Below are 121,902 nucleotides of genomic sequence, written 5' to 3'. Positions count from 1 at the left end.
TAGATGGGTCCAGAGAGAGCTGACGTCTTCACAGTAGGGAGTCACAGCCTGTCTCTGCATTTATTGAGGTCGTCTTTGATTTCTTTCATCACGTTTTGTACTTTTGTACTCTGCACTTTTATAAATTTCAGATCTTGTCACGTTTTGTTAGTTTCATTGTTTATTGTACATGGTACTTTTTTTGTGTGTGTATGAGGAAGATTAGCCCTGAGCTAACATCTGTTGCCAATCCTTCTCTCTCTTTTTTTTTTTTTTGCTGAGGAAGATTGGCCCTGGGCTAACATCCGCGCCCATCTTCCTCTACTTTATATGGAACGCTGCCACAGCATGGCTTGACAAGTGGTGCATCAGTGCGCGCCCGAGATCCGAACCACCAGCCGCCGCGGCAGAGCGCGTGCGCTTAACCGCTGCACCACTGGGCCAACCCTGTATATGGTACTTTTTAAATTTCCTATTTTCAGTTGTTCACTGCCAGTATATACGATTGATTTTTATATACTGATCTTGTCTTCCGTGACCTCGCTGAACTCACTTGCTAGTTCTATTAGCTTTGTTGTGATTTTCTGTGTTGACAACCATGGTGTGTGTGAATAGAGACAATTTCTTCCTTTGTTCTTCCTGCGTGGTTGCACTGGCGAGGACCTGTCAGGATTTGGCGTAGGAGCAGTGTGAGCCTCGCCTTGTGCCCAGTCTTTGGGCGGAAGCGTTCTGTCTTTCCCCATGAATCTGGTGCCAGGCCTGAGTGCTAACATCTGGAGAAATTTCCCTTGTATTCCTACTTTGCTGAGAGTTTTTATCATGCATTGATGTGGAACTTGGTCAAATGCATTTTCTGCGTCTAGTGAGATGATGAGCCATTGGTCTTCTAGTGCCAAACCAGCCTTGCATTCCTGGGAAAAGCCCACTTGATCGTGCTGCATTATCCTTTTTCAGACATTGTTGGATCCATTTGCTAAATTTTTGTTAAGTGCTTCTGTGTCTGTGTTCATGAGAGAGACTCGTCTTTAGTTTCTTTTTTCATAATGTCTTTATCTGGTTTTGGTTTGAGGGTAACACTTGCTTCACAGAATGAGTTGGGAGTGTTCCCCCCCTTCAGTTTTCTGGAAGTGCTTGTGGAGAATAGGTACTAATTCTTAGAAATGCAAAAGCATTCTTAGCTCCCCAGGATGTACGAACGCAGACTCAGCTCTAGTTTGCCAACCCTTGTCTCTTAAGGTAGAAGCTGGGTCATTGTAATTTACTTTTATTTCAAGCAAAAAATTGCAGTATCTACTCAGCTTAGGCTCTTAAGTCATAGCCTTTTTATTCAGGAACTGTGACAGGCTGACAGTTACTTGTGGGAATGCTTCAGGGATTCTTCCGGAAGGCTACAGACAGGTCTGTGTTGCGTGAGTATGGAAATTACTTGGAATCACTTCTCCTGGAAGTGCCAGCTCACCTAGGGACTGATCTCTTGGCCGTTAGGGGACAGGAAGGCTTAAATACAAAACGGGGCCTGTGTTTCTCAAGCTGGTGGCGACAGCCTCCAGGCCTCGGGGTGCTCTTGAGATCCAGGAGTCCTCCACAAGCATTTCATAATTCGGCATTTACATTTTGGTGATCTAAGAAAAGGAGACCATATTTGGTCATTGGTAGGGGCCACACAGACTCAAGCCACTCTGTGGGTGTCCCCCATGGCGTGGGCACCTTTCTCTCCCTCTGCCATGTCACAGAAAAGGAAGGTAGTACCTATGTTAACACTGCCCAGGGCATGGTAAGTGCTCAGTAGTCGTGTTAGTTCTTGGCACTGCTCCTGTCACCTGGGTGGCCACTTTGTAGCCAGTGGTGCCACGTAATTTCAGTGACCAGCCTATCATGTCCGTCGACATGTTGGCATCAAGCCATAGACTTAATTGTCTGAGAGTGTGTTGTAAGTGTCTCCTGCAGAGCCGGGGCAGTGTCTGCAGTAGCTGGAGTAGAGAAAAGCAATGAGGAGTTGGCGTCCGCGGTCGGGAGGCCGTCACACGGAAAACCAGGGTAGAGGCGGCAGTGCAGCGGTATCTCTGTGGGGACGGATGGTTGCAGCAAAGCTTCTGCACATCAAATGAATGTTTATTTGGATTTAGTTGGCTTTGTGACTTTATATTTAGTTTATAAGTTAGTTTTGGTTTAACGGTTATATAAGAGGAATTAATACCTGGCTTTATGTTGTGTATATTATATTCAGAATAATTCAAGTTAACACTGGGGATCTGTGGGAATTTTTCCTTTAAAGGGCATCTATATCTTATTCAAGTTTGAGAAACACTGATAGAAACTGCATCTGTATTTACAAATTTTGAGGTGGATGTATTTTTTCCCTGCCTTGTGCCGTCCTATTAAAGCAGCATGCCTGGGTCCCTTGTCACCAGGAGGAGGTGACCGCTGCCAGGCCTAGGGGGAGTCTGTGGTCCTGGAGAAGAGCAAGGTTGGGACTCTCAGTCTGTGTGACCTGCTCTCTGTGCCGTGACCTCCTGGTGTCCTTGTCACAATTTCCAGGGAAGGAGGTGCTCTGCGAGAGACTTCTCAGTTTACACAGACGGACTGCTGAGTCCTGCTTGGATGGAGCCCACCGAGGCGGAAAGCCTTTGGTCTGTGGATTTTACAAGTAAGAGCAGCTCCCTAGCAATTTTTAAAAAATTTTAAAATAAAATTCTGTAAACTACTGAGAGTACTGTTTTAAAAAGCTGACCTGCGATCTCTAAATGAGATTCTCATTTCCAGAGGGCAGAAATCGATGTTATTATCAGCTCTTTCCATTTGATCATTTGTTCTAAAGAGATCGGTAGCGGGTGGGTGTCACACGGGGAAGGGCGCGCTTTGGAGTAAGGCCCGCCAGCTTCTTGATTGTGCCTCTGCCGGTTACCGGCTCTGTGACTTGGACGTGCTGGGTAGCCTCTCGGGGCCTGTCTCGGCTTCTGTAAAGTGCAGATGGTGTGGATCACATTATTGCTTGTTGACCTGAGTTTACTGAATGGCTCCTAGTTGCCAGGAACCGTGCTGGGCATTGGGTATTCCTGGGGAATAAACCAGAATGGCCTTTGCCCTCGTGGGTGCACGGTCTGGAGAGAGGGACAGCTGCTCAACAAGTAAACAGCTGTGTATTTAATGACAGAAAGAGCACAATGGTGTGTCAGGATGCAAAAGGATTGAAATTGCAGCAAAGCGTCCAGCACGCTGCCTGCCGTCCCCCTTGTGCCCAGTGAACGGTCACTGTCTTTGGCATTGGAATTTACACGCATTAGAAGAGTTTTGAGGGACGTGGCCCAGGAGAGACTCTGGTGGCGAATTTGGCCTCCGGAGCTTGGCTGGCCAGACTCGCCTCTCAGGAGAACGGGCTGTGGGGCTGCCTCGCCCTGTTTTTTCTCTTCTAGGCACTTTGACCCAGCTCTTGGGTTCTCACACAGGTAGGTCCGAGAGGGCCGTGACCTGGGGAGGGTCCAGCGGGTCACTGCCGTCAGCAGTCTGTACCCGGCAGCTTCTCTGGGTCTCCTGAGGAAGTCAGGTGGGGAATCCCAGAGTGGAGACACACTCGCCTCCCTTCTGACCGGAGAAACCTGGTGATGCTCCAGGCCCGATGCCAGCGTTTGCTCGCCTCTGTGACCAGGTGGGATTTTCTGTGACGATGCCGTGCACGACGTGGCTGTCGTCAGCACGCTACTGGGAGAACCCGCTCCAGACTCGGCGTTTGCCTTGGGGAGCGCCCTCCATTCAGGTGAGAGCGCAGTTTTCTTTCCAAGGCTCTCCTATCACCATTGAGGCTAAAAACGCAGGACAGGCTGGTGACCCTGTACAGGGTCTGTCCTGATCCCCACCCTCCCCCCCGATTTGAGGATCAAGTAAAGTAACATGGGACGTGTATAAAAAAGATATATAAACATTCAAGTCAGATAAGGTCACTGAATTCCTAAGCTATTTTTCAGTTAAAAGGCATTACGCAAGAAGCATTTCATATTTGGTGAACTTTGAGATTCATTATTTTAATAAACTTTTCTCTAGCACCTCCTGTGTGACAGGCCCTGTGCAGTCTCTGAGGTTGCAGAGATGAATGAGACGCAGTCTCTGTCCAGGAGGAAATCACATGCAGGTCGGGCACATGCAGATTAGTGGCTCATCTGTCAGCACCCTGGGAAGGTAGGGCGGAGTGTGCCGTTCCCAGGCCCTGGCCCAGCAGAAGAGGCTTGGGTGAGACCCGGGGTCCAGGCCCATCCTCCTTCTTGGCCGTCGGTCAGTCAGACCTCTGAGAGGTTGGCCCCTCTCTCCCGCCTGGAAACACACTACAAGGGCACACCTCTTCTGGCTTCCTCCCGTCTCTCTGGACAATGCTCCATCTCATTCCCTGATTCTCAGAGCTCCACTCGGAGGGTCGAGTAACCCACGCTGAGTCCTGGGTGACGACACCGGACTTGGCCTTTCCATTCGGCCAGCACTGCTGACCGCCCCACTTCCACGTCTCACCCAGAGCTTTCCCCTGGACCCCCGCCACGCATGCTAGCTGCCCACCTTCTGCCCATCTCGCCTGGTCGTCCGCATGCCCAAAGCTGGCCTCCTCCTCATCCGGTTGCCGGCCCCTCCTGCGCTGCTCAGGCCGCAGCTCCTCTCCTTGCTCTGCTTCACGTCCACCCGCGGCAGCTCGTGTCGACACTGCTCCAGCCTCCACACGGAGTTCATCCACCCGCCCCTGCCTGCTGGGCGCCAACCCTGGTCCTGGCCACAGCCTCTCACTCGCCCCTCTGCAGCCGTCTCCCCACACAGAGGCCGTGCAAGTCAGACCAGGTCTCTCTCTGCTGCAGACCCTCCAGGGGCTCTCCTCTCCCTCTGGTAGAAGCCGCCACCCTTACTGACTCACCAGGCCCTACAGCAGTGACCCGCCCCTGCCGTGGCCATTCTCACTGTCCTGAGAGCACTGTGGGCTTTGCCCACGCCATCCCCAGGCTTCTTCGTCCCTTGGGGTCTTTCCTCAGACGTTGCCCCCAGACCTCTTCCCTAGCCTTGATTTACTCTTCCACCCCACCCTGACCATGTTTTAAAAGAAAATTTACATGCTTTTTTTAGGTATCCGAAGTTTTGCAATTTGCCTGAATTAACTTCTGCAGTATCGAAAATGTTTCTCTACCTCGATATGGCTCCTTAAAAGACGCAGGCACTGTTGTGATCAGCATGACATTTCCCAGCGGGGCTGTTGTCTGCTTGGACATCAGCCAGCTCTGCACAGAAGGCGGTGACCGGAGACTGGAGGTGACACCCCCTCCCCCAGCCAGGGTTAACTGTGAACAATGGAGTTTCATTCTGACAGCTGAGAAGTTCTCGTCTATCTGGCCGCGCCTCATTCAGAGTGCGCAGGAGGACCAGCAGATCTCGATGGAACATCTAGAACAGCCCCTCTGTAGAGTGGGTGCTCGGTCAATACTGGTCTTCATTTGTAAAAATAATTTTAAACTTTTCTGGTGAGAGCCAAATTTTCCGTCCATTCATGATTGAGGTTCCTTCTTTGGTTTTAATAATGCTTCAAGGAATTGTCTTCTCCAAGGTGATTTTCCTTTACGTTGGTGATTATTTCAACGACACCCATGGTCCGTTGGTCGTTACATGTAAAGCTTGTGTCGCGTCACTGTGCGCCATGGCGTAGCATCGAAACGGTCCTGGAAAATAGGGTGTCGTGTGTCCCCTCCTCCAATTACAAGTTATCACCACAGAGACTGGGCATTTCTGATCATGTGCACTTTCCAACCGTGTCTCAAGACTTCTCTGGGTGCGTGGTCCTCAAGGCACTTTATGGATGGATAACCAGACCCCCTGGGCGTCTCCGACTGGGGCACTGCCCTCTCCCTAGACTGCCTGACCGGGCTGGGCGCTACTGGGAGGCGTATTGAGGACTCTCCAGACGCTTTCTCAGAGCCCTCAAAGGTTGGTGAACTTCTCAGGAAGGACTTTGATATACTGACTGTCAGCGAGAATATTTCCTTTCCAGTCACAGTCAGCACGGTGACTACGCCATCTTCAAAGTGCAAGTCGAGGTCCAGATGTCGATTCAGTTTCAGCGTTGTGTTGAGTACTCACCTGTGTTGTACATATTTTGGATACAGTCTACTGGGGCCCTGTTAGGGTTTATGGGTATACCTGCTGCCGGCGTTGTTGTAGGGGTGTCTTTTAGCTCTGACGCATGTAAAGTGACAGTTACTTCTGAATTCCTGGGATCTGGTGAATTTCACGTGCCCTTGAAGAACGTAGCTGGGAGGGGCTAGGTGACACAGGGGTGGGCAAGAGTGCTGGGGAGGGTTGGGCATGTCAGATGGAGGCGGGTGGGCCTCCCCCGGGGATTCCCTCGGGACCAGCCCTGGTCAGAACCAGCCCTGGAGGCCTAAGGCCTCCACATCCCCAGCTGGAAGTGGAATGTCTGGCTGTGGTTGGGGTCTTGGTTTTCCCCCTAAATGTGTGCAGACACACCCCGTGTCCAGGGAAGGAACTTCCTGCAGTCACAAAGAGCAGCTGCTGGGGGCCCTTGGGGTGGCCGCTGCTGCAGAGCAGTCCTGGCAGAGCCAGTCGGCCGTGGACCTGTGACATGAAGCAGTCAAGGCCTCTGTGGTCAAGATGGAAGCACCATGAACCACACCACGGCTGGAGCCCCGGCCCTGCGTGAGCTCTGACGGCCTTTCCACAGGTGCCCGACACTGAGACAGGGAGAACCTCCTGTGGCATTATCTTCAACGGAGACTGGGAAGGGAGGCTTTGGAAACCAAGTGGGTCTCATCTTGGTGTATCGGGATTGTTGAGGCTGTGACGTCACAGCCAGGGGACAGAGGTGGGGGTGCTTCTCTGTTTGGAGCTCGGGCCTGGTGACTGAGGGCTGCCCTCCTGGGCAGATCTCATCGGCACAACGCGGGTCGGAACTGGACCAGGTAGGCTGCCCCAGAACCTGCAGTTTCCTCCCTGAGCGTCCTGCTTTTCTGTGCAGTGAGCAGAGCCGAAGACTGCTTCAGCGTGTTGGACTAAACGTCGCGTGCACGAAGCAGCCTGCAGGGTTTGTTGGGCGTTTTGGGGGCAGTTTTAGCAGTATTTCAAACTCAAACAATTTTCTTGAAGAATCTGTGAGTTTGTGCACAATAACATTATGCAGCACCGTTCCTAAGAAATAAGATGAAATACCATATATGATATTAGAAAACCATTGTTCTAGTCCTGACTGAACATAGACTTTCTTTCTGGGTGTCGGTGGGGAAATGAACCGATACCGTCTCCCTCCCGCCAGGGCACAGGGAGCATCTCAGTGATAGGCCTGCTCTCCTCTCCTGAGCAGTTACATGGACGGAATGTTCCAGGAACCATAGTGCCTTGCAAAGTGGCAGATCAGCTTTGAAGCAGGTTATCTTTTTAAAATTACCTGTCAAACCTAGCGAAGATGTTTTTATATGTTTGAAAATAACTGTCTTTCTTGTACTCTACTTTAAAAAAAAACAAAACACGTTTTTTAACAAAGATATTAAAATTGCCCTTGTGCTGAAAGCACTGGCATTACTGTGTTCAGTCCTCAAAGGGCATTTTTAAAGTCCCTGTTTCTACGATGTAGGTGCCAGGGTCTTTCTAATTAAATCTCCCGAGATCTTGTTTCCCATCCACTTCTGAGGCGTTGGCGTGTTTGTGATTCGGATTCCTGCCCTGTGGTGGGGTAGGGGCACGTCTTGCTCAGCCCTCCACAGTGGGCCCTGGGGACGGATGACAGCTGTGGGGCAAGGGATGAGCAGGTTTTGTGTGAGGAGTGTGGGTGCACAGGCCCGACCAGAAAGCTGGGGCGGGGCCCCCCTTGCCTCCCTGCGCCTGGCGGCCCGGCGGACCCCTCCCCGCTCGGTGAGTGCTGGAGTGTGGGCTCCCTCTGAACCTTGTTCGTAGTTTCAGCCCAGTGTCTGAAGACTCAGGCCTCCTCCCTCGAGGTTGAACGAGAGCCCTATTGCTGCGGCTGGTCCCCAGTCCCTTATTCACGGTTCTGAAATCCAGAAATCTGGGAACGGGAGGAGCAGAAATGAAGCCCATGTGGCCTCATGCCTGAGCTGAGCAGACACGAGCTCCTGGCCATCATCTTTCGTTTTCCTAAGTTTTGCAGAGAAATGTGAACGCACTGGACTCCAGACACCTGGGAGGGCGGGTGTTCATGACCTACATGGACGCCCCAGTGATCTTTCTGAAGTTGAGACCCCCGGGCCTCCTGCAGCTTGGATGAGAGGTCGTGGCCTGCACTTCAGGAGGCCTGAGATGGCCAGGCCGAGGTCAGTCCTGTGAGGTTAGCCGGCTCTGCTCGGACAGAACCACATGTCTGTCTGCCCACAGGCCCTTCTTGTGACTCGAGTCGGCGCTGAGCACACAGCTCCGAGGTGCAGGGGAGAGGGTGCCCCGCGGGTGCCTCGCGCTCACTGGACACTTGGGAGAAGCCCAGGCCAGGCCGCTGAGGCCACAGTTTCCCTTGCCTGTCAGGGGCTGCCTGTTTGTCTGTGCTGTTGTCGGATCTGATGTATTCATGAGAGACAGTCATGGGAACATGTGCTTTATTATGTTACAAAAACAAAAATTCCCACCAAAACACAGCTAAAAAAATAACACATTTTCTGGAGATTACATTACCAAAAAAAGTAATTATCATTGGAATATATCCATTAATACTGCTCGAAGAAGCATTATATTACATTAAAACATGGGTGGTGTTTTTTTCCAACCTTAAAGCAGTGAAGTGCTTTAATCGACCGCAACAGAAGCAGATGTTTGTGTGGCTGAAACGCTGCCCTGTTCTAAGGTACATGTTACACTGCGTCCCAGATCCGTGCGTGTCGGGGGCCTGGGCTGCCGATTGTGCAACCAAACCTGCAAGGAACAGCCACTTCCCAGCAGCCCAGCCCTGGTGGTGAATGTTTGGACACGGCCAAAGCCCGCTATGGATTGGTGTGGGGGAAAGGTGGGAGGGACTGGTTCGCTGCTGCTTTCTTGCTGAACTCTGCGGGTGTTGGTGTGCTGTCACTCAGCACAGCGGCGTCCTCAGGCCCAGCTCGCTCTCCAGGCTATTTCCCAGCGAGCAGCTAACCTCTCACCTCTTGACTGCTGGAAAAACCTTACACCTTAAAGCTTTGTCAGTTTGTATTTTCTCCTCAAGATGACCAAGTTTCTACTCAGTTATCCTCAGAGCTAGTTCTCTCCTCCATCAGCAAAGGGAGAAAAGCAAGCTCGGTGTGAGCTCCTCACACAGGTTTGTGGGGGTCTGAGGAGCCTGTGTGCACCTGGGGCCCCCACTGGAGGATGCCCACTGTTCGTGGTCTGATGCCCTTCCTCCTTCCTTGTCATTGGCTGGGGGCTCTGCCCGCCCTGTGCCTGTAGCGTTGAACTCCCACTAACCCTTTCCAGGAGCACACGGTGGGGTCCCTTGTGGCATTCCCTGCCAGACTAAGGGCCGACGGGGAACATGCCTAAGAAACAAAGCCACTCAAGACTTGGGAACTCAGCTGCATCTCAGCTGGGTTTGTGGACCCCATGGAGTCGGGGGTGGGCCCCTGCGCTCCTGAGGCAGTACAAGGGGGGACAACTGGGGGGCTCCAGCACGTGGCCCTGGAGCAAGTGCCAGACTCCAGCCCAGCTCCGCCATGAGCTGGCAGTGACGCCTGAGGCACGGGACTGAGCCCTCCTGTGCCTCAGTTTCCTCGTCTGGGAAATGGCGAGAACAGTGTACTTACCCCAGGGCCTTGTGAGAGCAAGATGAGGAAACACGTGGATGGGGCAGCCATGCCCAGCCCGCAGTAGCCCTGTGACTGGGGCCGCCTGGGCGTGCTGTGTACTCTGGGGAGACTGCAGATCCCCTGAGAGCTGAGCACCTCTGGGCTGATAGGCAAAGCTCACTGCCTGTCGGGATGAGCTGGCTCTGTGACCGCGTGGCTCTCAGCCCTGGCTGCGGGGTGGAGCCTCCTGGGCACTGTGACAACCTCGAAAGGTGGTCCCTGCGGAGCGCACAGTGGAGGGGGGCTGGGTGCCTTATCCTAGACACCTGCGTCAGCACAAATTGTTGCTTGTAAATAAATAGAGACTGGTGATGTTTACGCTCTTCCTGAGATGAAGTCCTGGTCTGTGGGCAACCCTGACAGCGGGTTTCAGGCAGAGCTGGCTCTGTGGCTTTGTTCACTGGAGTTAGACGGACTCTGAGCCACTGGAGGGCTCCCTTCCCCTGCTGGCTAGTCTCTGAACCATTTTAATGCAATTAACAGCCCTTCCTACTCCCAATGTCCGACCTCCTAAAGAGCCTGGAAGTCTAAGGAAGAAATTGGCATTTTCAGTGTGGAGGGGGATGGAGCTTGACTTCTGAACGGACCCTGCACGGGACCTCTTGCTTTCTCTGAACACACAGCCTGAAGACAGCCCTTCCTAGCTTCCCCAAAGAGCAGGGCATCTTCTGGGTGGTTTATGGCAACAAGAAGAAACCCAGAGGGTGATCAGGGCTGTGTATATACCTCCCCTGGCCTGCTTCTCTGGGGACATTAGTGACAGGAGAGCCCAGCCTGGGAAGACTAAGGCCACGCGTGCCTCAGGCAAACGGATGGGGGCCCGGCTGTGTTTGGAAAGCGCCTGGCAGCCTGCACCTGAGGTGGTGTCTCCGCTTGTGTGTCAGTGAGGATTCCCTTCATCCTACCTGCTGGAACAGGGGTTTCCTTCATGCCCCACTGCCCACATTTCTCTGGTCTTGTTTCTTGCCCTACACCGGGCTCTGGGACTCAATTCTCTGGCTGCAAAGGCTCAGATGGTTCCATGCAGACCGAAATGGCCCCATCAGTGCAAAAGCTGCCTCCCTCATCCCCCCTGCCTCCTTAGGGTGCCTCATGGAGGACTGGACCCCTCCACCTGCCGCAGTGCTGTCCCCTTGAGGACACGAGGGCCTCTCCCAGCACAGAGCCCGGCCCCTGAGCCCCATGGGGTGGGCCTTCCTGCCGACTGCTCCCTTCACCCGCGAGGGGCTCTCCCTGTGACCCTGAGAAAGGCAGCCCACTGCCCTACCCCCACCCTGCAAAAGTAGCCAAGGGGATGGGAGCTGCTCCAGCCCAGAGCTTCCCAGCCAAGGAGCCGTGGCGCGGACGGATTTTCCTTGCCCCTTCCTTGGCGGCCCTTCCTCGGCGGCCCTTGCTCTGGGCTTCGTCCCCATCCAGCCATCCGGGAACCAGTGCCGGTCTCTCACCTGGTTTGGACCCCCACCTGGTTTGCCCCTCTGGTTTCTTAGCCCAGCTTGTTGCCATCAACCTGGAAGCCTGAGAATGCCGCCAGGTTGAATCCTGAAGGGAATGTCGAGGGTGAGTTAAAAAAAAAAAAAAGCTGACCCACCATGTAGAAAAGGGTATCATTTTATCAAATATTAACAATTTCCAGTAGTCCGAGGAGCATGCTGTCCATGTCAATGCTGAGGTCACTGAAGAGTGGCCACTGCGGCCAGCGGCGTTGGCATGGGCTTTGGCTGGTGTCAATTGACCAGAAGCTTCCTCGCCTCCCAGGAGGGACTGGGCACCCGGCAGAGCTCTCCTCCCCAGTCTTCTCCAATTCCAGTGAAACGCTGACGTGCGCTTTGGGCAGGACGTGGAAGGCAGCTGCACTGGGGTTTGAACTAGTGGTCAAGTGTGCGAGGGACAGACTGACCCTCAAGTTCAGCAGAGGGACCCAGCCCTGGGCAGAGACACAGTCTGGAGCATTGACCCCCAAATAACAATCACCGAGCCACGCATTGCTACCCAGATCCGAAAGACAGTGAGAAATACTTTTTGGCAGTCCATCAGCAAAGGCGACCCTTTATTTCGAAGGATCTCGCTCGGGAGCAGGCGAGTGCCTAAGGAAAAGGAGGCCGAGGAGTGAGGCCCAGATGATGCTGGGCCTCGGAGCACGCCCTCCGCGAAGCTTAGGCATCCTCACGGGCCATTCCCACTGCCCGTGGCAGGCTGCAGTGGCCGGAGGCATCTCCTGGGGCCAGTGAAGGCGGGCCGCGGGGCTGGACCTTGCCTTTTCCTGGGCACAGCCCAAAGGTCCTGCCTCCCAGGGCAGTCTTTGACAAAAAGGACGAGAGAGAGCAAGGCTTCTCAGGACTCCTGGCCGCAGGTGCTCATGCTCTGCTCTGCCCATTGGGTCAGATGGGACCAGGTCTAGTGGGCTCCTCCGGAAGCCAGCAGACAGGGCCCCCCAGGCTGCACCCTCCCCGCCCCCCTCAGTTGATCTCACTCTCCGTGAACTCCTCTTTGATGGACTGTTTTCGGGACTTGCAGTCCGGGAGGTCGAAGCCAAAGTCCGCCCACTCGTCGGGCCCTGAGCCCCCACCTGGGCCACCACGGTTGGGGATGGTGATGGTGTGGCGCACGCGGAAGTGCACGGCCTCCATGACCCGCTGCCTCTGCAGCTCCCCGGAGCTGCCGATGGAGATGGTGGAGGCGTTGCTGCTGGAGCGGATCAGCTGCTGCGCCCCGCAGTCGTGGCCCTGCCTCAGGTCCTGCAGGCCCCTCCAGATGGTCATCCGGTACTGGTCCGGGATCTTCAGGGCCCCGAGGTCCTGCAAGAGCAGCGGTCGCCCGGCCACCCCGTTAGAAGGCTGAGCCACAGGCCCTGCCTCTCCCCCTCCTGCCAGGCATGTCAGTCTGAGGGTCCACCCTGCTCCTGCAGACCCGACTGTGAGCGTGGCCGACTGTGAGCATGGCCGAGGGCCAGGAGGGAGGCCAGGAACCCCCTGACCTGGAGGGCCACAGTCCATCCTGGTACTTGACAGTCTGGGGGAAATAGAGCAGCTCTGAGGGGCCTAGAAGGAGGGGCAGTGCTGGACCCACCTCATGGGCAATGATCTGGTCTCATCCCCTTCTTGTGGATGAGGTGGCAGCCAGAGGTGGCAGGAGAACTAAGTGGTGTGTGTGTGTGTGTGTGTGTGTGTGAGTGTGTGTGAGAGTAGGGGTGAGCCTGGGGCCCTGACCACAGTCACAGTGACAGATGGAGGACCTGCTACCTAGCCTCAGGGCAGGGCCACCCCTTGGTCTGTCCCTTGGGACCAGAGTAGATCATCGTGGCTCCTGTCACCCTCCCTGCTCCACACACACACCAAGCCCACACATCATGCTGGTGAGGCGAGGGTTAACACTGAGCTAGCCCAGCAGGAGTCACCAGGGACAGGTGGGGAGAGAGCGTTAGTGGACACACAGATGGCCACCCTCTGAGCCACTGGCTGCAGGTCATCTGACAGACCAGCATCTCTGGCCTATAGCCCTGGGCTGGGGACCAGCCTGGACCAGCTCCGGGGCCACTGAGCTGGAGCCCGCCTGGGATCCGGGCCCAGGGCTGTGTCTCCTGGGCCAGTGCTTCCCTTGGCTAACAGGGGATTACGGCTCAAGGAGCCCCCAGGCTACGAGCAGGCAAGTCGCTCACAGTTGAGGAGGGATGTGCTGCCCGTGTTGTTGTTTAACTCGAAGATGAACCACGGCTGTCTGGCTGTGATGCCCTGGATCCTTCTAGCCCCACATCCTGAACCCAGGACACTCAGCCATGTCTGTACGGTGAGTGGGGTGTTTCTTGTCTTCCTTGGGCCTCAGTTTCTCCCCATGCAAATGGTGCTGAACTAGACCAGCTCTGAAGCCCTCCTGGTCTTTGCCGTCTACAATTCTTTGTGCCTTGGAAATAGCCCATCTCCCCAAATCAAAGGCAGCCTGGCCACTGATGCCAAAGATTTGGGCATGAGAGAAGACTCTCAAGTCCAAATGAGTGGTCCAGCTGCTGGAGCCCCGGGTGGGAGGCCTGTCCAGCCTGCTACCTGCACAACTGAACCTGCCTACCACTTGTGAGCTGACTTCAGCACGGAAGTCAGATGTGAGGATAAAGATTGGTCTCATTTGTGGGAAGAAAGGTTTTCCAGATTTCTCAGCCTCCCCTCACACGGGCGAGAACAGGAGACAGAGCGGCTGCCCCAAAAGGAAGGGAGAGCTCTTTGCCCTCTGGACTGGGCCCTGTGCACGCTGGTCTGTGGGGTGGGCTCCACCGCGCCTGCCGGAGTGGGGCGAGGGCTGGCCGGGGCGGTTACCTCTATCGTTAGGTTCTGCAGGTGGTAAATGTTCTGTAACCCTTGGGAGGTGAAATACTCGATGCAGTTTGGACACCCCAATCCTGTTAAAAAACTGCAGAGAGATTTGGGAAATAAAGCAGCATTAACTTCTAAGTGCCGGCTGTGCGGCTGGCCAGGTGGGCACTGCCTCTTGAAGGACGCCTCCTGGCCACTCCACTAGCCACCCCTCCCCGCTGGTGGCCACGGCGTTGGGGACATGCTCACCCCCAGGCGCAGCCTCCAAGGAGCCCCTGGCTTTCTGTGCTTTCCCCCGAGCATCTGTAGGATGCTCATTCCTGACATTTTCTCTGCCTCTGTCTGTTTGCGTGCTGGCAGAGCGGTTAAAACACCAGGACAGGCGGCAGCATGCAGAGACCGCCCACCCGGCTGGGGTTACCAGGTTAGTGGGTTAGTGGCAGGGCACAGCAGCAGCCCACATACCTGACCAGGCTGGGGTCGGCGTGGTAGGGGGGTGGTGGGGTGCAATGGGACCCCGAGACCATGGACTGGGAGCTGTGGCTGCCATTCATCTCACCATTGGCCGGCAGGGCGTGGCCGTGGTTGTTGAGGATCCCAGGGCCTGGGCAAGAGGCAGTTGGTGTGTCAAAGGGGGCTGGGCCGCGTGTCCCAGGCTCTGCAAGCCACTGGAGGCTCGCAAGTCGTGGAAGTCCCTGAGACCAAGAATGGACAAGGGGACTGGCCGTGGCCCTGCTTCCTGCCCGCGGCCCAGAGCTTCCCCAGCCCGCCCCCGGGCCCCCACTGCCCGAGCGACTCACCCATGGGCCCCAGGTTGGGCCCGGCTGCCGAGCTGTGCGGGGGAGGCTGGCCCACCAGCTGGTTGACCGAGGGCAGCTTGCTGACGCCACCATGTACCTTGCTCATGGGCGAGAGGACAGGCCCGTAGGACGGGGGCTGCAGGTGGCTCCTGCTCGGCAAGCGACAACTCGTGTTGGTAAGAGCACAGGCAGCTTCCTTCCCTTCCAGTTACCTCCACGTACTGCCCGTGCTGCAGGGGCATGGAGACCCTGACCCCATGCTGAGCTGTCAGCACCTCCCTCCTCAGGACCTCAGCAATGGCGGGGAGGGAGGTGGGGGCAGCTTGTGCCACTAGAATCAGCCTTCGCTATTGGTGGGTTGGCATGGCTCTGACCACTCTGTTCTCATCCTCCACTCAGCAGACATTTGGGAGGACCCGTTGGTGGGAGAGAAAGCACAGTGATGGCCGTGGCTGCTGCGGTTCAAGGAAGGCTTCCTAAAGGAGGGGGCGCCAAGTGGGGCCCTTGCTGCCTGTCCTGGGCAGCTGTACTTTTGGGAGGGACTTCTGGTGCTGCTGCCATTTTCCCCGCTGCATGGAACTGGTCCCACGCACCCACCTAGGCAGTTAGGCAGGATGGGGTGGACCCCAGGGCGGGAGGGGGCGGCACTCACGGCCTCTGCAGGAGCTGCTGCTGCTGCTGCCGATAGGAGTCGACCAGGTGCTGCGGCACCAGCTCCATCAGCTCCAGACTCTCCTTGACCTTCATCAGGATCTCAAAGTTCTCCCGGCCCCGCACCTGAGCACAGCAAGGCGGACCCTCTGCCCAGGTGCCTGTGAGACTCCTCCTGGCCTCTGACCCCTGGTGGGAGCCTCAGGGGGACCCTGGGCTTGCAGTGAAGCATCTCTTCTCTCGCAGGGTTCCCTGGCACCCTGCAGGCTGGGGGTCCTCACCCCTTCCTTCCCCCTCCCCAGGAGCAGGTGGCCAGGTCCCTGCTGTCCACCGCTTCCTGCCCCTGAGCCTTCACCCCGCCTTCCCCCCTTGCTCCCCAGCACTTAGCACACTTGGGGTGCTGGGGGGCACTCAACAAATACAAGGCTTTTAGAACGAGGGACTCATTCCTGAAAAACTCGAAAAACGACAAGCCCACACAAGGGAAGCGCAGTCCCAGCAAAGCACATGGGTGATTTTGTCACCACCTGGAGTGGTCACGTCATCGGACAGTTGTGTCAATTCGGGTTACAATGACGTGGCCTGCCAGACTTTGGGGCTATGGGATTCCTCATGCACTTCCCCTTGGGGATCTGTGTCACCCCACATGTCATATCTACAGCGAGGCTTCGGGTGTTTGGAGTTGTGTCACGCAGAGTCCCCAACTCCGCGGACCCAGGTCTCCCTGCCGTCTGGCCCTGTCTGGTCTGGCTTTCTGTGACCTGGTTCTCCTTTCACGGCCCTGCTGCCTGCAGATCCTGGGGTCCCAGCTCTCAGGGTGACCGGGGTCCCTCCTGCCTCCCCAGTGGCCCCTGGGTCTCCTCCCCAGCTGCCCCAGCCTGGGCTCCACAGACACAGGACACTCACGTGCATGTAGTACATGTCCTCGTCCCCATGCCGCCTCTTCTTCATGTTGGTGCCCAGGGCAGGGATGGCAGGGGGGCTCTGCTTGAAGGCTGGAAGGCAAGGCGGGGAAGGCTTTGTGAGCGCGCGAGGAGGCGGCGGGCCAATGCAGGCAAAAACAACAGGACACCCGCCACGCCCGGAGCCAGCCCTCGTGTGTGTGCACCTCCTGGACAGGCCCAGAGACCGTAACCCACTCGGATGAGCAAATGCGGAGCAGCTGCCCATGCTGGATGGAGCTGGACCTGGGGTGGCCACATGGGCGGGGCTGGCTCTGACCCCTGGACACAGGCTTGCACTGCGCCCTGCCAGCTTTCACCTGAGGCAGGTCCAGCCCCATCCTGCAGGGTGGCCCGGCTCTAACATTCTGGGGTTGCCCTCCGCGCCCTGGCCCGGAGCCCTGCTCACCCCGCTTGCTGGCAGCCCCGTTCTTGGCGGCGCTCTCGTTCAGGGCCTGCTGCTCGCGATAGTGGTCCTCATCAGCTTTGCGGTCTCGGCCAGGACAGGCACAGATGCGGCCCTCGAAGGACCGGCGGCCCAGCACCTGTCCACTGTCGAGGGGCACAGCCAGAACCGTGAGCTTCGGAGCCCACCCCAGCCCTGCCCACCCTCCCCACCCACCTTGGACCCCACGGACTGGCCTTGATGGGCCGAGGGGTCACGGCTAAGCACCCAGCTGCTCTGGGACACCAGGTCCCCTGCCTCCCTCCCAAGGCCCAGCTCCCACCCAAGCAGCCCCTGCAGCCAGGGGAGGTCCCTCCCTCCCAGCTACATGGCCTTCAGAGTCCTCCTCCAGGCACCACTCTTTGTCCTGGGCCTCCCTGTGTCCATGCCGACCAGCAGCCCTGGCTCAAGTCCCTGCTCTGCCCGCCCCCGTGTGCCGGCAGACGCACTCCCGGGTCTCCAGGGTGATGATGATGAGGATGGGCCGCCGGTTCATGCCCCCCACGCAGCTGCTGTTGCACATGAAGTTGTACAGGATGGTGGTGAATTCCGTCCCCACCTACACACAGGGGAGGCAGGGGTCAGCAAGCAGGCCCCAACTCACTAAGGTGGGGGCTCCTGGGCCTCAAACCACCCATCCCTCATATTTAGTGCCGGCTCTGGGTAGGCTTGTGGGAACTGGGCCCTGCTCTGTGGTCCTTTGCCATCCATCCACCCGCCATCTATCCACCCATCCACATCCACCTACCATCCATCCAACCATCTATCCATTCATCACCCACCCACCCATCTAATCCATTCACCACCCACCTACCCATCTATCCATTCACCACCCACCCACCCATCTAATCCATTCACCACCCACCCACCCATCTAATCCATTCATGCAGCACACTGAGTGCCAGGCACTGTGCTGGCTCTGGGTGCCAAGTGAGCTTGGACCTGGTATCTGCTCTTGGGAGGCACAGAGTGCTGTGGTCTGGTTGCCCCAGCCATCTCCCCTGACACAGGTTGGAGGTCAGGCCCTGGAGGGTGGGTATGAGCGGGTGTGTGCACAGGCCTCTGTGGGCACAGGTGTGTGTTTTCCATGCTGGGGGCTCTTCTGGGCAGAAGGATGCACGGCTGCTCTGGCAGAGAGAGGGACTGTAGCAGTCTGGGGGGACCCCCACCCCTAGCACACACGCCCATTTCCCAGGGAGTTTGTAGTGCTGAGTCATGAACCCAGGACTCCTGACCACCTGGGACCACAAAATGGGTGGTTGTCATGGTCTCCCGGGGTCAGGATCTAAAAGCCAGTCACTGGCTTGGGAAAACCTGGCCTTTCACAAAACTGCTAGCACATGGCAGCCACCAGGGGGCGGGAGAGCCCTGCTTTCCTGGGCAGATTTGGCAGGTGAGGGCGGGGCACGGGGGAGGGAGGGCCCTGGGCCCACGGACATAAAGGCTGCTCTTAGGGGACCTTGGGAGGGTGCCTGGCGGGGCCTGGGAGCCAGGCACAGGGATGGGGAGCAGGTACAGAGGTGGGGAGCAGGTACAGGGATGGGGACCACGTATAGGGATGGGGACCAAGTACGGGGTGGGGACCAGGTACAGGGGGTGGGGGGCTGGGTACAGCTTTGGAGGTCTAGGGGACTGGCCTCAAACCCAGACAGAGGAAAGGTGGGGGCTTGCTGTCACCGCCCCACCCTGGAAAGCATGGCCCACAGGGCCCAGAGCTGGGACCTGCTCTCCACCCCTCGTACTGGCCCCCATCCCACCATCACCCCTCAGCCCCTCTACCCCTACTTCTTTCCACTCCCAGCTTTTCATTCCAGCTGGGCTCCCACACCAGCCCCAGAACCTTCTGCTGCCCTTAGGTCCAAGTCAGACCCTCAGGGTCTTTTTGCCCCTGCCCACCTCCTGCAGCACCCCCACCTCGAGGCCCTGCACCCCCATGCCCCTGACTGTGGTTCTCTCTGCTGCCCCTCCTCACCCTCGCACTCCACCCGGCCATCTCCAGTCCTCCAGGCCTCGGCCCCTCCAAACCCCAGAGCCCCAGGCCGGACTAGCCTGTGGGGAATGGACAGCGGGAAGAGGGGACGGAAGCACAGGGCTGAGGCTCAGGTGTTGTCAGGCCCACCCCCCACGGTAGCTGGGGACGCTGAAGCCCAGAGGGGGCCGAGGGCACGGTGGGTGGTCAGAAACCAGCGGGGACCTCCCCTGAACAGACTGAACTTGGAGATACTCGGGACAAACAGATCGGCCGACTGAAGTGACACGAGCCGAGCGGTCTCTGCTGGGGGGTGGGGGCGGTGGGGGTTCCGCTGCAGCCTGGCTCTGGCCTACCTGTGGGGGCTCGTAGGGTACCATGACGCTCTGCCGGCCGGTGACGGGGTCGTCCACATACTGCGAGAGGTTGTTGCCCTCCACGCGGATGAGGTGGCTGGCTGGGGCAGACTGTCCTGCCGGGAGGGGAGACCGCTTCAGAGAGGTGCCCAGCCTGGGTCCTGTCACCCCTGGGCTGGGCGCATCGCAGCAGACGGGACCACAAGGCCTGGCCCTGGGGACTTCCCAGGTGGGGCTCAGGCCGCCGGCAGCCCTCGTGCCCTCGGGGTGCCTGGCCAGCAGCCCTGCTCCCCTTCTCCTGTGGGCACCGGCACCCCAGGCAGAGCTGGGAGGAAATAGGGCTGGGGAAAAGCTGAGCCCACCCCGTCAGCCCCTCCCACTGGCCCCTGCTATCTCCTGTAGGATGCCCTGGGCCAGCCCTCCCCTTCCCACTGGGGCACCCTGGCCTCCGGGCATGGGGCCTGGGGCCTCACCTTCGTTGAAGTCCCGCCCAAGCTCGTGGTTGGGGCAGCGCTTCACGACCTCGGTCACGTGCTCTGCCTTCTTGTAGACGGGCATGGCGCGGATGGCAGTGCCCGGAGGCGGCGGGGTGGACACCTTGATCTGGATGGGGCATGTCTTGGCGATTTGGCAGTAGAGCTTCTTCAACAGCGGCGAGTACTGCAGGGGGAGCCAGGTTGAGGCCAGGAGTCCCAACTGTATACCCTCCCTGGCTGTGCCTCTCCAGGAGCGCCTGGCTGTCCACCGGCTGTCAGGAGCCCCTTCCCAAGCTCTCTGATGATGGCCTCCATGTGTGCGCCCCTCCCCTCTGCCAAGCGCCTCCAGGCGTCCTTTCTTCAAAGTGCCCCCGGCGCCCTCCAGGGGCAGTGAGAGCAGCTGCCCCAAGAGCCCGCTGTGGCACTCTGGATCTGCGGCTTTCTATCTGGATCCCACTGGCTGGAGAGGTAGATGCCACTGCATCCACCTTTTGGATAAGGACAGTAAAGGCCAGGAAAGCGAGAAGGAGCTGCTGGAGAGTGGGGCCTGGGAGCCAGGTCCCCCGAGTCAAGCCCGGCTCTCCCTGCTGGGGACCTTAAGCCCCCGGCCCGCAGTGGTTTGAAGTGGGGGGCATGCAGCGACGAGACTCAGTTTTTGAAAGTCCAGAGTTAGGCCTTTCTGGCATTTGTGCAGAGGAAACGTGTGGTTTTCGGATGAGCCCGGTACCCCTATGCCCTCGAGCTTCGGGAGGGAGCTCCCTGGAACATGGAGTCTGAGGGGCTAAGCTCTGTGGCTTGGTTTTGGCCACTGGGTGGGGAGCCCTCTGACCACGCAGTCCCAGTACCCCCTGCCTGCACCCTGCTCCACAGAGGATCGGATGGTGCCCTTCCTGACCCCAGCAGGGACCTCCAGGGCTGGCGCCCAGGGGTCCAGGTGGCCCACCTGAGGACCTAGGCTGGCTCTCATGAGTCCAAAGGTGACCCTGCTGGTGACCACAGGGGTGCCCACTCGTTTCTAAGCTGGCCAATTTCCCAATGATTGGCTCCTGGGGACCCACCCGGGGCACCTCATGCCCCTTTCCCCAGGGACAGTGGGGACTTGGAGTTACTCCAACCACAAAGCCCCGGAGTGTGCCCATTGCACCCCATGGTACAGTTGGGGAAACTGAGGCCGGAGACAGGGAGCTGATGGCAGAACAAGGAAGGAGCAGGTCTCAGCCCACCTTTGCCAAGGAAGGGGGGCCCTGACACCCCACCTCCACAAACGTAAGGCCCCCACCAGCCACCAGCACTGCTTCTCTGGCCATCAGGGAACACAGTAGACCCTCAGGGCCTCATACCCTCAGCAAGTTCAAGTGCACGAGCAGCGAGAGAAGGGTCCCAGGAGATGGAGCTGACCCTGAGCCCTCAAGCAAGAGGTCCCCAGAACCGTCCCTCCTCTGGAACCCAGCCAGAAATGCCTCCCAGTCCCTGGGGTGCGGTCCGAGGGGACTCGGGGGACACGTGGGCTGGGGTCTCCCTAGTGGCATCCTCAGGGCATTGAGACTCTGCCCAACTTTCCTTCGATGCTGACTTTAAGACGAGCCCCCCTCTGCCCCCCATCACAGATGGGAATTGGCTGCCCACTGGGCTTGCCCCCTCCCAGGTGCCCCATCCACCTGGGGTCTCTGGTGCCCAGGACAGCCTGGGACCCCCACCTCAGGCAGAAAGCAGCATCCCCAGTCCTATTTAAAACACAGGAAAGAATCATCCTGCACAGCCCTGCGGGTGGGCACTGTTTAGAAAAGCAGAAAACACCTTTGCAGGGCGAGTGGCCACCAGCACCCACATAGGTTCAGGAGCCCCCTGGCAGGGGCAGGCAATCTGCTTGTTGTTGTGGGGGTCAGTCCTGCTTCCCTGGGGGTGACTGCTGACCTCCAGTGTCCCCATCAGTACAAATGTCGCCCCTTCACTCCCTAAAGCCCTGGTTTGGGGGATAAACTGGGTGCCCATGAGACTCAGACCGGCTCTCGGCCTGACCTCTGCTGTGTCCAGGCTCTGGTTTCTTGGAGAAAGGCCCCGCCTCAAGCCGGCACACTGCAGTGTGGTCTCTATCTTTGTGGGCTGGGGATGGAAGGAGGCGGCCGGGTGAGCCAGGTGAGGGCGGGCTCATCTCAGTGCCAGTGCCAGGGCAGGAGAGAGGGGCACAGGGCAGCAATTGGAGAAGAGGTTACCAGGCTTCTCCAAGGTCCGGGGAAGCCTGCACAGCAAGCTGCCCCTTGTTGAGCATTTACAGAGTGCCTCCTGTGTGCAGAGCACACATTTCCCCCGGAGTTCAGGCACTGGAGGAAGGTAGAGCCGCCCTATCCCCTCCTCTCTTACGCAGCAGATGGAGGTGTGCAGTTGGTACTCAATCAATGCATGTTGACTCCATACTTCCTGTGGCCCCTCCCCAGGAGATGCAGGTGGAGTGAAGCGAAGCTCACAGAGCACAAAGGATGCCCCAGCCCCAAGTAAACACTAGGTGCCAGTTTAGTACCCAGCTCTCTTGTCCACCCACAAGCGAGGCTTCAGAACAGGTCTCTGACTCAGAGACAAGTGTGCAATTAGTCTCAGGCAGGGAACTGCCTGGTGGGCATCACGGAGGTGCTCTGAGAGGATCAGGGTGAGCAGGGTCACCCAAGGTGGCTTCCTGGTGGAGGAGGCCCCCACAGGGGATGGTGGGCCTCGGCTGGCCTGCAGGGACCTGAACACAACTAGTGACATTGTGGCTAGTCAAGGACACAGAGAACCATCCACTCAGCAAGCATTCGTTGAGCACCTCTTGTTTGCCAGGCTCTAAGCTCACTAAGGAAAGTGGGCTGAGAGCCCCTGCAGCCCCCAGAAGAATCTAGACTTACTGGAGGCTCACCCCTGAAAGCCACCCAACCCTGGGCGCTGACTGGCCTCAGCCGATGGCCAGTGGGATCAGGCCCTTCCGCAGCAGCTGGTGGATTCTGGAGGGTGTCCCCTTCCCCTGCAGGGGACCCGGGCATGCCTGTGGAGGTGTCCAATGGGTGAGGTGGCCTGGGGCTGGGGAGGGGGCATGCAGAGGACCCTCAGAGAGGGGCCTGCTTCTGTCGCTGGGTGACAGACACCCTGTGAAACAGGCCTAACAGGAGGAGGGGTTGGCAAGAGGACAACGGCCTTTGAGGTCTGCCCACTGCGTCCCAGGTCCGGCTTTGGCATCTGGCAGATGGGTGCCTTAAACTTCTGGACAAACCTCTCCGTGGCTCGGCTGGTGGGCCCGTGACTTACTATGTACAACACCCTTGAACGGCACCCAGCTCGCGTTACGGTAACATCATTTCCAGGTGAGATGGTTCCTGGCCCCTGGTGTGAGCAGGGGCAGCTGTCCAAAGACGGAGGCCGTAGATGGGGAGGCGCTGGAGCCAAATGGGCCCCCAGGGGCATCAGGCACTGCAGCCCCCTTCTGGGGCCAACCACCCATAGGCCCCCATTAGTCCTCTGACCTTGTGCTCGGGCCCATGGCCTGAGATGGGATCTTTAGGCCCACGAAGGCAGGACCCAGGTTCAGCTGGGCTAGAGTGGGCAGCCCAGGAGTGACAGGGGCCTGTGGCTGGCCACATTCCTGGGCAGCCCCAACACAACATGGGGGTGGGGGCAGGGGCTTGGGAGGGAAGCTCCCTTGGCTCTTGAGCCAAGTGCCTACAGGGATAGAGCTGGGTTCCAGGCAGAGCTGAACGAAGGTGTGTGCAGCCCCCCCTCCGCAGCTCCCTGATAGCCCCTTTGGCTCTGAACAGTGGGGGCACCGCTCCAAAACCCCCCACCCCAGCCACACCAGCCGCCTCCTGGGGAGCCTGGGCTCCCACTCCCCTGGGCAGCTGCAGCAGCCGGGGCTCTGCACTCATTTTGCAGACCGGCAGACAGAGGTACTGGACTCAGGGCAGCGCCTGGCTGAGCCTGGGCGGGACGGTGCATGGGCCCTCTCTCGAAGCCCAGGTCTGGTGGGGGCCCCAGTGGGTGCTCGTGCTTTCTGGACTCCGAGGCCGAGGTCCCAAGGAAAACGCAGGGACGTTCGCGCCGACAGCGGCCGGGTCGGGGTTGGGGGCGGTGCGTGTGGACGCCCCGCCCCAGGGAGGCGCCGCCGGGAGCTGTCCCTGGTACCGCGCGGGCGCCGCTGCCTCTCTGGGCTGGGCTGGGGCTGGGAGTGCAGAGTGGCCTGGGGCGGGCAGGTCCTCACCGGGGCCAGCGGGGCCCAGGCCTCAGGATGGAGAGAGGAAGGCACCCATCCCTCCCTCTGCGTCCTGGGCAAGGCCACTGCCGGCTTTGGGCCTGGCTCCATTCCCCACAGGAGTGTTCCCAGCCCAGCTGGGAACTGGCTGCCTGCCCATGGAGCCTGCAGGCACACACCCATGCCGGCCCCCACCCCGGCAAGGGGTTGGTCCCATGGATACCCAGCCTGTCCCCTGTTGGGCAGCCTGAGGGAGGGATGCCTGAGATTTCCCCACACCTGGTACCATCTGGTGGTCACACAGGTGGCTGCTGGGCTGCAGGGCAGGAGGGGAGCCTGGGATAGCCAAACCCGGGGCAGGGCGTGGGGGTGAGACCTTCAGGAGATGAAGGAGCCCTGGAATATTGAAGAGCCAGGCCTCAACCCAGGAGCATGTGAGCACTCCCCGCCATCCCCCAGCTCCCTCCCCTCCTCCCAGAGCTCCTGGGCCTTGGGGTTTGGTGCTGAGGAAAGGCGGGCAGAAAGGAGGAAGACTCCTGGGTCCTGTCTATTCCACAGAAAAGGTCACGTGGAGGTGCTTCCTCTCTCCCTCCCTCCCGCCTCTCATTCCCTAGAACCGCTAGATGGATGTGTTTCAACAGATTCTGAGCTGATAAAATCTTATTTATCTTCGGCTGTTGACACAGAGCCGTCTAGACTTGCCTGCTCCGGGCTGCGTGTGTTCCTTCGTGCTTGCAGGAGACGGTGTGCCCAGACACCGGTGTATGCCCATCCCTGCCCTCCCCCTCCCCTCTCTCCTCTGACCCACCCCCTCCCCCCAGCCCACGACAGACTGGCCTGGCTGGGAGCCCCGGCCTGGCAGGGCTGGTGAGGGGGTGGCAGGTGAGAGGGCGGCGGGTGGCAGGCGCGGCGCGGTGGCTGTTAATTTCCTTGCACCCGCTCCCCAGCAGCTGGATGCCCGGCACGGACAGGTTTGGGCAGGAGGCGAGTGGAGAGCTGATAATAACTTGTCTGTCATTTTCCAAGGACGTGTAGCATCTTGCAAACCGCAAATACCGTTAACCAGCTTGGGTGAATCTGTTACGACAGATTCTGGGAGACGGGGCCTGCAGTGGGGGCTTTTATTTTTTAAATAATTTTTTTTTATGGCCCACTTTTATCTGCTTTCCGTGCGAGCGACTGTGTGTGTGTGTGTGCGCGCGCGCGCACGTGTGTGTGTTCAGAGCCACATTTCTCTTCTCTCTTGGTTTGTGGGCCCCTTGAGGACCTCCCCACGGCCACAGACCCTCTCTCACCCTAGAAAAGCTTCAGCGCTGATCCATAGAGCACGTGGGTTCACAGAGCAATGCCCCGAAACTCACAGGGGCCCAGGTCAACAACCCCCGGTTACTGTCCCCCCCCCCCCGCCAGTAAGGGACTCCTATGCTCCTTCCAGGTAAGGAGGGGCCCCCCGAGGTGACACAAGCCACAAGGACACTCTGCTACACCCCCCTCATGGGGCCTCTTGACCCTTTCTCGTGTCTTCACTCAGCGGAGAGCCGCTGGGAGAAAGGGGTGGGCTCTTGCAGGTGTCAGGCGGCCTGGACAGGATAACAGTGAAGCCACCAGCCTGGAGAGGGGGTGGGGGCACCTGTGACAATCCCCTCAGCCTGCTTCAGAGCACCCACTGTCAGAAGGCAGTGAGGGTCCACGCACAAGGAAACCCAAGGCCAACACCCCACCTTGGCCACGGGTCTGGTGGCTGGAGGCTCCAGGGAGCTCCTGGACGCCCCTACAGCCGCAGCCAGTGCCTGACCCGGCAGAAGTGCCAGATAAATGAGACTGCCATGATTCCTCAAGAGCTCCTGGCTGGAGGAGGGGACAGCTGCATCTGCTGACATCCCCTGCAGGCTGGACAGCCACGGCTCCCCTTGTCAGGAGCCCCAAGGAGGATGGAAGGGAGGTGGAAACACACTTTGCAGGTGCCGAGTGACCCTGGCCACCGTCCAGTGGAGCCCCCAGAGGCTGTGGGCAGGAAACTGCCCATTGGGGAGAGGTGAGCCTGGACCTGGCAGGGACACCACTCGCGAGCCAGGCAGCCTGCCCCTCAACACCCTCCAGCCAGGTCCCAGCAGGTGAGCAGGAGGCACTGGAACCCTCAGGCCCTGGAAGCACAGGGCCCTGGGCCTGCGCAGCCTCTCCTCCCACACAAGCTGCAGGCCAGCAGGGGACGCCTCCAGTGGCTTCCGTCCTGGGCTAAGAGCAGGGGTGAGGGTGGGCAGCAGGTGTGCACCCAGCTGACCCAGGAAAGAGCCCAGCGGGCACCAGGTCTGCTGTGCAGAGAGAAGGCCCAGAGCGCCAATGGGTAGGGAGCTGAGGCCCACACCAGAAACCTGGGCAATGGAGGATGGGGCGGGCCCAGTGAAGAGGGGAGGGCTTCCAGGGAAGCCAGGAGGCAAGGTCGGACAGAGAGTCTGGCACACGGTGGGTCCTATTGTTATCGCTCTTACTCCGGCCTGCCCTTGGCCTCAGTGCCGCTCGCCCCGGCAGGGTAGAGATCCCTGGGCCTCCATCTTGTCCTTATTCTGTAACCCAGGCACAATATCTGGCCTCCTCTGGCCCCTGAGGATGGGACCTCGGGGATGGAGGGGTGAGCAGGACGTGTTCTCAGTCCTCGGGGGCAGGGCTGCACATGCAGGGAGCCCCAGAACTGCCACCAGCAGCCGCTCCCCCAACTCCACGGGCATGAACGGTGCTGTGTCCGAAGCACCACACTCAGCCTCAGCCAGATCCAAACACGGGTTCCTCTGCCAGTGAACTTGGTTTCTGACTGCCAGCCAGAGAGTGCGCCTGTCTGTTCTGGTCTCCTGGAGAAGGCAGGCATCTCTTCCTGCATCGGGTCTCCCCCAGCTGGCCTCATGGAGAAAACGCTCTGGCAAGGACCCAGCAAGCAGGGCTGCGGGCCAGACCACAGAACTGCCAGCTCAGGACAGAGTGAGGGGGCTGGCGACCAGCCCAGCCCTGCCCACTGCAGGGAGGGCCCCCTTGACTGCTGGGGGAAGGAGCCCCCACTACCCTCACCCTCACCTCTCTTGTGGCCATCTGAACTGGCCTGACCTCATTGGCCTTGACACATGGTGATTGCAAGAGTCAGCCCACCTGGGCGGGGCGCTGGGGTCAGCATGCACCTTCCGCTCACAGGACAGCCCTGGGAGCCTCTGACTGTGGGCATGCCATTCTGGACACCGAGCTGGTCTGGTTCGGGCAGGCACAGAGGGGCCAGCTCCATCCCCCAGTGCCCTGCAGCTTCCTGATGGCCTGGAGGGGGATCGGGAGCTGGACCAGCTGCAGGCGGCTGGGGGAGATGGAGTGAGCGGGGACGGGCTGTGGCCCCAAATGTGGCAGATGCTCAGGGTGGCCTCTCTGGAGGGCCATCACAGGTCACATCGGCTCCAGCACGGAGCCCTGTGGATGGGGCCCTCCTGCCTCTGACCTTCCTGCATGGGCGCTGCAGCTCAGTCCCTGGCTGAGGACCACGTTAAAGACACGCCCTCTGGCAGGGAAGCAGGAGTGCAGTCTCTTCACGCTAAATAAACTCTCCTCCCAGCCAGCAGGAGAGGAGCCCACGGCGTCCCCAGTGGGCTCGGGGACTGGCCCACCCTGGACATGTGGGGGTGGTCATTTTCAGCTTTTAATTCCAGTTGGATGGAATCAAAGTTTTTGCTGGACCTGTAAATACCCAGCAAAGCACCTGGGGCAGGGAGGGCGCTGGCCTCCAAACGTCTGACCCTGCAGATTCGTGGCTCCTGACACCAGGTCGGCACCCGGCACTGCCCCAGGTCATCCTCCCCGAGGCCCTGGAGGCACCGCTAGGCCTACCCTGCATACGGGGATGCCGTGGAGGAGGGAGGAGGAGGGAGATGGGGTTCATGGCAGCGGTGGAGGAGGGCCATGGTGGATCCCTCCCATCAACCTCTGACCTTCCCCTCACGGAAGCCCGGAGAGCTGCTCACGTTTTCACGGGCGCTTTCCTGCCCAACAACAAGCCACATCCTCACAGCCCCTGCGGCCTGGCCTGTCGGAGTCCCAGCTTGTGGCTGCTCAGCCTGACCTGCCGCCCCTCAGGGGAGGCACTTTTCTTTCCAGCTCTGACACTCTAGAATTTCTCCCTCTCCCCTCATCCTGAGACTGCTTGGGCAAATGGACAGAATGCCCAGATGTGGCCAAGGGGCTTCTCCACCTGGAGGCCAGGGCTGGACCAGCAGGCCTCTGCGCCAGGCCTCTAGGGCCATGCCACTGGAATTCTGGGGGCTGGGATCCATGGACTCAAGCTGGGCTTCCAAGTTTGGGATCTGAGAAAAACCCCAAAGCAGATTTTCCCCACAACTGAACACCACCAAGCCCCCACTCACTGCTCAGCTGTGACCCTCGCCCAGAGTCCCACATGGCCCAGGGTCCGGGACCCCGTTGAGGCTACAGCACTGGTTCCAGGAGAAGCTGGGGTGGGACCTCGCTTTCCCACCTATAAAGAGGGGCTAATGGGAGTGGGGGATGTGGGGGCAGCAGGCCTGGAAGAGGCAAGGAGGGGCCGGTCCCAGGCCCAGCTGGCCTCCTCCTGGTGTGTCGCTACCTTTACCTCTGAGGCTGGTCAGCCCGGGAGCATTCTGATTATAAAGTGCTCTTGAGGAGTTTTGGTTTCTCAATAAGAACAGGCAGTGAAGGCGGACACAGCTGTCACTTGCTCACTGGCAGACAGTCATTGCAGCTCGCTGGGCCCCGGGTGCTCCCTCCCCCACAGGCAGGCCCTGGACCTCTGCGAGGTCAGCCCCCCTACCCCCTGGTTCTCTGGGGGCCTGGGGGCTCCCTGCCCCTCAGCTGGGAGAAGGCCGCCAGTGACGTGCCCCAAGGGTATGCACAGGCCGCTCCCCCAACAAGCTGCGTGACAAAAGCCCGGGGTCAGGCTGCTGGGGCGAGATCCCGGCTCTGCCCTTTGCTGACGGGTGACTCTGAGCAGGGACCTGCCCTCTACGAGCCCCAGTTTCCTCATCTGTAAAGTGGGGAGAACATGAGAGCCTACAACAAGGCTGCTGGGAGGGTGACACTTGGTCATGCACCCGGGGTAATCAGGGCACGGTCAGCCCCGTGGGGGCTCTGCAACGTCACTGTCCAGATGACTAACCAGACACTCCAGGGTCCACGGATATCTCCGTTCTGGAAACAAGTCCCAGAAAACAGATGATTCTTCCTAAAACATCAGTTATGTCATGCCCCACCCACAGCCCCAAACCTGTGGAATCGACCCATCCCCAAGGGGGCTCTCCCTCATGTGCCCTATAAGAACCCTGGGGGTAAGGGGTGGGGTGCCCTGGGAGCACCCCTCAGCTCCTGGGACCATCCCGGCTGGATGAGCCAGGACCCAGCGACTCAGGATCCCTGAGGACAAGTTCTGTGACCTCCAGGCCCAGGGGCTCCCCAGCTGCCGAGAGGATGGAGGGAGAAGAGGCGACCCCCACCTCAGGCCGTGAGCCTGGGCCGCCGACCCCAGCCAGGGCCAGCCTGCAGGAAGCTCGTCCCTGCCCTGCAGAGCTTCCCACACGGCAAGCGCTTGCTGCAATTTCTCCCTGAGTGCTCTCGTTTCCCCTTAATAATCCCTGTTTCATCCGCACAATAAACAGTGTTAGAACTCTTCCCTTGGCTTTAAATATGTATAATTGCTCTGGGGCCAGTAAAAGGTATTAATTCCACTTATGCATTCCATAAACTTTTAGGATAACGCAATTGATACCAAGATCGTGTTGGGACACCTCCGCTATTATTTTCCTGCTTGCAAACCTCCGAGGGGCTGGAAAGTTTTCTCCCAAATCCATTAGTGTTGACTCAGCCACATTCTACCCAGGAATCCCGCAGAGCGCAGTCCACATGCTCCTCTTGGGGGTGGGAGTGGCAGCGCTCACACCACGTGGGCCAGCTCCCCCCCCCAGGACAGATGGACAGACACACACACCCCCGCAGGGTCTGGGGGCAGCTGGAGGTCATTCAGGGGCTGTGCCCAGGATGGCAGGCTGTCCGGAACCCCCCTAGTGATGAGCTGTGCCATCACACCGTGCATATCCTCATTGTCATGCCCCACGGCTGCCTGCCCTGCGGGCTATTGGCAGTGAGACTCAGCCCCCCACTGCCTAGGTTGGGCCAGGGCTCCAGCCACGCCAAGCCTTCCTCCCTGACCTCAGAGCCCCCTCCCCAAACCTCCTGAACATCAAGGACAGCCTCTTCCCTGGTGAGGCCCAGCCTGGGAGCAAGAGGCTGAGCTGGGCTGGACAGCGTCCAGACCCCCCTCGCACCGGGCTACTCCTCCTCTCTGCTCCTCAGGACTCCTGTCACCAGGTGTGTCCATCACTGCCAACCCGTGGGAGGCCCCAGATGGGAGTGGCCATCAGGCCAGTGAGGGCCCTGCCGAGGGCCCTGCCCATGCTCCGACCCCCGCAGTGTCCTGGGGAGGACGTGGGACAGGCACAAAGGCACCAGGTGCTGCCATCCTTGGCCCAGTTCCACCCGCCCACTGGTCCAAAGAGCATCAGTGCCCAAGCTTGCCGGCCTTCACCTGAAACCATGATCTTTCATGGCATCTCTCTCTTCCTAAAGCCCAGTCTGTCCTTGAAAGGGACAAGCCTCAGCCAGGATGCTCACAAGCAGGAAACATTGGTGGGGTGCTCTATCTCCGCCCACTGTGCAGCGACACCGCCAGGCGAACTCTCACCTTGCCCTGTCCCTGGTCCCTGGTTTACAGGCTCTCTCGAGGAAGAGCCCCAATCCCTTCTCTGGCTGCTCAGTCATCTTCTGTGGGAGGGGAGGGATCATCAGACCCTGGGCAGCAACCAGGAGAGGCCTGCATTTGTGCGTATGTGTGTGTATGTGTGTGCATGCATGCATGTGTGTATGCATGTACACTGTGCGCATGTCTGCACGTGTGTTCACCTGTGTGTGTGGTTTAGCGTGTGCGAGTGTGCGTGCATGCACGTGTGTTCACCTGTGTGTGTGGTTTTGCATGTGTGTGAGTATGCATGCATGCACGTAGGTGTATTCACCTGTGTGTACTGTTTTGCATATGTGTGAGTGTGCGTGCATGCACATATGTGTATTCACCTGTGTGTATTGTTTTGCATATGTGTGAGTGTGCGTGCATGCATATCTGTGTGTTCACCTGTGTGTGGTTTTGCATGTGTGTGAGTGTGCGTGCATGCACATATGTGTGTATGCGTGTACACTGTGTGCGTGTACACACGCACATGCACGTGCGTTCACCTGTGTGTGTGGTTTTGTGTGTGTGAGTGTGTGTGCATGCACGTGTGCAGGCACACGCATGCCTGTGAGCCGAGGGTGCCAGACGCTTGGAGCCCAAGAAGAACAGGCGGGAGATGTGAGGTCTGACAGAAGCTGGGCAGGGCACATGAACCAGCCTGGGCTGGGATGACCCACAGGGGGCCTGGGCCAGACAGAAGCCAAAGACCCCATTCACAGCTGTGGTCACTTGGGAGCCGGTGAGGGTGTTTTTCCTGAGCGAGCAAAGGAGTGAAGGCAGCAGTCAATTTGGAATTATAGTTGAGAAAAATATGAATTATCTATCAGTTACCAGCTGGCTGGTGTGGCGGGGGCTGCGCACAGCATGATGCAGAGGCCTGGACAGCAAGTCTGGGCAGCACCGGCACAGTCAGACCCCCAGAGCTGTGAGCAGGCAGCCGCCCGGCAGTCCCCTTCCTGCACCTGAGCCACTGTCTGTCCTCTCCCTCCCTGGGCAAGGAAAGGAACCTGCATGGGGTCTGCTCCCAGAGAGCTGAGGTGCCAAAAATCTCATTATCAATGTTTGTCCCGCCTCCACCCCCCGCATAGATAAGGGCTGGGGAGGGGGAACCCTGGACGCTGTCAACAGCCCCCTCCTCCTCAGCTCAGCTCCATGGGAGCATCCAGAGCATCGGAGGGCCCAGGCAGGGAGGGCGGTATCTGCAGCTCCGGCGTGGGGGGACGGGAAGCTGGAGCTTGGAGGCAGAGCCACTGGGCACAGATGAGTCTTCTCCTGTTCCCGGGAGAGGCTGCCCAGGGCAGACCACTCCATGGGACCACTTAGGGCCAAGACAACTGTGACTAAGCCATGAGCCCCTCCAGCCCTAAGGCCACACACCTGGCAGGCGGTGGTGGAAGCAACTTGGAGGGTGGCAGAGGGCCCCCAGGCGGAGGAGGCAGCTGGCAGCTGGACAGCTCCCGGCCCTCCCTGAGGACCAGCTCAGACCATCCGAGGCGCTCCAAGCCCCCCAGACACTGCAGAGACCCCAGCAGCATCCTCAAACAACGGATAGGAAGGATGCCAGGACCCCCATAGTGCCTGCCAGCACTCCTAGGGGACCAGAAACTCAGGCCCTGATGACAGAAGGTCAGTGCAGGAGGGACTGGGACCCACCCCTTAGAGAGGAAAGAAAGTGCTTAGGAAACAAGTCTGAACATTGAATAGGAGCGGTAGTGAGCCTCCTGTCGCCAGAGGTGTGCAAGTGTGGGGATGCCAACAGGGGCCTCCTGACCTGGCTTTTGGTCACCCAGCTGGACCTCAAAGCTGGGGTGGGGAGACCAGGACCCCATAGGCAATAGAGAACCAAGAGAACCCTCCAGCAGGCACAGATGCTGCTGAACAATGCATCCAGAAGGAGTAGGCTCCGTGGCACCCCATCGCCAACCCTGCCCACCAAGGAAACGATAATAAAGACCACACGCCAGCTCCCACCATGCTAAGCCCCTGCTCCACGGGCGTCATGTCATTTAAGCCTTATCACTACCACCGATAAGGAGCGTTGGAGAAAAAATTCACAGAAGAGGAAAACGGCACTGACAGGGGTGGGGGCCCTGGACCAGGCGCCTTTCTCGGCCACTGGAAGCCCTGGAGTCGGGCTGAGCCTCAACTCAGCCACGGGCCAGCAGCTGGAGGAGCCTGCAGCCAAGCAAGAACCAGAGACAGCCACAGAGGGGCTGTGGACTGGAAGGAAGACTCCGTCTGACTGGCCTCTGAGAGCCTGACCCGGGCTACCTGAGGCTCCGCCCCACCTCCAGCCCCCAGGAGCGTGGGAAAACCACAGCCTAGGCCGGCAGGACAGTGGGGACCGTGGGACCAGTTCCTAAAGCAACAGAGCCTCATGGTCATCTGCTCAGTGCTCCTGTGGGGTGGAGATGTGGCCACCCTGCATCTCTGCTCCAGGGTCCCATTTCCGGGGCTAGGGGTGAGCAGGGAGCTGCCGTTCCCCAGAGGAGGTGATGCTGCCCTGTGGCCGGGACCTGCCAGGTGCCCATGGGGTGGGTGCAGGGCAGGGCTCACTCTCCCCCTCCTGCTGGGGAACAGGAGACCCGGAGGACCCTTGGGGCTGCCTTTCCTGCCCAATGCCCTGCCCCACACTCGGAGGGGAGCCTGCGGTCTGTCAGGGGGTCTTGGCGTCCCTGCAGCCTTCATGCTGCCCCAGCGGGCACGTCTGGCAGCCCCTTCCTCTCCCAGCTGCAGTATGACAGTGCAACGCAGGGGCTACAAACACAGCTGCAGGAGCCTGGCCACTGGCTTCCCATGCCAGCACCCCTACTTCCCATCTATCTGCGTGGCTCTGAGCAAGCTACTTTCCCTCCCTGTGCCTCAGTTTCCTTGGCTGTAAAATGGCGCAATAACACATTCTACCTTGTGGGTTGCTGGGTGGTTTCAAGAGTTAATGTAAACTCAAAGTGCTTAGCACAGTGTCCAGCTTCGGGGAGCAGCCGCCGGTACGAGGGATGTTATCAAAGTTAGCAAAATCCCAACCGGGGCCAGAATGCTCCCAAGGGCACCGTGGCGAGACCCAAATCCGCAGCTCTGGGGTTCCACCCCGACTTTCCCATCTCACGCCTGTGCTTGGAAATGACAATGCAGATACCCTGCAGGCAAAGCCCAAACCCTCCGACCACCAGACGCTCCTTGCCAACTCCACACCACCTGGAAGAGGCGCCTCCGTGGACCCCAGGGCGGCCTCAGGTGGCTCTGGGCAGCACGCGCCTCCTGCCCACCCAGGACGGGGTTCAAACCAGAGCCCCCACCTGCGCGCACGGAAGGATGTGTCTAGACGGACTTGGTGAGGACGGTCTGTCTCTGCCCCACGGGCCTCGCTGGCGGCCCATGTCCGTCCCCTCTGAGGCCCTGAGGGAGGCTGGCCGGCTCTGGCCATGGTCCGAGGGGTGGGTACACCCAGACTGCCCAGCCCCAAGACCCGCCTCCTGCCCGACACTCCTCCCGGCTGGCCTCCCTGGCCAGACGGGAACCCTGTGTGGACAGCCGGGCACGCTCGGCCCTCCTTCGGTGCCCAGGACCCAACCACCCTCTGCACACCCTGTGCCCCACAGATGTCCGCTGGGAGCGGGGGTGCAACTCACCGTCCAGGTGGCCGACTTGGCCGTGCTCGACTGCTGGAAGGTGACGTCGAAGTGGTGGGGGCCAGGGTAATCGGTGTTGGAGGGGATGACCGGCGCAGGCGACATGGTGTCGAAGGTGGAGCTGGGCTGCGCGTAGGGCGAGTGGGTGGGCACACTGGCGGCGTGCTCCGGGGTGTAGGGGCTGGTTGAGGCCGCGCGGCTGCTCATCTGGTCCATCGTGCTGCTCAGCAAATTGAACTGGGACTGGCGCGGGATGGGGGAGGAGGGAGGGGGAAACACACAGTCAGGCTGGAGAGTGGAAGCGCCCGGCCGGGAGGTGTCCTGTTACAGGAGCCTTAAAGGGCCAGCGGCTCAGTCATCCCAAATATTCCCTCGGTGCCCCCCCACCCGACAGGTCACTACTTGTGTTGGGATAAACTGACATTCACCTGGCTCTCCCCTCTCCATCAGCCTCCCGGGTGCCAGGGTTTCTGGGGCTCCACCGAGCACACCTGGAGGGAGCTGCCTGTGGGGGCAGGCGGCTCCCAGCCCCTGGACGCTCTTGTGGGCTCTGACTGCACTCTCCAGGGGCCTGGACAGCCTCGCCTCCCATCCCCCCATTACAGCTCAAAGTGAGGAGACCCCGGCCTCAGGGAGCCAAGCCGTGGGAGAGATGAAGCTGGGGGAGAGGGCGGCCCCAGCATACAGGGTGGGCTTACCCTGGGCTCTGGTGCAGAGGATTCCAGGAGGCCCTGGGGGACGGATCCGGCCCCTAGGTCTGGCCATCTAGGTGGTGTGGTGGGGGTGGGGGCTGAAGGTTAGTGGCTGAGCCAAATAGCTGCTTTCAAAGGGGCTCTTCTAGAAGGACTGCCGCCATCTGCATCAGAATGCCTCCTCCCACCCTCCGCAATTCCCTCTTGCTGGCAGAGTTCTGCCTGGTCCACACTCTGCCCCTACGCAAGCCAAGGGCCCTGGCAGCCCAGCCCTCCCCCAGAGCCACACACCGAAGGAACAGAAATGCGGAGCTGCACGGTTGTGTGTCCCCTGGGTCACCCTCTGTGGGGTCCTGGGACCCCGAGATGTATCAGCCCCCTTCCGGAGTTAAGGGAGGCCCCAGCGAAGGAGGGAAGGGGTGCCGGCCCCATGCCTCTAATCCAGGGCAGATCAGATCCCACCTGGAGGGCCCGCCAAGAAGACCCCTTCCCCAGTCTGGAGGCTTCAAGTAGGAGGCAAGTTCGGGTTCAGAGGGTAACACAGTAGCTGACATTGGCCAGAAAAGCCTCTAACCGCAAACGCTTAAATGGTTCTTTCTCCGTGCCAAGACGGCGCCGAGGTCTAATTTAATCTGCTTCACAGGCCTGAGGTCGGACTGCTATTATCCCCGGCTTACAGATGAGGAAACTGAGGCATGGGGTGGGGAGTGACTTGCCCAGGGTGATGTGGTGGGCCCAGCAGACGACACAGGAGATCAGCCATCCCAGGGGCAGAGACCCTGAGAGCCCCAGGATGGGTGGGACGGTGAACTGGGGGGGAATTCCATCTGGCAGGCAGAGGGCCTGCGTCCCCATGGGGGCAGTGGGAGCAGGGGTTCCTTGCCTTGTGCCCTTCTTCAGATAGACCCCGCACTCTCCCCTCCACCAGCCTGCCTCCTCCAAATTGAAAAACAAAAGAGCACATTCCTTGGTCTCTCCCAGGGCCACAGGGTGACCCCAGTGCTCAGCCTCTTTTCTGCACCCCAGTCTTTTCCTCCATCAGATGGGCTGGGCCCCCTCCAGCTCAGCACACTGGAGAGCACACATTCCTGGTGTGTCCTTGATAAGGGTCCTCAGAGCCCCCAGGCCCCCTGCCGGCCTGGGGAGGGCAATTCTCAGTAGGAACAATCCTCTGCTGAAGGCTGCCCAGCCTGGAGGAAGCTCAACACAGGCGATGGCTGAGAGAGAGGGAGGTGACAGGCGCCAGGTGGCTGGTCCTTACCAATGCCACAGCCCCGCGCTCCTGGAGGGAAAGCAGAAGCTTTCCTCCGCACTCCAGCCCCAGATGGTAACTGCCACCCCAGTGCGGATGCCCTGGGGCTGTGCCTGCACGTGTAAAACGGGGAGGCCCCAGCACCCACCGCCCCGCCGGGCGGGTGCATGAACAAATTGCGGTGTCCGTACAATGGAATATTATTACTCCACCACGAGAAAGAAACAAAATCTTGATACATGCTACAACCTGGAGGAAATGCGAGAACATGCCAAGTGAGAGAAGCTCGGCACAAGAGCATCCATACTGTGTGATTCCATTTCTATGAAAGTCCAGGGAAGGCAAATCCACAGGGACAGACGCGGACCGGTGGTTGCCGGGGGCTGAGGTTGGGGTGGAGGGCTGAGAGCTGAGAGATGCAAGGTTTACTTTTGAGGTGACAGAAATATTCTAAAATTGACGGTGATAATGGGTACATATATCTGTGAATATAGTAGAAAAAAAAAACCCACTGCATTGTACACTTTAAATAGGTGAGTTGTATGGTATGTAAGTTATAACTCAATAAAGCTACATATTTAAAATAAAACAACAGAGGGACCCAACCCTCACCTCCTCTGCCACCCACTCCAAGAAGACAAGGAGACAGAACAAGCCACCCCCTCCACGTGGGGCCTGGGCTGGGGGACCCCCGAGTGCTCTCTCACCCCCCCAGACTGGCAGCGCTGCTCCCAGGGTGCACGCCGTGTGAGCCCATGGTTGCTGTCTCCCAGACTGGACTGCGGGCCCTACAAGGACAGGCGCTCTATGGGTCATCAACGCGTCCCCACGCGTGGAACCATCCCACATGGCAGCCACGGGGGCAGGTGAGACGTGGTCAGTGCGAAGTGAGTCAGTGCGAAGTGAGCTATGCTGTGGGCGTCAGGGCTCCCCCATTCCAAAGACTCAGTGCCGTGAAAAGAACGTGAAATAAAACATCTCATTCACAATTTCAGTGATGATGTGCTGACACGAGCATAGTCTGGGATAAATAAAATAAATTATTACATTACTTCCACCAGTTTCTTTTCACCTTTTTTAATGTGGCTACTAGAAAACGCAAAATTACGTATGTGGCTCTCGTTCCATTCTCCTGGACGGCACTGGACTGGACCCTCAGTCAGTGTCCACGGGGCCGAGAGGGACTCGCAGCTATGATTACTGCTATTATTATTATTAGCACCCCGTTTGTGGAGTGTTTCTAACTACAGAGTGGTTACTCAAGAGGTTTGCTGATCGAGGGAAGTAGCAGACAAGTGAATGAATGAATGAATGAATGGCAAAGGTGCGTGTGCTGGGTGGCAGGGCAGCTCCCCCTGGTACAATGGATGCCCAGGAATGAGGTCCAGACATGAGGTCCCACCCCTCCTGCTCAGGGAGGCTGAGAGCCTGGTGAGCCCTGGGCCACCTAGGGCTGCAGGGAGCCTTCCTCCATCCTGGCCTCAGGATTGAGGACAGCCCAGCACACGGTTCCAGGTCTGTCCTCCCCGCTCCATCCCCAACAGGCAGATGGCCATGCCGGCGGGGCAAACGGCGGCTGCCTCCCTGCTCAGGAGGAACGGGAGGCAGCCCCACGACAACATTGTTCAGATTTTAACTTGTCCACATTCTTTACCAATCTGAGGCGGGTGCCAGGGAATTAGTCACTGAACCAAAAGGAGCAGGGCTGATAGGATCTCTACGCCCAGCAGCCACAGAGCTGGAGGGAACCCGGAGGCTTCCAGCAGGCAGGGCCCGTGAGTGTGCGGGAGTCCTAACGAGATGTGAAGAGGCCGCTCTGCGCAGCAAATTCGGAAACCCGCAGAGCCCTCAACACGGTCCAAGGGGCCTCCAACAGGCTCCCTGGGGAGAGCCGCCCTGAGCAGTAAGCAAGAGAGCGAGCGAGGGTTCGAGGGTCCACGCCCTCCTCTGCAGACCCTCCTCCCTCTGGCCCTCTAGGATGTCAGGCTCAGTGGCACTTTTCACTTCGGTGCCTCAGAAGCTCCCACTTCCCCAGGGGAGCGGGACCACAGCAGCACCGTTTTGGGCTGGCTAGTTCCAGTGGACGCTGTTGGGGCTGCCCCTTCCCTGGGTCCTGCTCCCCCAGGAGATGGCAGAGATTTCTGTCCGGTTTGCTGCACGCAGCTGTGGCTCTGAGTACGGCAGAGGAAGTGTGGGGGCTACTGCACAGCTCCTCAAGGGCCTTTCCTTCCCTGCCCACAGGAAAGTTCTTTGCATTTCCTTCCTAGCCCAGCTGGGGAGCTTTGCCGGGGTGGCTTCCCCTGGGACCCACCGAGCTGCCGAAACAGGGAAGCATGGACCCCGGGCAGAGGCCCGTCTCACGTCGGAGGCACAACACGGCCGCATGGAAGCCCTGAGTGGGGGTTTCCTCCAGAACCAGAGGCCCCGGAAGCCAAGGCGAGACCCACTTGGCAGCAGCGAGGAACCCGGGCAAAACCAGGACTTTTTTGGTTTGTTTTGCTTTCAAGAAGAACTCCCAAGAGAGTGGGCTGATTAGGACACGCCCGGCCCGCGGCGGCCCACATGTGCCTACATGTGCGTGCAGGGCTCCTGGGCCCGACCCAAGGAGGGCCGCGAGCGGGTGGGGGTGACGGAGCCAGCCGGTGGCCTCCCCTCCAGCGTCCAGGTCTCGGATGTGCCAGGCCTGCCTCTGAGGCTCCACATCCTGGTGGGAGGTGGGTAGGAGCCCTGGGAGGGGCTCAGGGCCGGGCCGGGAGAGCGCACCCCCTCCCAGGTCCTCAGTGTGTCCAGTAGAGCAGGACGATGCCAGGGATCCTCACACACCAGGACCGGGCAGGCCCCTCTACGACGGTCCCTGTCCATTTGCCCCACAAACACGCATTCAGACGCTCTCTGCCAACGTGGAGAGACGCTGGGCAGGGACACAGGACGTCAGACCTGCCCTCAGCGTGCAGACAGTCTGTGCACTGTGTGCCCGGGTCAGCCTCCACAGGGCAGCCGGGCTTGCTCCCAGGGTCAGTGCTTCTTAAGCTGGAATCCCAGGGTGGCCTATTTCTGCTGTCAGGCAAAGGCACACACGGGCTGTCTCCCTGGGGACCACGTGCACGGTGTTCTCATACACAGGGCCCAGAACACACACAGGGATGGAGCAAGGGGCTTAGACATCAGGCTGCGGCCACCGTCTGCAGAGGGAGGAGGCTGACGGATGGGGAGGGGGTGAGCAGAGGCCCCGCTCCCTGGACAGATGTCCTAAACTGTCTGGGCACCACCCCTCCAGGAAGGGAGCTGGCCTCTGCCCAGGACTCTGGGAGTCCCAAGGAATTGAGGATGCTCCTGAGGCCCGAGGGGGCCGCCCTGGGGTGGGATCCTGGTCCTGCTCCTGCCCCACCCCACCCACCTCGTCACCAGCCTCTGGGGCCTCCTCTCCAGTCCCTGTAGATCCGCTGTGCTTGTGGTTAGCACCAGGTTGGGGATAGCGAGCTGGGGACAGCAGGCTTGTAAATGCTCACACACACGTGCTTGGCCAGAGTCTCAGGTCTCAACCCCATTCCCAGACCTTGTTGCCTTTGATCCTCCCCATGCCCTGCCCTGGGGGAGGGGGGGGCCTGCAGGGCTGTGACCTCAGCAAAGAATAGGGGCTGGGGGTGAGAGGCCTCGAGGGAACCCGGCTCCCATCTCCAGGGTCAGGCCCTGAGCCCCACCCTAGAGCCAGCTGAGGGTCCTGCTTGCCCACTGGTCTGCCCGCCCGGGGGATCCGAGCTCAGCCCTGCCCTGCAGCCCCTGCTCCACAGGCTGGACATCCCAGCCCAGGACCCCAGGGCCCTTTGTCAGCCAAGCTGGGGTCGGGGATCCCCACAGGTGGGCAGGAGATGGAGGCCCGGGCTGGCCATTCCGGAACAAGGGGCTCTCCTGGTCATCCCATTGCCCAGCCCACTGCCCTCAGGAGCAGGAGGTCCAAGGAGGGCACCCCACGCAAGGACATGTCCTGGGGGCAGGAGGAGAGGGATGCAGGGACCTCCCAGGTCCAGAGGGGCAGAGCAGAGCTTTAAGATCAGGATACCCGGGGTGGGGGGCTGAGTCCCAGCCCCACGATGTGACCCAGCGCATCACTCCACCCCCCGAGGCCTCTGTTTTGTCCTCTGCAAAGTGGGGATGAAGTCAAGGTACACCTTGTAGGACGGCTGTGGGACCCTCATCTGCACAGAAGCCCAACAAGACGAGGGCTGCAGACGAGGAAACTGAGGCCAGGTCGGCCATGCTGAGGAGCAGGGGGGGACCCAGACCCTCATTCGCTCACTCAGCAGGCACATGGATGGGGTGATCGGGAGACCCTCGTGCCTCAGGGAGGTCAGTTCCCACCTGTCATGTCACATCTGGCACCGGACTGGATGCTCAGAAACTGGGTTGAATGAACCAGACCCCGAACTCACAAATAGACCCCAAAACCCCTGCGGGCCCACCACGTCCACTCCTGCTCTGGGCACACTTGGTGGTCAAAGGCAGCTCTCGCCACAGCAGCCCTTCCGGGAGCCCCTGGTGGGAGTGGCCACAACGTGCACCGACCATGGTCCAGGCCAGCCAGCCCCAAGCCCACCAGTGCCCCAGAGCCAGGCCACCTCCCTGTGAGGGCAGGGGGGCATCTCCCCTGCGTCCTCTTCTGAGCCCCCAACCAGATCACCATCCCAACAGCCAGTGAGTTCTCCAGGAACAGGGCTCTTCCTGCTCCAAGGGATCAGTCCTTTCATCGTAAGCCGGACTTCGTGGTTTTATAAGTATCCCATTTTATGTGTTTATCTATTTAAAATTTGTAAACCATCTCATATGATTTTTGGGGATGTAGATGGAAAATAAATTGTTTTTTTTAAAGTCTGTGCCTTTGGGGCCGGCCCCGTGGCACAGCTGGTGAAGTGCGCGTGCTCCACTGCGGTGGCCCGGGGGTTTGCCGGTTTGGATCCCAGGCACGCATGGACGCACTGCTTGTCAAGCCATGCTGTGGTGGCGTCCCTTATAAAGTGGAGGAAGATGGGCACGGATGTAGCCCAGGGCCTGTCTTCCTCGGGAAAAAAAGAGGAGGATTGGCAGATGTTAGCTCAGGGCCGATCTTCCTCACAAAAAATAAATAAATAAATAAAGTCTGTGCCTTTTATAAGCCACAGGAAGGCCAGCTCACTCAGCCTGCATTCATTTGTATTTGTGGCAGAAATGGAGGTTTCATGCTTGTAAGACTTTTACTGTTCTTTCAAGGTTTGGTCAGGATGATACCCTCACACAAAGCATCCCTCCTAAGACCCTGAAAGGGAGGTCTGGCTGCTGAGGTGGTACGATCAGTCCTCCATCCTTTCCCCAGATGCCTGATGATGGGGAATGAGGACATTTCCAAAACCCTTCCAAAGAAAACCAAGGGCCCGAATGCACCTCCGAGGAAAATCCACCTGTGACCTTCCTGGATGTGGAAGGTGGTGAACCACAGGGCCTGAGGCTTCACAAGTCCCTCCCTTCTTCCTTCCCTCCTTCCCTTCTCCCTCCCTCCTGCTCCCCCTCCCTCCCTCCAAACCTTGTTGAGTCCCCACACTGGCCCGCCTGCTGTGGCTGCTGCTCCCCGAGCTCTGGGCCTTGCAAACACATCTCCCTTCACAGCTCCAATGAATGGTCTTCGCGGATCCCCTGTGCACCCGGCATTCACTGGTGTTCACTGGAGCAGCCCACTGCTGGCCTAGGGCAAGGCCTCCCCTGGCTCTGTTCTGGCCACATCCTGCAGCCTCTGACCTGACGGGCACCCTGGCCTTCACCTCACTCCCCCCAGCCCCTCTCCACTCCCAAGCTGGATTCTGCCCTCCAGCCTCCAGGCAGGCTCAGAGCCCACCTCCCCAGACTCCTCCTCCAGCAGCCTGGCCTGGCTGGCCCCTCCTGGCCAGGAGCTGAGCTCAAAAGGCAAGGTGCACAGATCTGTCCTTCCCCAGGTCGGGCAAGCTTCCGTGGTGGGAATTATGTCACGGGGCCCCGGGCTTGGCAGGAGAATCAAGAGACTGGGGTCCTGAGCCCCAGCGTCACCATGGCCTGGCCACGTGGCCCCTCTCTGTGAAAAACGGAGTGAACAGTGTCAGTCAAGCCTTCCTCACGAGACCAGAGTGAGGATCCAAATCGGAGCGGGGCTGACTGCGAGGGCCTCTATGGTGACCAACGCAGGGAGAGGGGGCCGCTGGAGGAGCCCCGGACACTCTGCTGGGCCCTCGGCCCAGACGCTCCTCCCCAGATCACCACTGAGCTGGCTCCCTCGCCTTCTACTTAGACGTCGCCTGGGGGTGGGGCGGGCAGCCCAGCACTCCCCACTCACGATACACAGTTCCCCCGGCCCCGGGCATCTACCGTGTTGCTGATCATTCTGCTCCCTGCACTGGGAGAGGAGCTCTGAGCGGGGCAGACACGAGTCTGTGTTATCACGACTGTTGCTACTGCGTGGTGCAAGGTGGGCACCAGCTCCGGGTTTGAGGCCCCGGGGTCTGATATCAGAGGGGTCTGCCTGGAGCATCCTGGGGAGGGTCAGCCAGGCCCCCTCTCCCTGAGGTTTCTCTCTCCACCACCCCTAGGCAGATGTCTGCTCTGACACCCTGTGCCCCCATGCTCCCAGGAGAATGCTAAGACCAGACTTTTTTATAGGGTATGAAACTTCAAACTCCCTGATCTTCTCCCGCAGGCATGTCTGGGCTTGGGTGCAGCCTCACCCAGAGGTGAGCGACTGACATGCAGGCTGGGCTTCAGCATGGAGATAACCCATCCCTCCCGAAACAAGACCTCCATCCCGCTGGTATTTCCCACAGTATCTCCCGGAGTCTGTGATTAAATGGATGGAAATGCCAACAAGATTCGACTTGTGCTTGGGGGGGAAGCTCCCTCTCCTCCTGAAAATATGCACATACGCGCTCTCTCCTCTCACTGGGGCTGAGGCAAAGCCTTGCCCAATCCTATGCCAGGGCCATGTGGAACTTTCCACACCTCACGTCGGAGAAACATGCCCCCAGAAGCCCCGCTCAGCTGCCGAGGCGTGTGTCTGCAGGACCGTGAGGCCCAGGGCCGCCTCCACCTGCAGACAGCGCTGTGGAGATGAGTGAGGGTGGGCCGACTGGACCCGAGAGCATCCGCAGGGCCCCGGTTGGGTCTCCGGGCTGCAGCCCTCTGGGCTCTTCGGAACTGCCCATGAACAGGCAGGTGGCCCAAGGGATGCAGACTTTATTTAACCAACAGGAAATGGGCCCAGTTCAGGCCCAACCTCCGAGGATGCCGAGAACCTGGAATGCAGGTGGGGCATTCTGGCATAGCTCCCCTCCTCCCTGAGCACCGCTGGGGGACGATCAGCCTTCCCACCTCCCTGCCTGCAGCCCTAGAGCCTGGCCCAGGTGTCAGCCCTCACATCCTTTATGCATCTGTGCATCAGTCTGTCTGTCTGTCCTACAGATGCTAATCAGGCCCCGCCTGCACCAGACATCGTGGGGGATGCTGAGGTCACTTTGGGCCAGTCAGCAGGGTGGCTGCCCTCCTCAGTGGGGGAGAGTAAGATGAGCAGATGGACGGAGAATTTGGATTGTGACAAGTGCAACGAAGGTCACAGGGAGAGTGAGGTGGGAGTCACATGTGTGCCACTGTGGACGGCCCTCCGCCACGGCATTTGAGCTGGGACACAAAGATGGAGGAAAGCAGCCCAGAGAGCTGGGGGAGGGCAATCCAGGCAGAGGCAGCCGCCCTCAGCCCTGGTTCGCTCATTACCTCCCCAGTTCAGGCCTCTGGAGGGACAGACAGGCCAACCCAGCTCCTCCCACCAGCTCTGTGACCCGGACCAGCTTCCTGGCCGGTGAAGATGGCTCATCCCTTCAACACTGTCCCAGGCGCTGGGAGACAGCGGCGGGATGCAGAGGCCCATGCCCTCCCCCAACTTGTCTCCCGAGAGGCGATGACAGCAAAGAAACCAGCAATGAGCGAGCAGGGGGCTCGCGGCTTCAAAACAGGCAGCCGGGCAGGGGGCGCCCAGGCCAGGGGACTCTCTACAAGGCAAAGGCAGCGATTAGTGGAGTCCCGAAGGAGGGTACTGGGCAGGGCCTGGGGAAGAGCAGCGGGTAGAGGGCCTGCAGCTGCAGGAAGGGCCGGGGGGCAGGGCTGAGTGCAAGAGCTGGTCAGAGAAGCAGAGCCCTCCTTGCCGTAGCAGAGCGTGGCTGGAGCCTGTGAGAGGCAGGGGGCAGGGCGGGGGGAGTGGGGGGCATTGAGCCGAGGAGCAGTGTAGCTCAGTCCGGGGTCCCTCTGGCCCCGAGTCAAAGGCAGCGACGGGGAGACCTGTGAGTCGTGTGGGAGCAGCGCGGGGGGCCTGACACCTTCAAAGGTCACGCTGACGGCCCCTAATAAACAGGACGTTGGGTGTTGCACGCAGGGGTCAAGAACAGCTCAGGGTTTGGCCTCAGGGAGGAAGAGCGGATTCCCACCAGCTGAGACAGGACGTGTCACCCACGGGGGAAGGTGGGAGCTCAGCTTGGGCGGGTAAGTTGAGGTCCCACCAGACATCCACATGGGGATGCAGAGAGGCGGCTGGCCCTCAGGGGAGGCCGGGCTGCCACGGGGACTTCGGGGTGGGCGCAGACCCTGGCTGAGGGGGCAGGAGTGCGAGCAGGTGGAGCGCATCAGGCGCAGCGAGCCCAGAGAATGGGGTGACCCATTCTCCATCCCCCTGCAGCAGGCTCTGGGATCTCCCTTCTGGAACAGTCAGTCCCTCCCCAGGCCCCAGAGAGCCTCTCACCCTCGCAGCCCAAGGTCGGGGTGCCTTGTGGCTGCCCCTCCATTCCTCAGCCCAGTCCCTGCTCAGCCACTCCCAGTTCAGCTCTGTCGTCTCCAAAGGAACACCTCCTGCCGGGGTCCCAGTGGTCCCTGTTCCTTTTCTATCCTGGCTCTCTCCCACCACTTGGGCGGCGTCCCCGGCTGCCCTTCCCTGTCTCCTCGGCACCCTCTCCTGGCTGCCCCAGCTGCTCCCTCATCTCCTTTACGGTGTCTCTCCCTCTGCCCATCTCCAACTTGGAGAGCCCAGTGTTGGAGCCCAGGCCTCGATCTCCTCTCCAGTTACTCTCCCTTGGTGCAGCCCCCACCCAGCCCTGACTGTAAACCCCACCAATGCTGGGACTCGCCACTGGTCATCTCCACCCACGCCCTCCAGCCCCCAGGACACCTGCCCCAGAGGGTCCAAGCGGCCCCTTATGTCCAGCCAACGTGGCCCAGACTCCTCACCCTCCCTCCCGCCTGCAAGGCTCAAACAAAACCTTGACATTTTCCTGGATTCCTCTCCTGCCCTTATTCTGAAGGTCATCTTCAAACTCCCATCTGACTGCCTCCCACACCTCCCCTGATGCCCCCTGGTCTGGGACACTTCTCAGGTCCAGCCTGCTTCTGGACAGCCCCTCCCTCCCTCCCGTGACTTCAGGAAGTCCACACCTCCCTCTTCTCCCTCCTTCCCCTCCCCCTCCTCCCCTCCTCTTCGTCCTCCTCCTCTCTTCTCTTCCTCTCCCTCCTCCCCTCTCTCCTCTCCATCCCCCTCCTCCCCTCTCCTCTTCCCCCCTCTTCCTCTCCGTCTTCCTCCCCTGGCTCCCCTCCTTCTCCTCCTCCTCCCTTCCTCTCCATCCTCCTTTTTCTCCTCCTTCCCTTCCTCTTCCTCCTCTCTTCCCTGCCTGCTGCTCCTTCTCACCTGTGAGAAGGCTGAAGAGCGTCTCACACACAACACAGTTGAAGCAGAACACTTCCTTTTCACTCCAAATCCCCCCTCTGCAGTTGCCCATCTCAATAAATGGCCACTCCCTTCACCCAGTCGCCTAGGTCCAAACCTCGGGTCACCCCTACCCTCATACCCAGTTTATCAGCAAATCCCATCCAGAACCGGGCTCTCTCCACCTCGCCTGCTCCCACCCAGCCCAAGGTGCCAGCATCCCTCCCTGGGTTATCCCAGCTCCCAGCGTCCGCCCTGCCCTCCTGTGGTCTGCTCTCAGCACTGCAGCAGAGGCTCCTAGAACCCGTGTGGGTTCGTGTCCCTCCCGCCTCGGTATGCCCTTGTATGCAGTAGGCGCTTAGCAAATATTTCTTGACGCACGGATTGGCTTTTCCCACCTGGGGTCCTTCCTGCCCAGAGGCTGCACTGTCTGTGGGAGCAGAGGGTGACCCTGACCCACGTTCTCAGTGGCTCCGAAGCCCTGTGCCCTCTCACGCATCTCACACTGCTCCGGCTCAGAGATGACCGTGTTCACACAGCACACACCACGCACACCCACCCGGGGCCGGGCCCAGGGACGGCAGAACGGCCCCACCCAGTGGCTCCTGATCCGGCTCACAATGACCCTGCAGCGCAGACAGGGCCGGCCCGTCAACAGAGACAGGCCCAGGAAGAGCCAGCAGTGTCTGATATTGCCCTTGTTTATCTTTTGAGACTCTAGAGCCCTGACAAACAGCGAAGCAGCGAAGGCCAGGAGGAGGCTGGGTGGGGCCGCCGGACGCCCACCGGAAAGAGTAGTGAACGGGAAAGCAGAGGTTTCCGACCGGGAAAACTCAGAGTCCCAGGGGCCCGGCTCTGGACCGCTCATCTGCGAAGCACCCCCCTGAGCGCGTCCTCGGCTCTTTCCTGTGCCATGAGCGCCTGGTCCCCATCACGCCCCAAGCCCCACATCCGTGCCAGCTGAAGGACCCCAGTAAGCGGGAGTCGCCAAAGCCACGGCAGGCGTGGGTTTCAGCCCTCACCGGGAAGGACGGCCAACAAAGCAGACCGAGAGTGCAGCTAAGCCCTCAGGATCAGACTCCGTGGCCCCACTGAGCCCCCAGCACAGAGCGGGCTGAGCAGAGATCCTGGTAGCACCATCCTGCTCCCAGGTAAGAACCGGGGCTCAGAAAGGTGGGTCCTGCAGGAAACCCCGCCAGGAGCTCTGACAGCACCCTGCAGCTCCATGCTTCCTTCCCGGCCTGGCGGGCCCAGCGGGCTCTCAACAACAACAAAGGTGACCAAGTAAGCTTTGGGCCAAGTACCATTTCCTCTCTCGAGACATTCGCATGCAGCGGGAAGGGTCTGGAATACTCTCCCTCTGGGACAGAAACAGGAGACAGACACTTTGACAAACCAGCATGTCCCAGCCCAGCCCACCTGCCCAGGGAAGGGGCTCTGCCTTCTACCTGTCCCAGATACGAACCATCGGAGCTGCTCGATGGACACCTGCTGACTGAACAAACGAACAAATGAAGGGACCACAGTTACTGTTGGTCCACAGAGAAGCCTAGTGATGACAAGGTTGGCCACTGCTGGTCCCCAAGGCACAGGGAGTAGCAGTGGGGTGGATGCCAGCGGCTTCCCACGTACCCACCGGCCGGGAGGTGATGCTCCACGGCCCAGAGCAGCTGGTCTCTACGTGTCCCCAGCCCCCACCCCCGGGAAAGGCGCCACAAAGCAGCCGTGCCCAGCCTCCGCTGACTTATACTGAGATAACCACTCATTCAAGAGAAAATGCAACACCAGACTCCCCTGAGTCCTCAGGGCTTCACAGCCGGCTGGGCAGGAGCACTGGCCTCCAGGGCCTGGGCTTTCTGGCTCTGCCTTGGGTTCCATGCGTGACAATCAGACACCCTCGCAGCAGGAAGACAGCCCCTCCTGGCTCACAGACCGCCTACATGGAGAGTCTGGGGGCACGAGGCTGCTCCCCAGGGAGTCCCCGGCCTGCCGTGTGAGCCCGGTGACATGTGTTGGTGGACAAAGGAATCAGTGAATGAGTGAGTGACAGACGGGAGAGAGAGAGAGGAGGAAGAATGCCCCCTCCCCACTCCAGCAGTGGCCCATTCGGGGACAGCCACTTCCTTTCCCAGGGCTGGGTTTCAGATAAAAAGGTCATGCCGGGGGTGTGGAGAGAGGCCATGGAGTTTCCAGACTCGAGTGCACGGAGCTAGTGCCCGGATCAGGCCGTGTAAACAGGTCTCCCACACCCCTCACCCCTCCCGGCCAATGTGCACTGGCACTCTTCCCATGGCCTTGCCGTGTGCCCACAGGCACAACCACACATGTACCTATCTCAGTACGCAATGCACACCAACACACACACACACACACACACATTCTCACTCACACGCACATCCATGCTCAGACACACTCACGCACATAAACACACACGTGAGTACACACACACACCTAAGCACACCTGTGCACGCACACACACTGCCAAGAGCCCACAGGTCTCCAAAGGCTGCCGCCCCCTCAGGTCTTTGTGGCTCTGCACTCACGGCTCCTGTCCTCTGCCCAAAGAGCTTGGGGACACCTGGACTCTGTCCAACTGTCCGTCCTGTCCCTCTGCCCACTGCTGGGTCTCCCGCAGGGCACATAGTACCAGTGGCCCCTACTCTATCTGCCTCAGTGGCAGGAAAAATGGCCCTGCGTGGAGCAGCTGTGCCCCACCCACCACCTGCTCAATTAGCAGCCTGTTGCCTGCCTGGCCCCAGGGACCTGGCATGTCTGGAAATGAGCCCAGGTCCCCGGGGCTCAGGCCACAGGGGCCAAGCGCAGGCTGCAGTCACTTCCTTTGCCTCTGCTACGCCAGCTGCCCCTCCATGAGGGTGCAACAGGACGCCTTGAGGCCAGCCTACTGCAAGTCCTCGACCTGGAGCTCAGACCCACACCAAGCCAGCCCTCAACGGGCAAGAAATGCTCCTGCCACTGCTGCCAAATGAGCAGATTCCCAGGTGAGGATGCTCGTGGCCTGGGATCAGGCGGTGACATCTTCACAGCCCAAGCCCTGGGAGCAAAGATAACCTCCCGGGTACGCTGAGCTCCTGGCTGCTGGGGGAGGGCAGGGCAGGGCAGCCCCAGAACCCTGAGCCTGGGACAGAGCCACAAGCCTAAAGCCAGGGAGCGTCGGAAACCCCCACGTCAAGAGGCAGCCACCCAGCCCTGACCAGATAGCACCCTGCCTTCCTCTCCCTGGCTGTTGGTCCTGCCCAGCCAGTGGGCGCTGCTCCTCAGAGCTTCTCCAGGATGGGCAGACCTCTGCCTCCATGCCTGGGACCTGCCCCCAGCCCCTCAGCTCCTCCCGCCTGCCTCTGCTCACCCCAAATGGTGACACCCCAACGGCAGCAGGTGCCTGACCAGGGGGACAGACAAGAGAATGCCCCCCTGACCCCTGCATCATGGTGGAAGCCCCACCAAGCCTCCTGAGAAGGATAGAGACAAGGGTCCCCGAATAGATCAGAAGGGCGCACGGGGCACACCTACCGTGGCGAAGTGCTGCATGGGGTCACTGACGTACAGCATGGTGGGCGCGTGAGGGTCTGCACACACCGGGGAGCAGGTGTGCCGAGGGGCGAGGCATGGGTCTGGGTGGCTGGGGGGCGAGGGGCAGAGAGGTGGCCGCCTGGCAGGGTGGGCCCAGGCGGAGAGGCTCCGTGGCTAGAGGAGCAGGGGCCAAGGATGCTCCGGAACATGTGGGCTGTTTGTTGGCATTTGCGCCCTCTCCATCTCCCTTAGTTCTGTCAACGAGCTGCATCCAACAACAAAACAGGGGCCCACCCCTTTATTCCTCATGACTATTCATTAGTCCAGGGCAGGCCTCAGCTTGCCCACTGCTGTGTTGGACCGCACCAAGGAGGCTGCATGGGGAGGGGACAGTGCGCCGGGCTGGTGGCCGGCTCCATAATTAAGCCGCACCCGCCTGCTCCTGAGACGACACCCACAGGAGGCCCTAGGGGCCACGGGCGTCCACCCCTGAGCACGAGGGGGTCAGCCTAGGCCCTTGAGACCTCGGTAGGCAAGGCCGGGCCACCCCAAAGGAAAGAGATGGTGCCGTGCCCCCAGCATCCAGGGCGGAGCAATCTCCCTCCTGCCCAGGGAACATGGTGGTCCACCAGGCCCACGCCAAAGGGCCGATTGGAGAGGAGAAGCCCTCAGGGAGACTGTGCTCCCCGCTGGACCCACAGGCAGCCTGGCGACAGAATAAGCAGCCCGGGCATGGCCCAAAGCCAAGGATCGAGTCAGAGAAAGCAGAGCCCACGTGCCCCAGGCCCTGCTGCCGCCAGCCTGTTCCTGCTGGTGCAGAGCCCCCGGAAACAGGGATAGAGGGACGTGGCCCGGAAGGAGGACCGCTGCGGCCCCGGCCATTGCAGCGCACTGATGGCCCTCGGTGCTGCCAGGGGTCTCTGCAATGGCGGCCACCTAGCCCGGGGCTTCACGGGGGTCACCCCCACTGCCTTTCTGGAGGAGTCTGAATTTCCATGCTAATCTAACCATCTCTAGTACAAAGACTTGGCTGTGGCTGGAATCCCCCCTGGACGCAGGCAGGGCGTCAGTTTCGCACAACTAAGTCATGAGAAGGTGGACGCGCTGACCTTATTTCCAAGTCCCCAAGCACAGCTGCATCTCCCGACACAGCTTAAAAGCACTCGGGGTGCTGGAAAGATGGCGCCAAGAGCCTTGTCTTCGGCCTGTTCTTGCCACGTCCCCAACCACTTTCAGGTTCCAGGGAGCTAGGAGCAGCCGGGGTCAGGCAGGGGGGCTCAACCTGCAGTCCACCAAGGAGCCCATTGCCATGTCCAGTCCCCCGCTCCTCGGCTGACAGGGAGGGAGAATCCGGGCAGGGGCCGTGCACCCAGGCGCTGCCCCCCGAGGCCCTGGGCCAGAAGACCCCAGCTCAGGCTCAGGGAACCTTGGCAGCGGCAGCCAGAGGCACGACCTAGCACACCTGGCGCACACGGGCTGGACTCCCATGACTCTGTGACTCCGTGTGGCTGTAGCTCCCAATGCAGAGGCCTCCCTCCCTCACAATGAGACAATCAAGGAAAAGAGGTTTGTAAGATAGACAGATGTTTGGGAAGGGGCTCTGCAGTGGGGCCCAGGTTGGAAGTTCTGGCCGGAGGCAGCAGCCGAGGGCCTTCCTTGCCCAGGATGCTCGTAGACGGAAAGGCCTGGGGCGGGGAGCCCCCAGTGCTGCCCCAGGAGGGTCTGCCGTTCAGTGAGGTTCCTGTGGGATGTGGCTGGGCCTTGCTGCAAAGCAGGCCTGGGGTGGGGGTGCCTCTTGGGCTGGGCAGGTGGGCTGGATGGAGGGACACGAGAGCCAGCTGGAGAGGGGGCAGGCCCTGGGTTCCAACCCCTACCCCCCACAGGGCATTGTGCAAAGCTGGGCGCCCTCCCCAACGTCTCGCAGCTGGGCGCCTTCGCCTGTCAAGGGACAATCTATTGGAAAAGAGCCCCAGCTGAGGCTCCGTGCACAGGGGCCGGCTCAGGGAGGTCGGGGAAGGCCGGCCGTCTTCTTAATTGTACCAGTTTTATAAATAGCCAAAAGGGGAGAGCAAAGGGAAGAAGAATTTGAGGTGAAAGACACCAGGAATGGGCAAAGGGTAGCACAAAGCAGAGACTCAGGTGTGGGGCCTCAATCCCAACGTGGCTCCCAGGTACATGCCCTGCACACCCCCTCCTCTTGGTGGGGGGGGGGGCACTGTGAATGTGATGACATCACCTGTGACCTGGTTATGAACCAGTCGACACTGAGTTGATCAAAAGGGAGATTATCCAGGTGGGCCTCACCTAATCAGGTGAGCTCTTCAAAGAGGTCAGGGAGACATCCTTCTGATGGCCTTGAGGAGCAGAATGCCAGGTTGTGCAGGGGCCATGTGGCAGGGGATGGTTGGTGGCCTCTAGGAACTGAGAATGGTGGCCCTCAGTCAAAAGCCAGCAAGAAAGAAGGATCCTCAGTTCTACGCCTGCAAGGAACTGAATTCTGCCAACAACCAGAGCCTGGAAGAGTCTCCCAGCCTCAGATAAGATTGGGTCCTGGCTGACACTTTGATGGCAGCCTGGTGAGACCCTGAGCAGGGGACCCTGTGGAAACACGCAGGACTCCTCATCCACAGAAACTGAAGTAATAATTGGAGTTGTTTCAAGTTTGTGGTGACTTGTTACACAGCAATAGCTAACTAATACACCAGGAGAGTGAGGCGTCAAGCAAAGACCGTGGGCAGAAGGAGGCCAGGGCTCTGTGGGAACCCAGGCCACTGGGATGGCCCAGGGGTGGCCTTGGCCTCACTCTGCTTGGGGCTCAGGCCTGCAGGGCACAAGGCTGGGCCACAGGAGGAGCTGCCCACACATGTGCCCTCATCTGGAAGCTGCCCAGCAGGAGGCAGGGCCAGGCAGGCCTCCTGTCTTGAGCCCTGGAGGAAGCACTGGAGGCAGGGGGTCCAGGGCAGAGGGGCCACATCCTGCCACACTGCAGGGGCACTCCTTGAGGAGGCTCGGGGCACTGGAGTCTGAGAACCAGCATTGTCCCCTCCACGTGAGCCTGGGCCAGGATGGGGTGCCCAGCACGACTGAGAGTGAGTTTCCACCTCTAAACGCACCAGAGCATCACCCACGTCCTGTGCATTGATCCCAAATCCTGGCCATCCAGGGGACAGGGACAGGGCAGCCGGGGCCTCTGTCCCCAGGAACTGGGCCTCCTCCTTGCTCGGTCCTCGCTGCTTCCTCCAGGTGGCCTCCCAGGCGGCCCCACTGGGCCCTGCGCACCTGCTCTTCTAATTCTCACTTACTGGGGATTCCACCCCACCGAGCACTTCCACAGGATTCGTGGCAGGAGGGACGAGGTGGGACATTTCTTTTCTTCCACCTGCACAGGATGGCACAATTCACCAGAAGGGCACCAGCGCTGTGCCAGCTCAGGGCCAAATTCCTCACACCCATCCTGACCACCCATAGGCTGGTGGCTCTGTCCCACCCCAGGAGGCCGTTCTGGGACCTGGTGGCTGGCCGGGGTTCAGCTCCGTCCACCCCAGAGGCCCTTCCCACTGACGCGTATTGAAGGAAGGGCTGGTTGGGGCTCACTGGTGGAGGTGGGGGGGCTGGGGGTCCCAGAGCTGACTATGGGGAACTGAGCCACTCCCCGCCCCCGAGCTCCATCCCTGCCCTTCCTGGGGGCTGCAGACCCTCCTTGGAAGGAGGGTCCTTTCCCTCCCTCTGCCCACCTGTCCCCTTCTGGGGGCTGGCCCAGTTTCCTAATAATTGTTACTCTGGAAAGTGTCCACACCATGCCCTCCCTTCTCCTGGGCCTGGGGGGAAATGCCCCCTCCCGGGCCAGGAAGACCTGCCCTGGGTGACTGCAGGGGTCTCAAGCCCCAAGGGTCTGCAGGTTCTAACCCTGTGTTAGAGCTGAGAATGGAGGTCCCTCTGCGCAACTTGCTGTGGGCACCTGAGGAGGGTGCGGTGGGGCATCAGCCCCGCCTGCCACCTCTGCCGGCTGCAGCACCCCCCCCCCCGTGGCCCACCTGCCCGCCACAGCTGTCACCAGAGAAAGGCGCCAGGAGAGGCGGGAAGGGGCCCAGGAAGGGAGGGAACAGGCGCGGGCAGCCAGGGCCAGCAGGAAGCTCTCAGACCCTTGCAGGACCAATAGGAGAGGCAGCCCCACAGACTCTGCAGGGGAGACTGGGGACGAGGCCGGAGGAAGGAGAGCCGCTGGAGAGCCGCTGGCCCAGCGAGCACCTGCCATCTCCCCTTTCCTCCAGCTCCCCGTTCACGCATCCTCAGAGCTGGGAGGGGGCTCCCTCCCAGAGCTGCCCTCCTTTTGTCCCGGGAGACACGAGACTCAGAGGGGATGGCCCAAAGCCCAGACCCAGCACCGTGATAGGTGGGAAGCAGGATTCCTGCCTCCTAGGCGCCTTCTCACTGCCTGCTCCGGACACCCCGAGCGCTCACGTGGGAGTGCTTCATCCTGTCTGCCCTCCTCCCAGACAATGGGGAGTCTCCAGGGCCAGGGAGACCTCACAAGCTTCCTCTTTGTCAGGGTGCCCGGCCAGGGTCCAGGAGTCACCTCCCTCCTCAAGACTCCTGGCCGGCCCTCCTCTCCAGCCCAGAGGGAGGCTAGCAACTCGGCAGGCTTTTCTCGGCTCTCCTCTTGCAGGAGGTGGGGGGCCTATTTTAGAGATCCTCGTGTGTGGATGAGCCACCCGGGGTCTGCAGGGATGGCCAGGACCAAAGGCCACCCCCCAAGGCAAGAGCTCCACCGGTAGGAACCCCAAGGTGGGCCTGGGGCATCAGGTTCTTCCTTGGCACAGCAGCTCTGGGGCTGGAGGGGGCGGCTCCCAGGCCCTCCTTGGCTCCACTGTTCCGGATTCCTGAGGGAACAGCTTTCTTTGTGTGTGTTTTTTTGAGGAAGATTGGCCCTGAGCTAATATCTGTTGCCAATCTTTCTCCTTTTTTCCTTTTTTCTCCCCAAAGCCCCAGTAGATAGTTGTATGTCATAGTTGTACATCCTTCTAGTTGCTGTATGTGGGACGCAGCCTCAGCATGGCTTGATGAGCGGTGCATCGGGCCGCGCCCAGGATCCAAACCAGCGAGCCCTGAGCCACCCTGGGCCACCGCAGCGGAGCGCGAGAACTTAACCGCTACGCCACCGGGCCTCCCCGGGAACAGCTTCCTTAAACTTGAGCCCCACAACACAGTGAGGGGTGGCTCCAGAGCCTGGGGGTGGGGGACGGGCGCCCATCAGCAGAGGAAGAGCTGGCCAGAGCAAGCACCGAGCACGTGGGCCCTGCAGGAGAGTGAGCGGTGGGGGAACGTGTGCGGAAGCCTTTACACCCGGGCCAGCACCCCGAGTCAGGACCGCAGGGCTGATGGACCCCGAGACATGTGACTCCATAACTACTTTCCTGCCAGAGGCCCAGCATAGGGAGTGCCAGAGTCCATGGTCACCAGCCTGAAGTCCAACCTCCCCCCCCCGAGCCTGAGGCTTTCCCTGACAGCCGTGGATCTGCCAGTGGACAGGGGTGGAGCCACGGGGGTGGGGGACGAGGCACTCAGCAGCCCCCCAGCATCACCACCCAGCCGGGTCCAGGTCCCCACCCTCAGCAGCACAGATTCCTCCAGGGGCTGCGTCCTGGCCGGAGAGGCGCCCGGCTCAGCTCTACAAGACGCCCTGCCTGCACCCTGGGCTCCGGCCCCTGATCCAGGCCTCCAGACTCAGTGGGCAGAGGCCCTTGGGCAAGGTAGCCAGGCGCTGGGGCTCTGCAGGCAGCTGCCTGAGCTGCTTCTCTGAGCCTCCATCTTTGCTTCTGGGCTGTGTCCACCTGCATGAGGGTTAGGGGTGGGCTATGGCAAGCTCACGGCGCGGTGCCCAGCCGGGGGGCCTGGTTGCCCCCACCCCCCGCCGGGACCAGAGTGGTTCCGGGGAATCCCCACCTCCGGGAACCGAGCTTTGCATGCAGGTATTTCATGCGTGACTTTTACCAGGAGGCATGTTGCTACCTGACAGATTCGGCTCTCTTGTTGTCTGCAGAGGTGGGAGGACCCACCCTCGGTACTCCACTGCTGGTGAGAGATGGGGCCTCCCTCCCCGGCCCAGACACGCTCAGCAGCGGACATCTTCCGGGAGGGAGGCCAGCCCACCCCACCCCACAGGGACCTAGAACTGGCCCCTCTGCCTCCCTGACACTCGGTCTGTGGGGTCTCCAGGCCTCCTGCCCTGGGGGGGTTAGCTGGGGGGCAGCCTCCGGAACTCCACGGACAGACCTCTTAGAGACTGCACCCAGGGGTCCTCTCCCTGGAGCCTGGTGGCAGCTCCTGCCCCTCCGCAGAGGGGCTGCAGCGAGAGCCCGAGGCACGCGGCCTTTTGGTTGTAATGTGCGTGCCTGACGCTAAGATTCTGATCGCCGAGGCGAAGGCTTCAAAGATGTCCATCTGGAACGAACAGATGTGTTGCCAGCTGGATGACACGGCTACTGGCAAAACAACCAGATAAGAGCCAGGCCCCCCAGTCCACACAAAGGTCACCTTTAGGAAGCCCTGGGTGACCCAGATAACTGACCACCCAAGTGACCCTGCTTTTCTCTCTGAGCCTTAATTCCTGCTCTTCTGTTTTAAACTCACCAATAAAGAGTGAACCCGAGAAAGCCTAGGCCCCCACCCTCGACCCCAACAGAGGCAGAGCCCCAGGTCCGCGTGTGTACTCTCTACCTGAGACCTTGCTGTGTGGCCCAGGTGTGCCATGTATCCCCCAGGACCTGTGAGTACAAACCTTGTTCCTCAAGGTTCCCCGCTGGGTGTTGCTGTGGGCGTCCTGCACCCATAAGAACCTCAAGGGCCGGTGCAGCCACAGCGCTGGCTCCTGTGGGGCTCCCGCAGGTAGTCCGGGCCCAGGTGGGGGCCCAGGCATCCCAGCCGAGAGCATCGCTATCATAGCCTGAGACGGACCCAAAACAGTGGAGGACACTGACGTCCAGGAGGCGGGCACTGAAAGGTGAGAGGTCGGGACCCTTGGCCCCTGGGGAGCCGTTGGCAGAACAGAGAACATTCCAAAAGGAGAGGAATGACACTGCCCGGCACTGTCCCAGTACCTGCCTCAGTTTCCCCACCTGTAAAGTGGGGATGTAACAGGTGCTCAAGGCAGGCGAGCTGTTTCTACTATGACGTCTCCTGAGCAGAGGCAGGAGGCCGGGGCCATGCAGTTGGATGCCTCAGACCCAGTCAGAGGGGTTCCTCAGAGGAACAGACCTCATGGGGAACTTGCTGCCCACAGACCCTCACCCACCCCAGGCTGCGACTGCCCCACATGCCCTCTCCTAGTCCCATGTGGGCCGGGTCCTGCACCAGCCCAGCGTTGGAGACAGAGCTAGAATAGAGGACATGGGGGACCCTCCTGCCAAACTCCTCCACTTCACCCTGGCTCATTCACGTGACTGGAGACCCCATGGCCCCCACAATTCGCTGGATGCTCAAGGTGCCTCAGACGGGTATGTGTTGGGGTGAGGGGCTCCAACTTCTGGAATGGGGGGCTTTAGGGAGGGGTCCAGGCTCGGTGCCCTCCTGGCCTCCAGAGTTCCCAGCACCACCTCCCTCCTGCCCCCTGGCCCTTGGCCTGGTGCCAGTGCCCCGAGACAAGATGTGCTCGGCGGGGGGAGGCCAGCAGCCAGCACAGCTGCCATCCAGGGAGCTGCGAGCTGGCAGAGCCAGTGCACCCAGGGGGCCGCTGTTTCCAACGTGTTTTCCTCACGAACCCCGCGAAGTTCCCACCACAAGTCCCCACCCGAGGGAGCCCTGGGCAGCAAGCCTTGTGGGCAGGACAAAGCAGCCCGGGGGTCCGGCGGGGACTGTCCCAAGGAGGCGACTGCAGGGTGTGGGTGCTGGGGACAGTAGGCATTGCTGGGTCCTTACACCCCCTTCTTGTGTCCCACCTACCACCCACCTCCTGGCACACCAGGGCTGGGAAATGGGTGGCCAGAGAGAGAGCTGGGATGTAGCCACCACCCAGTTACCCCAGCCCTATCTTCTTGCCAAGAGGAACACCCAGTGTGTCAGGACCCGAGGCACCACAGGGCTGATGGAGTGTCGGCAGCCTCAATTGCCCCTGCATGCCCCCATCCAGTCCCCTTCCTCTGGAAATAGCATCTTGATCTTCCTTTGGGCCCCTCTTCCCCATAACTCAGTCCCTGTGGTGGGCAGAGCCCACTCCACTCCATTATATCCTGACCCTGTTCCAGGGGACCCAGGCTGATCAGAGGCTCAGAGATGAGCACAGGACGACATTCAGACCAATGAGAGCCAGGCCTGCTGGACTATGGGCAAAGAGAGGTCCTCCCCCACAGGAACGGGGATGCTGGTGGAGCCTGGTACCCTTCACCACAAGAGGAGAGGCTGCCTAAGAACAAAGCCACCATGAGGAAAGCAGGGCAAGAGACAGAGAGGCAGCTGTTTGAACACCTGGATCCAGCCATGCCTGAAGTCCTTCCTACACCTGGATCCAGCCATGCCTAAATCCTTTCCCGGACTGACAGTTACATGAGCCGATACATTTTCTACTTTGCAATTTGAAATGTCCTGATAAACTCACAGAGGAAGCTGTACACCTGAGAGCCTCTTTCTGGTTCTGAGGGCTCCCAAGACAGGACAGTCCGCATTTACTGCCCCCACCCCGCGTCCTCCACAAACGGCAGCCCCACTTACCATGACAGACGTGGTCATGCCCTGCAGGTGGAAGACATCCATGCTGGCCTCTGCGCCGCCCACTATCTCACTAGTCCCCTGGCTCGACTGGGGGAGGTCAAAGTAGGTGCTGTCAGGCTCCCTGGGAAGAGCGGACAGAGCCGTCAGCCCCTGACCACCAGGGCCAGAGTGCAGGGCCGGGCCTCGGCTCCTGTGGGGACCGACGTCTCCCGCTCCCGAGGAGCCCTTTCTGCCCACCCTCAGCTCCCGCCTCCTCCCACCGCCTCCTCCTCCTCTGCTGGACTCTCCAGGGCTGGTGTGAGCACCAGGGAGGCGTGGCCACACGTGGGCTCTGTCCCCTGGACCTCTCCTGGCCCCAAGCCCTCTGGAGGGCTGGTCAGAGGAAAGGGCCCAGACTTTGGACCCCGGATCCCCAGGAGAAGGCCCAAAGCAGCAGCTCCCCTGCCTACCCCTCTCGCCCAGCTCTGCTCCTGAGCTAGCCTGGCGAGGTGGCCAAGGCTAGCCCAGGTCCAGCCCGGGGCTGTGCAGAGGAAACACTCACAGAGATCTCCAGAGGTGCTCGAACGTGGCTCCCTCGTCGGGGGCGGTGGGCTGGGACATCCTCCCCACACCGGCCGCGAGGGCAGCTTGCTCTGCCAGGAGGAAAGGACAACGTGAGCACTTCGGGAATGCGTCCTCTGTGCTCCTCCAGCATCCCCGGGGGGCGGCAGGGCCGACGGTGCCCACGCAGGGCCACCCTGGAGCACTGGCACGTGCTTGCCCTTCACGCACCCGCTCATTTCATCCTGCCCGTTCCCGGGCAGGAAACCGAGGCCCTGGTGGGTGGGCAGGAGCTCGGCCTTGCAGACTGCAGGCCTGGCTTCAGATCCAGGAGGAGGGGGCAGTGACCAGGCTGGGCACAGCAGGGCCCCCTGTCCCACCGTGGGGGGAGGGGCAGGGAAACCACCACCTTGCCCAGGCCGAGGTGACGTCTCCCCTGGGCCGGCCTCCGGGTCCTTGGCGCAAGGCTGTGGGAATCAGCTCTGCCACCGCCTGGCAGTGCCCAAGCGGGCAGGCCTAGACCTGCCCACGGCTGTCAGGAGAGGGAGGGCGCACCCGCAATCTGTCGCTTTGTCTGTCCCCAGGCGGTCGGGCACTGACGGAGGCCTGTGGCACTCTCCCGGGGCTGCCACGTGCCAGGCCGCCCGTCCCTGGGGCAGTGGCACAAGCCAGAAGGGCCACCACAGGGGCTGGGCAGGGCACGGGTGAAGGGAGGCCCAAGGGCTAAGGCGGGGCCAAGGAGGATGGCCTGAGACAAGCAGCTTAGAAAGTGCTGGGCACAAACCAGCTCTCCTGCAGGCTCAGAGACCACTCTGCCCACTTCTCAGAAGACTGAGGCTCAGAGAGTTTCAGTGACCTCACACGGCACAGCTACAAGAGCAGGAATGACCAAGTGGTTTTCTCAGAGTTGGAAATTAACTTAGTTGCCACCTCCCCGACATGATCCACAAGAGTTTTAACAAGGGGCTGGCCAGTGCTCACTTGCATGCCTCCTGTGCTGGGGAGGTCACTCCCATCCTGGGCTGACCTGTGCAAAACCCAGTGGAGCCGAGTGTTGGGCATGGAGCTGGCCACCTGGTAATTCAGAATGGAGTGGACATGGTAGGAAGCAGAACAGTGCCCGCCGCCTGGCTGGGCAGAAACCCGCCCTCACGCATTCCCAATGACTGGTCCTTTTCGGGTGAGAAGGTATTAGTCAGGGCCGCTTACTGGTGTGGACAGGGTGTGCCGACACGAGGCCGGGCCGTTTAATCCACCCTCTTCATTTTGCTGATGGACTATCCAAGTCCAGAGATGGAAAATGACCTGGCTAACGTCACACAGCAAGTGGATGGCAAGATCCCATCTCCCTTCATGGCAGCACTATTCACAACAGCCAAAAGGTGGATACGGCCCAAATATGCATCAACGGACCAAAAGACACACAACCCGTGGTCAGTCCGTACAACGGAATACAAAGGGATGAAGCGGTGACTGCCACCCAGCATCTGGGAAGACGAGTCAGCACTGGGGGTCAGGCTGAGGAACTGACCTCTCCTCCCCGGCTCCCGCACTCCAGCCCCGCCCCTCCCTCCCACAGGAACAGGCGGGAGGTGTGACGCGAGGGCCCCCACTCCAGCGGACACAATCAGTCCCCCACCTCTCACATTCCCCTGCTTCCTCCCGAGCTGCCGGCCTCAGAGGCCCCTGCCCCACGCCAGGCCGGCAGTGGTTCGGGGAGAGACCTGTGGGTGCCCGGCCCCTGGGGAAGCAGAGAGAGGGAGCAGGGGTTCCCCTCACCCCTCGCAGCCAGAATGGGCAGACGGAGACGCCTCAGCCTCACCGGAAGGCAGCAGGTGTCAGTGCACGAAACTAAGTGACACGGGGTCCCCAGGGCCCTGGCAAGGAGGCAGACGAGCGCCTGGTCCAGGGTCACTAAACTCCACTGGGATCAGCAGATTCTGCTACTTCTGCCCCAAATATATCCCCCAAACCCGGGACTCCTGGTCCACTGCTCCTCCCCTGACCCCGCACCTGGGCCAGGCCCTCCCTGCATCCACTCTGGCCCTGCAGTCCCTCAGACCTGTCACCTCCCTCAAGCTTAGGATGAAGTTCCCAGTGCCTCACTGCAGCTACCGGGCCCCAGGGCCTGACCCACTCCCACCCTCCTCGCCCCCCACAGGACTCCTCCAGCCCCGAGCCCACAGGGCCTTGCTCCCGCCTGCCCGCAGGCCTCTGCACCACAGCTCCTCGGCTGCAAACACTGTCCCCTCACCCCAGGCCCTGAAGGCTACTTCCCAGCATCCAGGTCTCAGAGAGGCCGTCCTGGCGTCTAGCCTACAACCTGCCCCATTTCTTCCTAACTTCTATTGCTCTCCAATAACACCTGTTCCTTATCTGGTCCTGAGAATCGTTTCCCCCCAGACTCTAAGGAGAGAGACAGAGAGACAGAAACAGAGACAGAGAGACAGAGAGACAGAGACAGAGACAGAGGCAGAGAGAAAAGGCGCTCGCCCAACCCACGTCCCGCTGGGCATCTGGCCCAGGGCAGGCTCAGCGAAAGTGCTCAGCACTTGGAGGTCCCGTGAAGGAATGTGGACAGGCGTCCCTCTGTGCAGGGCCCACTGGGAGCTGGTCAGTGAAACACAGCTTCTGCCCAAGTGCCCGAACGTGGACACGACTTGTGTGTTTACATCACTTTTCACTCCCATTTGCGTTCTTACGTCACACTCTTCCTTCCCACTGAACCTCGAATTAAGAAAGGCGTCCCTTCTTGTCTGAGGGTCCCTGCGCTATCCCGGCTTCCACATTTGGCCAGGCGAGCGCAGACAGCCATGTGCACACACCTCTGCTGCCACCACCAGGAGCAGCTCCAGGCACACAGAGGGAGGCAGACCTGCATGAGACAAGGAAGGGGCTTCCTCGGGGCCAGAACTTGGGACCTCTAAACCCACTCCAGAGCCATCACCCCAAGACCTCGGCAGAAGGTCTCCAACTTCAGGAACACTGGTCAGAACGCATATTCCAGGGCCCCACCCCAAGGGGCTCCCATTGTGGGGGTGCAAGAATCCACATCTTTTTTTTTTAATTTTTTTATTGATGTAATAATAGTTTATAACACTGTGAGATTCCAGTTGTACATTATTATTTGTCAGTCACCATATGAATGCCTCCCTTCACCCCTTGTGCCCCAACTCCCTTCCCCCGGTAACCACCAAACTGCTCTCTCTGTCCGTGTGTTAGTCTATCTTCCACATATGAGTGAAATCATGCAGTGTTTGTCTTTCTCTGTCTGGCTTATTTCACTCAACATAACACCCTCCAGGTCCATCCATGTTGTTGCAAATGGGACGATTTTGTCTTTTTTTATGGCTGAGTAGTATTCCATTGTATATATATATACCACATCTTCTTCATCCGTTCATCAGTTGAGGGACACTTGGGTTGCTTCCATGTCTTGGCTATAGTGAATAATGCTGTAGTGAACATAGAGGGGCATAAGCCTCTTTGGATTGCTGACTTCAAGTTCTTTGGATAAATACTCAGTAGTGGGATAGCTGGATCATAAGCTATTTCTATTTTTAATTTTTTGAGGAATCTCCATACTGTCTTCCATAGAGGCTGCACCAGTGTGCATTCCCACCAGCTGTGAGTGAGGGTTCCCTTTTCTCCACGACCTCGCCAACATTTGTTATTTTTTGTCTTGGTGATTACAGCCATTCTCATAGGTTTAAGGTGATACGTTAGTGTGGTTTTGATTTGCATTTCCCTAGGAGGCTCACAATGACTCTGGGAAGACCCCTGGCGGGGAGAGCATCATGCAGGCTGACCTCGTCCCCTGCGTAGGGCCCCTTTGGCTGTCCACCTGAGGACGGCCATCAGCCTTCACCACTGACTTCCACTCAGGACCTTCATGGGCACAACGAGGGTCCAGAAACCCACCTGCCTTCTGCAGAGGATGCCAGAGGACTTGAACCAGGAAGCCACGCGCGGCGGGATTTCCAACTTTCCTGGAAAACTCTGAAGAGCTGGTTGCACTGAACCCAGGTCCCCCAAGACCACGAGTGACAAGTGACAGAGCCGCAGACCCGGTCCCGGCAAGTGTCAGGGAGCACCTGCCAGCCCAGCAGGAGCTCAGGGCACAAGAAAGAGGAATGCTGAAGTTTGCCGAAGATGGAGGGTGTGCAGAGACTCAGGCCCCTCATCTGGACCCCCGGGCCCCATGGGCCCCGCTACGCTCTCCTCCGGGGCAAGGACACTTCCCAGTATTCTCTTTACCCATCAGCTGCATTTTGGCCAAGGATCACAGACATGAGACAAACAAATAACTCTAAAACCACTTTCTGTAAATTCCATCCAATTTCCCCAACGACCCGCATTTTAAATTTGGAGACATGTTCACGATGGAAAGGTGGCTCTCCGACAAAATGGAAATTGCTCTTGCAAACGTTGCAAATCATTTGAAAAATCATGTATGTGGGGGGAAAAGAGACCGACTTCTGACAAAACACTTGAGGTTACAACAAAGTCGTGAGGTGCAAGTACACGGTTGGCAGCCTAGGTTTCTGGAGGAAGATTGAGGTGCCTGGAGAGAAAATGCAACGCAACGGCAGGGGTGCGGTATGTGTCAGTGCCGGGCTCGGGAGGAAGACTTGTGGGTGTAAGAAGTACAAGGTGCTCGTTTGTGGGGGGCCGCCTCTCGCAGAATCGCTGACTCGCACTCAGCCGTGTGTTTGCCCTTCCTGGGACCGCAGCCTGAGAAGGGCAGTCATGTGTGTCCCCATTCTCATGGTGGCTGGCCTGCCCTAGCCCTGCCCCAAGGCCCCGTGGGCTGGGGCCCCCGAACCTGGTTCACCTCAAGGAATTTCCAGCAAATATTTGTGACTCAGGAGGGACAGAGAGGGCCCCTGTGCCGGCAGCTGGCCGGGGATGGGGTCTGCAGCCCAAGGGTCCGCCCTGCCCAGCTGCCGGCCCCTGCCCGCAGTGCCCCAGGCCCCGGGCCCCCACAGCGCTCAGGCAGGGCTGGGGGTGGGCGAGCCCTGGACCCCAGCTCCCTTGAGGGAGACAACTCCACGCCTCACTGACTTCTCGGTGTGACTCACGGGTTCCACCCAACAGTTTCCAGGTGGGGCCATTCAGCCACATCTGCCAACATTTTCAATTGTTACCGCTGATGGGGGAGGGGATGCTGCTCAACCCCACAAGGCACAGCAGCCCCCACAGCAGAGTGTTCAGGCCCGGAGGTCCGGTGCCCCAGAGGACACTCAGACCTCTGCTGCTGCTTCTAACTGGTGCTGGCCGAGCCCCGGGCAGGGCCTCCCGGCTCTCACCCCACCCTGTCAGGTATCGACCACCAGCCCCAGCCAGGGACGAGCAGGCGGCTCAGAGGCCTGGGGAACTTGCCCCAAGATACCAAGGGTCCTGGCTGGGACCTAACCTTGTGCAGCCCCCTCTGCTCTAGGCCTGTGGGAGTCGGAGGCCCTGAGGGGCCTGCAGCTCTTCCTTCACGCACTCTGCCCAACCCTCCGACATCGAGCCTCCCCTGGACCCCCTGCCCTGTCCCCACATGTCCCCTGTCTATCCCCCTGCACCCCAGCGGGGGGCTGCCTCTGTGCTCAGCCTGGCCCACCACCCCCTCCCCACTCCGTCTTTGTCATTGCAGGCCAGGCCAGACCTCGGCCTCCTCTAGGAAGTCACAGTCCTCCCCGACCCCGAATCAGGGCGCCCCCTTATCCTGTCCCATCACCTGGCAGGCGGCAAAGCAGACTCCCCAAACCGACAGCCTTGCTGGTCGGCAGGTCTGCGGGGCCCTCCTGCCTCCTGGACCCTCCACCTGCCCCTGCCCGGAGCTCCAAAACCACTTACCGTAAACTGAGGCCCCTGTGCCCCCCCCCAGAAGAGGCACCCGCTCCCTGGGGAACGGCCCCTTCCACCTGTTAGGGCCCTGGTCACAGGGGCTCTGATCGTCCTGCACAGAACCCCAAGACAGTGTGGACATTTGGCCTGAGTGCGGGGAGGGACAACATGGAGAGTACACCCCCCAACCCCGGCCATTGGGATACTGGCTTTTGGGGGTGGGGGGGTGGCGTCTCCGTTCAGTTCAGCTAAGAAAAGACCCAAGACCTCCACCATGCCGCCCCACACCCAAAACAGTCCATCTCAATTGTTCTCAGTCACATGACGATTACACCAGGGGCTCCCCTCCCACTGTTTATTTTACTTTTTATTTCAGGAAACCCGAATGGACTACAACCTGAAGCGGCAGCCAAACCTAGAACATCGCAGGCGGGGACCCCGAGGGCCTCCTGGGCCCCTTCCAAACACCCCTGTGGGGCTTTCTCCAGGGGACTGCAGAATGTTCCAGCGCCCAGAAGTCCCCCTACCTGGGCAGAGGGGTCGGGTGGCCGTCACACTGGGAAGAAAGGAGGCAGGCGGCCCTTCTGTAAAATGGCGCTCTTCCCCGGGCGGGCGGGCGCCCAGCTGAATTCCAGCAGGCCGCTCAGAGCCCAGCCTCCCAGGGCCTTCGAGGTGAGAGGCCACTGCTGCCCCAGCTACCCCCCAGCACAGGGACTGCCCTCGCCCGGTAGGGCGGGGCCGGCAGGGGTCCCGCCTGGAATGATGGGCAGGAGAGCCTCCCTCCTCGGGGAGCAGGGGCCGCGGCCATCTTTGCCTGCCCCTCCTGCCTGCGGCCTGGGCCACGTGGCCACAGGAGCGCTGGGCAGCCCTCTGGCCCAGCTCGCCAAGCGGGGTGGGGTGGGGTGAGGCCAGGACAGGACCCTCAGCCAGGGCCGGCAGAACTGCGTCCTGGACCTCCTGCAGAAAGACCTGGTCCTACAAGGCCTGGTGAGGAGGGCATGGCTAAGTGCCTCATGTCACCTTGAGACAGCTTCCTGCTCCCCCTCGGCCCTACTCCAGGGGAGACCAAGCGCTGGCCATCAGAGACAAATTTAGCCTCCCCACCCTCGGGCAGGGTGCACTTGTGAAATATGAAAACAGCTGGAGGTGCCCGATTAAGCTGCCCTCTCTCCCTCCTGGGCCAGGGCCCATTGGAAGGGGCCGAGGCAAACTCTGGGTGTGGCCCCAGGAATCCCCCCAGCCCCGGTACTTCTCACCCCACCAGCCTCTTACCCCGGACACCAGCCTCCTTCATGGCTACCAGCCCGTCTCAGCTCCTCCCGCAGCCAGGCCAGGGGCGGGGCAGCCCCCCTCTGGCGTCCGGGCCCAGTCTGGAGCACTGCGAGGTGGCTTGGCAGTTTCTGTTTGAATCTAAAGGGTGGCTCAGCACCCACGTGAGGCAGGGAGACTGGTGGCAGCCCTGAGCCCACGTAGGCTTCACACACTTCTGGACAAAACAATGTTGACCAAACCTCGCCGTGCTGAAGGGCCCGGGTTCACACAGGCCTCTGCTGGGAGAGGGCTGCCACGGACCGGCTCCCGGCACAGGAACACACGTTCAGCTACACGGAACAGAGACACCGAAGCCACACTAACCCCACAACCGCCCAGCGGGGAGTGCAGCTCACGTTACCCATCGTTGTGGAAATTGCACAGAGCAGTTGTGTCACCCGCCCAAGGGCACACAGCCCGTCGAGCGGAGAGTCAGACCCAGCCTTCTGGCTCCAGCATCCTTGCTCTGGACCCCTGCACTCCACCTGGCTTGTCCTCCTGGAGGTGAGCAAAGGACGCAGCCACGCCCCCTCCCCCAGCCTGCATTCCCACCCGCACCGCCCACTGCGCCCCTGCCTGGGAAGTCCCTTGCCCCTCTCTTTCTTCACCTGCACGTCGAGGCCCTACCCACATCCGGGGCCCACTCTGCCCTCTGCTGACCTGCCCACCCACACGCAGGTCATGCCAGGACACACGGTTCCCATCCCACGGTTTCCTGTTCAGCATTGCCCAGCGCACTCCCAGCCCCCTCTCCTCTGTCCACGCAGCCCACCTATGCCGCTCTGCAGCTGGGTGACCCTGGACGGGGGTCTTGCCCATTCTGAGCTGTTTCCTGCAGTGACTGAAAAAAGCAAAAGCACTGAGCAGGGCGCTGACCCAGGCACATACTAGGAGCTCCATCAGCAGGAGAGTCGCCATTGCCTGACGTTACTTAGTGCCCGGGTGGCAGCAGTGGAGGAATAAACCCGGCCCGGGCCCGAGGGGCAGCAGAGGGCAGGAAGGAGGGCAGAGAGGCCGGGTCTGGTCGCTGCCCAGTCCCTGTTCATTTGCAGAGGCCTCCTCATCAGTGGTCTCAAGACGAGTGGGACCAACACCCCATGGCAGCAGAAACCTAGTGTGCCCCCCGGAGCTGGTAAAGGTGGGTGGTAGATAACCCGCCCACTGGAGACAAAACACTTTCCACCTGCTTGGGCTTCAAAGGCCGGTCACTAGGAGGAGAGGTCAAGTGGAAGAGAAGTCTCACTCCAGCCCCTGCCGCTGGGGGGGAGACGAGCTGGGGGGAAAAGGGATCAGCGAGTTTAGGGGGAAGTCAGAGGCACGAGGGGCCAGATGGGGGTAAACTTCCTCTAAGAAGGGGGCAGAGGGCGTGGGGAGGGGGCGTAACACTGGTGGGGGGGTCCTAGGTCCAGGAAGGGGACAGAGCAGGGACAGGTCAAGGGTGGCTGCTGGCGCTGTGCCCGAGCTTGAAGATGCCTCGTGCCATGAGCCCACCTGCGCCGCCTCAGGGGGCTTCCACGGCAGAACTAGCCACCTGTTGAAGGAGGGGGTGGGGCCCCCAGCTGGGGAGTTGGGAGCAGAGGTATGGGTGTCGGTGAGGGAGGTTCAGACCAGCATGGGGGGAAAGAAGGGGACCTAGGAGGAGGGGAGGCTACAGGGCCGGGAGCCTCTTGAGGCTGGAGACGAAGAGAAGCTTGTGATCAGAGTGGCTACTGAGTTTGAGCCTCCCACCCTGGCACATTTCGGGTGAGGGCCAAGGAGTGGACGGCAGCTTGGTCATCCTGGACTCCTCTTTCTCACTGCCCACAGCCAACCGCGCCCTCCACGTAGATCCAGAACCCAGCGCTCCCACCGCAGGGCCACCCGGGTCCCAGCCCCCCTCAAGTCCCCCTGGTGACTGCAGCAGCCTCCTAGCCAGTCTCTCTGCTTGTGCCTCACCTGAGGCTCCCAACGCAGTGGCTGGACGTAGGTGGGATCATGCTCCCCACTCCTCTGGACCTTGGGGCTCTTATCTCAGCCAGAATTGAATCGGAAGGAGTTTTCCTGGCCCGTGAAGCCCCCAGGATCCGCCCCCACCCCTCCCTCTCCACATGTCCTGCCCCTCCATCAGCCTGCCGCTCTCCAGCCTCACTGGACCTCCTGCTGAAGGAGTACCAGGCAGGCCTTGGGGCCTCTGCACGCAGGACAGCCCTGCCACCAGACACTGACGGGCTCGCTCCTGCGCTGCCTGATTTAAACCCACACCGTTCCCTGGCTCCTTTGCAGAGCGCTGCTCCACCAGTGGTCTCTCCCGGAAGGAGGCACATGCAAAACAAGTGGGACCCACACCGAGTGTTTAGGGGACCAGCACAGGCCCTGGCCGGGCAGACAGCCGCCTTCACTGAAGGAGCCACAGCCTCGGGGACCACCCGGGAGGAGATTGCCGTGGAGCCTCACCCGACCAGACGCCTCCCTCTCGCCCCCCAGGCTTCCAGGCACCCCTGCCCTTTCCGTTCACCTCCTCCAATCCTCCCTCCCAGGCCCCCTTCTGCCCCGAGGCGTCGTGCTGGACACGTCACCCCTTCTACGTGCCAGCGCACCATCGCTGGAGTTGCCTTCTCTGTCCTCTGGAATATTCTCTTTCCCAGACAGACACTTGCGTTCCTTCAACCATGCCCTGGACGGTTGTTCCCAACACTCTGAGCCAGCCCCAGCCTGGAATCCTCTTACCGATTGATCTCAATCCTCAGAGTGACCCCGGGAGGAAGGCACCACCGGGCCCCTACTCTAGATGTTCTTACGGAAGCACAGAGAGGGCGGGCCACTTGTCCGGGGCCACACAGGCTGGGTTTGAGCCTACTCTGGTTGGATTCCACTGGACCCAGGCAGCCCTGCCCTCTGGGAGGCCCCTCTCTTGGGGGACAGACAAGCGAACCAGGTTTCACCCCCCAGTTTGAAGGGCACCCTAAAAGGATTTGGACCAGGGCCAGGGTCGGCCCAAGAGTACTTAAAGGCCCATGGTGGTTTGTCATTGGTGGGTCTCACGAGCCGATGGAGAGCTTGGGGGACGAGGGGAGGAGGGGCACCAATGGGGTGGCACTCGGCCGAGGAAGGCCCTGGACAGCCCTTCAGGCCGGGAGGAGACAGGCATAGCAAGATGTGCTGGAGAGGGACTGGGATCCGGAGGTCTCGGCCACGGGAAGGGCTCATGACCTGAGTCCATGGGCCGAGGGCAGGGAGGAGGGGTCAGCTCCTGGAAGGTCACAGTGGGATTTTTGTGGGGAAGGTCACCCCCAGTGTGGCCTGGCGAGCCTGGAGCCCAGAGGTCAGTGAGGCAGGCCTTGGGGGGTCCAGGGGGACACGGACTGAAGGGATGGTGCTGGGGATGCAGGAGGCTCAGGAAGAGATGAGGACAAGCACCGCCCCCCGGGACGCCCTGGACAAGCCGACTGATGTTGGTCAATGCACTTCTGACTTAACTCCTTCAACAGCTACAGACTCAGGCGTCTTCAGGCCCCGACCAGCCGTGTGCACGTCTGGGGGCCTCTGTTTTCTCATCTGAAGATCAAGGATGGTGACACCTCTCACCAGGATGTATCTATGCAAAAGCACCTAGCAGGCTCCCTGGGCTCCCAGGGGTCCACAGTGTGGCTGCCTGTGTGACCGCGGGGACCACACGCACGTCTGCGAGTTAGTCATCTCTCGGTCAGTCCTCGTCCCTCCACTCTCCTCGAGCTCCCCGAGGGCTGCCTCCTGACCAGCATCACGGGGGGAGGAGAGCTGGCCACTCAGGTTCCCCACTCACCCTCTCACCACCACCAATGGCACGTGCGCGCACACACACACACACACACTCCTACACATGTGCATTCACACATGCGCACATACACGCATACACACACTCTTCCTTCATCACAGTGATCCCGCACCCCAGCCCCTCCCCTCAAGTTTGACCGGACCCTGAGGATTCCCTGGCCTTGGGGGTCCGGCCACGTAAGTAAGCCGAAGCAGTGGCAGGTGGGCCCAGGCGGAGGAGCTGGACTCCTGCTGCCCAGGTCTCGGTGGTGCTTTGGAGGCAGCCTGGCCAATGCCAGGGTGGCCAGGGCAGGTGAGGGGAGCTGGGAAAGCTGGCGGGTTGTGGGCTGGCCCCCGAGGCTGAGAAGCGGTGGCCCCCAGCCAGGCAAGCCCCTGGATGCGCTGGACTGGGCACGGCCGTGCGCGGCAGACACTCTGCTCTGTGCCTTCTCGGCAGGAGGTGGAGAGAGTTCCCAGCGGGTCCAAGGGATGGAGGTGGCAGCACCAGAGTGACATCCAACCCTGCCCAGTCTGTCCCCCTGCCCGGGGCCATGCAAGTCACCCCGCTGCCCCGCTGGGGGCAGACAGTGCTCCAGAGTGCCATGCAGCAGCGGCTCCGTCCTCCCATCAGGGGAACCCATCAGGGGAACTCATAAGGGGAACCTTTGGCACGGCCTCCCTGCACTGGCCTGGCCACCGGCCCGGCTGACTGCAGCTCCCGCCCCGAGGGCAGCCCGTTCCTGGGCGCCAGGTAGGAGGCAGTGGGGAGGGGGCTCTGCACCTGGGGTGGCCCCAGGAGCTGCTGCACAGCGGGCAGTGACAGGACCATGCGCTCGTGCCTGAAAGACGAGGGCCAGGCTGAGTCCAAGCCTACCTTGGCGGAGGGTCGGTGTGGAGGGCAGGCAGCTGGGAGGCCCTCGGCTCGTGGCTCGGCAGGCCGGCGGTGGCAGCAGCGTCCCGGTCTCCTAGGCGATGACATTGGAGCTACGGAAGCAGCGGCCGGCCTGGAGCCTGGGGCAGGCCAGGGCGGAGCATGGCCCGGAGCCCTTGGGCTGGAGGGCCCAGCCTGTGCTCAGCGCTCCGAGGCCGTGCCCTCCGCACAGCGACCCTCACAGGTCCCTGCTCACGGGGAACCAGAGCAGGAGGCAGGGAGGCCGGGATTGGCGCCCCTGTCTCCCCCTGCGTTTGCACGCTTCTCTTCCCCTCCTCATTGTAGAAATTTCCAAACCACACAGAAGTAGAGAGAACGGGGCAGTGAACCTATGAATCTGTTGTCAGTCCCCCAGCCCCACCTCAACATCAGTCTGCCCTCTGGCTAAAGCAAACTCTACGGATTGTATCATTTCACCTGTAGTATGTCAGTGGGTGCTTCTAACAGAGAAGGACCCATCTTCTTCAGTATTAGGTCCAATCAGGCAATTGCTGATAGTCAACTGGTTTTGTTCTACCAACACACACACACACACACACACACACACACACACACACACACAGAGCAAGTTCAGATAATTCAATGAAATCTGCAGCCATAATACCACATTCTGAATTTCCAAGCCCCTGTTCTTAACTGCTGATCAGAAGGACTTTGAGGAGGGCCCTCAGATTTGGGAGACTAATCTATGCCAGCACGCACGCCCCTTCCTTTTCCCATCACGGCAGCAGCACAGAAAGCTCGGTCCAGCTCTTCGCGGACGTGGCAGATGGCATTCAGGATCTGGAGAGGGGAGCATCCTGGGTTATCCACAGGCACCCTCACAGAGGCAGGCGGGGTCGGGGGGAGACAGGTGCTGTGCTGCTGGCTTAGCAGAGGGAGGAGGGGGCCACAAGCCAAGGAAGGCAGGTGCCTCCAGGAGCCAGAAAAGGCAAGGAATGGCTTCTCCCCTGGAGCCTCCAGAGGGAACCAGCCCCACCAGCACCGGACTTCAGTCCAGTGAGCCTGACTTCAGCCATCTGGCCTCCAGAACTGTAGGAAAATAAATCTACGTCGTTTTCAGCCACTAAGTTAGTGGTGATTTGTTACAGCAGCAACAGAAAACTAATCCAGTCCACACAACTCGAGTTAGGGAAACACCACTGGCAGTGATTCCCTTGTCTCCTGGGAGCCTTGGACAGGCCTCGGGGCTTCATCAGGTTTGAGGAGAAACCCTGGGGAGCAGGATGCTCTGCAGGATATCAACCCCATGGAGGTGGGAAGTGGCCACTGAAGATGCTGCCGGCACTGGAGCCAGAGCCCTCACCCCTCAGGGACCACACACACACACACACACACACACACACACACACAGATACACACCCCACACACCCCACACATACACATACACCCCACACCCCCCCACACACACACAGATACACACCCCACACACACCCCCCGCACACACACACCCCACACACCCCCACACACAGATACACACCCCCCACATACACACACACACCCACCCCCCACACACACACATACACGCACACCCCCCACACACATACACGCACCACACTCGCACACCACACACATACACACACACCCCGCACACACATACACCCCACCCTCCCACACACAAATACACACCCCACACATACACACACACACACACCCTACACACACACACACCCACACACCCCACACATACACACACACACCCCACACACATACACACATACACACACACACCGCACACCCCACACACCCCACACACATACACACACACCCCACACACATACCCCACACATACACACATGCACCACACACACACACACACATATCATGCACACCACACACATACACACACCACACACACGTACCACACACATACACACACACACCACACATACCACACACACCACACACATATACCATGCACACCACACACACACCACACACACCACACATGCACCACACACACACCACACACCACACACACACATGCACCACACACATACACACACACACCACACACATACCATGCACACCACACACACACATGCACCACACACACCCCTACACACATACACGCCACACACACAGACACCACACACACCACACACCATACACATACACACATGCACCACACCCCCCCACACATATGCATGACACAATACACACACACCACACACCACACCCTCACACACATGCACCGCACACATGCACACACCACACCCTCACACACATGCACACACCACACACACACACACATACCACACACCACACACACTCTCACACAACACACACACCCCACAGAAACATATCGCACACACAGCACACTCACACATACCATACACACCACACAGTCACACACACACCATACACACACATCCCACACAGTCACACCACACACATACACACACACACACACCACACACACACTTCTGAGGGACGCTGGCAGGGGTGCCTGGTGCTTCCCCCTCGACTCCCTGAGGCAGGCAGTGGGGAGCAAGCATCTGTGCCCGTCACCTGGGGAAAGTCTGTGCCTGTCCCTCTCAGCGGCTGCTCCAGGGGAAAGTGTCGGGAAGCAGCTGTGGGTCCCTGACTCCCAGTGCCCCTGGGGGCACGTGTGCAGGGCAGCCCGTGTCTGTGTGTGGTCCGTGCGAGCATGTGTGGAATGAGGCTGCACCAGGGGGGATGGCAGGGGTGCACGTGCCTGCACAGTGCACACACGCACGTGACTACACATACATGCAGGTGTGAGGTGTTACAACCACACAGGCAGGTGTTTTCTGGTCCCAGGAAAAGAGCCAAAGAAGCCAGTGGGATGCTGAGGGTTCCCCTGCCCCACCCCGGGCACTGCCAAGCTGTCCTCAGCCAGCTATTAGCTGCAGCAGGCAGGTCCGATGACCCAAGCTTCCAGGAGGCGGCCCCTCATTGAAGCCAGGTAACTCCAGGAGGGGTGCCCACTGCCCATTCCCAAGCTGAGACGGATGCATCTCACCCCCCGGGGCTCCTGTGGGGCTGACCCCCTGGCATGCTCCCCCCTGCCCTTCCCCAGGGAGAGAGGAAAGGCCTGAGCTCCGGGAGGCTGGTGCCGGGCCTCGGAGCTGCGATGGTGGAGACACAGCCCCAAACATAACCCTGCTCTTCCTCAGCACAGCCTCTAACCTCCTTGTCGGAGACAAAAGATGGGTGGGTGGCCCTGACTGATGATCACAGCTAGACCTCTGGCCCAAGAGCAGTTGACACAAAGTGACACTGGCCACTAGCTCTAGGTGGGGCATTCAACCGGAATTCTTGCACACCTTCTCTGTTCCTTAAGACACGGTTGGAAAGCTCTTCTGGAGACATGCTTGCCTGGGCCAGGACCCAGTTTTGAACTGGGAGGTCCAGGTGTGAACCTCAGGGCAAGACTTCTGCTAACTTCCACCAGGATGAGAGCCGAACGGGGAGTATGCAGATACAAGCCTTGTCTTAGTTTCCTGTCACTGCTGTAAAAAAGGACCACATACCAGCTTAAAAAACACAAATTTATTCTCTTACAGTTCTGGAGATCGGAAGTCCGAAATGTGGGACTAAAATCAAGGTGTCAGTAGGGCGGTTCTTTCTGGAGGCTCTGGGACAATACCAACTTTCTCACCTTTTCTAGCGTCTAGAGGCGGCTGCCTTCCTTGGCTGGCAGTCCCCTCCTCCATCTACAAAGCGCATCACTCCACCTCTGCTGCCCTCGTCACATCTCTCTGACTCTGACCTCCCTGCCTCCTTCTTATAAGGACCTTTGTGATGACATTGGGCCCACCAGATGCTCCGGGGTCAACGCTCATCTCAGGGACCTTGACTTAATCACAGTCCTTTTTGACTTGTGAAATAAGGTAATCATAGGTTCTGGGGATTAGGACGTGGATGCCTTTGGGGAGCCGTTATTCTGCCTTCCATAAATGTCCTTCATTCAAAGATACGTCTGTGAGCCATCTGTGTGGGGGTCAGCTAAAGCCACTCTGGGCCTTTAAGCAGAACCCCCTTCTTCATGCTGGTGCACAGACTGTGTGATGCTGACATGAAGCCCCAGGCTGATATTTATTCATTTCTGAGGTTGAAGGGCTTCCTGGGGCAGCCCCAGTCCTGCTCAGTCAAAGATAGAACACACCTCTCCAAGGTCAGAGGTCAGCCTGGCTTACAGCCAAGGGCAGGTGAGGTGGGCGGGTGGGGGAGAGCCACAGAGGGGACAGTTAAGACTGACCCCCACATCTGATCTTTCCCTCCCCTCCTTTGCTCCCTCCATCTTCAGTACCTACCAGCAGCCTCTCCTTGCACAGTGATGAGTTCCTGAAAACGTATTTGAAAGTCAAACAGCAGATGTATCTCAGTGAACACATAGCGAATACTTTATACCTATGGTATGGCTTACTATGCACCAGGCACCATCTTAAGCATTTTACATATATTAATCATCTAGCGATCACATCAACTCCATGAGAAAAACTATTATCTCCATTTTGCAGATGAGGAAACTGAGGCACAGAGAGACTAAGGTCAGGGCTATCCAAAAAGCCCAGAAAACCAAGTCTTTCTGTACATCTGGGGCCGACTCCTCTGGGGGGACGCAAGGCTTTTCCTGGTCCTTATTGCCCGTGAGGGTAAATATCCGTGTGTGTGTTGCAGAAACAGGGATGAGCTAGATGGTGGGATGTTTCTATCAGATCCCTCGGTGGTGTTATAAAATACAGGATTCAGGTACTGTTTTACTGTTCTAAAATAAAGTTTTTTAAAAATCTGAATTCTGAAACATCAGGAGCCCAGGGGTATGGGATAAGGGATGGTGGATCATAAGGTAGGGCAGGGCACGTCCCCTTTGAGAGGCCCCATCGACCCTTTGTAAGCTCTAATGAGCCCCATGGCCCGCCTCCAGGACAGCGGGATGGGGGCCGTGGGGGTGCTCACTGGGACCCCGGTGTGCAGAGCTCTCCATTTTCCCTCATCCTCTCCTTATGGGGGAGGCGTTGTTTTCCCCTCATCTTATAAAAGCCAAGCTTGGAAAGACCACATGAATAAGTGGCAGACGTAGGGCGGATTAGAGCCCATTTCTGGCTGATCCGCACGTCAGCCACCCTACCACAACTTCTGCTACCTTCTACCTCCGTGGATTTTTGTCAATGAAATACCATTGAACAGCACAAAATTCAAAGCGTAAAAAATGTTCCAAGAGGGCAAAGCAGGTTTCACTTCCAGCCCGGCGGTCCCCAGACCGATTCCCCCTCCCAGAGCACAGCTGCCATGACTCTGATTGAGAAGGGGTTTGTCAGGAGGTAAGGGAACGGAAGAGATTTACTGCAACAGAGAGAAGAAAGGAGAAGTCGGCAACTTCATGTTCTGTTGCTCACTCAAAACGACCCTGGGTCAGATTGTCCCGAAACTGAGCAAACAGCCTGCCAGGATTACGAACGATTTACACACATGCCACACACATCAAGTCTTTCTTATTTCAAAATGTGTTTCCCACAAATTACTGAACCTGCACATTTTACTCTCGAGAGCAGGCTCTTTCTATTATCCTAACACTTTCAAAAACCACATCGACCAGATGGAGATTCAATGGTATTCTTGGAATGACATTGACCTCAATCTTCCAATCGTCTATTTTGCTATTTTTATCAGAATTCATTATTTTCATATTAATCCAATTAGCATCCTGTTTACCAATACCTCATTTTTTAATTTGCAGCTTCATTCTAAAAGCTCGGGAAAACTTTCACAACTTGATTTCTCCTCCCTCATTACTGCCAAATAATTAGTCAAGGAGCATCCCTGATCAAAAATTAAGAACCCAGAAGCAAGTTGGAGCATGCCTCACTCCGAAAGAAAAAAAATGACAGGAGACTCTCTTAATTACGGGAGGTTTGTCGGTAGTCACCGACCACAGGAAGCAGAGAATGTGAAAGTAAAAAGGAGCTGGAGGGTTAATCAGAGTGTCACGGAGCGCAGCTCTTGAAATACCTAGGAGTTCCTGCTCCAATTTACATACTAAAGACGAGCGGGCCCTGGGTCAGTAATTCGGGGAACTGACTCCTAATTTGCATTGCACATACTGCAAACAACTGAGGAGCACAGAGTGACAGGCAGCCTGGTGACCCGAGGGCAATTTGATTTGTTTATTTAATCCTGCATCCACCTCTCCCTCCTGTAGCCCCCAGGGCATCTATGGAGCACTGCAGCGTTCCCGCCAAAGTGAGACCCCTCCCCGTGGCGGCCAGAGACTCTCCAAGCCGCCACACCCCCCATCACTTCACAGGTAGGCAGGACCCTCCCTGGAACTCAGGCTGCTCTTCTCATCCCCACACTGGCCTGTCCCCTCCAGAGCCCCCAAGAGCCAAGAAGTGCCCAAGGGTGCAGAAACAGCCTCCGTCTGGTAGGTGGGCACTGCCCAGGAGAGCCCTGAGGCCAGGAGGCTGCAAAAGAAAAACCTCCGAGTCTTGCTCCTGTATTTTAGCCCAATGGAGAAAATGTACCCCAGAAGGTCACCTCTAAAATTCCAGGAAATTGGGCGGGAGGGGCGAGGGGGCATCTTCCCTGCCCACTTGGAATGACCCGGTGCAACCCAGGCATTGCTGCCCCCAAGAGAAGCCACCTGCCCAATTAGCCAGAGCTTTCCCCAGGGCCTGGCAATCCGAGCAGCAGGTGAACAATTAGAGCCCCCTGCCCCCTCCCCACAGGCACCCGGGGCCTCAGGGAGTGATTCGCCAGCTGGCGCTGGGCGGGGACACATCAGGACGGGTCCTTTCTCCATGCAGCCACCCTGAACAGGATCACAAAGGAGAGATGCCTGGTCTGCCCAGGGCACCCGGCCCAGCCCTGCCTGCTGGGGCCCTTGCACCACGGCTGGTGGGAGGGCAGGATGGGTGATGCCCAGGCACTCTGTACCTGCCTGGCGGGTGAGGAAGAGGCTGGACCAGCCTTTCCTGGGCACCTCATGTCTGCCCTCAGGGGTTCTCAGGTGCATTCCCACAGGCCACTCAGAGGGAGCCCACAGACACAGGGTCCTAAAGCGCAGGAGGCAGATGGGTGGGCCCACGACTCCCTCCATAAGGATGAAGAGCCTGGGACTTGCCCACGGCTGTGGAGGAGCCAGGATCTGGACTTCCAGCCCAGGGCCCTGCCCGCTGCACACGCTGCCCCGCTGTGCCGGGCATGGGTGGCCAAACTGACACCTGTCTCTGATCTTAGTCACATCATCTGAACTTTCTGGCTTCGGTGCTCATCTGTAAGTGGGGGTAAACACTCAGAGGCACTGATCTATAAGCATGGACATCAGAGGAGGCACATACGAATGTCTATTGTTAGCGTAATAACTCATGCTTGCACCCAAAACACAGATGGGAGAACAGAAGTGGTGGGGAGGGCTGGAAGCACCAGGACCTGCTATTCTTGCTCCGACGCCCTGCCCCTCCACCCTCCGGGCACCTGTCCTGGGGCAACTCCGCTGCTTCTGTCCTGGGGCTCGCTCTTTGCAGAACCTGATTCCATCTCCAAGGCCCACAGAGTGTCCCAGCCACTGATCCTCTTGTGCCCGCCCCCAGTGTCCACTCCAGGACCCTGAGGCCTGCCTTTAGTGGCCTCATCGCCTCTGTCCGTCCCCAGCAGAGCCCTTCCTGCTGCTTGGCCTCTCCTGATTGCTGTTCCCTCTCTGTCCCACTCCCTGGCTCCCTCAGAGGCGCCTCCCCTGACCCCTCCAGCCCAGGCTGATGCCCCCGCTGACTTCTAGGCTCCTCTATAGCAGCAACAGCCAGGCTGCAGCTGCTCCATGTGTCTCTGCTCTCTTTCCCTAACTCTGGGAGCTGTGGTGGCCCAAGAGGTCCCCAGGGAGAGGGATGCTGGAGTTTGGGGGCAGCCTGTTTTGCAGGATGCAGGGGCTGTGAATATGGGGGCCAGGTGGTGGTGGGGTTGGGAAGAGGCAGTAAGCAGGGCGAGGAGTCGCCTCCCACCCTTGGCCGTGCTTGGAACAGGGCAAGAAAAGAGGGATGTAGCTTAGACCAAGCTTCTTCACCTTTTGTGCTACGACCCTCTGGCAGCCTGGGGAAGGTCATGGATCCCTTCTCGGAAGAACATCTCAAATGCATAAAGCAAAATGCAAAAGATTACAAAGGAAACCAATCATATTGAATTACGATTATTCTAGTGGGTTGAATGGCACCCCCCCAAAAAAAGACGCGTCCACCCAGAACCTCAGAATATGACCTTATTTGGAATTAGGGCCTTTGCAGATGTACAAGATAAAGATCTGAGGATGAGATCATCCTGGATTAGAGTGGGCCCTAAATCCAACGACAAGTGTCCTTATAAGAGACAGAAGAGGAGACGACACAGAGACACAGAGAAAAGTCCACGTGAATGTGGAGGCAGGGATCAGGGTGATGCGTCTACAAGCCAAGGAACGCCAAGGAACCCTGCAGCCCCCAGAAGTTGGGAGAGAGGCACGGGAGGGACCCTCCCTCAGAGCTTCCCACAGGAACCACCTTGCCCTACCTTCGTCTTGGACTTCTGGCCTCCAGCCTGTGAGAGAATAAGTGTCTGTTGTTTTAAGCCCCCAGTTCGTGGTTGTTTGTTATGGCAGCCCCAGGAAACTAACATAGTTATCATAACATTTTATTTTATTTTATTTTATTTTATTTTATTTTATGAGGAAGATCAGCCCTGAGCTAACATCCATGCTAATCCTCTTTTTGCTGAGGAAGACCGGCTCTGAGCTAACATCTATTGCCAATCCTCCTCCTTTTTTTTTCCCCAAAGCCCCAGTAGATAGTTGTATGTCATAGCTGCACATCCTTCTAGTTGCTGTATGTGGGACGCGGCCTCAGCATGGCTGGAGAAGCAGTGCGTCGGTGCGTGCCCGGGATCAGAACCCGGGCCGCCAGTAGCAGAGCGCGCGCACTTAACCGCTAAGCCACGGGGCTGGCCCCTATCATAATATTTTAAAAGCAAATTTGTGTTATAGTAACGCTTGCGCTTCTTTATTCGTGCGTTAAATGAGCCCGTGTAGCAGGTCTGACAACTCATCATTTCAACTTGGCAACAAGCACAATGAAATTCTGAAAGTTCTGCAGCATCTGTCATGCACAATGAAAACATCAGTGATTCCTATTGGAAAGTCAGGTACTGCTAAGACTGCCGTAGTTTGGTGCCCACATTCATAATTGAAGGAAAATGCTGAAATTTACTTTGAAATTCAAGTCCACAGCACCCCTGAATTCTATACTTCTGGCTTAGATGGTCTCGAAGAGCCCTTCCAGCCTGAATGTTCCAAGGTACCGAGGGTCTGGGGACTGTGTCTTGTATTTACACCAGGCCCAGGTGAGGCGACCGCCCAGCAGCTCTGGTCCTGGCTTTACCATCTAGGTCCGAGCGTCCACTCCTGCACTTTGAAGCTGGGTAACCTTGGGGAAGTTGTATAACCTGTTGAAGCCTCAGTCTCCCCCTCTGTAAATGGGCATAATTATAGCACCTATTTCTGTGCGCTGCTGTGAAGATTACAGGAAAAAATATATTCAGCTAAGGCCTCAGTCTCTCCTTCTCATCTCTATTGTAGCTGTGTCGTTTGCATGTGTTCAATGTTATAAATCCATTCTTGGATGTGGGTGGGGCATACTCTATAAATAAATACTAAACTGAGGCATCCTTGTGACAGTATCCCTGACAGACACCATCAGACTTCCTCCGAGACACGGGCAGATTCCTGCCTCATCGCCAGCCATTCCATTCCCCCCGGGGGAGACCTGCTGGCTACCAGGGAATGGCACCTCCCCCCACCCCGCCCCCCGAGGGCCCCTGGTTCTCCAGACTCTGGAGCAGCACCTAAGACCAAGAGCCATCACTTTTGGGCCCACTTAGTGGGTGCCAGGCACTGTTTTAAGCACTTTAGATACGCATCTTGTTGACTGTTCTTCCAACTCTCTGGGGCAGAGACTCTTGTTGTCCTTCTTTACAGATGGGTAAACTGAGGCTCAGAGTGGGTAAGTAACTTGCTCGAGGCCCATGCCTAGTAAGTGGAGAAGAGGAGATTGAACCCCTGCATTCTGACTTCCAATCTACCCAATTAACCACGGCACCAGACTGGCTTTTCCACGGAGCCGCCCTTTAGAATTTGGAGACAGCTACCCTGTCCCCAGAGCCTTCACTAGAAGGACCGCAGACGGGGCTAAGCATCCTGTGGTCATTCCACAGGTACTCGCCGCCAGGTCCACCTGGAGCTCACCTCGGGCAGTCTCGACTGATGGATGAGCAGGGATACTTTTTGCAGCTTCTAGAGCCCAAATTTTTATCTTTAGTTTTAAAATTACATGCACAGTCCATAAATTCATATGTTGTAAACTTTCAGACATTCTGTCGTTTTGTTCTGGATGCAATGCTTTTTTATCTTTTCTTGAGTAAACCAAAAGGTGGGTGGCTGGACTTTTGGTAAACATCAAAGAGGCAATGCATTTTATTTTGGTTTACTCATTTTCCCCCAAAGCTAATTATTAAGGCTAAACAAAGAAACAGCAACAATGACAGCAAACAAAACAAACAAAACCATTGTGCTAATGGCTCCCAAACGTTTGGCTATTTAATAAACAGACCACAGGACATTTGGACCAACTGACCTCTGGGCAGAAGTTAACCGTGCACTGTTGCTGGTTGACAGTGGTCTACCTGTCACCCGTCTACTTTTGTAGACATGTGCATACTTTGTGCATACTGGCTGAGGGACCAGACAAAAATACAAGCTGAGTAAGAAGGTAATAATAGCTCCCCCCCGTCCAAAGGCTAAAAGGACTGTGGCTGCAGGGCACAGAGGGCCAGGAGGGAAGTGGAGCAGGAAAGAGGAGTTTGACTCTGCTTCCTCATTTCGCTGCCTGGAACACTCAGGAGACAGACTGGGTGCTCCTGGCCAACCAACTCTGAGCCGCCAGGAGATGCCCCTCTGGAACCTAGCTCCTTAGTAACGACTCCATGGGTCCAGCGTGGGGGTCACGCCCAGTTCTCCTGGTCTGGGAGAGGGCCTGGGTCTCATTCAGCCTTGCAGGGGTGGGGGACTAATGCCTCTGGATTGGCACAGCCCTCATGGGTGCAGAGGGAGTGGGCGCTCCGCGGGGAGCAGCTCCTCAGCGACAGACACTTCTCCCCACTTCCACCCGCATCTGCACCCCAACTGAGCCTCTTCCCAGGGTCACATTCCGAGCCATTCCTCGGAACCTGCGGTGGAGAGGGCTTACTAGAAGGAAGGGCCCCCGGGAATCCCAGTGAGGCTGCTCCTGGCCCCAAAGGCCGCCGCACTGCTGGGCGGGACCCCGCGTCTCCTCGCGGGCTCGGCTCCGGCCGGCTCCCTGTCCCTCGCGCCGCGTCCCAGGAGCCTGTCAGACTCTGAGGTAGACCCCACGTCAAGCACTCAATCAGCTCGAGCACAGTCTCCTCTCCCACCAACTCCCCGCTTCGGGGCCGCAAGCCCGTGCGCCCGCTGCCCTGAGCTCCGGCCCCCGCAGGCGGAGCCAAACCCCGCCCAGGACCCCTGGCGGCGTGTCCCCACGCTGCCTACCTGGTGCCGTTGGAGCCCCGGGCATCGATGCCCAAGCCGGCCCGGCTTCGCCGCGCAACTCCTTCGTGGGCGCACGGCGGCGCGGGCCGAGAGGCGGGTCCGGCTGGGCGGCCGAGGGCCGGGAGGTAGGGCGGCCGGCGGGGCCGCCGACGCGGGTTATATGGCCGCGGGAGGGGAGGCGCCGCGGGGAGGAGGCAGCCGCGGGCGTTAGCGCCTTCCGCAGCCCGCTGGGCGGGAAGGCAGCGCGGGCCGCTCAGCCGTGGCGGGAGGAGCGCGGAGCGGCGGGGCCAGGCCGGGGCCAAGGTTGCCGCCCGCCGCTCCGCCCCCGCAGCTGGCCGCGTCCGAGTCGGGGTCCCCGGGCGCTCCGCCCCGCTTCCTTCCCGCCGCCTTTTGGCGCGCGTCGCCCCTGCTGAGCCCCGGCGAGGCCCTCCTACTGTCGAGACAAGACCGCGACCTTCAGCTGGCTCGGGGGCGCGGGCAGGGGCGCGCAGGAGCCGGGTACGGGCGCAGAGATGCAGACTCCGCGTCCCGACGCCTTCCTTTCCCCCAGACGCCCCATCTTCCCCGTCACCCAGTCCTATCCCCTCCACCCACACCGGCGCCGGGCCACTCCGCGCACGGGGCGCTTGGAATCCACGGGGCGGGGGAAGCGTCGCGTTTGGTAGGGGCGCTGCCATCCTGGTCCGCAGTGTCCGCACCGGCTGTGGCCTGCGGGGGCCAGGGGTGAAGGTCGCGGCCCCAGGACCGAGGGTTGGATGGAGCCATTTTCGTCCAGGTGGCTCCAGCGGGACTCCGCCGCCGAGAAGGAGGAGCCGAGGTCACGGTCGCGCCCCGGCCCCGCCCGGCATTGCAGATCCGCGGGACCCTTCGGGCGCGACTCTCTCGGCCCCAGCCCACGCTCCTCCAAGGCGAAGGTTTTGCCTCACGGCCGCTAGGGAGAACTCGGGACACCCACACTCCAGGGTCGCGGCCCGCACCCTGCTCCCTCCCCCGGCACCGCCTCCTGGCCCCGGGCGCCGGCTTCTGTTCCGCGTTTGCGCAGGTACGCGCGGGCGTCCAAGGCGGCACTTGTGCCGGGCACTTGAAATTGCTTTCTACGCACAGAGACTGGCCTCAGGCCGAGGCTTCCCTCGGGCCCACGACCCTTGCAGCTCCATGGGCCATCCATGGCAGGGGGGGCTTGCAGGGCACCCACCCCATACTCAGGGCCTCAGCTGAAGGACCCGACACGCAGGATGAGTTGCGAGCGGCTCTCAGCGACGGGTATCTGCCCTGCACTGCCTTCTGGTGCTCATGGACCCGTTACCTGCCTCCGAATCGATGCCCCTAGGCTAGAGTGACCCTCGAGTCAGTGTCCCCGTGGAACCGCGCGCGAGCCGGGCTGGTGCAGACCGGGTTCTCCGGCCGCATGGAGTCCGCACCTCGCCTGGCGCGCCTGGCAGACCCCTACATCTTTATTGCTCACCTACTGTTTGCGAGGCGCGGGACGTGGGGACACAAAGACGAATAACACACAGAGTTTGATCTGACCGGGGACAGAAAAGGCTGGCACTGCCTAGCAGTACGCGTGCACGCATCCCCTACCCGTTGGTTCTGGGGGGCGTCCGCAGGGAGCAGGCCGGGATGGGCGTGCGGAGGTGCGAGGAGGACCCAGGCCCGGTCTCTGTTCTCAAAACTCAGGGTCGGGCGCGGGTGTCCCGGTCCGGGTCTGCAGAGGTGCTGGCGGGGCCCGGCTGGGGGCGTGGGGGCGGCGGCTGGCTGTGGAAGAGGACTAGGGGTCCCGAGTGGGCGAAAGGACAAGGCACGCGCGGGAAAGCGAGCACGGTGGGCAAAGCCCCCGCGGACGCAGGAACTCGCTCCCTTCGGAGCCCAGGGGGGCTGCGGCTGGGCCCCGGGTCGGCTCCCGGCGCGGGTCAGAGCGCACATGAGCGCGGGCGAGGAACCGGCGGGTGCGCACCACCCAGGCGCTCTCCCCGCTGAGTAAGGTTCCGATTCGTTCTGCCCCAGATCCCAGCAGCTCCGAGCGTGAGGGAGGGTCTCCCTGCAGGCAGCCTGCCCGGTTTAGCCAAAAAACAAACAAAAACGAGTATTTATTTATACGCCGTGTATAAAATATAATATATGTATATACACTATTATATATTTATATACAAACGCATGTTTATATGTGAATATGTTTACATGTAAACGTATTTACATATAAGTATAAATACATATACATAAATACAAATACACAGGACGCCCAGTCACCTTTGAATTTCAGATAAGCACGTAATTCTTTAGCATAAGTATGTCTCATGCAGTATTTGGGAACACATTTATCCTAAAAAGGACTTGTTGTTTATGTGAAATTCAGTTTCAGCGCGCGTCCTGCCTTTTACTTGGCAACCCAGCTAGTTGCACAGGACCCCGCGGCCTCCTACCCTCCAGCACAGCGAATCCCGGGTCGGAAGAACGCCGTGGGCTCCTTTAGAGCGAACTACAAGCCCCACAATGCAGCGCGGGCTCCGGGAGCCCCGATAGGCTCCGGAGCGCTTCCCGACTTCCGTCACTTCCGGCCGCAGAGGCAGTGGTTGCGGAGGATCCGGCCGAGGGGGCCGTGGCGGGGCGCGGGCGCGGGGTCCCGGGTGCGAGGTCCGGCGGCTGCCATGAATTTCTCCGAGGTGTTCAAGCTTTCCAGTTTGCTCTGCAAGTTTTCTCCGGACGGCAAGTACCTGGTGAGCGGCCGCGGGGCCTGGGCCGAGGGCGGGGGGGACCCCGGATCGAGGAGCAGCGGGCGACCGCGGGGCCCGGGGTGCAGGCACCTCGGGGAGCGGATCTGGGCACGGGACCTGGGCATGTACCCCGGGCAGATGCCGCAGACAGGTGACCCGGGCAGGTACCAGCCTGTGCACCTGGGTTTACGTCTGTCAAAGGCAGACAAAAGCAGTGCTGTCTTCACACGTTTGAGGACATAGGAGATAGCTCGTTGCTGTTATTTTGTCACAAAAAGGCAAATATATGATTCTGTTGGCTGTAAACTGGTGCAGTGTAGCTAGTTTCTGTCGTCTTTTTCAGCCATTTTCCCTGGTCTCTAGCAGGTGCCAAATGAATGATTTAAATAAGTAGCATTCTGTCCCTAGATGGAGTTGTCTGCACTGCTGGGGTTTGGGCTGTTCATTCCATGAGTGGTAGAATGGTGCTTAAATCTCTGAGCTATCCTCTACACAAAACCGAAGTTTTGGAATATACCAATATAACCAGGGTTTATCCTCAGAATCTTGGGAGGGAGGGGGGTGCGGTGGGTGGGAGATAATTGGCGTTGGGAAGCCATTCAAAAAAAATGATGTGTTATAAAAAGTGTGCTTAGTTTCATTTGTCCTCTGTTAACTGACTGATGCTTCATGATTCTTTTTCGGTTTGAGCCTTTGTTAATATTCCTTTTATCCTTGTCTTGATCTTTGAAAATATAACTCTTAGGTTAGGTGTTTGCTTTTTTTTTTTAATAATTTTATTTATTTATTTTTCCCCCAAAGCCCCAGTAGATAGCTGTATGTCATAGCTTCACATCCTTCTAGTTGCTGCATGTGGGACATGGCCTCAGCATGGCCGGAGAAGTGGTGCGTCAGTGTGTGCCCGGGATCCGAACCCGGGCTGCCAGCAGCGGAGCGCACACACTTAACCACTAAGCCACGGGGCTGGCCCAGGTGTTTGCTTTTTTTTATGGAAGTATTATTGTAAATCACATAAAATAGTATTCAGCTACAAAATACAAAATGTTTTTAGCTTAAGTGCCACCCCAAAAACCTTGGTATATTTTTCAAAGTGCCCCCCCAGATTAGTTTTTAAAAAATCATTTGTGAAAATTCCAGCAAATTATAAAGAGAAAGATTATGTTTCCTTGCTTAATTTTGGTACTTTTTTGGTTTTTACACTCTAGTCAAAATATTGTGAACACTTGGTAATAGTGTTGCTGCAATCACATTCTTCAAAGCTCTATCCTAAATACTGAAGAAAGTGGGTCTGTGTTGCCGTTTTTAATATCTTGCAACAGATTTGATGGTTTTTCCAAGTGTTGATACAAATATTCCACTTCATAGGGAATTCGTTGTAACTGACCGCAGTTTTCAAAGCTACAATGTGAAAAAATAAGAACCATGACACATATTTGTCCTAATCTGCAGTAACCCCTCCACTGCCCCTTTTTTCTGGAAAACTTATGTGGCTTTTTAAATGGAAGTTCATAAAACACAAACTAATAATCTAGTTTGACCTTGAAAAGTACAAAAATGAAGCAATTGCCATTTAAAAATCGGTTCATTTTATTTTGTGTGTGTGAGGAAGATCAGCCCTGAGCTAACGTTCATGCTAACCCTCCTCTTTTTGCTGAGGAAGACCGGCTCTGAGCTAACATCTATTGCCAATCCTCCTGCTTTTTTTTTTCCCCCCAAAGCCCCAGTAGATAGTTGTATGTCATAGTTGCACATCCTTCTAGTTGCTGTATGTAGGACACGGCCTCAGCATGGCTGGAGAAGCGGTGCGTCAGTGTGCGCCCGGGATCCAAACCCGGGCTGCCAGTAGCGGAGCAAGCACTTAACTGCTAAGCCATGGGGCCGGCCCAAAAATTGGTGTATTTTAAAACTGTAATATAATTTACAATCAGCAGATAATTATACTCAAACATAGAAATTATTTGCTTAGATATGGATATTATTAACAAATATGGACATAAACTGTATCTTTAAGAAAACAGTATTAACACTTAAACATTTTCATAGTCAGTATTAGCAATAAGTTGATGTTGGTTTATAAGACAGTCCACCACTTTCCCCTCCCTTGAGTCTCCTTTACTCTCACACCACTACCACACTCACAACACTTCTGACACCAAATGTGTGGGGTTTTCCCCACACCCAGCAGTTATCCATGACACTAGCTGGGTGTCCTACAAGTTAACTCAATTCCGACACTGTCTGCCTGGAGATTGTGTCAGAACCCACAAGTTAAGGGCTCAGTCCCATAAGACTGCTCCCCCCACTTCAGATGCCAAGTATCAGGTCCCCAGGTCACCCGCAACTCCTGTCTAGCTTGGCTAAAAATCAGGGGTTCCCATAACTCCCTCCTCAGGTTCAGTTAATTTGTTAGAGCAGCTCACAGAACTCGGGGAAACACTTACTTACATTTACCAGTTTATTAAAGGATGTGATAAAGGATACAGATGACCAGGGCAAGGGCTGGGAGGGTCCCAAGCACCGGAGTTTCTGTGCCCGTGGAGTTAGGGCGCGTCACTCTCCCAGTGTAGCTGTGTTGCCAACCTGGAAGCTCCCCGAGCTCCGTACTGTTGGGATTTTAGGAGGCTGCGCCACGGAGGCATGAGCAATTACTGACTCTATTTTCAGCACTTCTCCCTTCTCAGGAGAATGGAGGGCGGGGCTGAAAATTCCAAGCTTCTAATCATGGCTTGGTCTTTCTGGTGACCAGCCCCATTCAGGAGCCCACCCAGAATCCCCTCCTTAGAACAAGAGATGCTCGCGTCACCCAGGGAATTGCAAGCGTTTCAGGAGCCCTGTGTCAGGGACTGGGGTCAAAGACAACTGTTAGACCGAACGAGGCTCCTAGTGCTCTTGTCACTTAGGACGTTATCAGGATTTCAGGAGCCCTGTGTCAGCACCAGGGGACAGAGAGCAATGTATATTTTCTATTATCTCAAGGTAGGTAAATGAGCATTTATGAAGCGTCCTTACATTTGCATAATTTAAAACACATATGTTGACTTTCTTGGTTTGGCTTGGAGTTCGGCATCGTGCAGAAGAGAATTGTGACTTCTGTAGTCATTCTCACCAACGTGTGAGGCCTCAATCCTTACTACTTATAAATTGTCTACAAGTGATAAAACTAGGAGAGGACTTCCTTAGGTCACACAAGAGCTTTCTCCCAATGCTGTTTCCTACTTAAGTTTCGCTTTGAACGTATAATTAAAGGAGTAGAAAATGACTTAGGTAGCGAATTTTAAAATAATACTTTATACTGGAATATAACAGTTTTAACACCTAGTTTCTATATTTCAACTTTGTCTTTTAATTAACTCGTTTTTAGAATGGGCTATGTAATTAATGATAAACATGAGACCATGTAGATAGAAAACATGTCTGACAGGAGAGAAGAAAACAGTCCCTGAGTGTGGGGGGCGTTGACGTTCTGAAAGCTCCCTCCCTCTGGAGTGCGGAACATCAGGGCTGTCTTTTCTATTTTAGGCTTCCTGTGTCCAGTATCGGTTAGTGGTCCGGGATGTGAACACCCTTCAGATCCTTCAGCTGTACACCTGCCTGGACCAGATCCAGCACATCGAGTGGTCGGCCGACTCCCTCTTCATCTTGTGTGCCCTGTATAAGCGAGGGCTGGTGCAGGTACGCTGCCCGCAGGGGCAGAGCCAGGAAGCCTGCCCGGGACTGTAGGCCGGACGGAATGGTCCTTTCCTGTGCCCTTCTAGTTTGGGGAAAAAAGGCAGTGCAGCTCAAAGCCAGTTTTCTTGTAAAATTATAATAGTTCTCTAATAGTTTAAATACTTTTAAAACAAGAAAACACTTAAATATTCTTAATCCGTAACCAAGTATAGCTCAGTAGCAGGAGGTGTTGACAGACAGCATCTAGCGACTTGGAGGGCATGTGTTCGGGAAGCACTACGATGTAGTGTTTTGTTATAGACCTAAAGCTTAACTCAGCGAGGTCTTGGGGATGGCAAAGTGGATAAACTGTTGAAAACTACAACAAAATGAAATCACCAGGAAGCGTGGCTTATCTGATGGTGCAATCTAGAACCAGTCCTTCCTAATGAAAGATTTTGAAAGATATCCTATGCTTTGACTCTATGCGGTTGACATCCAGTTATTTTTAAGCTTAATTAGTGCATGACTAGTTTGTGATCTGCATTTCTCTCTCTTCTGAATCTAGGTGTGGTCTTTGGAACAGCCAGAATGGCACTGTAGAATCGACGAGGGTTCAGCTGGGCTGGTGGCTTCTTGTTGGAGCCCAGACGGGCGCCACATTCTCAACACGACTGAATTCCATGTAAGTGTGAAGCCTTGTTAATCAAACGAGGGTGCCTCCTTACACTCTTCCTCCTAAAATGGCTTGAGAGCATGAAAGTGGGTGATTTATGGGGAAGGAGGTATATCTTAAGTCGTCAGAGCATTATAAGCCCATAAGTGTTGTTATATAATCTTTTTGCCCAGTTTTCAAGAAAAATAAAGCGGATTTTTAAAAACATCTTAAATTACATTTTTAAGGATTTAAAGAGGTCCTTTAATTCAACAATAGAAAATGAACTTCAACGTGAACTAATTTATATCTTTCCTCTAAGATGTCTGATCTGTGGATGTCAGTAACCTCTTCCCTCACTGGTTCTTCGCACGCTGGGCTGGCCCGCCAGGCACTGTGCTGGGGCTCTGAGTGCGAAGATGAAGGTTTGAAATCTGAGATAGCTCGGGTGGTATGATATATCTCATAAATATATCCAGTAGGGAGTTTGGCGTATATATTGGTCAAAGGTCTTTTGTGTCAGCAGTCTATTTTTTCAATGTAGAAAAATGCACGAATCCCTTTAATAATGTGCTTTTTTGAGGGGGCATTATAACCCAGCGTTTCGGCCTAAATCCACTGAGTGTGGTCAGCGGTCTGGGCTGCTGGGTGTATTGCAGTAGTCTAACCCCAGGCTCTGCAGAGGCCACAGGCTCTGCCTAGGTAACAACGTGTACATGCGACCGGGGCCGGTGTTTATTCCTGGCCGTAAGAATGCCGAGTGGCCCTCGGGGATCTCACTCGGCTTTTTTCAGGTTGTCATCGTCAGGGATAAATTCTCTGTCCACCTGTGAGGGGGTGGCTAAATTGACTGCGTCAGACAGCTGCGTGGCTTCACATGTTTTCTGTTGTGATATTCAAACATTCTTTAATCTGACGCCTGCTAATATAGGCCGTTGGGGAGTGAGGCAGGAAGCGAAGGGCTCCCTGGTCTCCGCTTTGGACGTGTTGACGTTTGAAAGGTGCTTACAACTTGAGGATTTCAGGGACAGCTTGAGCTTCTTGTATAGCCTCAACTGACAGTCTTGGTGTGTATAATCCTTCAGGCCAAAATCCAGCCTCTAGATGGGCACATGGCATGGGGTCCCTGCCTCCTGTATGTCAACATGGACGAGAAATCACGTGCCCTTTGGACACGATTCCGTGAGTCATAGTGTGCTCCCCATCAGGCCTGAGGGGAGAGCACTGCCAGTCTGCGGCCAGCGGGACCCCTAATCCTGCCTCTGTGTTCATCTCCTTCCTTTTCTTGAGGGTCTAGTGTGTGTGTGTGTGTGTGTGTCTGGACACTGTACTGTTTGGTGTGGGTTTGTTGAAGATTTGCTTACATGACCTGTGCTCTGTGTGTTCTGTGGGGTTTTGTTCTCTCCTCAATGTTGTTTTTGAGATTCTTCCATGTTGAAGTTATGGCTGGTTCTTCATTCCCTGTAGGAAAAATCAGGCCACGATTTACTTAGCCACTCTACTGCTGCTGGGTGTTTCGTTGTTATGACCCATGTTGCCGAGAACTGTGTTGTGTGTCCTCTCACCCGTCTCGAGATGATCTCTCAGGATGTAACCTGGTGGGACTGCCTGTTATAGGAGTGGGCATTTGTATCAGGATTTAAAGTGATTGCCAGTCCAGTAGAAACACAGTTTGGTTTTAATTTTTATTTTTATTAAATTATTAGTGAGGTTGAGTGCTTTCATATTGTGTTTTATACACACACACAGTCACACACTTAATTGAAATGTGTGGTTCAGTTCATGTGGAGTTTATAGTGTGGTGTGAGGTAGGAGTCACTTTTTTTATCTGTTCCCAGCGACATTTGTTGACAAGTCCATCTTTACCACCTGTATTGAGAACTGCTTTATACCAACAGGATCATTTCTGATTTTTTGTTCTATTCCATTGTAGGTCCATTGATACCACTCCGTTTACATTAGTGGGGTTTTCTCCTATGTTAGTATCTAACAGGGCTGGTCCCTCTTCATTACCCTTGTCTGCCAGTTTTTTAATGTATTTTTTTTTTAACTGAGGTCATATTGGTTTATAATGTGTAATTTCAAGTGTACATTATTATATATCAGTTTCTGTGTAGACTGCATTGTGCTCACCACCAATAGTCTAGTTTTTATCCATCACCATACATATGTGCCTCTTTACCCCTTTCGCCCACCCCCGACCCCATTCCCCTCTGGTAACCACTAATCTGTTCTCTTTATCCATGTGTTTATCTTCCACATATAAGTGAAATCATATGGTGTTTGTCTTTCTCTCTCTGGCTTATTTCACTTAACATAATATCCTCCAGGTCCATCCATGTGGTTGCAAATGGGACGATTTTGTCTTTTTTATGGCTGAGTAGTATTCCATTGTATATATATACCACATCTTCTTTATCCATTCATCAGTTAATGGGCACTTGGGTTGCTTCCAGGTCTTGGCTATTGTGAATAACGCTGCAGTGAACAGAGGAGTGCATACATCTCTTTGTATTGTTGATTTCATGTTCTTTGGATAAATATCCAGTAGTGGGATAGCTGGATCATATGCTATTTCTATTTTTAATTTTTTGAGAAATCTCCATGCTGTTTTCCACAGAGGCTGCACCAGTGTGCACTCCCACCAGCAGTGTATGAGGGTTCCCTTTTCTCCACATCCTCTCCAACACTTCTTATTGCTTGTCTTGTTAATTATAGCTATTCTGACGGGTGTGAGGTGATATCTCCTTGCAGTTTTGATTTGCATTTCCCTAATAATTAGTGATGTTGAACATCTTTTCATGTATCTGATGGCCATCTGTATATCTTCTTTGGAAAAATGTCTGTTCATATCCTCTGCCCATTTTTTTTGAAGACTTTATTTTATTTTATTTTTTCTGTGTGTGTGAGGGAGATTGGCCCTGAGCTAATGTCTATTTTCCAATCCTCCTCTTTTTGCTGAGGAAGATTGGCCCTTGGCTAACATCCATACCCATCTTCCCCTGCTTTATATGTGGGACATCTGCCACAGCATGGCTTGGTAAGTGGTGCATAGGTCTGCACCTGGGATCCGAACCTGCAAATCCCAGGCCGCTGAAGCGGAGCATGCGAACTTAACCACTACGCTGCTGGGCCAGCCCCCCTCTGCCCATTTTTCGATCAGCTTGTTTGTCTTTTTGTTGTTGAGTTGTATGAGTTCTTTATATATCTTGGAGATATATATCTTGTCAGATATATGATTTGCAAATATTTTCTCCCAGTTGGTGGGTTGTCTTTTCGTTTTGTTCCTGATTTCCTTTGCCTTGCAGAAGCTCTTTAGTTGATGTAGTCCCATTTGTTTGTATTTTCTTTTGTTTCCCTTACCTGAGTAGACATGGTATTCAAAAAGATGCTTCTAAAACTGATGTCAAAGAGGGTACTGCCTGTATATTCTTCTAGGGGTTTTATGGTTTCAGGTTTTACATTCAAGTCTTTAATCCACTTTGAATTAATTTTTGTGTATGGTGTAAGATAGTGGTGTACTTTCATTCTTTTGCATGTGGCTGTCCAGTTTTCCCAATACTGTTTATTAAAGAGACTTTCCTTTCTCCTTTGTATGTTCTTGGCTCCTTTGTCAAAGATTAGCTGTCCATAGATGTGTGGTTTTATTTCTGGGCTTTCAATTCTGTTCCATTGATCTGTGTGTCTGTTTTTGCGCCAGTACGATGCTGTTTTGATGACTATAGCTTTGTAGTATATTTTGAAGTCAGTGATTGTGATGCCTCCAGCTTTGTTCTTTTTGCTCAGGATTGCTTTGGTTATTCGGAGTCTTTTGTTGTTCCGTATAAATTTTAAGATTCTTTGTTCTATTTCCGTGGAGAATATCATTGGGATTCTGATTGGGATTGCACTGAATCTGTAGATTGCTTTAGGTAACATGGACATTTTAACTATGTTTATTCTTCCAGCCCATGAGCAGAGAATATCTTTCCATTTCTTTATGTCTTCTTCGATTTCTTTCAATAATGTCTTATAGTTTTCAGCGTGTAGATCTTTCATCTCCTTCACTAAACTTATTCCTAGATATTTTATTCTTTTTGTTGCGATTATAAATTGGATTGTATTCGTGACCTCTCTTTCTGCTGGTTCGTTATTAATGTATAGAAATGGCACTGATTTTTGCATGTTGATTTTGTACCCTGCAACTTTGCTGCAGTTGTTGATTATTTCTAATAGTTTTCTGGTGGATTCTTTAGGGTTTTCTATATATAGAATCATGTCGTCCACAAACAGCGAGAGTTTTATTTCTTCCTTTCCAATTTGGATACGTTTTATTTCTTTTTCTTGCCTAATTACTCTGGCCAAAACCTCCAGTACTATGTGGAATAGGAGTGGTGAGACTGGGCACCCTTGTCTTGTTCCTGTTCTCAGAAGAATGGCGTTCAGTTTTCACCATTAAGTATGATGTTGGCTGTGGGTTTGTCATATATGGCATTTATTATGTTGAGGTACTTTCCTTCTATACCCATTTTGTAGAGAGTTTTTATCATAAATGGATGTTGGATCTTGTCAGCTGCTTTCTCTCCATCTATTGAAATGATCATGTGACTTTTATTCCTCATTTTGTTAATGTGGTCTGTCACATTGATTGATTTGCAGTTGTTCAGCCATCCCTGGGTCCCTGGTATAAATCCCACTTGTTCATGGTGTGTGATCCTTTTAATGTATTGCTGTATTTGATTTGCCAGTATTTTGTTGAGGATTTTTGTATCTATGTTCATCAGTGATATCGGCTGGTAACTTTCCTTCTTAGTGTTTTCCTTGTCTGGTTTTGGTATCAGGGTGATGTTGGCCTCATAAAATGAGTTAGGATGCATTCCGTCATCTTCAGTTTTTTGGAATAGTTTGAGAAAGATACGTATTAAATCTTCTTTGAATATTTGGTATAATTCTCCAGAGAAGCCATCTGGTCCTGAACTTTTGTTTTTTGGGAGGTTTTTGATTACTGTTTCAATCTCTTTGCTTGTGATTGTCTATTTAGAGTCTCTATTTCTTCTTGATTCAGTTTTGGGAGGTTGTATGAGTTTAATAATTTGTCCATTTCTTCTAGGTTATCCAATTTGTGGGGTTAGAGTTTTTCATGGTATTCTCTTACATTCCTTTGCATTTCTGCAGTATCCATTGCAATTTCTCCTCCTTCATTTCTAATTTTTATTTGAGCCTTCTCTCTTTTTTTCTCAGTGAGTCTGGCTAAGGGTTTGTCAATTGTGTTTTTATCTTCTCAAAGAACCAGCTCTTTGGTTCATTGATCCTTTCTTTGTTTTTTAGTCTCTATTACGTTTATTTCTTCTCTAATTTTTATTGTTTCCCCCCTGATGACTTTGGGCTTTGTTCTTCTCTTTCTAATTCTGTTAGGTGTAGTTTAAGGTTGGTTATGTGAGATTTTTCTTCTTTGCTGAGGTAGACCTGTATTGCTATAAATTTCCCTCTTAGGACCACTTTCGCCACATCCCATAAGAGTTAGTATGTTGTGTTTTCATTTTCATTTGTCTCCGGATATTTTTTGATTTCTCCTTTGATTTCTTCATTGATCCATTGGTTGTTCAGTAGCATGTTGTTTAGTCTCCACATATTTGTGACTTTCCCAGCCTTTCTCTTATAGCTGATTTCTAGTGTCATAGCACTGTGGTCGGAAAAGAGGCTTGATATGATTTCAGTCTTCTTAAATTTATTGAGGCTTGCCTTGTTTCCCGACATAGGGTCTGTCTTTGAGAATTTCCATGTGCACTTGAGAAGAATGTGCACTTGAGAAGAATGTGTATTCTGCTGTTTTCGGATGGAACGTCCTATGTATATCTATTAAGTCGATCTGGTCTAGTATTTCATTTAAGGCCACTGTTTCCTTATGGACTTTCTGTCTTGATGATCTATCCATTGATGTAAGTGGGGTGTTGAAGTCCCCTACTATTATTATGTTGCTGTCACTTTCTCCCTTTAGGTCTGTTAATAGTTGCTTTATATACTTTGGTGCTCCTGTGTTAGGTGCATATATATTCATAAGTGTTATGTCCTCTTGGTGGAATGTCCCTTTTCTCATTATATACTGCCCCTCTTTTTCTCTTATTGCCTTTTTTATCTTGAAGTCTGCTTTGTCTGATAAAAATATGGCTACACCTGCTTTCTTTTGCTTGCCATTTGCTTGGAGTATCATCTTCCATCCCTTCACTCTGAGCCTCTGATTGTCTTTAGAGCTGAGATGTGTTTCCTGGAGGCAGCATATTTTTGCGTCCTGTTTTTTAATCCATCCAGCCACTCTGTGTCTTTTGATTGGAGAATTCAATCCATTTACATTTAGAGTGATTATTGATATATGAGGGCTTACTGATATATGAGGGCTATTTTATCTAATGTTTTCCATTTGTTCTAAAATTTCATTGTTTCTCTTCCCTTGTATTTCTGACTGCCGTTTCAGTTTGGTGGTTTTCTGTGATGGTTTTCTCAGTTTTATCTTTGTTTATGATTTGTGGCTCTGCTCTGATTTTTTGTTTAGTGGTTACCATGACGTTTGTAAAAGATCTCATAGATGAGATAGTCCATTTTCTGATATCCTCTTATCTCCATTAGCCTAAGCAGGTTCCATCCCTTTTCTCTTCCCCTTCTAAGTTATTGTTGTCACAAATTGTCCTTTTCTGTGTTGTGAGTTTGTGACTAAATTGAAGTGTTTATAGTTATTTTTGTGCTTTCCTTCCCCTTATCTTTTATGGTATAATTAAGTGTTTACTAACCTATTCTGATATAGACCTGCAATTTCCTGACTCTATTTATCTCCTTGCTCAAGATTTTGTAAACCTTTGCTTTTTAGTTTCAGATGAGAGGGTTCCTTTCAACGTTTCTTATAAGGCAGGCCCAGTGGCGATGAATTCCCTCAGCTGTTGTTTATCTAGGAAAGCTTTTACTTCTCCATTGTATCTGAAGGATAGTTTCGCTGGATAGAGTGTTCTTGGCTGAAAGTTTTTGCTTTTCAGTATTTTGAATGTATCATTCCATTCTCTCCTAGCCTGTAAGTTTTCTGCTGAGAAATCCACTGAAAGCCTGATAGTGGTTCCTTTGTACGCTATTTTCCTCTGCCTTGCTGCCCTCAATAGTTTTTCTTTGTTATTGACTCTTGCCAGTTTTACTATTACATGCCTGAGAGAAGGTCTTTTTGCATTGATGTAATTAAGTGTTCTGTTGGCCTCATGTACTTGTAAGTCCAGGTTTGTGTGAAGTTCTCAGCTATTATTTCTTTGAACAAGCTCTCTGCTCCTTTCTCCCTCTCTTCCCTCTCTGGAATACCTATAATCCTTATGTTGCTTTTCCTAATTGAGTTGGATATTTCTTGAAGACTTTCTTCATTTTTTAAAAATTTTACTTCTTTCTCCTCCTCCACGTGAAGCATTTCTATATTTCTATCCTCTGACTCACTAATTCTTCCACCATAGCATCAGCTCTGTTTTTTAAGGATTCTAGATTTTTTATCTCATTAATTGTGTTCTTCCTCTCCAGAATTTCTGTTTGGCTTTTTTTTAGAGTTTCAATCTCTTTGGTGAAGAATTCCTTCTACTCATTAATTTTATTCCTGAGCTCATTGAACTGTCTTTCTAAGTTTTCTTGTAACTTGTTGAGTTTCTTTATGACAACTATTTTGAATTCTCTGTCATTTAGATTGTAAATTTCTGTGACTTCAGGATCGGTGTCTGAGAGACTTGTCATTTTCCTTCTGCTCTGAAGTGTTACTGTAGTTCTTCATGGTGTTTGATGAAGTGATCCTTTGCTGGCACATTTGTGGTAGCATCTGGTTGCAGATTTCACTTGCCACCGCTAGGGGCAGGCAGGAGCTGTGTATTCTGATTCCACCCCATCTGCTGGAAGTTGTGCCAGTAGGGCTTCTTTGCGTTTGTGCGCTGGCCACAGCTGCTTAGCTGGTGTCACACGCATGTACAGGTGGGGCCTCTGTGCTCCGCTGGTGTGTCACTCTGGTGACTGGCCGGCGGGGGACTGGCCAAGTTGGTGCACTAGGTGGGAAGGGAAGAGCACTTTCTTTCATGTGGGGGCTGGCTCTGCACTTGCGAGCAGCTCGGCTGAGCTTAGTGGGGGCTCCTTCCTGGGGGCTGAGCTGTGTCAATGGAGTGCTCCCACAGTCCAGGCTACAACTCCAAAGTGTTTGCGCAGGCCGGGCTGCCCCCGTCTCCTCTTACAGTCGCGCCAGCCACTGTGTGAGGACCCGCAACCTAGATCGCTGCCGCCAGGGATGGGGAGGGGTCCGCTCATACAGTTCCACTGCCTCCTGGGGATCCAGTCCACCCACCTTGAGATGCACGGCTGCATGGATCTCTCAGACGTCCTGTTGTGCTGTGCAGGGAATCCTCTGCTGGTTAGTGAGTGTCCATTTAGTTGTAACTTAGAGGGGAGAGACAAAGGGAACAACTCACTCCGCCCTGATGCTGACGTCACTTTCTAATGTATTTTTGGGGCTCTGTTATTAACTGCATACAGATTTAGAACAGTTATATTTTCATGGTGAATTGAACCTTTTATTATAAATTGTATTTCTTTATGTCTTGTTCTTTTTGTTGTAAAATCTATTTTGTTGTATATTAGCATAGCAATACCATCCTTTTTTGATTAGGCTTTTACATTGTATCTTTTTCTATCCCTTTACTTTCAACCTCTCCATATCCTTAAATTTTAGTGTATATGTTGTAAATCACCTACAGTTGGCTTAAAAAAAATAAACTCAGATTAAAAACTTTTTTCTTCTATCTCAGTAAATCAAATTAAAATGACTTGTAAGCAATAAGATTCACCCGCTTTCAGTGTGCACTTCCGTGATTTGTGACACATGAAACCACTGGCACAGTCAAGACCGAGACCATTTACACCACCCCAGTGGGCACCTCGTGCCCCCTAGTCAGTTTCCTCTCCTACCTCCGACCCCAGACAACATTGACATGCTGTCTAATCGCTATAGTTTTACCTTTTAGAATTCCATATAAATGGAACCATGTGGTATGCAGAGTTCTGTATTTGTCTTCTGTCACTTGGTGTCATGCTGTTCTTGAGATTGATCTGTATTGTTACAGGAACCGGCAGCCACTTCCTTAGAGCTGAGTAGCGCTCGCTGGCCTGGATATACCACGTTTGTTTTTCCGTGCACCAACTGTTTCTGATGTGGGGGTATTATGAACAGAGCTTTTAGGAATAGTCACATAAAAGTCTGTCTGTGGACACATTTTTTCATTTCTCTTGGGTAAATACCTAGGGTTGGGATTGCTGGGGGGGTATGTTTAACGTTTTAAGAAACTGCCAAATGGCTTCTAAAGTGGCGCTGCCATTCTGCATTCCCACTAACAGTGTGTGAGGGTTCTGTCTCACCTTCTCAAGAACACTTGTGATTACAGTCTTTTTTCACTTAGTCAATCTACTATGTAGTGGTGTCTCACTGTGGTTTGTTTTTTTTTTTCCCGAGGAAGATTGACCCTGAGCTAACATCTGTGCCAGTCTTCCTCTATTTTGTATGTGAGACGCTGCCACAGCATGGCTGATGACTGGTGTAGGTATGCACCCGGGATCCGAACCCACGAATCTGGGCTGCCGAAGCGGAGTGTGCCGAACCCAAGCACTACCCCACAGGCTGGCCCCTCATTGTGGTTTTATTTTGCATTTTCCTTATGACTGATGATGTCAAGCATCTTTCATGTGCTTGTCATCATGTAACTCTTGAGTGTTCATATTGTTAAAAAAAAACATTCAACTGAGTAAACGTGAATGTGTCGTTGGCTTTATTAAGTGATTTATGAATCGGGCAGCATCCCGTCTGGCAAACAGAAGGGCTCTCCAGGAGGTGTGCAAAATGGAAGGTTTTTATAGGCAGAAGGGGGATGGGGCAAGGAAGTTATTTATTAGCAGAAAAAAAGAAAGGATTGTTTCAGGCCCAGACATCTTCTTTTAGGGGGAAGGGACCGCAGGGTTTCATCATGCAGATGACCCCACTGGTGCTGCTGAGGAGATTTCAGATCAACTGTTAGAAAGGTAACATTCCTGGGAGAGGCTGAAACTGCACTCAAGGCTTGGTTTGCTGCCGTGGAGCAAATGACTCCATTTTGGTCCTGTTATTTCTGTTTTAACAATATCTTCTATTTCTTTATTGGGCGTTTGTCATATTACTGAGTTGTAAGGTTTTAGAATATGTTCTGGTCGCAGGTCTTTTATCAGGTATCGCTCTGGCAGATATTTTCTCCTGGTCTTTGGCTTTATTTCCATTTTGTTAACAGTTTCTTTGAAAGAGCAGAAGGTTTTCATTTTGATGGACTCCAGTGATCAATTTTTTTCTTCTATGATTTGCGCATTTTGTGTTTAAAGAATTCCCCACCCAACCCAAGGTCACAGAGTTTCTTGTTCTCTTCTAGAAGTTTTATGGCTTTAGCTCCTAAGTTTAGATGTATGATCTATTTTGAATTCTTGTCCTTGTTCCACTCTGCACCACAGTGTGTGGGTCTGTTTCTGGACTCTGTCCTGTTCCATTGATCCGTCTGTCTGTCCTTGTGCCAATAGCACACTCTCCTGGTTACTATAGTATGCCTGGAAACCAAAATCAGTGTGAGTTTTCCAATTTTGTCCTTTTTCGAAGTCGTTTTGGCTGTTTTGGGTCCATTGCATTTCCATATCCATTTTAGAATAAGTTTGTCAATTTGTAAAAAAAAAAAAAAAAAATCCTGCTAGGATTTTTTAATTGAGATTGCATTGAATCTATAGACCAATTTGGGGATGATTGCCATCTTAACAATATTAAGTCTTTGGATCTGTGGACATAGGATATTTTTCTGTTTATTTAAGTCTTAAAATTTTTCTAAGCAGTGTTTTCATTGTATAGATCTTGCACATATTTTATAAAATTTATTCCTAAGTTTTAAATTTTGTTATATCAGCTCTTGACTAGTTGTATTGGTGCAAGAGAAGAGCCATGTTTGGCTCTGGAATGTTCACTCAGGTTTACATGTCTAAACATGGAGGTATTTGACCTCTCAATATATCCCACATCTAACAAAATAGGGAAACCACAACATTTCTCATACTGATGAAGAACTCAGATGAGCTGCTATCAATTTGCTGTATTTCTGTTAATTTTCCAAACAATTTATAAGTTGGGAAAGGTTATTTTAAGTATTTTTGCTTAAATACTGGAATTTTCCAATTTGCCAGCAGTAATAAAAACGTATTTATTTTTTACGTCAAGAAAACTTGAAAGTATTATGGAAAAGGAGATGAGAAAATTAACTCATTTCAAAAGTGAATGTTCTCTTGCAATGAGCATTTCAGTGTACACTTAAATGTGGAAATGCTTGAAAGTGCAATATAACCAGGAAACATACAGTGAAGTCCTCCTAAAAGACTAACATCTTTAGAAGAGAGTTGGACTCGTGACCTTGTGAAGACAGAACTAAAACCCTAGGTGGAAGGCCAGTGGATTTATCCTCTGTGAGCAGAACAACATGTTCGTGTAGTGCTGTGCCTCCCTTTGAACCAAGGATTCAGGGGGAGGGGTGCGTGGGAGTGTCGATGGGAGTGGGGCCTGGTTAGCCTGGAGGGAGGCCTTCAGCCCCCTCTGGGTTCCTGGGTGTGTAGTGAGGGGAGGCCGGGCGGCTGCTGGGAGCTTGCTTCTCCGGCTGTACTGCTGCGGTTAGTCGAGTTGATGGAGGTGGATATTTAACTGCCTCTGTTTTTCTTATTGGATTTGTAAGGTTACAAACAGTTGTTGTTTTTTTAGACTTTTTTTTTTAATGGGGGCTGGAGGGTAAAAATCAGGCTTAAAGGGCTGTGTGTCTTTGCTGCCGTTGAAGACAGTGTGCCGACAGGGAGTGTCCCTCAGCTCAGTGTGCCCTGTAGTGACCCAAGGCAGTGGAGGCTATTTCTTGAAAACCTTAGTGTGTTTCGGGAAACGTGTGAGGCTTTCTGCCCACTTTCAGTTCCTCATCTGATCGGCACGATCGCCCTGAGGGCAGGTGTGACGAACACACGGACACCTAAAGGCAGGAGGAGGGTGCCATGGGGTCACGGCTGGGGTTTTAGTGCCCGGGTTGGGACTCACGCCTCCTTGGGGTACACCAAGCCGCCGGGGGGGCTTTTGGAGGAAACCAGCGCTCTCCTCAGAGTGACCCCCTTCCCGGACAGTGCCTCGTCGGCTCTTCTGGGAGGTGTTGCCTTTACCTCAGAAGGACAAACGCTTTGAGTTGAGACAGTGCTTCTCAAAGCCGCCTAGCTCACTGGCTACTGCCCACAGCTGTTTTCTGCTTCCAGGAGGGCATTTCCAAAACTTCTCTCCTAAATGCCGTGTCAGTTCAGAGAGGCAGTACGGACAGCAGAATTTCTTTCCTTTTCTAAGAAGAGGTGATGTGGAGAAAATGAAGTTAATTCATTTTTTAACTTCCTAAACTAAACATAAATGGCATTGCATCGTTTGCAGGAATCACCCTGGTATAGAAACGTGGGGCCGACCCTTCACCTCTGACTGAAGCGGTTATTCGCCCTGTCCCTCCTCTCCCAGCGACCCCGTAAACCCTGCTTTGTCGTGTGCACCATTCACGGCCATCTTGCGCTCCGCTGCCTGGGGCTGGAGTGGTGGGTCCCCTGGCGAGCAGCTGGGGAGACGCCTTCTCTGTGCACCTGGCAAAGCAGTTGCTGGACCCATAAATCAGTTACCTTGCACAGCAGCCGATGGGAAGGGCGTGGAGACAGTTTTCAGAAACAGAAATTGAGAAATTCTGGTCAAGGGTGGTTGTTCACTTGTGGGCTCCGAAGGGAGACTGGGGGCCATTTATAGAACCTCAATGTTACATGCAGATGTCGACGCATGTTCTGAGAGCCTACAGGGAAAAGTTACAGTGCAGAGGGTCACGTCCACCCTGAGTGCTTGCCCCTGGGGACAGTGTCCATGTCCATCCCGACAGGCTCTCCTTGGTCCCTCATTAGGACACTGTCTTCTTCCGGCCCTTTTGTACCAGCCTAGTCAGCTCTCAGCTCCCTGCGTGAGGGAAAGGCAAGGGAAGACAGACAGCAGGCCCACAGTGTTTGTTTCAGAAATCTTCTGCAGAAGCAGCAGGCACAGCAAGGCCACCATGTGCCACTGAGTCTGGCCGTTTCCCATTTCTGCATTTCAGGACGTGCCCTCTTGCCTCGGGCCTGAGACACGCTCACCAGAGGAGAAACCACCTCGACATAATGTGAAAACTGTGATTAGTCTGAAATCGTGCACTAAAATGCACTTATATGGGGGCCCGCCTGGTGGCCTAGTGGTTAAGTTCTCGCACTCTGCCTCACTGGTCTGGGGTTCGCAGGTTCGGATCCCAGGCATGGACCGGCGCCCTGCTTATCAAGCCATGCTGTAGCGGTGTCCCACATAAAGTAGAGGAAGATGGGCACAGAGGTTAGCCCAGGGCCAGTCTTCTGCAGCAAAAAGAGGATTGGCATCGGATGTTAGTTCAGGGCTGATCTTCCTCACAACATAAATAAATAAATAAAATGCACTTATATTTAATTTTGTGTCACTCAAGTAATATCGTTACAAAATGCAAACCAAATACCAAGAGCATTAAATGTAACAACAGTAAAATGTGAGTTTGGCCACACTTCTTCAGAGGAGAAACATCCCTACAACTCCTAATATTGTTCTTTTGGCAGGAAATCTCTTCCTTGAGTGCTGATTATGATTTGTGATGGTCTCTCTAAAAATGCTAAATATATGCTGTTTCCTTTCTCTTTTCCCTTTTTTCCCTGACAGCTGCGGATAACTGTCTGGTCCTTGTGCACAAAATCCGTCTCTTACATCAAATATCCTAAAGCTTGTCAGCAGGGTGAGTCAGTCAGAGCTACTCGAAAGCCATTTTTTTGTAATTCTTTTGGGTTTTTTTTGACCTTGTTACCATGGAAAATTTCACACATAGGCCAAAGTAGCCTCAACAGTGTGTCAACTCACAGCCAGTCTTTTCTCTACCACCCCCCCCATCTTAAAGCACATCCCAGCCCCCTCATCCTTCATCTGTCAGTGTTTCCACGTGTGAGTCCCCTTGACACAGTCACAGGGACTAAAGAGGAGCAGGGGTTTACACGCACTTCCTTCACCTTGGTGACGGAACTGGGTATTCAAATCCCTGCAATTCACGTCTGTCACGGGACCCCACCTCCCGCGTTGAATTCTGAACTTCAAATCTCTAAATCTTCTGTTGACTCACTCTGTGATCTCTGTAGAGGGGACACGGTGACCTGTCCCATCTGGACATCCCAGAGGAGGGATAAGGGACAGGTGTCCCCTGAGCCATCTGGGAGAAGGGGAGGTGTCTCAGATACAGCCACCACTGCATGATTTAATTGGACCCCTGAGAGCCAGCTGATATCCACTGTTGAATCATGAAATTACAGTGATGGATCTTTCATTTAATAAACAGAACGAAGCATGGCTTAATTTGAACATTTTTTCCATTTTTTTCGTTGCCATCAGCAAACTTGCATTTGAATGAAGTGCAAATGTACGTTTGTTTTTTGTTTTTATAGTTTGAATATTAGTGTCTCTCCAGATGACATACACAGTTCTTGAGTGGAACAACAGTTATATCATTTAGGTGTTCTTTTGACTCAGGAAGTATGAAATGTGGCTGAGGGCTTTTTAAGCTGAAATAGAACTGGGAAATACACATTTCAACCAAAGGGTATTTCCAAATCTTATGTTAAATTTAATTCTTCCAAATAATTAAATTCAAAAGTGAAAGTAAGAAGTGCAGTGACGAGTGACTTCCTGTAGTTTATTTTCTAGGAGTGTGACACTCCGTAAGGTGATGCATTTTTCAGTAATATTTTGTGAGTCATCAGGGGTCAGGTTACCACGTTTTTCACAGGTCCCTCGCAAATCAGTGGACCGTGCGAGTGTCGGAGCCCCGCCGGCCGGCTGTGCAGACCACACTGGCTGTAGTCCCTCCCGTGTGAACACACGCACTCCTTGTCCAGGGAGCCGTGTGCTGCGTGTCCCGTGTCCCTTGGCCCCTTCTTCTGACCGCTGCTTTCTTGTCCTCCTTCCTCCTGGAAGATGACCGCCCTACTTCCTCCCGTTTGGCTGCTGCTTGACTTCAGGACCTGTTCTCTTCCCGGCAGGGATGACCTTTACCAGGGACGGCCACTACATGGCGCTGGCCGAGAGGCGGGACTGCAAAGACTACGTGAGCATCTTTGTCTGCAGCGACTGGCAGCTCCTGCGGGTGAGCCGTCCTCTCCACCTGGGAGTAAAGGTGTCCTGTTGGGCGGGGAGGGCCCGGCTGGGAAGCGTGCTCTCCAGGACTCCAGGGGGTCTTCAGTGTAGTTGGAACAACGTGATTTCATATTTCCAGAAGGCAGGGGGCTGCGTGTAACTTTGGGTAAGTTCAAAGTCACTGTGCCCTCAAACGTGAGCTGTTTTCCTTTTCTTATTAGTTTAGTGGTGTTTGTATGTGTGTTGCTATGTCGGGAGGAGGGGTAAACTTGAATGTAGCACTGACTGACCGCCTGCGCTGGGCAAGCCTTCAAGGTGCCCTGGCCGTGCTCACATCTGAAGGCGAGGTGACACTGAGACACAGGACTGAGACAGAGAAACCTCCAGAATGCTGTCAGAGCACAGAAGAGGCCTCATCAACCCAGGGCAGGGAGCATCCTGGAAGGATCTTGTCTGACCTGGGTCTTAAAGGGGTGAGACTTAGGCAAGAGAAGGGAAGAGGAGAGTGGTATGTGTGCTCCACCGGGCGAAGGGGCTGCCGGGCGCAGGCTGGCCTGGAACCTCCTCAACACTCAGCAGGATTTTAATGGCAGAGAAGGATAGAGTTGTCGACATTTTTGTCCATTTCTATATAGGCAAGTTAAATACTAAATGTGTTAGAAACATCAATTATAAAATAAACGTATATTTGCTTAAGAAAATATTTTTGGGTTTAATCTGTTCTCCCCCTCCCTTTGAAGCACTTTGATACGGACACCCAGGATCTGGCCGGGATCGAGTGGGCCCCAAACGGCTGCGTGCTGGCGGTGTGGGACACCTGTCTGGAGGTATGAGGAAGGAGCAAGCAGCCCCTTCCTCTCTGAAGTTCTTTGCCTGTGTGTCTCTGAGGCTCTGAGCCTCTCAGGTGTTGAGTTGAAGAGCTTTCATCAGCAAGTCATTAGAGTCACACCCTGGGCCTCCCTTTCCCCACAATGTTGTCACTCTTCTCCCATCACCTCTCCCGTCCAGCTCCCGTCCCCATCCCCGACCAGGGAGGAGGGCACTGTCCTTCCTCCACTCCGCATTGTCTGTCTGAGGCTTGCTCAGTCCGGAGTGGCTATGCCTTTTACGCGCCCCAGGTGAACTGACCTGTAAACCCCGATTGAAATTCTCGCCTGCAGTATAAGGTGCTGCTGTACTCCTTGGACGGACGGCCCTTGTCAGCGTACTCTGCTTACGAGTGGTCCCTGGGCATCAAGTCCGTGGCCTGGAGCCCCAGCAGTCAGTTCCTGGCGGTCGGGAGCTATGACGGGAAGGTGAGAAACAGCAGCACACGCGGAGAGACCCGACGGCAGGCGCCGGCCAGGGCGCTCACCTGCGCGGTCTCTGTCCTCAGGTGCGCATTCTGAATCATGTGACTTGGAAAATGATCACAGAGTTTGGGCATCCTGCAACCATTACTAATCCCAAAATAGTAAGTCTGGAACGTGTTTCTGTTTGAGTGGGCTTTGGGGAAGGAGGTCAAAAACCGTTTCCTGTGACACAGGTGCTTCTGTCACCACAACACTCTGTCCCCGTGACACCTCCCATGTCGGACTCTAGCGTGGCCTTTGTTTTCCCTCCTCGTCCTGAAGGCTCCAAAGTGCTGTCCTTGCCCTGCCTCTTCCCACCCCGCCCCGGCGGGCTCCTCCGCAGATCTGCTCCTGCTCTCTGCACAGTGACCAGCTCTCCTGCCTGCAGGCACTGAGCATCTGCGGCGGGGCAGGCACTGGGCCACGGTCAGAAGGAGCAGACAGATCCCTGCCCCTGGGGAGTGAGGGACAGGGCTGGGAGAACTGGTGTCTCCCCGGGGCAGGCAGGGACGGCTGCCTTCGGAGGGATCGCTGGGGCGGACGCCAGGAAGCAATGATGCGGGATCTGGGGAGAAGCATATCAGGCAGTGGGACAGGAAGGGCAAAGGCCCTGAGCTGGGGATGTGCGTCCCTGCATGCAGCAGGAGCTGGGCCCCGTGCTGGGGGACAACAGGGACGCAGACAGACGCCCCGGTCTGGAGGGACAGCAGGGACACAGACACGCCCTGGCCTGGGGGGGACCACAGGGAAAGAGATGCCCCGGCCTGGGGGAGACCACTGAGAAAGAGACACCCCAGCCTGGGGGGGACCACAGGGACACAGACGCCCCGGCCTTGGGGGGACCGCAGGGACACAGACGCCCCGGCCTGGGGGGGACCACAGGGAAAGAGATGCCCCGACCTGGGGGGGACCACAGGGACACAGACGCCCCGGCCTTGGGGGGACCGCAGGGACACAGACGCCCCGGCCTGGGGGGGACCACAGGGAAAGAGACGCCCCGGCCTGGGGGGGACCACAGGGAAAGAGACGCCCCAGCCTGGGGGGGACCGCAGGGACACAGACGCCCTGGCCTCGGGGGGACTGCAGGGACACAGACGCCCTGGCCTGGGGGGGACCGCAGGGACACAGACAGAAAACCCGGCCTTGGTGAGTTTGCCCACAGACGAGACCTGAGTCAAAGATACGGTGAGTGTGGTGAGGAGAGTTAGCAGGCGCGGTGGGGCTGCGAGAAGAGTCTGAGGCCCGTGGCCCGGGAGCCTTGATGTTTGAGTACAGGCAGAGTGGGGAGCAGGGGCCGAGTGGGCATCTGGGGTCTGTGAGTCAGGTGGGGTCCGCTTACTGTGACTGGAGGGCCGGCTGGAGGGCAGTGAGCAAGGGGTGGAGTTGTAGGAGTAGCAGGGGCCGACCCCACAGGCCTTCAAGGGTTTGCTCCAGACCCGTCCACGCACAGCCTGAGCATGTCCTAAAGCTGTAGAGCTGGTGGCTCTTCTTAACTACTGGGCTGTGACCTGTCGGCCTTTGACCTGGCCTGGGCCACTCACCCTTGGCCTGTCAGGCTTCACGTCACTGATGCCCGTCGTCCCTGGGCTTGTCTCTGTCACGTGTCACCACTGATGTGCTCGCTGGCCAAGTAACCAGCTGCACCGTGGGAGGCTGGCTGTACGTAAACGTGCAGCTACCAGACACTGTCGCCCCCTTTCTTAGGGAGCAGGCCTGCGGGCGGGACCACACTGAGACTCCCACGGGGAGCAGCGAGTGGGGGCCAGTGTCCCTGCGTCCTCCCACCAGGAATGGCAGCTCCTTGCGTAGAGGTCAGGCCTCACCATCACCGAGCACCTGGAGCCCGTCCTGAGCGGTGGTGGCGGGCCCTGTCGTGTCTTCCAGGTGGTGTATAAGGAAGCTGAGAAGAGTCCACAGCTGGCACTGGGCCGCCTTGCCTTCCCCCCGCCCCGGGCGGCGGCCGGCCCCCTCGGCACCATGGAGAGCAAATGTGAGCAGGAGGGCGGCGGGTGTTTGCTGGGTTTCCTTTACTTTTTTTTTATGGAAAAGACTCCTCTTTGTCCAGGTAGATTTCAGATGGTCTTTGTTTTGTTTTGTTTTTTTAATTCATTTTTCCTTCCCTGTGATACTCACAGCCAGCGTCTCTCTCAACCCAGCAATCACTGACCCTGTGGGCACTGTTTTTGTGGATTGAACACAAGCTCTGGAAGTCCAGCTGACAGCTGGTGCCCCGGGGGGGCATATTTCTTAATGAATAATAAAATTTCCTTGGATGAGCCGGCAGGGGTCAGGAGGCAGGCAGCGGTAAAGGGCTCACACGAGCTCAGAGCTGGTTCTGCATCCTGGCTGTGTGGCCCTGGGCAGGTTACTCGTGCCTCGGTTTTCTCATCTGTAAAATGGGCATAATTGGGGCATTAGATGAGCTTTAAGATAGAGGAAACACGGCAACAGCCGCCAGGCCCTAAAACATTGCCTGCCCGTCGCAGGGTCAGTAACACGCAGGGACGGGGCACCGCCGGACACAGGTGCGCCTGCTGACATGGGCTTTACCATCATCATCTCACTGCTGCTGCTTCTGGTTTTACAAGGTTTTTTTTTCCTTTGAAGATTTTTTTAGAGCGGTTTAGGTTTACAACAAAATTGAGGGGAAGGCACAGAGTTCCTACATGCCCCCTGCCTCCCCACTGTCCACACTCCCACAGAGGGGACGTTTGTGACAGTCGATGACCCTGTACATGCACGTATCACATAAAACCGCACCGAGTATTCTCACTACCTAGAAGTCCTCTGCCCTACAAGGCTGCTTCTGCATCTGAGAAGTCTAACGATAGCACATTGACAGTGAGACTGAAGCAGGTTGTAAAGAGGTGCGAGAAGTGGAAAGAGGACACAACGCCACGGTGGCCGAGCCGTCGAGACGGTTCTGGAGTGTGCCCGCCCCTTCCCAGGTTGGCCTAGCGCCGCTGAGCTCCCAAGGCTGCGGTGCATGCCTCCAGGCCGGGGCATGGCAGGTGAGGGGCGTGTGGCTGGGCCTCTGACCACTACAGCCAGGTTCCCATTCAGCCCTTTCTTTGATAAAATTTTGCCCCAATGTGTTTAGTCTCATCCTTTCCTGCCATCTGCACTGAGCAGACGAGGTCAGTGGCTCTCGTCCCTGTCATGAGCAGGCTCACAGGCCACAGTGGGTCTTAGATGCACGGCTCCTGCGCTGAGACACGACGGAGTCTCCTCCCTTTTTGTTTTCTAGATGAGATCGCCTCAGTGCCAGTTGCCTTACAGACTTTGAAACCTGTTGCTGACAGAGCAAACCCTAAAATTGGCATAGGAGCGCTGGCCTTCAGTCCAGACAACTACTTCCTGGCGACAAGGAACGGTCAGTGGCCGAGGGTCGGTGCTGTTGTGTCCACTCACGGTTTCCTTGGGTGCCCAGACAAAAAAATGGGTTGAAAGGAAAATCAGGTAATGGGCCTCCCCCACATTGTTTCCTCCCATCTTCCTGCTGGTGGCGGACGTCCTGCCCACAGCGGCCTCGCAGAGGAGTTGGGCTTCGTCTTTGTCAGAGCAGCAGCCGGTCACCACTCCGCCTCCGTGCCCTCCGCCCCTCCGCTCTTCTTCCTCTTTGTGTGGTGAAGAACAGGGCTCCAGGCCCAACTACAGCTGTGGGCCTGTCTCACATAAGAAGGGTCTTTACATTTTTAAAGAGTTATGAAGAAACAGTGTGGGGCTGACGCGGTGGCATGGTGGTTAAGTTCGCGCGCTCTGCTTTGGCAGCCAGGGTTCGCAGGTTCAATCCCAGGCGCGGACCTACACACCACTCATCAAACCATGCTGTGGCGGCGTCCCACATACAAAATAGAGGAAGATTGGTGCACATGTTAGCTCAGGGACAGTCTTCCTCACCAGGGAAAAAAAGAAAACCCAGAACTTGCATGTGTGTTCTTTAAGTCTAAAGGAGTTACAGTCTGCCCCCTGGTAGTCACTGGAGCACCAATGTCCACCCCGGGTCCTGGCACAGAGGCCGGTGCCACACCCACATGCCCCACGGTCTGCCTCCTTAGTCCATCTTCGGGGTAAATACCAAGGGGGTGGGGGGCTGAAACAGGCAGCAGGGGTGACGAGCCCCTGGACCTGTCTGCGTCTTCCTTCCTCAGACAACATCCCGAACGCCGTCTGGATCTGGGACATACAAAAGCTGAGGCTCTTTGTGGTGCTGGAGCAGCTGTCCCCAGTGCGCTCCTTCCAGTGGGACCCGCAGCGGCCCCGGCTGGCCATCTGCACGGGAGGCAGCAAGGTGTACCTGTGGTCGCCAGCGGGCTGCGTGTCCGTGCAGGTGCCCGGGGAAGGTGAGCACGGCCCTCTCAGTGGAAGCCTAGCAGACAAGCACACTTGAGCAGGGATGGACACCAGGGCTCGTTTGGTTTACCGTCTGGAGCATCAAGAGAAAGTGGCTCTTAGCATCTTCAGGGACACCTCAAGGGCAGGCCTGGTGCGCACCTGGCACGGCCCGCTGCTCTAAGCGTTGTAGGCCAGGAAGAGGCCCCCGAGCTCAGGTGGCTTTGGGGCTCCAGCTGGGTCACTCTGGGCTCACCCACACACCCACGGGATTTGGGGCAGCACTGGCTCAGGGACCCTGGCCTCTCCCACTCTTGACCCTCTGGCCACCTGTCTTTCTCCAGGTGACTTTCAGGTGCTTTCTCTGTGCTGGCATTTAAACGGGGACTCACTGGCCCTCCTCAGCAAGGACCACTTCTGCCTGTGTTTCCTGGAGACCGAGGAGGGGTCAGTACAGCCTCCAGACAGCTGGGCGACCACAGGCAGGACCTGTGCATAAACAGGCCTGTGTGAAATGGACGCTGAGTCAGCTGGGAGAGGAATGGAGCTGCTTGGGGGAAGTTCTCCAGCTGTGGTGGTCCAAACGAAGTGATGTACTTTTATTTTTTTATAGCAAGGCTTTTAATTGTAAATATATATGGTATAAAATTGTAATTTTTCTTACTTAAAATAAATATTCACTAATTTATAAAATAGCTAATCTTGTTTTCTTGAAAGGGTTAGGTAACAGGAAGGCTTTCTAGGTTAGTTTTAAGTTTTGCGTTCACTGTCTTTGGGAAAATAACCGAGCCAGTCTCCCTCAGACAGACATCCTGTTCTCGCTCCAGAGTGTCCATGCCAGTCTCTGAGGGTCTCGAGAGAACACCTGGGTTTCATGTGGGGCCTGTCCTGGAGTGTGGTGGGGGAGCCCCGGGCACCGTGAAGGTGGTGCCACAGAGGGGGCAGTGGGGTCAAGGTCAGGTCTCCGACCTGCTGAGGTGGTTCTGCAGGGAGTCTCCACCCTGGCTGTCCGCCCAGAACAATTCCAGGCGTCTCTCAACTCAGGCGCTTCTGACAGGCAGGCAGGGCTGGGAAGCACTGTTGGATGAACTAGGATTCGAAACAGGGATTCGTGATCCTGGTTAAAAGCTGGATGGTCTGCGTACCATGTCTGGTGTGTTTTGTAAAGAGAACTGTACTGGGTACATCACTTAGAACCCTCACGGCTGTACGTGCGCAGCAAGCTGGCAGGTTTACAAGGCTGTCACAGAAACAGTTCAAGCTTTAAAATGCACTAGTTTAAGAGGGAACTTTCTGGGTGATTGCACCTATTTTAATAATTACAACTTCAAAAACGGAACACCACCCATTTGATTCTAAAGGTCTTTACTACAAGACAAAAGCAAAGGCTCAAGGCGAGGGTTTGAGGCCACCTTTCGATTCGGACAGGCTGCTGCATTCAGACCACATCCACGCCAATTAAAGCTGCACCAGGTTGTAAAGGAGGAGGGAGCCAGCACGTAAGGTTGGTCAACAAATGCTTCCAGGCAAACCAGCAAGCCGTGGATGGGTGCAGCGGCACGGGCCGGAGTCCCCACGTGGAAATGCTTCCAGGCGCGTGGAGGCCCGGGTGCATTCAGGGCAAGGCTCTGAGAAAGCAGGTGTCTGCATGGAGCTGCGGTAACCAAGGTGGGCGTTAGCTGCTTCATGAGAATCTAACAGGGTTCCTTTTTTTTAAAAGTGCATTCTCTAAAAGCAAACTAAGCAATTCCCTTTTTAAATACAAATATAGCAACACAAACTTAGAATACATATAGTTGTCAAAATTATGTGCAAAGAACTATCAAGGTGACTTTCTCAAATTAATGAATTGTCTTAAAATGATTTTCTGCAAACCTTTCTGGGCCTGGGAAAGATGCCATAAGTATTAATAGAATATAGATTAATTTTAGAAAAAGTGTGACTTTAGGTCAAACATATATTTACACAAAAGCAGCTGTTCATTCAGGAGCCGACAAGGCAGACTGTCTCTTGCTTAGTTCACCAGTCTGCTGGTTTTTGTATTTAGCTTTAAAAAAATGGATTAAATTTCAAAATACAAAATTTGACACCAAGAGTAAACATATTTGCAACTACAGGCACTGGGGTATGAGGTCCTCCCTGGATGTAAGAATCTACACAGCTGAAGTGCTAACAGGTGTGTTCTAGTGGAATCACATGACGTTTATTAACATGCTACAGGGCTGGGGTGGGAAGGACCACGAGAAGCCAAATGGAGACACTCCAGGGAAAACACACGAACTGAAGTTCTAGAAAATGGGATACCAGCCAGTACAGTGACAGCTAGACACATTTTGCTTTTGTCTGTAGCTCATATCACCAGATGTCCAACATCCAGCTAAAGTATATAATTCATCTGACTATTCTCATCGCGCTCCGATCCCTAAAGGTAAACGGGCCAGCCCTGCCAGCGGCAGCAGAGCTGGCCCAAGGTCTGAGCCCCGAGAGTCCCCACATCCACCTGGCTTTCTCCGGGAGGAGCTCCCCGAGCGCAGCGGCTAGAAGCCTATTTTGCCTCTGGTCATGGAGTAGCCCAGCTTCGCCTCGTTGTTAATGAAAGACATGAGTCCCACGTAGGTCTCGATGAGGAGGGGGCGCTCCAGGACCAGCACGCCGTTGGCTTGTCCTGGCAAGGGACTCTCTTTCTGGGCTTTTTTGACAGCTTGAATTAACAGAGCTTTGAAGCTTTCCAACTTTAAAGAGAGAGAAAACATGGAGCTTGATCAGAGTGATGCATACAAATAAAACCCCACACGTCTGTGTCAGCCCCCCGTCCCCCTGGACGAGACGCCCTTCCAGCCCCACCCTGGTGGCCCTCAGCTCCCCTCCTCAGTGCAGCTCTCGAGAAACATCAGATCGCACCTCTGCTCCTCTGGGGCTGACGAGAGCCGGTACTCGTGGAGCCTGGCTCTCCCAGGCCTAAGTGTTGGCCACAGCGACCTAATGCTGACCCCCGCCACCAGGCTAGTGAGCAGGCCGCGCACGCGGCTGGCAGCAGGCACAGCCCCGAGGCCTCCTCTCCCGGTGGGCACGAGGACTGCCCGGCTCTAGCACGAGCGGGGGTCTGCTGCTGCCCACCCTGAAGCCCCTCCCTCCTGGGCCCTTCTCAAGATGATCGCAGCCGGGAGGGGCCGGCTTACAGAGCTAAGCTGGACAGTAGCCACTAACCACACGGGACCATCTTACCTAAGGTAGCCAAAAGTTTTAAAAATTAAAAGTTTATTTCCTCAGTTTTATTAGCCATGGTTCAAGCGCTCAACAGACACCTGTGGCCACCCTACTGGGCAGTGCAGGCCTACACCGTTTCTGTCACCACGGGGCAGCACTGCTGTCGCGGTCTGTCTTACTTGGCACAGAGAGGTCGTCTTCTCATCGGCACCGGCCATCGGGTGCTCTGTGAACGTGGCGTAGGGCACGTTGGTGGACCAGGGGTTCCATCTGTTGATAAAGGAAGGGCGGCTCTGCCTGTCCCACTGAATGCGAATCCCAAAACCTTCTCGCCTGCCAAGTGAGAAGAAATGACCCAGACTCCACAGACCAGGCCACAGTGCTCCCACGGCAGCCTGGGCACTTGTGGGGTGTGTTATTAGCAAGCTGTCCCACGGCTAAAGCCCAGACCTACGACATGTCACAACAGAAAGGGCTTGCAGGCTTCAATAGTAACAGTGGTCTCTAGTAACGACTGCTTTAAGTACATTTAAACACAACAAACTGAATATACTGACTTGGTTAAGCTAAACTTAATCTTCACACAATTAGTAAAATAGGTAATAGGAACACATTACAGGCAGGATAACTAAATGAGTGACAGTTTTTAACTTTAAATCATTTTTCCTGAATGTTTTATCGTTGGTTAAAGTTTTTAGCTCATCTTAGCTTCCTGAATTCCCTATTCAAATCTCTACATCAAAACTCTAAAATTTACTGCTCCATTGACTATAATAATATCTAGGTTTCTCATATTTCAGAAAATATCCCTAAAGCATGAAGATCAGCTCTTGAAAGTTGGGCATTAAACATCTTCAAAGTTAACCTTCAGAGATATCTGTCAATTAAAGTGATGCATTACTTCTTTCTCTTAAAACTTAACCAGAGCAGGGCTTGACATGAGCAAGGCAAGTTGCTGAGTTTGGCTTGTATCTGAGGAATATCCGTGTCAGGTCTACTTCAGGATATCTTGAATTCATTTGATTACAAGCCTAATAGCTCCCTCTTGTGCCAGAATTCCGTTTAATGCACCCAGCTGCCCAGAAATCACTTGCTTCTATTCTAAGAAATTATTGATTTTGAAGCTGAGGCTTGCACGTTTCTCTCTAAAGGCAGACACAAGACGACACTGGGGGCGGGCTGTAGAAGGGTGGACTACAAGGCTCCGGGCTGGGCTCTCTGTTGAATACGCACTTGTTGAGCGACTTCGGGGGGAACTGGAACTCTCCGTAGGAGATGGTGTCCACGGCACTGAGGGCTATCCGGACCACCTGCTGGCACTGCAGGCTGATGAAGTCGTATTTGCAGATGAGCAGCGCCTGGTCCGTGATGAGCACCAGACGCTCCTTCTCGTTGTTCCAGTGATCAACCCTGTCCGGGAACGAGACGGGTCACCACCGCGCCAGCGAGCGATCAGGGCGTCAGGGCCGGGGTCCCCCCACCAGGACGCGCACCCCGCTTACTCGGTCAGCAGCCACACCCCCTGGATGTCGCCGTCCTCCACGGGCCGGACCACCATGCGGATCTCCTCCACTGCCTGCTCGATGGTGCCGGGCTGCGCGGCCGAGGGCGGAGGTCACTCCGCGTCCCTCCTCTTCTGTCCCCCTCCCCCTCCCGGTGTGTCCCACTCCCCTTCTCCTCCCCTTCCCCTCCCCGCCCCCGGCCTCACCCGGAACACGAAGTACTCCTTGACGCGGGCGCGGCGCGTGGGGTCGTGGACGCTGAGCGGCCATAGCGTCTGTCGCAGCGGCGTGCCCGCCCCCGGCCGCCCCCCGCCCGCGCCGCCGCCCGCCCCGACCTCCTCGCCGGCCGCCAGCAGCGCCGTAGGGCTCGTGCCCGCCGAGTCCACCGAGTCCCGCAGCTGCAGCATCGCCGCGCCCGCCGCAGACCCCGACCCGGGACCTGGACCCGACGCGGCCGCTGTCGCCGTCGCCGGCCCCGCCCCCCGGGCCGCCGCGATTGGCTCCGCCTGGTCAGCCCCGCCTCGGGCTCCGCCCCGCCCGCCCCCGCCCGCCCTCGCGATTGGCTAGTCCCCAGCCTTCTTCCGCGATTGGCCCCGCCCGCCGCCGTTCACAATCGCTCCCGCCCCTCGCCGCGCAGGAAGCGCACGCCGCGCGCACGCCGGTTTCCTGTTTACGCGACGGGCGGGCACCGGGTCGCGGAGGGTTGCGGGGAGATGCGAGGGTCGGCGGGAATCGGGGCGCCAGGAGTCGAGCGTGCCTGCCCCGTTAAACGGGGTGCTCGCCCCTCCCGGGCGCGGCGGGCCTGGGCCCCCGACCTCCGACACGGCCTCCAGGTCCCTGTGCTGTGCAGTGTCTGCTGAGGTGCAGCGGGCGTCCGAGAGGGGACCCCGCCCCCCTGCGCGCGGCTCGGTGCCCAGAGGGGCCGGGGGTTCGCGCGGAGCCGTCGCTCTCGAAGGCAGAGGCGGCGGGGACTTCCAGGACTGCAGGAGGGGCCTGAGAGGCCGAGCGCTTTCCTCTGGGTCCGGTTCTTTCACGGATGGAGCAGCCGGGACGTGGGCCCAGCGCTGTGCTAACGCAGACGTGCCTGGAGTCCTCACTGCGCCCTGGAAGCGGCGCTCCCCTGACCCCCACGTCAAGGAACGGGACACGGAGGCACGGGGCCAGGTCACTTCCCCAAGTCACTCCGTCAACGGCTGAGCCGGGATTGATTCTAGGCAGGTCTCTGGCCCTGCGCTTGTCTGCAGGGCACTAGAATTGCGTCTGTTCTTCCCATGAGTGATCTCCGGGAGCCGGCGCCACCCTGGACGTCTGCCGTCGCTGCCAGGGGCCACAGCTTGCTGGTCTGGCCCCCACAGGCCCCAGGCCGACCTCATCGCCATCCTTCTTGCACCGTCGTCACAGGAACCCAAGGCTATGCATCCGTGACAGTGTACAGTCCCTTCCAAATGGGAGCACCTGTGATCCGCATCCAGTTGGTCACTTCGGACTTCCGCTGCCTCTACTCACGCCACCCCCTTACTCTCCTCACCCAGAAATCCTTCTTGCCTCACCCCTACTGTGTCCATCCTCCAGCACCCAGTTTAAGACCACTCTCCCCAGGAGACGTTGTGTTCACGCGGACTCCCTCTCCACTTTGTTCTTTGCTCTCTCATAATAACCCGATCTGTGTGTGCCAGACCGTTCTGCTCTGTGTGTGTGTGTCCTGTATATAATCCACTCCGTGTATGCTGGGTCATTCTGCTGTGTGTGTGTGTGTGTGTGTGTGTGTGTGTGTGTGTGTGTGTGTGTGTCCTGTATGCAATCCACTCCATATGTGCTGGGTCATCCTGCTGTGTGTGTGTGTGTGTGTGTGTCTTGTATATAATCCACTCCATGTGTACCGGGTCATTCTGCTGTGCGGGTGTGTATATGTGTGTCCTGTATATAATCCACTCTGTGTGTGCTGGGTCATTCTGCTGTGTGTGTGTCCTGTGTATAATTCACTTTGTGTGTGCTGCGTCATTTTGGTATGTGTGTGTGTCTGTGTGCACCCTATTTGTTGGGAAAGTTCGATGGAACTAGTCCCTTGCGTATGATTGGCGCTTTGGGATTTATAAACACTTCCACAGTTCTTTGGGTTTCACAACAGCCCAGGGATGTAAAAACGCTATTGTGTACGTGTTACAGTTGAGGAAACAGGTTTGGAGAGTTCTGGTGACATGCCTGGGGGCCTCACGGCTGGCACAGCTATGCCGATTAGCAAAATCTCTCCTGGTTTGTGCAGACTTGGGTGCTCTCAGGGTTTCTGAACGATTCAAGATTGGCCCAGTCTTCTGTTCCCCAGGACCCCCATCGGGGGAGAGTGCTGCTGCTCTGCACACCGCGAGTCCTCGACAGCCACTCACTACTCCACTTGGATGTCAACATCAACAGAAGTGGGAGGCTCTAAAATATCACAGATATTGAAATAGCTTTGGTACTTTGCTTCCTGGAAAAACAAAGATCTTAAAGAGTGCGAAGTGAGTGTGCAAACACAGGTGGCCAAGTGCTTCTAGACCGTCCTGCTGCTGAGGGGGCTGGGGGCTGCTGTGTCTGTGGACTGGGGAGCCCCTCACCTCTGGCAGCCAGAGCCAGGCTGAGTCTGCTCTGCCCAGTCTCTGCAGGGTGGGCCTGAATCAGGCCCCCGAGGGGCAGCCTGAACTGCTTGAGCTTGGGGTGCCCACTGACCCCTCTCCTGAGTCTCCCTTCGTCCTGGAGGGGAGTTGGAGCAGAACCAGCCACCCATCAATGATGGCAGCTGGGCATGTGGACTCAGGAGCCCGACCGCCTGGGCTTGAATCCAGCTCCTCTATTTCTGTCCATGTGGACTTGGACACTTAAGCTCTCTGTGCCTCAGTTTCCTTTTCTGGCAAGTGGAGATAGTAATAGTTCCTACTTCCAATGGCTGCTGGGAGGATTAAATGAGTTAATACCCATGATGTGTGGAGCACCCTGCCTGGCCCGTGTTAGAACCATTTCGGTGTCCACTGTTTATGCTGTCTGGGGAGCCTCTGCTAGTGCCAGGTATGTTGCAAACATTGCCTTTGCTCCCAACAGACGTGCATGAGGGAGGGGGCGATATTACCCCCTTTTACCGAGGAGAAAACAGTCCCAGAGAGGTTGTCACTTTGTGAAGGTCACACATCCACAAAGAGCTAGGACCTTCTGAAGCCCAGAGCCTGTGCCCCAGCACCCCCCCACTCCCTGTGCTGGTGGCCGCTGGGAGGGGCAGATGGAGGAGAGCCCCGTCCTCACTGACGCCCCCTCCACTTACTTCTTATTCACCACCGTACAATATACTTACATACGCTCAAACATGAGGACAAGGAAGAAGGCGTCGTTTCCTTTGACAGCAAGACTTCTTGGTGACCTTGATCAGGGACATCTCAGCGGGATGGGGAGAGGGTGAGAGGGGGAACCAAGGTTCAGGGGTCAAGGCTGAAGGTGGGAGGGTAGAAAGCGAACAGCAGTGACATAGGCGGGCGCTCTGGAGGAGTTTCCGGGTGGTGGCGGCAGTGTTGGGATGGAAGAGGCCCCGGGTCATTTTCACAAGACAGCCAGCCCCTGAGGGCCCAGCCTTCTCTGGGTCTGAGCTCTGGCTCATCCATGCATAGCTACTATGGCTGACCTTGAATGGTTAGTTAACCTTCCTGCTTCCCTTTCCTTGTCTGGAAATTGAGAACAATAAACCCAGCTCACACGTTGTCACAAGGCTTAAATGAGCTCATACGTAGCCAGAGGTCACAAGGCTTAAATGAGCTCATACGTAGCCAGAGGACCCGTGTGAATTGGCTGTCAGTTGGTGTTTATTCCCCTGCACAGCCTCACTCCTCAAGATGCTCAGTGAGTGTCTGGGAGTGAATGAGGAAAGTCAGTTGAAGATGCAGGAGGACAAGGGCCTGATTAGTGGGCCCAGATCCTGGCGGAGGCTGACAAACCAGAACCTAGAGCCCAGGGGTCAGAGTTAGCTCAGGGCAGCAGGACACCTTCTGCTTGGGGACAAGATGGAGAGAGACGAGGCTGGTGTGGACAGGTGAGGGTGGGGATGTGGCAGGAGGGGCAGTGAGGAGTTCTCAGGACGTCTGTTTTCTTCATGGGGGTATGGGGATGGAGCTGGGAGTTTGGGTCAAGACGGACGGCTTAGAATAGCAGTGATGAGCAAGGGAGCTGACTGGGGGCAGGCGGGGGGATCACTGAGCAGCCTGGAGACTTGGGGAGGTTTGCAGTGGAGCCTTCCACACGGCAGTTGGTGGGAGTGGGAGAAACCAGTAACTGGACTGATCTAGACTGGGGGTTTGCTGGGTGGCTGTGGTTGAAGACAAAAGAGAAAGGGGAGGCCAAGATCCTGTGAGGGAATGTTTGCCAAGAGCTGTGAGGGGTCAGGGATTTCACCCCACTTTTGAGCTAACAGACTGGCCTGCCATGGTTCCTTGGATGCTGGCAGAAGACACGAGACTGCTGGGTCAGAAATGAAAGACTTTATTATTCACAGGAAAAGCAGTGGACAGAGCCTCAGCAGGGTGTGCTGGTTCCCTGAGCCCCAGTTCCCACAGGGGCGATGCCACTGTGCCTACATGGATGCTGTACACACGGCAGGAACCCAGGCCTGTGAGCAAGCTTGGTCCTTGTCCCAGAGGGAGGTGTTACCTATCCCCTCAAGGTTGCTCTCTGCAAACCCAAGCCTGAGAAAGGGTCCAGGAAAAAGCCTGGTCTTCCTGGCATGTCCAGCAGGACGTGTGGGAGCGTCTCCCAACCTTGTCAACATGGAGGACCTTGAGTGCAGGCTTCCGATCTGGCTGGAGTCGGCAGTGGATCTGACAGGGACTAGTGACTAGGAGAGTGTGCAGGGATGAAGAGCGGAGGCCTGGATGAAGTAAATGGTTGTGGAGTGGAAAGACCCGGATGTCTGGAAGCTGTGGTCTGTGAGTGGGGTGCTGGAATTGGGAGATGTCACAGAGAGGGCGAGGGAGAGAGAGCATCTGGATGCCTCAGTGAATGGGATGAAGAACTTTGGGCAAGCAGGGGCCCAGCACCAGTAGACGAGTGGGTCCTGAGGTCCCCAGCATGCTGGCCGAGGTACGCATGGCAATGAGGTTGCTGCTCCAGGTGCCTGAGCTTCAGTGGATGTGGGATGTAACCTGTAGGTCCGCAAATTCAAGAAATGATGGGGGGATGAGTGAGCGTGTGTTAGACAATAAGTGGCATTTGATGGTGATTTGTTTCCTGGGGCTACCATACCCAAGTACCACAAACTGGGGGGCTTAAAACAACAGAAATTTGTCGTCTCCCAGTTCTGGAGGCCAGAAGTCCAAGATCAAGGTGTTGCCAGGGCCATGCTCTCTGAAGTCTCTAGGGAAGAGTCCTTCCTTGCTTCCTCCAGCTTCTGGTGGTGGCAGGCCATCGTTGGCATTCCTTGGTTTCTGGCTGCATCGCCCCAATCTCTGCCTTTGTCATCACATGGCCGTCTTCTCCCCTCTCTGTCTCCTCTTCTTGTGAGGTCACCAATCATGTTGGATTAGGGCCCCACCTCATCTTAGCCTCATTACATCTGCAAAGACCCTGTCTCCAAATAAGGCCACATTCACTGGTAGTGGGGGTTAGGACTTGAGCTTGTCTTTTTGGGAACACGATTCTCCCCGTAACAGATGGGTAATACGTGTGCAAACAATGAGAAGCTTCAAATGGAAACCGTTGCTCTCCACACACACACTTTGGTTGTGGGGCAGGGAAGATGGCTCACGATGGATCTGGCTGTGGAGTGTCCCTGAGCTGTGTTTGCGACACTTCTTTCCTGGGGCTTTTGAAAGGTTGTTCCCACTCCCATCAGCAGGTGGCAGAGTTGCCCACACGGTGCCTTCAATTTGCAGCACAGTGTCCAGTGCTGGGTGTACGTAAGCCGGAGGTGAAGTCATTATTTATCCTCTCTTCCTGCAGAAGACACCAAGTCTCAGCTGGGAAGTGCGGATTCTTATCTTAATTTCCGGATGCTGTGGTTCAGCATTTTACAAAATCAGTGTGTCCCACCTTTGACATCTGTCTCTGATGGAAGAGGGGGTCTGGGGTGTGACGGGTCCAGGCACATGCCAGAGGGAGCCCCAAGGGTGGGACCTCAGAGTTGCCAGGTGCTCTGGGGGCCAGGCACCATTCCCCCCAGGCTGGAGCGTAATGTGCAGCCTGGAGAACATTCCTGTTTGCAGGGTCTGTGGGCCGAGCTTACCTTCCAGAGACAGCTGCGTTCTGGGCAAGGCCCCTCCTCCCTTGAAGGAACCAGGCTGTGCACTCAGCTGGTCCCAGACCTGCGTCCAAGGCTGGACAGTGCTTGGCGGCTGTCGTGGCCCCAAGGGACCCATCTAAGAGCGGCCGTGTGGTGTTTTTTAGAGACTGCCCTTCACCTTTGACTTTGGCAGGTCACGACAGAGGTAGGGGCAACTTCGACAAAGAAACACCGTTCCCAGCAGATGGGGACTATGGCCTTTGGGATAAAGAGGGCAGGCTTCCAAATGTCTTGGCTTTAAGGCACAAGAGCAGGATACGGAGAGTTAGGATGGACACAGTTCTCCCACAGTTTCTAAAGGCTGAGCTGTTTCCGTGGTAACTTTCATCACATCCTGCACTCGACAGGGATGAGGGTTGGTTGCTCTGCTTCCCTGCCACCCAGTTCACTGGGCCCAGGTGCCCCGAGTGCTCTCTCCGAATCTGTCGAGAGTTGCAGTCACCGCATGATGGCGTGACCGGCGGGAAGGTCTGGCTTCACGGGTGTGCTTCCCTCAGCTGAGCGGGAGCCAGCAGGATGCTGGGGGACATCAGGTTAGGTTGAGGGGCCAGGAGATCTTGGAAGGGACGTTGCCTAAGATTGAGGCGTCGGCTCTTGTTCTGAACGGCATGGCAAGGAAACACACACTGCTTTGTTCCTGAGAAGTGCAGGGGCCGCACCGCCGAAAGCGTGTCCAGCAATAGCGTTCCGAGTCTCCCAGACCTGGCTTCGGGAGGAGCCTCTGTCTGCCCCGGCACACATGTGCTGCTGAGACTGCCCCAGCCGTAGAGGCCCGTCGGGCATCCCCGTGCA

At 56.4% G+C, this 121,902-nt stretch overlaps 3 protein-coding genes across 4 annotated transcripts; 1 reads left to right on the top strand and 2 right to left on the bottom strand.

Moving 5' to 3' along the window:
* Positions 1-11,221: 11,221 nt before the first annotated feature.
* TP73 (tumor protein p73) lies at positions 11,222-82,228 on the bottom strand. Its single transcript, XM_058552727.1, has 14 exons — positions 82,177-82,228; positions 58,779-58,869; positions 58,238-58,358; positions 34,330-34,572; positions 19,707-19,893; positions 19,234-19,349; positions 17,358-17,467; positions 16,873-17,015; positions 16,429-16,517; positions 15,524-15,648; positions 14,872-15,020; positions 14,537-14,675; positions 14,075-14,168; positions 11,222-12,565 (listed from the first exon to the last, which is right to left on the bottom strand). The coding sequence occupies exons 1-14, from the start codon at positions 82,199-82,201 to the stop codon at positions 12,227-12,229; spliced, it is 1,971 nt and encodes a 656-aa protein (XP_058408710.1). The 5' UTR covers positions 82,202-82,228; the 3' UTR covers positions 11,222-12,226.
* A 2,539-nt stretch (positions 82,229-84,767) lies between these two features.
* WRAP73 (WD repeat containing, antisense to TP73) lies at positions 84,768-110,772 on the top strand. The gene is given in 13 exon segments (XM_058552726.1): positions 84,768-84,893; positions 88,410-88,562; positions 89,107-89,223; positions 102,989-103,061; positions 104,353-104,456; positions 105,187-105,273; positions 105,607-105,741; positions 105,822-105,899; positions 107,662-107,767; positions 109,025-109,150; positions 109,929-110,120; positions 110,454-110,552; positions 110,555-110,772. Coding segments are annotated over 13 exon segments (1,407 nt in total). The 5' UTR covers positions 84,768-84,824; the 3' UTR covers positions 110,623-110,772.
* A 641-nt stretch (positions 110,773-111,413) lies between these two features.
* On the bottom strand, positions 111,414-115,269 carry TPRG1L (tumor protein p63 regulated 1 like). 2 transcript variants are annotated; one of them, XM_058552725.1, is made up of 6 exons: positions 115,025-115,269; positions 114,819-114,910; positions 114,550-114,726; positions 113,496-113,649; positions 112,610-112,841; positions 111,414-111,763 (listed from the first exon to the last, which is right to left on the bottom strand). In XM_058552725.1, the coding sequence occupies exons 1-5, from the start codon at positions 115,223-115,225 to the stop codon at positions 112,647-112,649; spliced, it is 819 nt and encodes a 272-aa protein (XP_058408708.1). In that variant the 5' UTR covers positions 115,226-115,269; the 3' UTR covers positions 111,414-111,763; positions 112,610-112,646. The 2 variants fall into 2 exon arrangements, with proteins under 2 accessions (XP_058408708.1, XP_058408707.1); XM_058552724.1 differs by lacking the exon at positions 111,414-111,763 and having other exon boundaries at positions 112,114-112,841.
* Positions 115,270-121,902: the final 6,633 nt, after the last annotated feature.

Source organism: Diceros bicornis, chromosome 13, assembly GCF_020826845.1.
Source record: "Diceros bicornis minor isolate mBicDic1 chromosome 13, mDicBic1.mat.cur, whole genome shotgun sequence".
NCBI lineage: Eukaryota > Metazoa > Chordata > Mammalia > Perissodactyla > Rhinocerotidae > Diceros > Diceros bicornis.
Note: the sequence above shows the minus strand (reverse complement) of the source record. Positions and strands in the feature narration are given on the sequence as shown.

Bases quoted from the DNA above. Each gene is read 5' to 3' on its own strand.
- TPRG1L (XM_058552725.1), bottom strand. From the start codon at position 115,225: ATGCTGCAGCTGCGGGACTCGGTGGACTCGGCGGGCACGAGCCCTACG. The intron at 114,911-115,024 runs GTGAGGCCGGGG...TCGGCCGCGCAG, and splicing joins AGGAGTACTTCGTGTTCCGG to CCCGGCACCATCGAGCAGGC. The intron at 114,727-114,818 runs GTAAGCGGGGTG...GTTCCCGGACAG, and splicing joins GGGGTGTGGCTGCTGACCGA to GGTTGATCACTGGAACAACG.
- TP73 (XM_058552727.1), bottom strand. From the start codon at position 82,201: ATGCCCGGGGCTCCAACGGCACCAG. The intron at 15,649-16,428 runs GTGAGTGTCCTG...TGCTGTGCTCAG, and splicing joins AGGACATGTACTACATGCAC to GTGCGGGGCCGGGAGAACTT. The intron at 14,169-14,536 runs GTATGTGGGCTG...ATCTCTCTGCAG, and splicing joins GCCGACCCCAGCCTGGTCAG to TTTTTTAACAGGATTGGGGT.